General features: G+C 39.9%; 3 protein-coding genes across 4 annotated transcripts in view; 2 read left to right on the top strand and 1 right to left on the bottom strand.

Moving 5' to 3' along the window:
* Window positions 1-14,069: 14,069 nt before the first annotated feature.
* Window positions 14,070-61,534, bottom strand: WASL (WASP like actin nucleation promoting factor). 2 transcript variants are annotated; one of them, XM_075208929.1, is made up of 12 exons: window positions 61,264-61,534; window positions 32,006-32,140; window positions 30,862-30,948; window positions 27,284-27,380; window positions 25,812-25,835; window positions 25,162-25,324; window positions 24,025-24,067; window positions 23,186-23,339; window positions 20,976-20,993; window positions 19,725-20,254; window positions 18,078-18,189; window positions 14,070-15,667 (listed from the first exon to the last, which is right to left on the bottom strand). In XM_075208929.1, the coding sequence occupies exons 1-12, from the start codon at window positions 61,381-61,383 to the stop codon at window positions 15,606-15,608; spliced, it is 1,545 nt and encodes a 514-aa protein (XP_075065030.1). In that variant the 5' UTR covers window positions 61,384-61,534; the 3' UTR covers window positions 14,070-15,605. The 2 variants fall into 2 exon arrangements, with proteins under 2 accessions (XP_075065030.1, XP_075065031.1); XM_075208930.1 differs by lacking the exon at window positions 20,976-20,993 and having other exon boundaries at window positions 61,264-61,532.
* Window positions 61,535-75,487: 13,953 nt separating this feature from the next.
* On the top strand, window positions 75,488-81,206 carry LOC142150781 (uncharacterized). Its single transcript, XM_075205971.1, has 4 exons — window positions 75,488-75,666; window positions 76,007-76,090; window positions 76,570-76,807; window positions 80,861-81,206. The coding sequence occupies exons 1-4, from the start codon at window positions 75,504-75,506 to the stop codon at window positions 81,204-81,206; spliced, it is 831 nt and encodes a 276-aa protein (XP_075062072.1). The 5' UTR covers window positions 75,488-75,503.
* A 35,403-nt stretch (window positions 81,207-116,609) lies between these two features.
* Window positions 116,610-120,770, top strand: part of LOC142150780 (hyaluronidase-1-like) — a 6,262-nt gene continuing 2,101 nt past the window's right edge. The window contains exon 1 of the mRNA XM_075205970.1: window positions 116,610-117,545. Within this exon, the coding sequence (XP_075062071.1) occupies window positions 116,610-117,545 (936 nt within the window). The remainder of the gene's footprint in view (window positions 117,546-120,770) is intronic.

The raw sequence follows: 120,770 nt of genomic DNA, 5'->3' as shown, positions 1-120,770 counted from the left end.
TGAAACTGTGAAAAATAAATAAATAAAATTGACAGTATGCCTCCCCTCCCAGTGGCGCACGCAGGGGGGGGTTTCTGAGTCTCTAGAAACCCCCCTCCCCTGCGCTAAGTGGCCACTGTCCTATACAGCAGCCACGGCGCTGTCAAAGAAGCGTCCGCAGCGGTGCTATATTGTATACAGCACCGCCGCGGACGCTTCTTAGACAGCGCCGCAGCTGCTGTAAAGGACAGTGCAGCAGCTCTCTCTCGAATATTTTTTTTTTTTTTGGGTCGGCGGGGAGAAACTTCCCCCCGACAATCCTCCGTGCGCCCCTGCCTCCATCTCTCAAATGCATAACCAGCCTGGTACTAAAGCAGAGGGTCAACATGCATGGGAAGCAACAACCAGCTCCAGCCTAGGCTGGTCACAATGACATAGAAATTATTCATATCTGGGGGGGGGGACAGAGTCATGCTGCCGTTTTATTTATTTATTTAATTATTTATTTTTATGGTGTATTTGAGTTTTTAATAGATCAATGTGCAGTAAGAGTCCCCCAAATGGCTAGAACTGCTAGGTGAAAAGTAATGCTGAATTAGAGTAGTATCACAATGTAATATAGTAATTCATGAATGGAGCAATGCAGTAGAATTCTGATGAGCTGGGTCTCACTCTAAAGCAGGCCTGTCCAACCTGCGGCCCTCCAGGTGTTGTGAAACTACAAGCCCCAGCATGCTTTGCCAGTAAACAACCAGTTGATAGCTGGTAGGGCATGCTGGGACTTATAGTTTCACAACACCCGGAGGGCCGCAGGTTGGACAGGCCTGCTCTAAAGCTTGCTCCATCTGTATGAGTGTCCCAGCATCTGCATTTATTATCTGTATTCTAAAGGACACCGTATAATATGAAACATTCTCAAGCAAAGAAAAAGTCAGACCTGGGAAAAAAAATTATACATTCCTTGCACATAACATTTGTAATTTATTTTTTTTACAAGATAATCTATTTAAACCATCCAGGTTGTATTTTATTTGTCCCATCTCAATGTATTCCTTGTAAACTAATGTCTATATTCTTGCCAAATGAAGCAGCAGTATGTTGGATTTACAAACATTTCAGGCTGATCCTTTTGTACCCTGGAAACAATCCAAGGTAACAAGATATCATGTATTCTTGGGAGGCATGTCTGCTGCTACCACTTAATCTCAGACAGAGCAAGCTATACATAGAATAGAAAATATTATGTTACATATTTATTTCAATCCCTCAATTATCTTTAGAAGGTCTGTGCCCATAGTTCCCTGTGGTTTTGCTGTAATGTATGCAGAAAAACGTTATAATGTTTAAGCCTTAAAATCGCAACTGACTCATTATATATGGAATAACGCACTCCCTACATTACAATCCCATCATTTTTGCCTCGCCGCTGTGACAAAATCTGTATTTTACTGCGGGACTAAAATGATGCAATTGACCGCATTACGCGCTATTGAGGAACCCATCCTGCCCACTTCTCTAGGAAGTAGGCAGGGTGCAGAAGAATTGCCTGTTCTCCCGGGAGTTTCCCGGACATTCCGGGAGAGGGGGCAAGATGTTATCATTCCACCTACAAATTTCTTTAACTCACGAAGTCCTGGCCATTAAGGTCTCCCACAATATTATTTTCTAACATGAAAACATGAATAAAAGTATTTGTTTTCCCAGATTGCACAGTTTTTGGTAGCTAGATCATTAGTTGGGACAGAAATCCTGCCTTGAAACAGCAGCTCATTATTATTATTATTATTATTATTATTATTATTATTATTATTATCATTGAAGCAGAAGCACTGATACTAGTTTCAAATAATTTAGAATAGGGCTTCCTTTTGTTTAATTTTTGCCATTACAAATCTGTAACTCAGAATATCTGTTTTTCTAGAAACCAAACTCCTGATGCACCAGGATTAACAGTGTCAATGTAACTATAACCCTGCAACTGCTTTATTGCATTATATACCCCAAAAACAGCAATCTATGGGAATTTTAGATTGAGCATACATTATGCCATGCTGGTGTCCATCTTTTCTGTTAAGACTGGGGTCCCATAATATCAACAAGTAGGAAAAATATAACGCTTCCTGCTGGTCCAGTGGTGGAGCATGGTGTGGCCACAGGCTGCCTATGCACAACCTGTGCGGCTGCATCATTTGATGACACTTTTGGTCCTTCACGGCTCCTGTATCCTATGGTCAGTGAATGATGCAGCCGCATCAGGTAGTACTTGACACAGCTGTATATGCGCAGGCTATGCAACCATGGTATTCTCTAACTGGTCCTAGCCAGCTTCTCTTTCTCATAGGAACCTCCACCGCGTCTTGTGCTGTTTTCGCTGACTACAGACCTGCTTAGCCGGTCGCAGGTACCTTTTCTGTTAATCTGTGCTGTATTATTAATGTATTGGTTTACAAGATAGTTTGTCCTCTCTCCCATGTACAGTACAAGCTAGTGATGTACTTTAGAGGTCACTGCTGTCACTAGAGGCCCTTTCTGAGCAAGGACGAAGAAAAGCGTAAGTGTATGTCATGAGCCGCTGCGCTAACAGCGATGGCTCGAGTATACTTACTGCAGTGGTGCGTCCCAGGACGCTTTCTCTGCTACTGCATCACGGCTGTTAACAGGCTGCCGGGGCATGTGTGGCTGTAATTACTAATATCTACCTCCTGTGATGGCGTGGGGGGTGTGCCTCTCCTCCACAGTTGATTGTCCCTCATCAGTTTAAAAGACAGAGAGGGTTTAGCCCCCTTGTGGTTATAGCACTTGTGCCCTGCATTAGCTAACCTGCTCCTCATGCCCAGAAACCTCTGACTGAATTCCTGTTGTGAACCTTTGGCTTGTTTTCCAGACCAAGCTTGATTTCTGATTGCCCTGATTTTTTGACTTCTAGACTATCCCTGTCTGCTTCCAGTATCAACCTATTGGTCTGTTTGTGACTTTCCCCTGCTCGCTGCTGACCCACGACCTCTGATCTGTTCCTGACCACCCGCAGTTCTAGTCGCTTGTCTCTCTGTCTCATGTCTCTGTGACACCGGTTCCTGTTCATAAGCTTTTACTATGTTGAGTTAAGTCCTGGGTGCATCCGAGTACCTGTTAGTGTATCTAACTCTCTGGGAAAGGCGGCTGCTATAGATGAAGACTTCTCCAACCAGTTCTAAAAGCTTGTGACAGTTACTGGGAAACCGTAACAGTGTACAAATATAATTCTATGCAATAGCTGATTTTGGCTCTGGTTCCAACTATAACAGTAGAGTTAATGTTTTGTAAACATATTTTAGTAGCTTTTTCCATCAATTTCTTTTATTTAGCGATTCTGCTGTAGTTTGACCCTTTATAATAACACTCTGAATATTGATAGTGGACTGTAAATTGACCATATATGGTTTAACAGGATTACAATATCAGCGAGTACTAGATAGTGTCTATGTAATACTGTTCTCTTTTATATACTTTTATATACTTATCAATGCAGCATAGTTTTTTTTCTCATGAAGAACAGTCACCTAAACATTTTTTATGTATCAAGAAAATATAGAGGAAAGAGCGGCACATTTCCACTCCTTCCTCTATAATAGCCTATGGGAGTTCTGTAGAACAAAAATTGTGAATGTGAGTGACACAGCGCTTAGGACAGAATCATAAAATAAACTCAGATCTGCATGGACTACATGTAGTGCATATTTATGTTTTTTTTGTATATTCCAGCTCACCTATTTGTTATAAATATTATTGCTTTTAATACTTTTTAATGCACAATGAGTGTTCCTATCCATTTGTGTTCTGTTCTTCTTTGACACTTGTATTAAAATGGTTAAGTAAGAAACTCAGTTGAAAGTACTGGAAATCTGGATTTCTGTTATATGTGAGTTGCAAGTATCAAGTCCATTTGCATCTCTAACGACTGCGCAGCACCCTTAGAAATATTTACACATTCGGCACCCTTTCTGGATCACTGAAATATCCTGAACTGCGCTACATAACTAAACTAAATAATAGACATTATTGAAATTGAGAGAGAAAAAAACAAATATAAAATCATTCTTGGACAAATGTTTACCAAAGGCGGAAATGCTCTGCACAGGGATTAGAAGAAAACATCCACATGCAATGTATGTCAAGATATAAATCTATAGCGTATAGCTTGTGGGGGTGCTGGTCCTGTTATATTTGGACAGAACGAATAATGAACAGAGGTTCATGTTAGAAGGACAAATTAGCACTCCTTATGTTATTTAAAATATAACTTTTAATGGTTATTGTTTAATAATGACATCCTCCCGGAAAACAAGGTGAAATATATTAAAATAACTTACAAATACACACATACACACGTGTGATAAAAACAAAAACACCAACTGATAGGGATCTATTATATAAGGAAATAGTCTGGTGGATACAACGAGTATCTTGTATAAAACCTTTTTTAGCAAACCATTTACTGGTAAGTGGTGGTTGGTAAGAAGACAAAAATGATTTAAAGAGTAATTGAGAACCGTGTCTCTTATTGTGTTGGTGTTACAAGCCTTCTAGTCACCACTATAACAAATGTAGCAGGCAGATAACGGAGTAAGGTACTGGATCTTGGTGAATTTAATAAGGGGAACCCCCTAGCTCAAAAAGGTCTTAGCTTGTGTGATGCTATTGGTAAGTTTGAAATACAAGGCTTAATCTGGATTATTGGCAGTATGAAGCACTACACCATAGCACATCTATACTGAGGCTGGTGTGCTTCCTGCACTGTGTAATATTGTCAGCAATGATAAAGGCAGATAACTTATTGCCAGTAATGGCTCTATGTTACCAGAAAAAGTCCCTGATGTAAAACAAATGACAGTCTCTATAGTAGATACTGTTCACAGCAATTATACATTCAGGTGCATCTATGATAAGGCTGGTGCAATTCCTGCAATGTATGACCTTGTCAGCTATACCACATGTAATTAGCTCATTACCAGTAGCAGCTCTGTGGTACTGAAAGAGTTCCCTGATATGAGTGAGCTTATGTGTAGTCTCTGTGAAAGACACTAGTCTCAGCAGCTGAGCTATTTTTATCTGGCTAATAAAAGATCCCCTATTGTAGCTAAAAAACGTTTTTTTCTGCCTGCCACTAAATGGAAGCTATCACTGCATCCCTATCTGTAGTTGGTGTTGGCGCCAAATAACGCTGGCCCCAACGTACGTTTCACCCTCAGGCTTATTCCACCCTGTATTACTCTACCCGGTCCTACACACAAACACATGCTATAATCAATGTTATTCACTTCACTTGTCAGTGGTTTTAATGCTGTGGATGATCGGTGTACATTGCCTTTGGTGATGTATAGGGTGAAGCCCTATGTCTGGTGAAAACACCCATTTTCGCCAGCAATAGTAATTTTCACTCTTTGATCAATCAACCCCTCTGTTCTATACCTAAACCCAGCTTTCAAGGAAGAGCTGCTGCTCATGGGTCAGTGCTGTCTGCTTGCCCCTGGCTAAAATTTGCCAGCTAGCTGGTCACACTGGTCTTTTCTGGCTCATTATTCTCTGGACAACTACATGATACCTTTCCTGGGACAACACAGCATATTGGGTTTTTTTTTAATTTTATTTATCTGCAAACAATTTGTGTTGAATAGTTATCCCTTTCTTGGATTGGTGTTGTCTAATATATAGCTTTAATGCAAATATGGTGCTATAAGAATGTGCTGAGCTTATTTATTCTGCAATAATCACCCTGTTGGTAACTGTACAACAAGGTAATGTGATGTGTGTGTGCAAATTCCTTAATAACCATCCATGCCAAGAGTTCATTAATGTATTGGTATTGAGCCAATGCAGAGCATTAATAAGTGAAGATTGCATAAAATTAATAAAATCTTAATAATATAGCACAACAGCAGCTGAAAATGTACTTATGTTACACAAATTTGATTTATAAGATATAAATCAGAGTGTTTATAAGAAACTTCAAGATGGTACATTTACAAGAGTAGAATACATAGCTATGTTAGTACACACAACTGCTACATATCCCATTTTCTATCCAGTCAATTCATCATTCATGTCTAAGGACTATTAGATTCAGATACACTAAGGGGTTAATACGTCAATCAGACATATTGTTCTTTTCCTATGATGCTAAAAATGCAATGCAGTATCCAAACCCCTAACTGATCATCAAGGCAGTCCAACTTCAACTGGTGAATAGCACAAAGACAAATACTCTCTCCAATTGCTATTGTGACTGTGTAAAATTAAATGAAACAATATGGAGAACCCAGCGGTTTCCTCTACCATCCTCAGTATTGTCATTCAGGTAATTAGATATAGCAACAATCACAGACTGCAGTTTAAGGAGTCTACTTAAGATCCTTCACAACTTTTTCCCGTTAGCCAACATCTCTTATCGGAAGATCACTCTCTGGCTGGGCTATTAATATAGGAGAGCTGCCAATGCCATTTGAAGATGACATTAGCGAACGGAGGCAATTCTGAAAAGCTAAGCTTTTCGGACCTTGTTAAATTGAACCTAGAGAGACTGTGAAATTGACTGATAATTTATATAACTGTTCCTAAATAGGCACTATACTAGAATCTGCCTTAATCCTGCAGAAACAGGATTTAAGGCAAAATAATGTTTCATAAATCGGCATCTAAATCTTTGAAATCCTGTCATATTTAGGAAATAGATTTGTTCTTACTTGTGCTGTTTAATGAAGGTGGTAATCACGACCTATATTTAAACAATGTTCATCACAGTGTGTGGACAGTATTTGTAGTTAGACTGCTTATCTTAAACATTTTTATTTTGGAATATAACACTTAACTAGTATCCTAAGAATTCACTAGATAAGATAGCGACTGTTTTGAAACATTAATGGTTTCTCTCTCTCTCTCTCTCTCTCTCTCTGTCTACATATATATAGAACAGACATCATCTTAGCCTGTCAATTGAAATTGAATTCATATCTCAGTACAAATTTCAACTTATGAGGACCTTTTCTGATCTTCCCAACTTACCAAGGCAGTGACTATACTGCATGCTTACCTTATGCAGTATGTTTCTATAGATTTGGCGCAGAAAATAAAATTGACATTCCAAGACTTAGTATAAATGACTTGAAGAAATCTTTGACACTTTCCTCTCTGCAGTACAAATTATTTCTGTAACGATAATTCTACACAAAATTAAAAATTACTGGTAGACATCTGAGACAGTTGAAAATATGATTAATTGATAAAACATAAGCAGCGTTAACCTTTGCAATGAGAATTGGGTACTTTTTAAATGTACATAGCCAAAACCAAACCTATTCTCTTAGACACAGAACTTGTCTTTGGATGGGGTAAGCTCTGCACAAACACTAAATGCTCTTTATACCATTTATTCTGCACTCCCTAAGGAGGACTGCATTTTGAAAGGATACAAAGCCATACAATTGTAACTGTGATTCTCAGACGCGCATAAAAGAAGCAAATTATATTTACCGTTAATTGATTTTCCTCTAAACATTTAGCAGCTTTAACAATGGGTTGTCCTTTCTAGCCATAGGTAAAGACAGAATAAAAAGCAGGTAAATGTCTTTGATGGACTTCCCAAGCTGTCCTTGAAAAATATAAACATAACAGACAACATGGGTAAGAATATTAGGCTGCCATGAAGTATTTAGAGTAAAGAAATTAACAGTAAATATAATTCTTAACAATGGGATATACCCAAATACTAAGATAATAGGGAGGGCTCCAAAAGCCAGATCAGCTTATTATGCTGCATATTCACAAAATGTATTAAGTAACTATGTGAATTCCCCCATAATGTCTGGTGAAGGCATGAATGGATGACCATACCACTAGTTTGCAGAGACCAGCTGTTGATGCATGAACCTTACTTGCTCATGAAGAAGCTCCAGGTCTTTCTGAGTGAGCTTAAAGAATTTCTAGCACATTACATCTGTTTTTCTTGTATGCCTGTACAATAACTTCTCTGATCCAACCTGAGATGGTCTGATTAGAAGGGGCATATTCATGCCAAGGTCCTGTGGGATTTGCAAAAAGCTATTCCACGTTCCTAGATTCTTCTGCCCTAGATAATGTTTGTTCCAAGTCCAATGCGTGTAATTTCCCTACTTTTCCATCATTCAGTTGCAGACAGAAACATGGACGTATAACCTCTTGATTAATTTAGATGGTGTATGCCACTTTAAGCAAGAAGGTTGTATTAGTCCTGAGTACCACTTTATCCATATAGACATTCAAAAAGGTCTCTGTAAAGCATAAAGTTCTGACTATATGATGATAAGTAATTGCCACTAGAAACATTACTGTAAGTGTAAAATACTTGAGAGAAATATCTTGTAATGAAGGATGAGACATTAATGTGTTCAGAACTAAATTCAGATCCTAAGTGGACACGAAAGACTTGAAGGATGAATTCTCTTTACTGTTTGCAAAAAAACTGATAATAAAACAAACAGAAGCTAATTTAGTGTGCAGAAAGACCTGAACTTCTAGTGTTGAAAGAGCTCTACCTTTGCTTTGGACCTGCAGAAAGTCCAGAACATATGAGATTTTGGCAGATCCTAGATCAAGTTTATGTCTATATCACAGGGTAAATCTCTCCCAAATCTTCTAATAGACCACATGAGAGTTCTTTTTCCTTGCCTGCAAGAGTATGTCAATGACTTTATCTGAGACTCCTTTAAGTCTCAGCAATCACAGCACAATCTCCATGCCATCAGATAGCCATTTCAGATTTGGATGTGGAGTTGGGCCTTGATGTAGTAGATCTGGCCAAAGAAGTAGAGACCACAGTTGCCTTAGGGACATTCATCAGGATACCATGAACATTGTGGCCAGAACAGAAGTTTTGCTATGACCTTTGCCATTTATTTTCTGATCTTTAAGAGAGAGAGAAAGGAGGGAAGACATAATCTAGTTGAAAAGACCATGGGATTGACAGAGCGTCTATACCATCTGTTCATCCAAAGAAAACTCTGGATATTTTGTTGTTCTGGTTCATCACCATTAGATCTATTTGAGGAAGACTGTCACAGCCGCCGCGGCTCGCTTCTTGCCTGCCATAGCATCCCGGCCGTCACCATGACGACCGGGACGTCACTTCCTCCTAACTCCCGACCGTTGCTGAGGCAACGGCCGGACACCCAGCACTGTAGCGCCGCGTCCCGGCAACAGCTGGGCACGTGCGCAGGAAGATCTAATAGCCTGCTGGCTATTAGACTGTGATTTATTCATTAATCAGCTCCTGAAAGTATTTTCAGAGCTAGACTCTGATTGGCTCATCTGTACATTTAAGGCAGTGAGGTCTGCAGCCTCACTGCCGGTTATAGCGTTCTGTCCTCAGTCCTGCTGCCTGCTTGTACTATCCGTTTAGGTTCCTGCTACCTTGGATTTGACGACCCGTGTTTGACCCCTGCTTGTTATTGGACCTGTGACCCTTCTCTTCTGACCTTGACCTTTTGCCTGGAATTCGGATTTTGCTTCTCTGCCTGCGAGTTTGACCCTTCGCTTGCCCTTGGATATTGCATCTGTGCCTGTGACCTTTTGACCTTGGATTCTTCTTATACTACAGTCCACCAAACACTCCCCTTCTGGGAAACTACTTTAAGTCAGTATACGCTACTTGACCCTCGGTCGGCCCGCAGCCCAGTCTGTCCCCACCACTAGGGGCTCCAGCGAACACCTGGCCTTCTGAGTAGTTCCCGAGTTTCACTGTACTGACTTGGGAGTTCCTAACAAAGACCAAATTTATTTGTTAGTAGTTGAAAGAGCTCTTGATGTGAAGTACATTCTCCTGGATTAATCTGCCTTTGAATGTGATAATCGACTTTGACGTTCTTCCTGACTGCAACATGAAGCGCTGAAAGAGGGCTCTGCCATCATTGTTTTACTCCCGTGACCTTCTTGATGGTCAATGAAAGCAACCACCATCCTGTTGTTTGAGCATATCCTGAGATGTTTACCCTGTAGAAGGCGATGAAAATTCTGAATTGCCTTCCAGACTGCCATGATATTCAGAATGCTCACATGAACTTTGCACCACCTTTGATAGATGGGTCCCCATCCTGTTAAACTGGAATCTGTTGTGAGTATTGTCCATTCTGGTTCTGAGAGATACACTCCATACTCTTTTAATTTGGGATTGAGGGACTCCCTGATAGTTCTCATGATTCAAATCACTTGATTTAGAGATGTTTATTAGTAGATCTAATTGAAGGGTTTGCATGTGTCAGCTCATCCAGGGGAAAATACCTATGGCTGCAAATAACATCCCCTGTAGCCACAGACCTGTTCATATAGTAATTGGCATGCCACAGACTGGATCTTGACACATCGCTCTTCTGGTTAAAAAAAAAAAAAAAAAAAAGAAGAAAAAAAAGTGTCTATATGAACACCCAGGAAGTTTATTTGCTGACAGGGCACAAGATGAATCTTTGTCCTGTTTATCCATCTGAGCGGCTGCAAAAACCTGAGTTGTCCTGATTTGAGCAGTGTGCTCTGACCTCCCCATCAGTAAGGTATAATTCAAATAAGTACAAATAGTAATTCCCTGTTTTCTCAATTCTGCTACAAGGTTAAATAACAACTTGGTGAATATCCTAGGGGATGTAGCAAGACCAAAGGGCAGAGCTGGCCGAGTACAAAGAACCTGAAGAAGTGTTGATAACAATTGGGATATGAAAGTAAGCATTTTGAAGATCTATGGATGTTAGAAAGTACTCTTCATCAATAGTGGTGAGAATAGAATTTATGGACTCTTAAATTCATGTTGGTTTATAAACCTTCTGAGGATTTACTTAACAGGAACAGTCTGGAATAAAGGCTTGCACTCAGCTGAGCTTCTTGTTTTATTTGCTGACTGATGTTTAGCACTTTTTAGGAGAACTGAGAAGTCCTGGATTTGACAAAGAAATTTCCTCTGTAAACAAGGTGAAATTCTATTTTGTATCTCTGACAACTTCTAGAAGTCACGGATCTGGAATAGAATGTGTCCGATTTTCTGTCCTTGTGTAGAGATCAGAAGTCCTGCTCCTGGTACTTCATAATCAGGGGTGGTCAGTGGTATTATACTGGGGAGCAGGGAACATCATTGAAGTTCCGAGGTCCTTCCCATGTGTCTGGTCCTTTATCTTGGTGCCCTCTGAACTGGCAGCCATTTCCACCCATGCACAGAGCATTTGCACAGGTGTGCCAATTCAAATTTGCTCCATTTGCTATGAAGTAGCAATTAGCAGCCCAATGGAACTGCAGCAATAGATAAGCACACTGTATACAAAAAATAAAAAACATTAACTGTCCTCTATACTCTCATAGACCGAGACAGGATGTCATCATGTCATGCCCAGCATTCAGTCAGTCTGGAGCAATGGAGCACAGAGCAGCAGAGAAGACCAAGAAAGGAGAAAAGGTAAGTGAAAGGAGGAAAACGAGGAGGGAGGGGGGCACAAAGGGGTTAAAAAAAACATGGGGGGGGCAGCATGACAGAGGGGTTAAAAAATGAAGGGGCACAGGGGTTAAAAAACAGGTAGGCAGCATGACAGAGGTTAAAAAATGAGGGGGGCACAGAGGGGTTAAACAACAGGGAAGCAGCATGACAGAGGGGTTAAAAAACAGGGCAGCATGGCACGGTGGGGTTAAAAAGGGGGGGAGGCATGGCACGGTGGGATTGAAAAAGGGAGGAGGAGCAGCCTAGTATAGTGTGATGAAGGGGAGCCAGATGAAGGGGGGCAAAAGCAACATGGAGGGCGCAGTGTGATCATAAGGCATGGCTATGATGACGAGGCACATTATTGTAATATTGGAGCTGGAGGAAGGCCTAAATATTAATCGTGGATGGTATTGATTTAACGCCAGGGTTGTTTGGAATTATCTAAATGTAGCTATTTTTTTTCCAAATAGGTCCCCCAGCATTCCAGGATCCAGACAAGCCGCAACTAAAGAAACATGCAGCAACAGGTGGTGAAAGTGAGAAGAACAGGTAGGAGAGAGCAGGACAGTATGTGAAATGTTGTGATTCTAATAGGGATAATGTCAATTTTTGGTGCGTGTTGTGCCCAATGTAAGGTGGAGGCCAAGACTGAACGCTTTGTGTACACACTGTATTTTTTTCTATACTACACTTTGGTGCTAGATGTCCTGAAAGTCAGGAGTGCTTGGACATATGTGACGCTCGGGCAAATTGAGAGCCTAGTGATTTTGATGTTAGCCACGCCCCAATGGCGCATTTGCCACACCCCCCAAAAAATTTGCGCCGCTGTAAGGTGGCGCATTTTTTTTTTTACCATACTCAACTATGAGGGGGGCCCCATAAATTTGTTGTACCGGGGCCCTGAATTCCTTTTGGCAGCCCTGGTCCTGAATCCTGTTCAGACATGTCGGGTTATTTAGCGTATCTTGCGTGGCTCCGTACTGTGCGTGCCCAGAAATGGACATTACACCAATGATTGCAAGCAATTCATATCCACAGCCAAGGGGCATTGTATGTACTGTACACATTGAAGTAATCTTTAAAAAAAAAAATCTAAATATTTCTGAAAATAATTATTTTTAAATTATTACACTGTTACAGCATTTTAATTTATGCGTACTTATTTTCACAATTGGATTACATTAATTTGGGTACAAAATCCAGCTTCATATGTACTGAATGAATTTTGAATACAATTCCCCCGTTTTCCAAAGAAACCTTTATTTCAATGAGATTTATTACACACACAGATTGAGGAACTTAAAAGCCAGTGTGAAACTACAACCAGAGCAGCCCAAATATCGCTATGGGGCTAAGGCAGAAGTGATGCCGCTAGGATGGCCCCATCACTGAGCATGTGCAAACCCCAAACAGTGGTATACTGCACATTTTCTGACCCCATGCATTCTCAGGAGCAGAGCCATTACAACAGATCTCTGTCAACCTCTCACGAAAACAAAAAATTTGTGCTACCATGCTAAAGTCCCACTTACCTTATATATGCACTTCGGGACCTTATTAGTATGAAATATAGCTGTGCTCATGCGGGAGATATCTTCCGATACACAGCAGAGGTTCCATCAGTAATCCAACTGATGCACCTTTTTTCAGATTATCTTTTCATTAAACACCTGCATAGCATTTCACTATGGGGCCAATTCAATTCTGCCACGAAAAACACAGCATTCGCAGTTTTACCGTTAATACAGTAAAACTGCGCATAAATACCATTAATACGGTAATTGCAATGCTGGATATTTACTCGCAGCTCCCTGAGCTGTGATAAGAAATCCAGGTTATAATTACCATATTAACAGTAATACTGTTAACGCCGCGTAATTGGCGGCAGAATTGAATCAGCCCCTATGAATAATAGGATAGTAAAATGCAGGTAAAAATCAAGCCAGCTGTATTTTAGCAATTGTTTACTCAAACGGAATGCAATGTGTTCTACCTCAAAAGATACTCACCTGGATAAGCCGCATATATAATACAAGCTGACTTTTACCTCTATCAGTTCTTTAAAGTGGACCTTCCACCAAGTCTTCTAGCATCATAACTTTTGCAAAACAAAATCGTAAAGTTTCCCTGGGAGAAAACATTTTGTCCAGCATGCTCTGCTGTTTCCTAGGCACTGTTCTTCTCCAGATCACACTTCTAACAACTATTGCTAGCTGAAGGAAACGTGCCCAGGAGAGTGCATTGTGTGCCTTCTACAGAGTGCACAGGACACTAGCTATTAAAACAGAAATAACACTAGAAGACCCGGAGACCAGTCTGCTGTAAGAACTTCTGTAAGTTGTTTGCTACCACCATATTCAAAAGAAAAAAGTGGAAACATACGTTTTATGTAGTGCACAGAGCCTGCATCAGGATTTGCAGAAAAAAATACTGACCAACTGGAACATTGGGATTGTTCTTCTACCATCATGTAAATACTGTATTAAAACTCATATTGCTGTTGCTACAGTGCAGGAAATGCAACAAGTGATATTTTCTTCTTGTAATGATATAATAAAAAGACTGAAACACTTTACTAGCTCAGGATAGATAAACATTGTGCTAATTATGCATAGAGTACACTATAAAGTTTGCATGATCACTTTAATTGCATGATTATTTGAGTGTCCAATATTTAGTATGATTCAAGAATATAAAATTACACAGGACCAGCCTGTCAGGCTTAACCTTATATTAGTTATAAACAGCCAGTAAACATTTACAATAAAAGCTGACCTAACAAGCAAAGCAACAGAAACGGTTTTATTTTTACAAACCAACTAGTACAGGATCTCCTTAATGTTCCCCACACATGTACCAGAGCCAGGCATTGCATATGTAGTGTAGAAGACCGTTTCTAAATTTCCTATATAAAGACCATGTGAACAATAGAAGTAAAAGGTCAGTTATGTATACAAAATGTGTGAACTATGCTCTTTATTTGTTATTCATTCCAACTTCTGCTCCCCAAAACTATACATTAGATAATAGAACATTGCAATAGGCAGGTTCATTACATATTAGTTTATTTTACCATATAGACTAATATTCATATCCCATTCAAGGTAAGATTTTCCGTATGATTGTGTTTTAGTGTTTTCTATTGGATACACCAGATGCAGCAGAATAAACGGCACTGAATGTATTTTGGAGCTTCAGCAATGCAGCTTGCACGCGTTCAGGAACTTAGCCCAACAGCAGAGAAGCAAGCACCAAGCAGCTCTGTCAAAGCAGAGAACATGAAAGTGCAAAACGGGTCTTTTCACCACCCTCGATATACTTGGAGGCGTTTTCATGAGTAGTGTACAGGCTTTATCAGACGCTATATTATTTCCTCTGCTAGCTAAATGACGGGGTTGTCTGGTTCAGTGGCATCATGTAGCACTACAATGGAAGTCATGTCTGCTAGCGATTGAAGTTACGTCCTCAATGGCTTTTAGTTAGTGTTCTGTTTGTTCTACTTCCAATTGTATTGAGGAAAAAACTAATTATACAGTCAAATAGCATTGTTGTAAAATTGCATATGGTATTGCTCGTTTCCTTTAAAATGTGTTAAAGGAGATGCATTATTTGTAGTGGCTGCAAAATTACAAACTGATCTTTTGTAGTGTAAAAAAAACGTGCAAAAAGGAAATACATAATTAACATACATTTAGCTTTGCATTCAAAATGAAGGGTCTTAATTAGCAAAGATCAGCATCAGTTAAAAATAATGTAGTGCTATACTAGATCTCATTAAGAAATTTAGATACAGAAAAATCAGGGTAAGAAAATAGTGTTTCTTTTTTCATTATAACAATTAAATGAAAGTTTTTTTCTGTCACTGCCTCAGTTAATCTCCCTTACAGTTTGTCCGATGTAATTTATTCACTAATGTAATTTGCTATGTGAAGTGAATATGCACACAGAGGGAGGAAGATGCGTGTGCAGTATAACGACAAACCATTGCATTTCCAATGAGGTATTGCACAGAATAAAAAAAAAAAGCAAAAAAGGCAACAAAAATATACAGCAAATTGGTAGACCATTTACATGATAATTTTACAGATCTCAGACAGAAAGTAGTGTTTAGTATTCATTAACCTTAAAAAAAAATATATTATATATTTATATAATGTGTAGATCAATCATCCCATTCATCATCATCCTCAAAGTCTTCATCGTCATCCTCATCTTCATCAGAATCTAATGGGTACAAAGAGAATTAATTATTACTAATGGACCATGACAAATTGTATTTACGTAGCATTGAATTTTCTTTTTATAAATATAAAGCTGTCACAAAGATAATTTGGACTACTCACACATCTAAAACACCCATAGAAAATGAGTCCAAGCATGAAACAACTTCTGTATAAGCTTCATTCCACATAGAGGTGCATTTGACAACATACCTACCAAACTGATTCGGGAAGATTGACTCACATTACTACTTCTCACTGTGCAGTTATTAAAATACTTGGGTTATATACCTGTTGGCCTAGCTCCATGACTATGGCATCTTTTATAAGGAGGATTATTGGTGGCAATATAAATCCTCATGCAGACACAAAGGTGATGAGGTGTCTATACTGAAACAGCATGACGCTCACAAACTTTATAAATTGCTCATCTGGATTTGTAGAAGTCATTTATTCAATTAAAAGCATTTTTTCCATCTCTGGGGGACAGGTGAAAGACAAAACATCCTTGAGCACTCTACCTTCTACTGTAGAAACTCTTACTCAACCCATGAACTCCTCCTGGGTTCTCAGAACTGGCCTTTTGCTGGTGGTAAAGCTATTTACACCATGAACAACTTCAGCAAATTGAATATTATTTATTTGGGACACACAGGGGTTTCTTTTGGTAAAACAGTCTGGTAAATATATTTTTCATTTCTGAACACTACAATGGGAGGTGGAGGAACCTCTCACTTATTCTTCTTATTTCACACCATTCAACCCATGAAATATACGGACAACATTCCAGAACTTCTCTTGGGCAGTTGTCACCAGACTGATTAACATCTCTATGAATACTTGTTATCAACTGACCCTACTCTAGAATTCATTTACTTCCTCTCCTAATAAGCCTTCTTATGCATCTCTGTGTGGGCTTACTTGGAAAACTCATTAGAAGACAAAGAACCGCTTAAAATATTATGAACACTATTGGAGCCTGGATATAATGATTTTGTGGTTTGGTATATGGTACCTTCATATATTGCCCTGTTTATGCCTTTTCCCAATATACTTTAGGAATTTTGGACAGGTACACAAATTTTATAGCTGCATTTACTGCCCAATTAATGAAGTCATTGAAATCTGGCTCACCAGGTCCCCATGTGACTTCATCCTCAAATGTTCAGTCCATTACTGCAAATGTATCTAATATTGTCCTCCTAGTAGACAAAATGGCCACACCCAAATCTTGGTACAGTATAATATTATTACATTTGTCACTGTTTTTCCATCTGGCTTATGTAAACCTGTAGGAGTTGTGTGGTCTGGGGCATATGAAACTGTTCTGCAGTGGAATAAGCTATTTTAATAATGATTAAAAAAAAACAAAAAAAACCCCCACCTCAAAATAATGAAACAAAAGAAATTTTATTTTGACTAACAGATTAAACTAATCACAGACAGCTACTTAATAATCAATGTCAGATGCCCTTTACTGCAACTTTAATATCCATATTTTATATATGGCTATATAATAGCCATTCTTTTTGGTTACACTTTCCATTAAAAAGACTTTGCCAAGACCACTGAACTATGGTAAATCCACTGCAAAACTTCCTGGAACAATTCCAGGCCATTCCCAACCTTGTGACATGGAGCCTTATCTTGCTAGAAAAGCCCAACTGCAGATGGCTATATTTCTGACAACTAGGGATGCATAATGATGGCAGGATTGGTTAAATAGCCGGTGGTACTCAAATATTAGTATAACCAGTCCAAAGGTGTGCTATGAAAACACACTTCTAATGTAACCAACTAGCCTGTATTGTTGTTATCTTGCAGGATGGAACAAAAGACAGGATTCATCAAATGAGGCAATGTTTTCCAATTATCTAGTGTTTATGTCCCTTAGTCCACGGTCACCACACCTTGTGTTGTGTCATACCCCACACTTGACAAGTTACTAAGAGTTGAGTGTTCTGATATGACTCATACTCATCTGCTATTTTCAGATGTTTACAGACTCATTTGCAGATGTTGTGCCAGCCTCCGTTAACACTTTTATCAACATACTAACTGAAACACTATTAGCCGTATGTTATATTAGAGGCGATCCATTCTCAGTGCAACTAGGAGACTGTCACGTGCAAAATTCCTAGTAGTGCTGCTGCTTCCAACTCACTGAATCACTTAAAGTTCTCCACTATTTAAGTGCCCTTCCACTGTTGAAGAAATCCAATGCAGCCGCTGTAAGTTAAAGGTCAACCTTTCCTCCAATCAGCAGTCGCTGAGTTTGAGATTTCCTACTACAGAGAAACTCAAGCAGTACTGAATGTTAGCATAGGGGCCCTAAACAAACTACTGTTTTAGGGAAGAGAGAGCATTTAAAAACATCCTCCTGTAACACATATGTATACATTTACTGTCCATACCTGAAGAATGAATGGCTTTACTCCTTTTCTGCATTACTTCCATCAGGGCTCCCACTATTCCTGTGGTAGGTGTGGTTGTAGTAGGTGCCACAGTTTCTGCCTCATCTGGTAGCTAAAAAGTAAATTCAGGCATATAAACAAGGAGCTAGCAAACTTACCCAACCATCAACATGGAAAATACTACTAAAGCATATACTATCGTTAACAAACATTTATTTTACATATATTTCATCCTGTTGAACATGCTATCTGACTCATATCATTGATTAAATAAAAATATAACATAAGTATCTCTCGTACAACACTGGATAGGCATGTACTATGAGAGACCGAGTGACAGTAGTAGTAGTAGTCTTAGTTATGTGTAAATATGTTGTCTTTCACTAGGTGAAATCAATGCTGTGTTTTTCAACCTTAGACTTATTGTTCTTCCTTCCCTTCTACCTTCACCAGAACACACTATTTGCCTTATAATAAACAGATCTTTCATTCAGGTAATATGTGCATGAAAGAAGGAATCTGGAAATAAAATACAATATTACACTCCTAAGGAGCCTGGCTGAGCTACCAATCAATCAGAAAATAAAAATGTGATAACGCATACACATTACAGTATCTAACAATCAGCTGGCGACAGTGGCGTAGCTCGACAGCTCTTTGAACCCCACATAAAATAGAACACGCAGGCTAAGGGCTGCTTGGTCCTTAACTCTTTGCAATGATGGACAACACATCCAATTTATGTTACAGGAGGCACTCTAAATTTGGAGGACTGTGTACTGTCCTCACTGCACGAGTCCCACAAAAATTCTAAATGAGAATGTCTCCAATATCCATTATGCTGCGCTAGTTGTTCCACACTTCAAAGGGGACCTATGCTTAGATTTTGCACAGTGGCCCACAGACTTCAGCTACGCTACATGCTGGAGATAATTCCCTTAGCAGACTTCACTGTAGTTAGAGGCAGAACAAAGATTAATTGTCCACACTGAGGCACATGTATGTAGCCCAAAATCTGGGTTTATAAAGACTCATGTAGTACATGTGAATAGAACAAGGGGCATATTTAACACAACATGCTCATTATTTTATATTAGGCTGGCAAGTGTCAAAATCCTACTTTTACCAGTATGTGTGTTGAAAAACCCACGTCCTTGAGGTGAAAGATGGACTTCAGTTATAAAGTGGCTATGTTTACCAGTTATAACTAATGTGTCTTTTATAATATGCATTTTATTCTAAAACATGCTAATGCACATGTTAAAGGGCTTTTAGATGCTCCAGCAGTACAACATTGTAAACAAGATCTACAGCCAAAACAGTGAGGAAGACAGGGAAAATAAAGAATGTTATCAATGCTGGGTCCAGATGAATAGTATTGCTGGATAATGCCCAATTGTTATTATATTTTAAAATATCAACTGACAATAAGACATACACGGGCTTTGCACAGTATAAGACCACTTACAGTGGGAGGATTCTTTGTCAACCAAGTAACCATAAAACCTATTGTCCTACTTAAACAGCCTCTTCATGTAATTTAACAGAAAATAATTAAAACACTAAATAAAAGTCAACGGGCAAATAATTAAGTTTAAGAACATTAAGGAGTAATGTTATACATAAATATTTGTAGTGGTTACTTACAGACTTTAACTGTATTCCCCTTCGTATTTGGTCTAATAGAGCATCTCGTCCACAAGCTGACACAGGCCGTTCTTCTTTATGGTCTACTTTCTTTAGCTGGGATCCTTCTCTAATCTGCTCTAGAAGAGCTGATTTGTTGCTAAGAGGAGGGGCAATCTGATGGTTGCTGTCTGTTGCAGAGCCAGGCAGAGGTGGGGGACCAGGTGGAGGAGGAGGACCTGGTGGAGGTGGTGGTGGGGCAGGTGCACCAAATCCTGGCACTGGAGGAGGCGGTGGTGGACTTGAAGGTGCAGATGAAGAATGCCCTGGTGGTGGTGGAAGATGCACTCGATAAGGTGGGGGTGGGGGCTGTGCTGAGGACCCAGGTCTAAAGGGTGGAGGTGGTGGGGGTGCAGCCATAGGAGCTCTGGAAGGAGGTGGTGGTGGTTTAGGAACATTTCCCCTTGCTGGTGGAGGGGGTGGTGGTGGTCCTGAGCTGTGTGAAGGGGGTTGTGGAGGCCCACCCCTTGAAGGTGGTGGCGGTGGTGGAGCTTAAAGAGAAAAAAAATAATACAGAATAAGACAGAGCTAAACATGTAATTGTTATATAGACACAGATATGCATTTGAAGCAGTTTGTACAAGCTCAATCATGTTTAAACTTCAATAAATGGGTTTTCTTCATATCAAAATCTGAAAAAAAGTTAAAAACACAGCAAAAAAGAAAAAAAAAAAAATGCAAACTTCAAATACATTGTCCCAAGCAAAGTATGAATACAAAAAAATACGTTTATGTGTTTCATGCATTAAAGACAATTCTGAACTATGCAAAATTGTTTGTGTGTAAATTAAAGCCTATACTATTGTAGTATATTGAAAGGAACTTTAAATGTACATACAGCTATCTGTACTGACAAGGTATGAGACAGCTATATAAAAAGGCAACATATATAGCCCATTTTGCAATGTTAATTTGAAATTCATACTTTAAAAGCAAACTTTAAGGGGGAATTCAATTAGCAGCAATGTTCTCAGGAACAACGCAGCTGCAGTTTTACAGATACTATGGTAAAAATATATACACACTTTCTCACACTTCCACGGGGAGCAAGAAAAAATTAGTATATATTTCTGTAAAAATATACGTCGAAGATTCAACTCACTTCACGCCGAGTTTAATCCCCGCCCCCAATTTAAAAAAAAAAAAAAAAATCACATCACACACCATGCACATATGAGGTTTTTCATATTCTATGCAAACTTCCATACATACCACTCCAACGTGGTGGACCTACAGAATAAATGGAGTGGACTTTTAAAATGGGTTTACATTCTAGTTCAAAGCAAACAAACAGCTGTACCTGCAGAGTGGGTCACACACTTTGTATATAGTTTGTATTGTACACACGCTCAGTGGTCATGAGAAAATGATCCCTACTGCAATATTATTCACAGCACCGTAAATTCTGAGGCAAGCTCATCTTCTTAGGAAATGATAGGGGATTGTATTTCAATGTTAATTACAGTCCCAACTGCTCGCTAGAAAGTGTTAAAAAAATGTGTGTGTGTGTGTATATATATATATATATATATATATATATATATATATAAAAAATACATATATATGTATTATACACACAAACAAAATTTACAATCTAGCTGCTTATATTATTTTTCACATTGGTTGCAGATCAAGCAAAGATAAGTGTGAAATTTAGTTCTGAAGATAATTATGAAGGAGTGGAGTAGTATTTCTGGCATGTTAGCAATGTAACATCTTAATACTTAACAGACAACATTGCACCAGAAAAAAAAAAAAAAAAAAGTAAATTATAACTGTAGAATATAATGCAAAATGTATCCCCATCCAGAACTTTACACATGACATGCAAGCGCAAAAAGGGGGAAACTCAATTAGACGCAAAGTGTCTTAGGAACAAGACACTTTGCGGCTGAGATTTGATATAAATCTCCTCTCAATTCTTCATGTTTAAATTATAATCTTTAATACATATTCATTAAAAATTATAGTCATCAAACTTTATTTTAAACCAGTGAAATAAAGAAAACTGTGCAGTGTGTAGCGAGTTACAAAGTGTACACTGTGCGATAGTGTATTTAATTGCAAATTAATGAATTCAATAGCAAGTCATCCTCTTCAATATTAACAAATTCAGTTATGGTGATATACTTAACCCTAATTCAATAATCTTCAGTTATTTGAAATGCAGAACTGGGATGGTAATTTGTTATAAGTTGTATCAATAATTAAATTCAGTATATATATATTCCATCAAAGATACATGCAGTTCAGATACTTCATTCTCATAAATAGTCCCGATATATCTAATAAGGAAGGAGCATTGTGTTATGTGTAATCAAAATCATATAATCACATAAGCTCCACATGGTTCAATCATGTAGATTTCATTGGTGTCTGCACACTCAAGCTGGGTACACACTACAGAAATTTTAACCAACTTTTTATGCCGAGCAATTTTACATGCAATCGATGGTCCGATCGCTCGGTCCATGGACTGCATATACACACTAGCCTTGTTTAGTACGATAAAGGGAAGAGCGGACGTCCCTTTAGCGACTTTTTACAGCCATGTTGTCGTGAGCAATGACTAATTTCGTACTCACTGTTGTGGATCGGTCGGAAGTTTATACACACTACACAGCGGAAACGAGAGTAGAACGAAAATATTAAACGGTACGACCAACCAAATGAGGCGACAATCGTCCATTTGGGCAGACTTTCGACCATCGTGTCACTGCACACACTGACCCGACTTTTCAACGAGCAGTCGTATGTCGACTGTTTGAGCCGATTATTGGACGAAAACAGTGTAGTGTGTACCCAGCTTAACACAGGTCCTCCCCTTCAGATCCTTGCACTAGCATCCAGTTGTATTGCAATGCATAAGAACTGTGTTTCTAAAATATCAGCCTGTGATATCCCTTGCGGTCACAATGCCACCATCTAGATCTCTCTCTATATGGTTTCAAAGACTCCCCAATCTTAAATGATAAAATAAAGAGGAGGATTACACCTCTTGTAATTGCCAACACGCATTTTGGTCTTGGTAAAAGCTGATGAAGGGATTAGCAGAGGAAAGTATGGGCTACACGATTACAAACTACAGGCTAAATAAGAGTCCGTGTCAAGAGGTTGACTTAGAAACTTGACTTGTCAATAAAATGATACAATTATGAGCACTTAATATAATAAATCGATTCCACAATGAAGGGCTCAAAAATTTGGAAATAAACAATCATTCTTTCATGCGGTTTTATAGAAAATAACACCTGGATTATAAAGAAAAGATATCACTTAGAGACCCTGAAAATCATCATTGTATAAATGGCACATTCAGCCTCAACAGGCCAGGACAACCTGTGACTCTCCAGTTGTTGTAGAACTACAAGTTCCAGAATACCCTGCAAACCATCAGCTGGCTACTTGCAGATGGAACTCACCTTGCCTACGCAACTCATTTTTTACAGCTTCAACACCTCCTGTTTTTTCAATAAAGTCATAAATGACCTTTGATGTTTCTTTATCTTTAAGCTGAGCTTCAGAGATACCACACAAGTCAAACAGTTTTTTCAGCTCCGGGTCCAAATTATTTACCTAAACAAATAGAAGGGAAAAAAAAGACAGATAGTGCAATAGGTTATACACACACAATACTTTCATACAGACATAGCAAACATCTGTTAAACAAGCAAACATTTATTAACTGGATCAACATAAGAAAAAAAAAAAACTGGCCACCACTTTGAAAGTTTAAAATGTACTGCTGCAATGCATTATTTTTTCCCCAGGGTATGCTACATGTGTGAATTATGCGTATAGCACTGCCAAAGGTGTGTAATGTCATGTATCCTGTACGAATAATTATTTTCTGTGTAATATGTAGACGCTATATAAACTGTTTATATGTAATAAATATACATTTGCACAAGTTGAATCACTAAATAAAAGGATATAGCCAAGAAACTGGAATTTTAGAGAGATTGCCATTATATAAAATGTTTGCACTGTGGATGGAACAAGAGCAGCTGGATATCAAGCTATATGGGATTGTGCAACCATGAACTGTAAGGGCAAGTAAGTTATGAGCATGTGATTAGTGCTAGTTTAACTGGAATAGCAAGTGCCATTACTTAAATTACAGTTCTTGGCCACAAGGTGGGGCTTGACATGCAATAATGTGCATAGGACTATCAAAATGCTTTCATTAAAAATATTTATACAAGTGTTGCAAAGATCAAAGAGAAGTGATTTCCACTTCTGTCCATTACAACATACTTACATCAAACCCAGTATTTGGATCCCATCCCACATGTCCAATGTGCCTAAACAAAATATATTAAAGTTTTTATTAGCAACTACAGAAAAGAAGCTGAAAGTTGGATAGTATGCAACAAATGTCATTGCACAAATGCAAATAAATACAAAGCTTTAGCAGCAGAGCACTTATCTTATATATGTGTGTATGTATCTATAGTGGAGCAACATGTAGTTGTTACTTGTTTTAAAAAATAGCTTCTGTAGTCTCTGCTTGTATCAACTTATTTGACATCTTGCAAACACACCTTTCACTTAAAGTGTATGTGTGGATTAATACTGGCATAATGTAGTTTAGTTCTGTCAATTGTTTTAATAACATAAGGTCACTATTGCAGACATAAAAAATAAAACAGAGCAGTCAGTAATACAGCAACAGTGCCAGCATAGGCTTCTTTAGAGCTAGAGCTCCATAATTACCATACAGAGTGAGAACGCCCCATCCCGTTTCGATCGGCATCTTGGATGCAAGTTAAAAGGTAGGCTTGTGCTGCTAGGATCCACCACTGCACCCTCACAACTGTCCCAATCTCCACTCTGAACCACATTTGCTCCTCTTGGTTCAGCTTTGCCCTCTTCCAATTAGAATGCAAGTTCCCTAATAAGCAAGGTACTTCATAACCTTAGTTTTCATGTCTGAGTTTATGTTGTCTACCTTGTATGTCCCTGTTTTATGCATGTACTGTTTTCCCTACTGTACAGCGCTGCGAAGCACTGTGTCGCCTTACAAATCTACGATTTTAATAATATTCACCATAATAATGTGCCTTTAGACAATTTGATTTTACTTAGCTAAAGGAACAGACTGACTGAAACCAGAGTGATGCTGGGTCAATGAGGATGCTGGAGGCGATCTATATAAATGATTGTCTATTACAAAGTAAATGGAAATACAGTCATTAGAAATTTCAGAGAATCTATAAAACAAAAAAGTATTCAGCTGGAGACTTTCATTTGTCAATATACCCTTTAGGTTCAATGCACTTAAGGTAAATATAGATTTCGGTAAAGTGTACTAAGCCTTTACTATAGGATTAAAGGTAAGCACAAGCTTTGTATCAATGCGTCATCCTTTCTTCCATAAAGATGTATATTTACATACTGGAAATTACTGGGTGTCCCAATGTCTGCTTTGGTGAGTTTCTTCTTCTTAGTTTTTACTTTTTTCTTCTCTTTGCTATAAGGAATGTTGTTTACTTGTGCATTGTATCGGTTAGTGATTTCAGGATTTTTAATGTCAACAGTTGCCATAGGCAGACTAGGACCTGAAAAAAAAAGAAAAAAAAGCAGAGCATGACAAATATACATAAAATGAATATACAAATAAATCCCTCCTCAACCCAATATAACTGTATGGTGGAATTGACGGACTGGATCAGCTCTGCACCAACACAGACAGCGGTCGGTGATAACTGGGTATGTTTAAAGTTGTTACAGCTCCTAAACATATAAAGATCTACTAGCTGAACCAGAGTTTGTAATTGACAGTACAGATCTAGTTTCATTCTATTGCCAGTCAGATTACCTGAAAAGGAAAGTTAACTTCTGCATTGGGAGTTTTCACCAGGGATAGTGACATAATGCTAGAAGGCATGTCAGCTAGTATTAGCTCACTATTTACAATACTAATGTGTAGGACAGATTGCACTCCAGTCATTCTGGAAGCTATTGTAGATTTCACAAAGTAATACATTTAGTTTGTTACCCATAAATTTATAGAGGAGTAGAAATCTTCCCAATGTTTCAGCTTACCATTTGGGGGATCTCTCTTTTTATCTGTGAAGAGAAACAAAATGCATCTTAAAACACAAAAACAGTCTTTTTGCAACAGTCTATTTTCTGCAATTTCCTTTAGAGCTTATTTCAGATACAGAACAAGTTAGTTAACACTGCATTGATTTGTCATTTTAATAAGTTAAGTAACTAAAATTAAGTTGAGTAGAACGACCTGCGTTCAACTTTAGATCAGTTTTGTGCCCTTCCACATAATCACCTTCTCACAGATATAAAACAGTGAAATATTTATGAAGGCAGTTGGAAATTACAGAGTAGTGCTGAGGAGTGTTATCACACTAATGAGTTATTTTGCAGATCTACTGGAATACTGTCTCCGTCCAGACTCTGGACCCAGAGAGTTCAAATGACATTGCTGCTGCCATCTCTGTTCCTCGTTTAGTGTTCTCCCCTGCCACCCTGACTTCTGGGAACATAGGTAACAAGTGTCCTGGCTCTGTGTCCAGCAGCGTGCATAATGCCAAAGAACAATACTGGGCTTACAGATGGCAGATAACCACAAGCCATTATAGCACAAAAACCTTCTCCACAGCCAGAAGAGGAGGAAGGTTCAGTTAATATAAATGGTGAAGGATAGTCATGGTTTTCAACAGCCGTCTTAAAATTTCTGCAAAGACAATCATCTTTTATGTCTCCACCTTACATAGTCTCTTTTTCACCCTAACTGTACCAAACCACTGACAACTACACAAAAATACCAGTTGGTAGCTTTAGTATTGATGGCTGATGTTGCTTCTGCCTTACAGTAGCCACACACACTCCACACTAGAAGCTACAATTATTATTCTGCTACTTTGTGTATCAACTATTTCCCACACCAATTAAATTATAAGATTATTTGTGCAGGGCATCTTTATCTTCCGTTTCTGTAATTGCATGTTTATTTGTATCACAATCTCCTCAATATACAGTGCTATGTAATATGCTGGCACTTTATAAAGGATAATAACCACTACAGTGTAAAAACACAATATATTTATCAATGAAATGTACTTGTAAGAGGTCTATAATTTATTTATACATGTGCCAAACTTGCATTTGAAAAACCTAGACCCCTATTTTAATGTTGGCTTAAAGATAAAACAGTGGCAGCAATTCCGTCTACTCACTTGCAGTGCAGTGGAGAAAACAATATCAGGCATTGTTATATTTTTACACATACCTTATGTGAAAAATTATATCTTGGTAAAAAACAATCCACTACATAAACCTAGTCACAGGCATTTAAATGTATTAACTATTGCCCATCTGATGGCCAGTGGGCTAGATGCAGCTCCTAAAAAGGTCTCTACCTCCCCACATTGTAGTTTTACAGTGTGGAGACATGATTCATATATATACCATGTTTAGCAATAATAATGGAATAAAAGTACAATAGAATAACAGAGACATGTGTTTATATTTCTATACTACCAAAAGGAAAATCTTACCAGGTCTTTTTGGTCGTCTTGCAAGCAACTCTGTTATGTCTTTTCTGAATCTTTTTGCTTCTTCTTCATTTGCAAAATTAAGACCAATCTGACAGGTCTGCAACATAAAATATACATTTGAACATATTTATTGGATAAAGATAATTCAAGACCAATATGCAAAGTTGGCAACATACCGGCCAAGGTACTAGTTCATGGCAGGGGCGGATCTAAACATTTCTTTTAGGGGGGCGGGGGGTTTATTGATTAATCCCGATTCCTTTCAAGTGCTGAAACGCCTTGTTGACTGCTCCCCCTCTACAGTCCCGACTCCTGTAGGCTGTGCCCTACAACATTATGTCTCACAAACTAATGTATTTTAGAATAGAAATTGGTAAGGTTTGTTCTTTGGATTATTTTAAGTAAAACACTATATAGCTATAAAATCATAACAAAAAGAGAAACAAATAACAGATGTGTCCCATTGAATACACTATTCCCCCTTCAACACACGGTGCCCCCATTCGGTCAGCTGCTCCTCACAGACAGCATCGTGACGTGATAACGTCACACAAGGAGGAGGGTACGGGAGCGAGGCACTGTCCCGTCACACTGGAGTTGGTAGTGTACAATGTCAGGCTGGGGCATGAAGGGCCCACTGGGGGAATGTAATGGTAGTAGAGACCCAGGAAATAGTGTGTGCAACGTCGCAATGCCTGAAGGGGGGTGGCCAGCCACAGGGGGGGGGGGGGATTAAAGTAACAGCCAGGTGATTTCACATTAGTGATTCTAATTTCCTTTGGCACAGTGTCAGAAAGCAAGAAGAATCACTCAGGAGACTGGAGCAGCAATTATTTTTTTCCTTCAGACATAACGCATGGGACACAGGACAGGGAACAGTCCAGGACATAGACAAGCAGCTACTGGCAAGGTCTTAAACGCAGTAGCTGCTTGTCTAGATCCTGGAATGTTCCCTGTTTGGAAAAAGGGATAGTTATATTAACTATGGGAAGCCTAGCAATGAGTGACCCTTATTTAAGTCTTTACTGGTGCCTGCTATCGCGGTTGGAAGATGACTGCATACCTTCGCACCACGTTTACAACATGCTTTGTTAATGACTGGATAGATAACAGGATCATCATCAGTCATTGGGCCATCTCCTAATATTGTAGCATGTGTGGCCACCATATATATATATGATTATTACAACAGGTAAGCCATTTCTGAAACATTGGTCTGGTTACTGTTTCACTTAACAAAATTGCTCTTTTAGTCAGCATTTCTCTTTTTTTACCATCATAATCATCAGAAAGGTAACTATAACTGAATTCTGATAATGTGATCTTAATTTTAACTTAAATGTAGTGCCTTGTAGAAGTTTATATAGGATCACACTAACCATGATAAAATCTTGGGCCTCCAAGAGTTCAGTGGAGGGAGAACCACTTCATTTAAAATCAAAGGTACCAAAACTTATAAGGAACAGCTGTGTACATTACTGAAAATATTCATAATGACTAGAGAAAAAGTGACAATATACAAAATATTACACTAGTGGATCCCAAATTTTCTCAGTTGAGGCACCCTTAGGGTCTACATAATTTTTTCAAGGCACCCCTAAGCCAAAATAATTAACAAGCAGTCTCCTCCCACCTTGCTTACCACCAATCCCTGGCCACGGCACCCTACGAGTACTCCCAGGGGCGCCGCGGCGCACAGTTTGGGAACCAATATATTACACTAATGCATTTGTTCCATTTTTAAAGATGACCTGTTACTCTTTTTAAACATACTACCTATCATACTCAGCTCCCTACATCATAACTCCACAGCATCACAAGTGAAAGGCAGGAAAGCTGAATGAAGTCAGATGCCAGTCAGACGGAAAAGAGCTGCCTGTGGATCAGGACCCGAAATAGGATCTCACAACTTGTTTTTAGTTCACCTCAATTTGAAATATGCAATACAAATTCATGGGACCCACCTCTTTTGGGTCCCAGAACAATGGCAGACTGACCCTTGGGGCCCTAATTAATAAATGGTTGCACAACTTTTGGTGAGGGCAATATGCAGGACAACTAGAGACAGTGTTTGCATATAGCACACTGTATTTTTCCATGCAGACAAAAGTGCACTAGTTCACTCAAAATTGATAGATAGTCCCTCAATTTATTTTCACCAAAGAGGAAACCTACTGTGCACAGCCACTCATTTACATTCTGGAATAAAAGCTAATCTAAATTCTCAAACCATTTCACTTGATATTCATTTTATTTACCTCTATTCCACCATTCTGCGTCTACCGGAATAATTCTAAATATTCGAAAAGTGATTAGCCCACCGGTAAAAATAAAAGTTAGTAAGGTTGTGTAACAAAAGAGATCCATCAACTTCAACCTTTCGTAAATTAAAAAAAAAAATCCTTATCACTCATTCCTATGTCTTCTCAATTAGCTACAGATAAAATTTCTTGCAAAGCTCCACTCAGCCAGTAAATTTACTATAACCAGCTCATGTGGCAAGGAATTCCACCCTTACTGTAAAGAACCCTTTCTCATGTTGACAGTGAAACTTTGTTTTCCCATTTACAACTGATGACCCTTTGTTTCTTGGATGGTCCTTGGTACAAAAGTTAATTAGGAAAATCTTTATCCTGACCTCAGATCTATTCATACATATTAATTAGGTTACTTCTATGGTGACTTTCTAGGTAAACACAGTTTTTCCAATTTTCTTTCTATAATTCAACTCCTTAATCCCTTTATTAATGAGGTGGCCAACTTACAACTTCGAGATCTCTTATGACCTTCTTATGATGAGATGCCCAAAACTGTATTCCATATTCAAGATGTGGTCTAACTAGTAACTTACCCAATGTTTGTACATTTATATAGCTTTTTATGCATCTCAGGATTCTATTCATTAGCTGGTACTGTGCTGCTACACAGCTTTCAGCCAACGAGTATTTCCTATTCTATTTGGGATCCTGACCGACAGGCTGCCTTTTCCCAATTGACTGTAATCGGACTTCATTCAGCTTCTCTGCCTTTCACTTGTGTTGTTGGGGAGATGTGTGTAATAGCCAGTATGTGCCCGATTTTGTTCCATTTTGAAAAAAATACTACTACATCTGCTTTCCACCATTTTGACAAAGTTATAAAGGGAGTGTGTGAGTATAAGAAACATTCTGTCAATTACCAAACTACATTCCTTTAGCACAGATGGATCCGGGCCACGCCTTATCTGTCTTAAACTGGTTTAGGAATAACTGCACCTCTTCCTGTGTTAGATAAATCACATTTAATGGTATAAAGCAGACTTTTTGCAACACAACCTATTGCCGGACATGTTCCTTCATTTATAAAGACAAAAAGAACCACACATTTTAGAGATCAATTTTTCTTTAAATACTACAATTATTTTTCCCATTTTAGAATTTTTTGGGCCAATATCAGTTGCATTTTCTTGCTGTTTATGTACTTGGAGACATGTTGGGATTAGACATGTTATCTTTAGAAATCTATTGTTCAGCTTCAAACTTTGCTAACCCAATTTCTTTTTTAGATAAAGGACATGACTTTACAGCAATACTACTTACATCACCAGCAAATGTGTGAAAATATGATCTTGGGCTATTATATACAAAATTATAATACAGCTCCTGTTCATAGAGTGGTCGACTTTCCTGAGAAAAAAAAATAAAAAAATATTAAAAATAATCAACCAACCACAAGCATAAAAGGCTAGAAAGTCAGAAATCACCTAAATCCTACCATCTTTCACAAATACAGGAACTTTGTATTTCTCCGACATGAATTATACGACACTGTACAGTGCCCTCCTAAACTAACAAAATCCAAATACACTGAATTTGATACAGCAGAATGAAACTTCAGGTTGGCCAATGAATCGAAGTAGAAGTTAATCCTTGATTATAATACGAATATTTAAAACTGATCATATTCATATAAATATGTGGTCAATCGGCACAAACAACTTCCACTACATTCTGGACTATGTGGCCAGATCCAGTTGCAATGATCAAAAATTATCAGATAGCAATGTGTGTTGTCGGGATTAGTCTTATCTGTTGCTCCTCCTAGTGAAGGTTAAGCACCCACACCACATATTTCTAAACATATGAGCTTTGCATAAAGGAATGGGGAAGACAGATTACTGGACATATTTAAGTATAAACAATTTGCTAACACATTATATAGGTTTTGCTATACATTAATTCTAGTGTGTTTAATTGCTCTTTACAGGCAAAATATTTGTGAAATTACTTTTAAAGGGAGAAGTTTTTGAAAAAAAAGGTAATCCTTAGTGGTTATGAACATGGGCATGTTAGAGGGGAAAAAAAATACAAAGAAAATATTTACAATTACTTAAAATAAAGAAATGCTAAAAACTTTCACAGCATTTTATAAAAATGACTTGGTAGTCAGACACACAAATCTGCCATAGATGTAGTCTGAGATATTGGGCAGTACTCACATGTGTGACTTTATATGAAAATGCACAAGTTTCTTTCCTAAAACACATCAATTTTAGTGGCAACAAAAGTAAGCAATACATTAGCTACCTGCATATTTCTTAAAAGCTATGCAATGGGTAGACAACCCTGTAACCATGCTCAAGAATTCAACTGAAATGCTAAAACTTTTCTAATCCTGGAATGTGCAAATGTAACAATCACAGGCTATAAACATATACCAGAAGAAGTATAAGAAGTGGTTTACCTTTATATCATATACTCTAATGAAGTAGGATCTCTGTGGATTATCCTTCACAAGGCATACTACTCCACAACATTTCTTTATCCACATGGAATTACGGTCTGAGGCATAAAGTTGGACGACAGCCGAATTAATTGTCTAGATAAAACATATAAAAAATTAAAATGTTATATAATATAAAGCCCATCATATCAATACAGAAATAAAGTGAGACAAAAGGGTAAGATTGCCTTGCTAGCTAAAGCTTAATGCAAATGTTCATTTTCCTTTATATTTTTGCTCAGTAAACAAATCAGACAAACGATATTCTGCAGAGTACTGCGTTTCTATGTTTAAGTTTACAATACAGCTTGTGCAGTAAAAATTAAAAAATAATTCAGATACACTATTACTGCATATTGGTCTAGCCAGATTGCAAAGGATAAAAAGTGATTTGTATGCTATGTGATCCAGTCACAGAGCAATGTTGGTCTGGGGTCAGAGGGTTGTTGACTTGTGTGAATTTTATAAATGGTGATAATAGGGGAGCCTAGTGAGGTCAAGAGTGTGGTAGAGGAATATTATAAGCTTGCCTGAAGAGGTGGATTTTCAGAGAACGCTTCAAAGTTTGTAGACCACAGGCAAGTCTTATTGTGCGAGGGTGGGAATTCCACAGAGTCTCTGCAGGTTGAAAAGAGTCATGAAACCGGGAATGGGAGGATGTAATCAAAATGGATGAGAGATGCAGATCTTGTGCAGAACTCCTTTTCCTCAAAATACTCCATGGCAGTCATTGCAATGGGTAAGTTATCTACCAGTTTCGGGAGAGACACGTTAAAAACCGCTCATATCAGTATATAAAGGCAGCTCTTCCTCTTCCCTTATATCTCCGATATTCCCAAGCTTTCACTGAAAAAGGCCAATTTGTTAGACATGTTTATGTTTTTCAGAGAAAGCTTGGGGAGTCACTCAAAGATGTAAGGGAAGAGGGCAGCTGCCTTAAATACTGCCTGGGGGCATTTTTTAACTAAACTAGAAAGAAACCTAGCTATTGTAATGGCTGCCATGGAGGATTGAAGAGGAAATATTTAGGTCATGGTAGTTTTTTTATTATTCTGGAGAATATATACAAACCAGCGTGAAGAATACAAATATGGTCCCTATATTTCCAAAAAAATATAGTTGCCACTCAAACTTTCATAACTGTACTCTGTGTTCATTTGGAGCTCTCAGCATTTCATAATGTCTGCATCTTCCAATCTCGATTTTGGGAACCCTGCAGGGTCCATCAACTTGCCGACTATTTTTTCTGTGGTATTTTGCATTGAATGTATCCAAAATATAGAATTCTGTACTGTCCAGTTACAAAGTCTAAGCCTCAGTTCAAGCCAGCTTTGGGCAAATAACTTCTCTGGGACTGCTGTAGTAATTTGCACACTACAGCATCTGTAACCATGGATAACACGAGAGAAAATGGACAGTTAACCACCTCCACTTCCTGACTTGTTACAACCTTATGTTACAGAGACCCCTATTTGTAAAGTACAATATCTATCCAAACCACAGGAGTCTACCGCTTGCTACTGTAACAGTGACAAGCAGAGTACTGATCTGATCGCCATTAAGTTAGGAGAGCCCCAGATATCCTCTCCAGTGTCTGTTGACAGTGATTACTGACATAGGACAGAGAAATGGAAGACATCTTTGTCAAAGTTCAGGCATGGATATTTGTGGATAATTATTAAAATATACATTATATATTTATCTCCTCCAGTGAGAATAGTAAGAGAGAATTACCTATTATAACTAAATAGAAGACCAAAAAGTTTGACCTATATTCGTTTTATAATCACCTTTCCCCCCCCCACATTTTTTCACTTCATCACACTGTTTGTTGATATTTTGCTGGATATATTTTTATAAAACATTTTGGAAGATTTTAGAAAGAAGTAACAATAAATATTGGACTCCTGGCATTTCCACAAGTTCCCCAACTAAAAGAATCTTTTTCTCCCATTTGTGCTATGGATATTAACAGTTATTCTTGGGACCACCCTCTGTGATGTAATAATTACTGTCTATGAATCGGAATAAATACTTCATTTAAGTTACTGGTAATATAGAGAAGGGACTTTGGCATGTATTTTAGGAATTTAAGGTGGTGTAGTAATAAATGTATTCCATTTTCTAATATATTAGCTTCAGCCATATTAGACTTAGTTTAGTGAACAAAAGCAGGTTCCCTCTGCCAACTCATAGTATGAAGCTGATAAAAACTGTGCGCCTGAGAAGCAGCTCAGATTTGCATATCACATGTTGTGAACCACTTCCTGTGGAAGGTTGGCTCTTGAAATAGTGCAGTTTATTGCTGAATAAATTTAGTACATGGGATGATAGTTAATATGACATCAATGTAATCCATGCTTTCAATATGGCTGCCATTATAAGTTAACATGATCACCATGATTGGACAAAATGGCTCCTGTGCAAGATAATGTCATGTTAGAAGTTTCCATGCGAGATAACTGGAGTTTATAGTGTGAGAATATGATTTTGGTTCAGATTTAAGGTTATATTGCCGTGAAATGTACTTGGAAGAGTGAAATGTGTTTTGTTGAATGCTTAAAATGGAGCCCAGAGCATGAGGGTGTCTACCCCCCACCCCCCAATGAATGTAATTGTATGAACATCTATACTATACAACCCATGTTTATAGAGCAAACAAAACCTGTTGAGTATGTGTAATTTACTGTTTACTTTTTTATAATATATATGAGTTTTACAATTAGAATATTAATACAATTTTTTTAAAATGAAATTTCATCTTCTGTGCAGTATTTCTTGAAAATATAAGCATGCGTTTATTATATACAGACTGATCCTGTGGATTTAGGAAAATTATAAGAATTATATTTCTTAGGTTAAACCAAAACTACCTTTGGGAAGCATTGGTTGACGGTTATAGTCATAAATAACGTTATTAAGTGGTCATACATACATTTGCCAGACTATTAGGACCCATAGATCTGGTAGCACCCTTTTAAAGGTGGTACTTGCCAACTTTTCCTCGTTGGCTTCAGGGAGATCCCGGGGGAAGGTGGTGTGCGGGGGCGGCGCTTGACGTACCGCATCATTTTCGCCAAGATGATGCAAGATTAAGACCCGTCCCCCCACCACTTATCTATTGCGGGGGCGAGAACTGGGAGGCTGCCTTGCTCTTCCGGGAGGTCTCCCAGAAATCCGGGAGTCTGCCAGACATTCCGGGTGAGTAGGCAACTATGTGTTAAAGAAAAGCAGCTAATGAGTCTCTCCAGACTGAAGTGTCTTTTACATTTCTGTCTCCATTACTGAAGTCATGTTGTTTTACCTGTCAGTCTGATTAAATCTTGGTCTCCATGAAAATGGCCACCTCCATAGGTATCAATACATGGACATAGGACACAATTTCTTTACTGTGTCATCATGCCACAGATGACAAAGCCAACAACGTCTTGTACTGGCTCAGCATCAGGGAGAATGCCACAGAGAGTGAGGGAGATCATCCCTATTTCAGGGAGAGTTGGCAAGTATGATCTATTCTTTTCAACTAGCATCCATCAGAACTAGTAGGATGCAGGAGACATGCTTCTTATTCCAATTCACTATATTAAACTGTATGCTATAACATTTTTCATGCAGGTTTTCTGCTAGTCCTATTCGATGAATTGTGAACCGTACATTTTCACAAGCAAGTTATATCTATAATTTTACAAAGACAAAACCTGATAATGAAATGTGTAACTCACAATTACAACGGATAAGTCCACTACTAAATTGACCAGATGGGCAAATAAATCAAATTACAGTGTGAGCCACTCTAAATTACCTGCATCAGGATATACACACATTCTGCTCTTAAATGGAGTTTTTCTCATCTGTTTTTATTATATTTCACATAAGTATTCTGTTAAGGAAAAAATGGCAGCAAATGCACCTGCAGGCAGCACGAACAATACAGCTGGTAGGGAAGTCCATACATAAAATGCTGCCTACAGCAGGTTTACGTGATGTAGTTTTTCATTTTGTTGGCTGACATACATTTCCAGATTGCCATTATCCTTTAGTGTAAATAAATACAAAACCAAGCAACAACTTCTGACTGCAGTCTAATGAGAGATCAACTCTCCATGCCACAAATGGTAATAAAAGTTATCCTACAAAGCCTCTGTAAATATGTCTTCTGATGACTCGTAGAATTCCTCACAAATAAGTTGGTTATAATTTTAGGAAGCAGCATTTATTTACACACCAGATGTCCAGTGATCATAGAAGTTGGCTGCATGAGCTTGCAACATTATTTTGACAGGTGAGCAGTCACTTGGTATATCTCCAGTTAGCTGTTAAAATGGTGAATTTGGTGCCTGAAGCCAGCTTCTGAGAAAAAGTAACTAGCATTGGGAGTAATAATGGAAAACCCATCTTGCAGGCAAGATAAACGGTGGTCTCACAGTAGACACACAGAAAGCAGGCAATAACAGCTTTCCATTCAATAGTGAAATTACAACATAGAAAACCATTAGCACAAAACATTTAGCAACTTAAGACCTTCCCTATGCATTGGCCAACGTAACATCTTCCATTAACATCCCATAACCATCCAATCCTGTCACAAAGCAGATTTTAGGGACCTAGACAGTTCACTTGGCAGATACATTATGTTCCTCAAACAAAGTTAGCTTAACATTTTCCTGCCTCTGTAAAACTCAGTAGTCATTTTTCTTTGCAGTATAAATGCTTTGACATATGTGCTTTACAGGCCTACTGAACCTAATGCTAAAACCAGCTCTACTGACATCTTAAAGCAGGCCTGTCCAACCTGCGGCCCTCCAGATGTTGTGAAACTACAAGTCCCAGCATGCCCTTCCAGCTATCAACAGGTTGTCTACTGGCAAAGCATGCTGGGACTTGTAGTTTCACAACACCTGGAGGGCCGCAAGTTGGACAGGCCTGTCTTAAAGCATCAGGCTGTTATAACATTGCAGTAACACACCAGAAAAAGCCTCAGAGATCAGTCCTGCTACCCGCCCCTCCTTTGCACAGAAAGTGGAAGGAATGCAGGCATTGCAGGGTTAGCTCTGTGAACACTCCCTTGAATAGCTGACTCCAATCAAAGATGGCCTCCAGCTTAGAAAGAGTATTTTCCCAGCAGGGTTTCTTGCTGAAGCAGGTGGAAGTTATTTTGGATCATGCAGATTAACTTTATTGTATTGCATTACTACCTTAGCGTTTACAGTGGGATTTCAATACAAGTGTATTCTCTCATCTATTTTTTGTAAGAATATTATTTATGTTTCTAAACACAATACAAAAAGCAGTAACAATTACCAGAGTAGTAATAGTCATACAAATAGATAAACAAGCCACCAGATAAACATGACTATTTGGAGTAACAACAAGTGCTTGTTGATACGTGAAATTTGTAATGAACCTAAAGGGATGTGTATTGCGAGTGGGGATGGGAGATTTATTATGAGGGAATAGAAGCCATTGTATGCAGCAGGGATATTAAACTGTTAGTTTGCTTCAAAATCAAACGCTTAACTATATAGAAAGAGGTCTGAAAAGCCCTGGGAGACTGTTATAGATGAACCAATCACATCAAATTTGCGATTCTCTTATTAAAAGTATGCAGAAATATTTTTCATGGTCACAAGTACCATATTTTATTGAAAAGCTGCTGGAAGGAGGATCTGGACGTTTTCAGTGTTTTGCGACCAAGTATCTGGCCTCACTGCGGATTTGTACTGAAAGTTTATCAGAGTGTTTGTTTAGTCTAGGGGGGACCCAATAAGTTAAAACCATGAGCATCTATTAGGATTTATTTATAGATGGAGACCTTAGTAATGTCGCTGACAAGGGTGTCTACAATGTCCCAAAACTGACCAATCATAGGGCAGGACCACCAGATGTGGACAAAATACCATAAATCCTCTTTAACCTTGTGGGAACCAGGCTCTATGTATAAAATACTTTATAGACATTCTCCTTGACTAGGCAGGGGGGACGGGACCGAGGACTCTAACACACTGTGGTCCAGGTGTCCCCCTCCAGTGGTCTGCCCAGATCAAAGTCACAATTAGTTTCATGTTTCCGGATAACTGTTTGTTTGGCTGTAATGAGTAGGTTGCAGAGAATTGAAATGACGACTTTTGGGAGTGGATTGTGCACACAGAGACTCGAACAGAATCAGTGACCTATTTATGTTGGGTTTTGGAAGAGTGTTAAAGTGTTTCACCTATAGATATTCAAAGAGGCTGAAATTGTTTTTCCAGCGTAGCCAATGGGATATAGTGGCCAGAATCCACAATATCTAGGACCATCCCAATACCTCTCTCAGAGTAGAAAGCAGGACAAACATTGCCTTGGGTTAAAAAAATCAAAGTTATTCCAGAGTGGCACAAGTCATTGTCTGTATTTTCACTTCTAAGCAAAGCTTAGCTTATTAGCTTTTTTTTTTAAAAAAGTGAACTGGCAGGAACACTGACTAGAGTAGTCAACAAAACTCTAATGTTGATCACCATGCATTTTGCAAGGGAAAGACATGAATAGAAAGCCTGACCATATCACTAGTATAGCTCATATAAAATAATAGTTGTAGTGTTTAGAGGTCCTTTAAAAATTATACTGTATTGTAAAGTTGTAAATGTAGCCAACACGTATGTCCTGTACTAAATATTTTTGCTGCAATTTTTCTTGCAAGCGTACTTGTTCCTGATCCTGTCTGAATACAGGCAGAACAACCTTCTAGATGTAAACTGTAAATAGAAAATTTGCTGATTAAAAGATGATACTAAAAATAAATATAAGTAGTTAACAATCCACACATGGTTAATGCCCAATTGTATATATCTGGTCTCTTCAGATGTGAAGGTGTTAATAGGCAGGCATGCAAAAGCCACAGTACTGGAAGGCGGTAACGTGTAGGAAGACTTTACATAGTCTACAAGCTCTTCCCACTTCCACAACTGCATATTATACAAAACCCACTGAGAAAATACCAAATGCTCTGTTTTGGTAATGTAGATAGGATGCTTGAAATAGTTTTCATTATTCCCTTCACAATGTTGACACCAGTACTTTGCAAGCAACTGCCAAAAGTAAAGTTCAGAACAATTCCAATTAGAGCAAACGATAAAAGCCTGAAATACTCAACAAAGCGTCAATTATAAAAGAAACAACGGTGCCATCATCAATGCATATACAACAGCACTCACAAGGTTGGCTATTGGTAGATATAACATACGCCAAGATAGTCTCATCCTGCATTAGAGTTGGCCTATTCCCTCTCTCTTGGCCACCACCTAATCTGTACCACTACTTCAGTACTGTTAAATCATTCTGAAAATCAGATCAAATTACTAACCTCTCACTCACCTTATTTTGACCCAGACATTTTTTTTTTTAAGGTATATCTAGAACACTTCCTTTTTCAGCTGCTGACTGCTACGCCTTCACATCCCTGCTGTACTCGCTCTTAAATCCCATCTAGAGATTATGTATACGGTATATAGCTTATTACTACTGTATTCATATGTAGTTGCTGCATTAACCTCTGCAATTCCACACACACACACACACACACACACACACACACACACACCACAAGCAAGCCAGAAACCTGACTGTGGCAGTATGCTTGTTTAAAGCAAACTGAGATACCCATTATTATGTGTGCTCAAGCACTGGCTTGAGGACAACAACTGGATGATTTACCATAATTACAAACACTCTGAAAATTCCAATTTCTGACTTCAAAGTTGAAGGACACCAGTACATCAAATACCATTCCAAATACCTTCCACAACTTAAAGACCCAAAGCTTCTCGTAGCTTCATACCCAGACCAATTTTCAGTTTTTCAAGTGAAATGCGTGTGCTGGCAACTTATGCACATGGTGCTAAAAATATGATAGGATAAGGATAAGATATGGCTGAGGTATAATCTGCCCTCAGATAAAGGAAATTATAAACTTTTATTTCAGTGGTATTTGGTCCCTTCCAGGCGGAAAACTATTTATCCATCAGCCGCAGATATTTGCTGACGTAATTGTCGTTATCTGGGTTCACTGTCCCACATTTAGTGGAGCTGTCCTAAAATGATTCCTTTTTGGCAAGCAGTGGCAGACTATTCATGAAATAACTAGTGTAAGGGGTCCGTTTCATCAGTCTTATTTTCTTCTCCCTCATCCCACCCCTGACAATCATAAACTTACTTGGAAACTCCCAAGCCACATTCTTACTGCCGCTAGATGTCCAATAGCTAGAAATTGGAAGCAAGCTGAATGCCCCACTATCTCTGCGCTAATTCCGAGTGTTTGGCAGATATAACATAGAACATAGAACATATGACTAGTATATTAAATGATCGTCCAAACCAATTCCTCTCGACATGGCATTTGTGGCAAGACTATTTTGCCTCTTCGCAACGTATCTCTTAATGTAACACCCCCATTATGAGTCTCGAGAACACAGTCTCTCTATTCTTCTCTACTTATCCCTCTGCTATTTTTCCCTATACTAACAAACCCTTTCCCTCCTCTTTTTTCTTTCCTCTCCCAAACCTACCCCCTCCTCTATCTGGCACGGAGTGTGCAACAGAATGAAGTTTGTTCAAATTTGGTCTTTTCCCATGTTTGCTCTCTCCATTAACATATGTATTAATATTGACATGTTATTTTGATCCTGTCTGTAATGTAATGTTTGCCTTATCCTGAAAGTCTGGGATTTGGTCCATTTTCTTTTTCTGTATATCCCGTTTTCCATAGCTGAAGAATTCCGAACTTCCACGGACATTAATGTTAACACAAAAAACTGTGCAGCAGGAGCTTAATTGAATTGTTTTCTATGGGTGAGCTGCTGCATGCAAGACTCACATCACCAAGTGTGGATAGAGTGGTGTAAAGCACACCAATACTGGACTGTGGAGCAGTGGAAACGTGTTCTGTAGAATGACGAATCACCCTTGTCTGTTTGGCAGTCAGAAAGGAGAGTCTGGGTGAGGCAGATGCCGGGAGAATGTTACCTGCCTGACTATTATGCCAACTGTGAAGTTTGGTGGAGGAGGGATAATGGTATTGGGCTGTTTTTTAGGGTTTGTGCTAGGGCCCTTATCTCCAGTGAAGGGCATTCTTAATGCTTCAGCATACCTAGTAATTTTGGACAATGCTAGGCTTCCAACTTTGTGGCAACAGTTTGGGGAAGACCCTTTTCTATTCCAAAATGACAGTGCCCCACTGCACATAGCAAGGACTGCAAAGACATGGTTTGCTGAGTTTGGTGTGGAAGAACTTGACTGGCCCGCACAGAGCCCTGACCTCAACCCCTTTGGGATGAACTGGAATGGAGATTGCGAGCCAGGCCTTCTTGTGCAACATCAGTGCCTGACCTCATAAATGCTCTACAGAATGAATGGACACAACTTTACACAGTTTTCACTTATTTTCCAAAAGAGTAGAAGCTGTTATCACTGCAAAAAGGGGGACCAACGTCATATTAAAGTATATGTATTTGAATACAATGTTATTACAGTCCCTGTTGGTGTAATGGTCAAGCGTCCAAATACTTTTGTCCATATAGTGTATTTATATAGCACCACTAACTGCAGCGCTGTGCAGAAAACTCTCTCATATCAGTTTCTGCCCCATTGGAGCTTACAGTCTAAATTCCTTAACATACACACGCACAGTCTGAGAGAAACTAAAGTCAATTTAATAGCAGCCTACTAGTATGTTTGTGGAGTGTGGATGGAAACAGACGCAAACACGGCGAGTACAAACTCCACACAGATAAGGCCATGATCGGGAATCAAACTATAACTTACATATGACCCTTAATATTTATAATTAATGCATTCCCACAGTGAAATTAAAGAAAATTAGAAATCTCTCTCTGTTTAGCAGTAATAGGATAAGAAAAGAGCAAAGAGTTTTACTACTTGCAGGCAAATAAAGTTCTTGTGCTAAGTCAGTAAATTAGAGATAATGGTTTGTGTGCGCATGAACTCTGTACATGGTGCAGAGGAATCTAAAATTCCAATATCTTTACTCCCTAAGGGAGAAAAATAAAAATACTTATTTCCTGTTGTGAATGCTGACTAGTCAAGTACATTCCTTCTGTGTCTTGACGGAAGTGATGCAATAAATACGGGACATTATAAGCACCCCAATGTAGTCCTATATATTGCAAGCCATGCATCTTCTAAAACATACAGAGGATCACATACTATATGTGTGTGTGAGTATATATATATATATATATATATATATATATATATATATATATATATATATATATATATATATATATACACACATACACACACACACACACACACATATATACACATACACACGAGTCTTTACTATTGATGGATAATTTGAGGCAACAATATAGGCTTTTCACCACGATGCAGTGTTTCATCCAGGCTGCTGTATAATCCTATACCATTGTTTATCTAGGTTGCCGACTTTTTGCGCACCAGTATATTTACAATATAAACTATTTACTCCTATATACTTGCCTGATGTGTACACATGAAGCAGACAAATGGTCTCATTAAGTGCACACACTGCTTAGTCTCGCACTATCTGTTGCTTGACTTGCTAATGCATCTATTGGATACATGTCTGCTGTGTTTCTGCTTGCGCTGATGAGCACAGCCTTGATGAGCTTCACAATTATTTCCCTTGTATATAGCCAAATACATCAATTGTTTATGTTATTTATATTTACATGTTTGATGATAGGGGTTGCCCTGACATAGATGTCCGGTCTTATGAAGTCGCAGAGTAAGCTTCCATGATTAGCTACATGTTAACAGCGGGATTTTGTTGATGCTGTTGCGTGTGCAGAGGGAGTTTTCGAGGGGAGTGCTGGTGGGATACATTGTAACACATCTGCTCTGGGTAAGAGGTTTACTACATTATATAAAGTGGCTATTAAGTATAATTGTTTGTAATATGTTCCCAAGGAAGGTTATGTCTATCGATGTTGGAAGTCACCTATTTTCTGGATGTATTGTAGTAGCTGACTAATTAATTCCTTGGTGAAAAAAACTGGGAATAAGAAAGCAGAATTGCAGACAGGCTCAAAGTGTACAACAGCAATTTAACTGAGCAAATTTCTAGCTTACAGCAGTGCAGTATAAAGGTTAACAAGCTCATTTAAATGAGGAACATGAAGTAAGACACAAAGATGTATTGCTTGCTTTGCAACTCTTTGCCTACACAAAAATGCAAGAATGAATGCACTCATTTCTATCTATGTCTGGACACAAACCTTGCCTGGCTTGTTAAAAGATCTTATATTTGACTGGCTGACTCTTGATATACACATCTGTCAACCCTTGCTATTATTATTATCCTTTATTTGTTAGGCGCCACAAGAGTTCCGCAGTGCCGTACAATGCACAAACAATAGACAGTACAGGGTAAAATATTACTGAGCAGTAAACAAAAATACCAAAACTTCGGAAGCTCCAAGCAGGCTGATGCAGAAAAGACGGAGCAGAAGAGTAGGTAAGGACACAGGAGGTAAGAGGGGCCTGCTCGAATGAGCTTACATCCTAAGGGAGGGTGAACAAGACTCAGGTACAAAGGGGGCCAGATGATGTAAAGGAGAGAAGAGGGGACGGGAGGAGGGAGGGGAGAGTGGGTTAGGAGGAAGGATGGTAGGCTTTGAGGAACAGGTGGGTTTTTAGTACCCGTTTGAAGGAGCTTAGAGTGGGAGAGAGACGGACGGAGCGAGGGAGGTCATTCCAGTGAAGGGGGGCTGCTCGGGAGAAGTCTTGGATTCTGGAATGGGAAGAGGTGATTAGAGTGGAGGAGAAACGACGGTCATTGGCCGAGCGCAGGGAGCGGGCAGGAGTGTGAATGGAGAGGAGGTTGGAGATGTAGGGGGCAGTAGACTGGGAGACTGCTATAAAGCACAATGCAAAATGCTCCGAGAGTCAATTCCCCTTAGTCACAGACAGGTATGTGACAAAACTGGTTTCTCCATTTCTCTTTAGTAAGATATCAATCTGAACTGGACTGCAGGCATATGGTTAGTAAGAACAAGCACAAGCTTTTTAACATAGACAAGTTTAACTTTAAATCAAGGGCTGTGCCAAGTAATCATTGTTATATTGGAAGTGTTTGAGCAATAATATCCAATTAGTAAACTAACCTAATACACAAAAAAAATAGGACTCTGCTCTCAGATTGAAAAGACAGCCCAATATTTGTGCTATATTCAAGACAATCACACACAACTGCAATTTTCCTAGAACATCTCTATTTTAATAGATTATACACGGTGCACAATGATAAAAACTAGTGCAAAGTAAAAAAAAAAAAAATGTGTTGCCCATAGCAAGCCAGATGACTCCTCCATCCCAGCAATAAGACTTTTAATAGTGTTATGATGGCTTACAAGTGACCTAATGATGCTATTGGAAAAGGTCCTACTGCACTACTTGCTAGTAAAATAAAATGTAAAAGTAAGATTCATAAATAAAGTAAAAATTCTACAAAAAAAGGTTTTTTTTTCTCGGATTAAGAAAAAAAAAAAAAAAAAAAGTGCCACCCATATCAAACACACAGCACCATGGGGCCTGCTCTGAACAACAACATTTGGCATTGGTGTTACATACCTATACAAAATTAAGGTTTCCTAAACCCATATAAAAAGAAGTCTGCTGTCTTCCCTTACTCCCAACATAAAGAATTTTGCACCATGCAGTAACTGCATAATATAACTTTTTTCCCAGATTTCCCCCATTCACCCTACATCCCCAGGCAAAAACAATCCATGGTTCACCCACTTACATCTCCACTCTGGTGGGGACAACCTTAATTTATTTTCATAGGTATTTTACCAATTAACTTTATTCCTGGCCCAACAGTTTTGTCAAACCATCCTTATAAACACGTGGTAACCTATTTTTGAGAGAAGATGCAGATTTGATTTGGGGGTGGATAATTGCATAAAAGTAACTATTGCCAGGTTGTCTGGTTTTCCCTATTTTATGACTGCACCATGAAAAAGAAAAGAAACTTGTGCTGTGTAAAAAAATTGTTTTATTAAATAAAATATTTAATATTTGATTGCTGTGGTTTCATTATTTCATCTATTTATCCCCCTTCCCCACAAAAAGACCCACTGATTAGTATATGTCAAAATCGTGGACTGATGTCATACATACTCCCCATGTACTACTGATGTTAATAATTCAACATAAGGTACAAGCACTACAAGTCTATTTGTTGTTCCCGTGTGTGTGTGACATCTTGTTCATTTTGAAACCATTTGGACTTATGGATTTAAGCAAAGATCAGCAAAGTACTTAAAAATATTTGATTACGGTGTATACTGAAATTGGTGAAATATCTGATTATATAAATAGGAGCATTGGCTCACAAGAAAACTTGCATCTGTATAGGCAGTTTTTGGAGTTACCTATTGGCTTTGCATTTGCCTCAAAAAGAAAGTATTGCATAAAGTCTAATGAACGCATTTTTTGCCATGAAAACAAATGATAAAAATATACAATTACATGATATATAATATACAATGATAAAAAAAACAATTATAAAAGTTTTACTTTAATTATGACCAGGTTCTGCGTTTGCATATGTAGGTTTAAGTATGCCTGCTGTGAATATAGCGCATATGATGTAGATGAAGTGCTGGAAGCATCTTAAGCTGAAATACGCAATTTGTGTGTGCAACTCATTGTCAGGCCCTATGTGTTTGATATGCACAGAACACATTCGCATGAGTTTGCGAATGCATCCAAAACACAAATGGACCTGAATCTTTCCCTGTTCATTTCAATGGGGATTCTAACACATGTACTACATGTAGATTTAAATAAAATCTCACAGAATGCCATGCCTCCAAAAATTCCTTAACCAATCCCAGCGTTCGGCAGACTGGACTCATTCCCAATAGAACAGGACGACAAGTGTGTGGTCCGCCTGGTATAGTGAAAGGGAGCTTTACTGCACATTCGTCGTACTCACACATGCTCGAAAGAGACCTTCCCAAGAGTGTAGAGCAGGGGCTCAGGAGACTAAAGCGGCATTCCCAGGTCCTTACTAAAAATTCGCTATGAGGCCAAGCGATGCACTGTTCTGCCCATTCCCAAGACTGAAAGCAGTGGCTCATAGCACAGTGGAACTTTCTACACTGTGCAAGATTATCCACAATGAACCCATTGTTTATCTTCTCAGTCTGGATTGTAAAGAAAATCTGATGATGACCAATTGTGAGTTTACTGAAGATCTTTTACTGGGGAGTGGGTACTAAATTACAAGAACCAAAACCCCAACACCAATTAGGCCTATATGAGAACACCGATGGAGGGCTAAGAGACAGTTTTCCCCCCGACAGCTTGGAAAAGAGACTAGAGACAAATGTGACGCATCAAGAGGCCGTCCGCCCAAATGACGTCAGTAAAGAGCAAGACACTCATTCCTGCTATTACGGCGGTTATTTAAGGAGGCGGCGGGTGTACCAGCGGTACAATCTACAATGCTTTGTAAAAAAAACAAAAAAAACAAACAAACATTGTACCACCAATATTGTTAGAGCATTACAGCAGGGGGAATTCCATCACATTCCCTGTTTTGCTCACACAATCAACTTTGTGGCACAGAGTTTTTTAAAAAATGACAGTGACATGTCTGTGTCCCGAAATATTTAGGGTAATTTTCAGCATTTTGCAAAAGCATGTAAAAGAATGCAAGCAGATGCAAGAAGACTAGCATTTGAGGGGAATGTACTTTAGTCCAGTGGAGTGGAGAATACTTTTCATGTTGTGCAAGGTACTGAAACCACTCTAAGTAGTCACCTGTGAAGAGAGTGCAGACACTGTTAGCTTGAGTCAAGTGATTCCCCTAATTACACTTTTGGAAAAGCAGCTAGAGAAATTAAAGGAGGAAATGAAAAAAATCAATTCCGCTAACTACGTTGGACTTGTAGATCAAGTACTTTATTCGCTTTGCCAGGATCCAAGAGTTATCAACATCTTCAAATTGGATCACTACATTTTGGCGACTGTGCTTGATCCTAGGTTTAAGAGCTATGTCTTCTCTTTCTTTCCAACTGACCCAGATCTCAAGAGATGCAAAAAGCTGACAGATCAAGTGGTACATGACATAACATCTCCCTCTTCAGTTTCTCTGGCAACTACTGCTAGGAAAAAAAACGTAGCTTTCCCAAGACACCCAGTGGTGATGCAGATGAGTCTGCACAACATTTTGACATCTGCTCTGGTCTAAAAGAATTTCCCAAAAATTGTGACAGCTCTGCGGTAAAATGAACTACAAATTCCATGAGGAAGGCCATTACCAGCAATTACATCAAAGTACACATATTTCTGTGATGGTGGATTCCAGCGGGGATGAACTAGTACTGTGTGAGGATGATGTACACACTGATGAGGGTGAGGATGAGGACAATGTAGGTTACAGGTGCTGGAATCAAGCTGAGAGAAGGGAGCTAGTTGATGCTGGTATGCTTGTTTATATTTTGGGTAGAATGGCATTTTGGCAATTTTATGTTTTTTCTACAGTAAACTTTCAGCTGTATTAGAGAGGTTTCTTTTTCTTTAGAAAAGGTAAAAGCTTTTTTTTTTTTTTTTTACATGCTTGTTTCCCCGACTTGAAACCATTATGCACTTGAACATAAGCTTTAGCACACGACGTAGAGGGATTAGTATCATCATGACAGACTGGAAAGTAACAAGAAGACTGCCACCCCTCTTGTTTCACAGTACAATGTGGCTAGAGACTTAACACTGCCAACCCTATTTAAATTTCTGTTTCAGCACTGAACACTGCCACCTCTCCACCTTTCAGCACTGGAGACTGCCAACAACCCTGCTACTCCTTCTGTCTCTCTCTGTGAAATGGCACCGGATCTCCGTTGAGGGCGGTACTTATAGAATCCAACACTCACGAGATCCGACAATGATGTTTTGCCTCGTTTTAGTCCCAAGGGCTCAGCTCAGATATGTTTGGGTGGGCTCGGTTTCCCGAAAACCGAGCATCTCTACTGGGGGGGGGGGGGGGGGGGGGAGAAGAGAGAGAGAGAGAGAGAGAGAGAGAGAGAGAGAGAGAGAGAGAGAGAGAGAGAGAGAGAGAGAGAGAGAGAGAGAGAGAGAGAGAGAGAGATCGAGATCTCTCTCCATTGAAGTCTAGCAGGTCATTAGCTCACCGACACTCAATAGAAAAGTATATTTTTTCCTTTTCTATAAACTAATGGCCAAACAATACAGAGATATTCATTATAATAAGAGAAAATAAAAGTCTCTTTTCTGAAAAGAAAAAAAAATAAAAAAAAAATAAAAGAAAAGGAGAATTTATATTATTAAATGTATATATTTCGACTAAGAAATAAGATTTCGACAATTGGTCTGGTACTGGAGGAGTAAATACCCTTCAGTCTACAGGTGGTTAAAAATGACAACATTTGGCAAAGAAATGGGCCAGATTGCCTACTTGACAAATTTAAAGCATAAATACTTCAGTTGTCCCAGGTCAATTTACTGAAAATATATATTTTCTATCTTTTTTTTTATATTCTTAAAAGCCTCTCACACTACTCAATTATATTGGAAGTACATTAAAAAATAAATTCCACAACATGGTAAAAGAAATGCTATTTGTAAGATTTCCTCATTGAATTAGTTCAGGTTGAAAACTCTTAATAGAACAAAAGGTTACAATCATATTTATCTTTCTGTTAATATGCTTCTGGTATTGTTTAACAAGAGAAAACTTAAAAAGTATTTCTTATCAGCGCACATACCTCTCCATACATAATCACAAACGGTGCTCCAGCTACATAGACATTAAAAACTGTAACAAAACATATGGTGACCAACATAACTTTATATCAACAACTCCCAACAGCACATCAACAGGCCTAGTCTGCCAAAACAAGTTTACATTTTTCGCACCTGTGTATCATTCAAGACACACACACATAGCCTTAGTTGTTTTGCATTTAGTTTTGCGTTTGTGTATTAAAAACCAAGAATGAAATTAAGAAACTTGTTATGCTTTTGAGCTATGTATTATGCTGGTCACTCATGCTCTGTGTCTGCAGATAGTACAGGCAGTTTGCCCACAAATTACTCCATGCTTGGTTATCCAGTCGAAATTTATGAGATTATTATTTGACATGTTGGTAAATAACACTATAGATGTTTGAGATTATCCCATGTGTACCACCACCTTCTAAAAGAATCAATATGCCCCAGTGACATCAGAAAAGATCCCAGCATTAAATGGCAAAATCCTGTCGAATTTGGCTACTTACGTATACAGCATCTACCCACACTGCCGATATCACGCGTGATGTACAAAAGTTTGGAACACAGTTCATAACATTTAATACAAGCCCATGGGCCCATTTACATCAACTTAAATACATGCCTACACATTTCATTTTAAAAAAATATTTTAATTTGTTTTGTATTGTGTGTGTATTCATTTGTGAAGTATTCAATGAATTTATTTGAAATTTATTTCTTATAAACAATTCACTTATTCATGCATGTGAATGAGCCTTGGCAGATTTTCGGTTACAAAATTTAATGAAAACTGTAAAAATATGGGAAACAATACCGAGAGTGAACGCTATTATAAAATTAAAAAAATAAGTATACATTTGTGGAACCAATGTAGGAGTTTATTTATATAGATCTCTAGATAAGATGATTTGGAAACCTGTTATGGTGACAAACATTCAGACAATGCAAATACTTGAAAAATCACTTGGGGAAACCACTTTTATATTATTTTTAATAAATATGCATTATAGTGTTTGCAGACTAGTGTGCAATGAATATAGAAGTCTCATACATTTTATATAATGCTATTTAATTAGACAAGAAAGTGTAGGGAGCAATCAAATCATCACAGCCATGGAATGTTTAGCTTAGAAACAAATAGCAACAAATCACAAGCAGCAGCAGTGAAGCCTTGGTTTAGAGGCAAGAATGTGCTCTTTAAATGAGAAAGCAGCACATAGCATTTATTTTAAAACTTGTTCTTGACACTCTCTCTGGATCCCCAGTCTCAGTTTCAGCATTCATTATTTTATGTCCATTTTAAATGGACTATTCTCCTGTTTCTATTTATTCTCCTTTGATTTGACTAATGTAAATATTAAGGAATTCATTCTGTCTACTGACCACTATTTCCAAAGTTTCTTTGATGGTCATAGTGAAAGTACATGAAGTACACAGGAGCATTCAGTCCATATTGCCCCTCTGCTTGAGGTGCATCTGAATTTACACTCCATCAAGCATTCACACTGTGCTGACCACCGATTGGAGGTGTGAACGACTTTACAATCAGCATGGGGGGCTATGATACCTTTGTTAAATTTTGTTTTGCGCTGCATTTTGTTCTGCTGAACGGAACACAGCTTTAGTGGAGTGGGAACATGGGCTGAATGGCCAGTCCTATGCATTATAAGGCTACTTGTAGAGCTCACCACTTAGAGCCATGGAACTGCACTTACTTTTCAGAAATCCTTTGGTCAATCTAACTGAGGTGTAATAATCCTGTCACAATACAACATCTTGTTTGACAGAAAAAAATGTGACCGATCAGGGAGAGCTTTAGCAGACATAACCTGGGGCAGATTCAATTAGGTCTAATCATCGCTAATACGCGCTCTCACTGACCTGTTATTGCAACATTGCGGATTTCCGTGTGCACCCCACAGCGTTGCAAAGGAAAATCCACGATGTTGCGGCAGCGTATTGTCACTTTACACGCGCAGCCTCGTGTAATCGTGATTGCCGAACCTAATTGAATATGTCCCTCCCTAAGTTTACTCATAGCCTGCACAGATAACATTAAGGTCTAGAATATGAATTATTTCTATTCCAAAAAAAACCCCAGCAGTGTACTTTTAAGACGTCACAGCTCCAAAATACTAATACAGTGGGTGATCAGCAAGTAGTTAGTGTCTTGCAGTTTTGAAAAATCATGTTATACAACACCATTCAGCTATAAAACTCTACCTCTCCTTGGTATCTCTTGAACTTTCTTCTATAATGCCTTAGGCTTTACATCAATAAACTGTTCACATGGGTTTAAGATCCTGTGACACTAATCTCATGTGATCACTCATAGCCAATGAGGAGTCTGGCAGAATGCTTAGTTTGAGATCACAGAAAGTTTATCAGGAGCACAATAGCCCTGTTCTTTTAAAATACACATATGGCAGTGCCACACTACATATGAATGTTAAGTCTGAAGACCTAGTGGATCACTGTGTTGCACGAACCACCGCTGAACCCCATCTCTAGACCGCAGCTGTCAACAGTTGACAGATCCAAAATTAAAATTTGAACGCTGTTTGTAAAGGAAAAGGACAGGAGTGACAAATAACCAAGGACCTCCTCTTGAAGGCAGCCCTGGAACCTTGCCTAGAAAGAATAAAAAAAAAAAAAAAAAAAACATATCAATTCTAAAACCTGGATTAAAAGTACACTTTTGGCATCCCTCGAACTTAGGAGAAAACAGGCAAACTAATGTCAATTGAATTTTCTGAGATTGCTTATAACCAGATTTTAAAATATTTGGCTGTTTTTCTCTAGTGGATGGCAGTATAATAAAAAATACTTTTTCAATTGGTTAGCAAAAGAAACTACAAAAAGAATAAATAGCTAGAATTAATTAATTACAGGTGAAATGGACGCATCGCTAAATTATGAAAATGGGTTAACATCACTATGGCTACTGAAAATGCTCCCCAGTGACTGAGGTATCAACTATGATGCTGATATGCATCATCATCATCATCATCATTTATTTATATAGCGCCAACATATTCCGTAGCGCTTTACAATTGGGGACAAACGTAATAAACTAATAAACAAACTGGGTAAAACAGACAAAGAGGTGAGAAGGCCCTGCTCGCAAGCTTACAATCTATGGGACAATGGGAGATTGACACATGAGGTTAAGTATACATTTTGCATCTTGGCCCAGCCAGACTGCAAAGGTAGGGTGACTCATAAGCTAAATGATCCTGTCACACAACAATGTTATTCCGGGGGTAGTTGTCTTGTGTGAAATTGTGTAACAGGCTAAAGGTAGTGAGGTTAAGATGGTGGTTGAGGAATATTATAAGCTTGTCTGAATAGGTAGGTTTTCAGAGAACGCTTGAAAGTTTGTAGAACAGAGGAGAGTCTTATTGTGCGAGGGAGAGAGTTCCATAGAGTGGGTGCAGCCCGAAAAAAGTCCTGTAACCGGGAATGGGAGGATGTAATGAGGGTGGATGAGAGACGCAGATCTTTTGCAGAACGGAGTTGCCGAGTTGGGAGATATTTTGAGACAAGAGAGGAGATGTATGTTGGTGCAGCTTTGTTGATGGCCTTGTAGGTTAGTAAAAGTATTTTATATTGGATTCGGTAGAAGACAGGCAGCCAGTGTAGAGACATACAGAGTGATTCAACAGAGGAATAGCTATTTGCAAGGAAAATCAGTCTTGCCGAAGCATGTAAAATAGATTTTAGGGGTTTGAGTCTGTTTTTGGGAAGACCAGTAAGGAGGGAATTGCAATAGTCAATGCGGGAGATGATTAGTGCATGAATTAAGGTTTTAGCAGTGTCTTGTGTGAGATATGTGTGAATTATGGAAATGTTCTTTAGATGTATGTAGCATGATTTAGATATAGAGTCAATGTGGGGAACAAAGGATAGGCGTGAATCAAGGATTACACCTAGGCAGCGAGCTTGTGGGGTGGGATTTATGGTCATGTTATCAACAGAGATAGAAATGTCAGGTATGCTCTTGTTGGCGGGTGGGAATATTATTAACTCTGTTTTAGAAAGATTAAGTTTGAGTTGACGAGAGGCCATCCAAGATGAAATGGCAGAAAGACAGTCAGTTACACGGGACAACACAGATGTCGAGATATCAGGAGAGGATAGATAGATTTGGGTATCATCCGCATAGAGATGATACTGAAAGCCAAAGGAACTTATTAGATTTCCAAGAGAAGCGGTATAGATAGAGAACAGCAGAGGACCTAGCACCGAGCCTTGTGGTACTCCAACTGATAGGGGAAGCGGAGCAGAGGTGGCTCCAGAGAAATTAACAGTGAAAGAGCGATTAGAGAGGTAAGATGAGAACCAGGATAGAACTGTGTCTTGAAGACCTAGGGATTGCAGCGTTTGTATGAGAAGAGAGTGGTCAACGGTGTCAAATGCAGCCGAGAGATCAAGGAGAATTAGGAGAGAGTAATGGCGTTCAGTCTTAGCAGTGATCAGATCATTAACAACCTTGGTCAGCGCAGTCTCTGTGGAGTGTTGAGAACGAAAGCCAGACTGAAGAGGATCCAACAGGTTGTTTGCGGAAAGAAAGCGTGTGAGGCGAGTGTAGGCAAGTCTCTCTAGAAGCTTGGAGGGGCAAGGGAGCTGAGAGATGGGACGGTAATTTGAGAGAGAGTTTGGGTCTGAGTTTTGTTTTTTTAGAATAGGAGTAATCACTGCATGCTTGTATAGTGATGGAAAGATGCCAGTAGAGAGTGAGAGATTACAGATTTGAGTTAGAGGTGAAATGAGCACAGAAGACAGGGATCTACCAATTTGCGAGGGAATAGGATCAAGAGGACAGGAGGTAGAGTAGGAAGATAAGAAGAGCGTAGAAATTTCCTCTTCATTTGTGGGGTCAAATGAAGAAAGGGTGTCAGAGGGTAGTGGGAAGGAAATGAGCTGATGGCTTGTTGAGGAAGAGGATACCATTTCTAGTCTGATCTTGTCAATCTTGTCCTTGAAGTAGGAAGCAAGATCCTGAGCACTGATAGTAGATGGAGGGTTCGGGGTGGGAGGATTGAGAAGATGATTAAATGTATTGAAAAGGCGTTTGGGGTTAGAAGTATGAGCATAGATAAGAGATTGAAAGTATGTTTGTTTTGCAGTGTCCAGAGCATTTCGATAGGAGTGGTAGACAGAAGTATATGTGAAGAAGTCATTAGAGCTTCGAGATTTACGCCAGTGACGTTCTGCTTTACGGGACAGTTTTTGAAGATTTCGTGTTGCTTTGGTGTGCCACGGTTGACATCGAAGTCGACGTGTAGTATGAAGTGTCGCTGGAGCCACTTGATCAAGGGCCGTTGCTAAGGTTAGGTGAAAATGAGGTACTGCCATCTCAGGGGATGAGAATGTAGAGATAGGGGAGAGAAGGTGTTGGAGAGAGGTGGAAAATTGTTGAAGATTAATAGAATTAAGATTTCTACGAGTATGAGGAGGCTTGGTTGAGTCAGACAGTAGAGAGGTTAGAGCAGTGGGGGTGAGAGTGTAGCTGATAAGGTGATGATCCGAGAGGGGGAAGGGTGTATTAATAAAATTAGAAACTGAGCATAGTCTAGAGAAAACAAGATCAAGGCAGTGGCCATCCTTATGAGTAGATGATTCAATCCACTGGGAGAGGTCAAGTGAGGATGTTAGAGAGAGTAGTTTGGAAGCAGCTTTGGAAGGTGGGTTATCAATGGGGATGTTGAAGTCACCCATGATGATGGTGGGGATGTCTGAAGATAAGAAGTGAGGGAGCCATGCAGCGAAATCCTCAATAAATTGTTGGTGTGCTCCAGGGGGACGATAGATCACCGCAACACGTAGGGAGAATGGATTAAAAATGCGAATAGCATGTACTTCAAAAGATGTGAACGTGAGTGATGGGACATTTGGTAGAACTGTGTATGTGCACTGTGGGGAGAGAAGTAGTCCAACCCCACCTCCTTGTCTGCCTTCAGGTCTGGAGGTGTGGGTGAGATGGAGGCCACCATGTGAAAGTGCTGCAGGTGAGGCAGTGTCTGATTGCATAAGCCATGTTTCTGTTATTGCCAGAAGGTTGAGGTTTTTTGAGAGGAATACAATCCTCTCACAGGAATACATGGATACAATCATGCAATTGGCACCCTTTCTTAGTGGTTGTCAGCAAGTGAAAAAAAAATATCCAGCACAAGAAAATCGCGTGCTGATGTTGCTGAGCTCAATGCCTCCCACTGAAGCAAACTACCTTCCAAGTGACTTAGAGCAGGCGCCAGGGTGAAGAGTTGAATTGTTTTACTGCGTGCAAGTCATGTGACCAACGCTCAACATGAGATTGTAACGGCCCAAACCATATTTCTTATATACACTATTATGCTTATTCCCTGTCTATTGCATTTATGCTTATTGAATGTCAGGTATATTGCATCCAATTATTTTGTATTCTGCCTGTTGGTCCTCTATGTCTTTATACTATGCTGCCCACCATATGGGGCTGCAGAATTTTGTGAAGCCATAAAAGAAATAAACAACAACGAGAATGGACACAGGCAGCTATGTGAGCGAGCCTAGGCTGCCATGTTGAGAGATAGAAACTGGATTACCATGGTAACATCAAACACCCTAGAGCAGTGATGGCCAAACTTTTTCAGGAGTGGGCCAAATAAAAAAGAAAAACTTTAGGCGGGCCAATATAATTTATTAAAAAACTCAAATATCGAAATATATAATACAAATTTTTTGAATGGGACAGGAGGGTGTTATATAGCAGTGTTACCTCTAAGTGCAGCGATTGTACAGACACAGCACTTATTTCAGCAGGTTGTTGCAGATCCGTCTTTCTGGTGAGCCACTAACTGACAACACAGCAGCCAATCGAAATCCGCCTTAGTATATGGCCCATCATATCTCTTCTCACATGACTTTCAGCCATTAGGGGGCGGGCAGGTGTTTGAGTGATTGACATACGAAGTGTTCTTTTAGGAAGGAGGATGAAGTGTAATGGAGGAAATAGCTGGGAAGGCATAAAAATGAAGGTTCTGACACACAGGGTCGGCCCTAATAATTGTATGCATATTTTAATGATTTTTTTTTTAAATATTGGCGGCCCGGATAGAACCTCTAAGTGGGCCGGATCTGGCCCGTGGGCCGTAGTTTGCCCATCACTGCCCTAGAGTCTAGTTGGCACTATATATACGCCAATGGTTATTTGCAAATTGTCAAGTTGCACATTAGTGCAGTCCACAAAATAGATACAGCCACTGTACAGATGTCACAGGTCAACTTCAACTATTGTCACATTTATTTTCCCATTGTATCCACATGTAATCAGACATATCAGTACATGTAATTTTAATACATCAACTGCCATAAATACCTGTATAACCTGCAATGCTATGGATACATGCAAAATTAAATTTAAATTAAATTTGTTACATTGCTCTGGCTGTGGAACAGAAACAGTTATGCATAGAGGAATAGGATGATGAAATAAGGATAGCTGTTTTTTGCTAGATATAGTTCTGTGTCCATACATGTGAAAACAGAACAAAGGAAAAAGTACACAGAAATTTTGTGCTCAGGTATCGCAAATCATATACCGGTTTTCCATACATTTTCTCCTTAGTGAAATCAGGGAAATTAATCTCTCAATTTGGCAAAAAAACAACATTCTTTTACTTTATACATCAATAGTCTTTGCAGCACTATAGGAGCCAAAAATGAAATTTAATTTAATGGGAGATCCAGACTAAAGCAGGTAAGTACACAGTTCACAGCTGCTGTTTCCTGGTTATGAACTGAGAAAAACGAAACTTTAGGGAGATGGTAAAGTTTCCAGCTTTAAAGCAGCAATGAGCTAGCCATCAGGTATGTCAGGAGGCTGACAGATAATAAGTCTCACATGCCGGAAACTTAGTATTGCAACGAAGAAAAAAAAAGAAAGCATTATAAGCATTAAAAAAGCAACATCCTAACAATCCTTGAAGAAAAGTCAAGCTACACACTGCATTGTGACATTTTAAGCTAAGAACATCCCACATACTGGTCACTAATTTGGATAATAAACCAGTCCTGTTAGCAGCAATGGTACTGTAGATTGTTTGCCTCATTTAAGTATTTACGCATACCTCGTTAAAAAAAATAAACCATTACACACAGGGCAGATTAGATAGTAAATAAAGATTTAAAAAAAAAAAAAAAAGGCATTTATGTACAATGAACTTTGTTCAGTCTATATAATACTCACCCATGCTCAAACATATACAGATAGTGTACAAAAAAAGGAAAAACCAATATAAAGTCACTCCTGGCATTGGACCACTATGTGCCATCATTATGTGCCATGGAATTTAGTCTACCAAAGTCTAGAATTGAGCAGGTGGGATACATCACCATTCTTGTAACTCAATTGACACCTGGGTGACAGTGTTGTAAAATGCTGGCTCAGACTTCTCTATTTGTCGGGAACACAGTGATGGTGCTTCATCTGACCATTTTCAGCACTGAACTCACAAACATTCATTGTGTGCACCTGTTCTCTGCTGAGTTTGTCATTTTTGTACCTATTGCACTGTGTATTTGTACTGTCGTGTATGCCTATACTGTTGTCCCATGCTCTATGTATGGCACTGTGGACACTTTATGGTGCCTCATAAATAAAACATAATAATAATTGTGTGATATCTGTGGTAAAGTTGGAATTGGGAGCAGAAATTTGTTTTTCTATGCAGAGCAGACTTCTTGTTTGTATTCCTATTGTAGGACACAGCAATCAGTTTCCTTTTGCTGGAAATGGTTAAAAGAATAACCAATATTTTCATTCAAATGCGAACAGCATAAGTGAACAGAGTGCCAAATATGGGAACGATTACATCGTCAATCTTCAAATAATATACACTCAGTGGACACTTTATTGGGTTAACCTTTCTAGTACAGGGTAGGACCGCTCTTTGTCCCGAGAACAGGCTGACTTCTTTGTGGCATGGATTCAACAAGGTACTAGAAACATTCCTTAGAGTTTCTGGTCCATGTTGACATGATAGCATCATGCAGTTGTTACAAATTTGACTACTGCACTTTCATACTGTGAATATTCCGTTCCACCACAACTCAACGGTGCTCTATTGGATTTCGATCTGGTAACTGTGCAGGCCATTAACACACACTGAACCCATTGGAATGTCCGTGGTACCAGCTTGAGATGACGTGTGTTTTGTGACATGGAGCATTACCTGCTGGAAGTAGCAATGAGTAGATAGGTAGGCTGTGGCCATAAAGGGATGCACATGGTCAGCGATAAAACTCAGATAAGCTGCAGCATTTAAATGATGCTCAATTTATATTAAATGGCCTAATGTGTGCCAAGAAAACATTGCTCAGATCAGACAAAACAGTTTTGGTGAGAGTATGACCACAGTAGCCTCTGTTTCCTGTTCTTAGCTGACAGGAGTGGACCTGGTGTGGTCTTCTGCTGCTGCTGCCCATCCACTTCAAGGTTTGTCACGCTGTGCATTCAGAGATTCTCTCCTGCATACAGCTGTCTTTCATGAATGGTTATTTGAGTTACAGTCCCCGTTCTGACAGCTTGAACCAGTCTGGCCATTCTCCTCTGACCTCTCTCTCTTATTAACAAGTCATTTTCGCCCACAGAACTGCATGTTTTATTTTTTGTTTTGCCCACCATTCTCTGTAAACTCTCCAGATTATCATGCATGAAAATCCCAGGAGATCAGCAGTTTCAGAGATACATAAACCGACCTATCAGGCACCAACAATAATTTCATGGTTAAAATCACTTCAAATCACATTTCTTCTCCATTCTGGTGTTTAGTCTGAACATCCAAACCTCTTGAAAATGTGTGCATGCTTTTATGCACCCAGTTGCTGCCACATGATTGGCTAATTAGATATTTGCACTAACAAGCAGGTGTACCTAATAAAGCGGCCACTGAGTGTATATAACGGCTGCAACCTTTGAACTTATTAAGTCACACTAGATCTAGATAAATAGGTAGATATAGAGAAAGTTATAAGTAGAGCTTTAATATAACACATCTTATATTATTAGGTTTAGTGGGTCTTCTAAATTGCTTTGTATGTTTAATGAACAAGAATTAAAGCAGAGCCAATTTTAAATAAACTTTCTGTGATTAACGGTTTGCTGTGATGTGGATAAGAGGGCTAAAAGAAAAAATACTTCATGTTGTACAGGAAACAAGCCAATGATGCTGAAGCATGATTACTGCATCCAATGAACTGCAGAGAGCACATGGAAGAGTTCATGGGAATAATGGCATGTGCAATTTCACACCGCCGGAAACTGGATAGAAACTGTACTGAATGCCAAATACAAACTAATGAACCCATTACATGTAATGATCATATTTAGAATAAGATTGGGGACACTACAGAAAATTACTGCCAATACGATATCGTTAACAATTTTACCAATGACTGAAAGTCCTGATCATCATGCCAATTCATGTGCACACTATAGGTGTTTTACAAGATTTACCTTCAGATCTCTGCTCTTCATCTGTCATAACCATCAAAACGATCATGACTCTATAGACTCTATAGAAATCTGCCTACACTGCTAGTCATGAGAGCATACACACTTCAGAATTTGCCCAACATTGTTCCATTGTTTATAGAATCAAATAAAAAGATGTGCTCAGGAACGACAAAACATGATCATTAGAGCGTGAACATTAATGCAATATCGCACCTAACAGTAGTTTATCGCGTGTATAGCACAATAATCGGGTGAAACACCTTTAGTGTGTACCCAGCCTTAAGCAAATACACCAATCAATAAAAACACAAAACAAAGAAATAAAATATCAAAGAATCTCATTGCTTCAAAGACATGCTATTTTGAAGAAAACACACAAATTACTAAAATAATATAGCAATTCCCATATTTCCTTCAATCACTGAGGTTAAGCATGTACAGACACAAAAAGTCAGTCAGGCTCCTTTCCTATGTGTCACCATTAATTGCAACATTAAAAAGGTACCATCAGATAATATTACTGCAATTAAACATTCATAGAAAACTTTTATGATGGTATTTATATCTAATGATGTTTTAATATGTTCACATTATCCACATTTCTCATATTATCCATTTAGATATTCACAAATACAGCAATGGGCCCCAGAAAATTGTCAAAGGGATGTTCCAAGTGCAAAATATAAAGTATATTTTCAACCGATTGTCTATTTTACCAGATGTGTGCTGTAGAGGCTAGATCTGTGTATGCTGGAGGTCAAAGTACATATTTAAACATGTTTCTACAAACTCTAAAGTTCCATGGTCAATAAACACCATTACCTCATCATACTTTTTTTCTTTTAAATTATAGTGACATTAAAAAACAATCACATTTTCACAAGCAAATGAAAGAATATAGTATAAGGAAGAGGAAATGGAAATATTTACTCTTGAATCATAACAAAACAATTTAAACAAGTTCTTGCACAATTTTTTAAATAGATTAGTTCTATAAATTCACCATAGAATACCAACTTTTGGCATACAAGCAGAACCATATATACAGCAGTGAAAACACAGTTATGCAACTAGTATCAACAAATCTGAGCAATACCTGATGCGTCATGCACTTAATTTATATACCAAATCTCTTGGGAAATCATGTATACAACATTTCAGAATAACTCACACTACAATAATTGCCATTTTGCTTTGGCAACCAAATCATATTAAAATACAATACAGAGGGGAAATGGCAATTACTTGTTTCCAAAATATGTAACCATGCAAATCAAAATTGTCAAACCCTGCTATACTCCATTCAAGTAGCAATTTCAATAGTCTAGCTTGTTTTTTATTAAAATAATGCACTCAAAATATTGTCATATTGATCCCAGGAGCTTTTATAAACTCAAGCATTACCAAAACTGGGAAAGGATCAATGGTGTCTGTGCCTATTACATATACAGATCTGAAGCCTACATAATGACAGGTGAACCTACCCTATCTATAAACAGAAGTTTGTATAAAATGCCCAAGAACATCATTCATATAAAACAACGGGGACAACATACTATACACAATTCCAAATAGCCACACGATTGGATGGCATATCTGTATACTGTAATACTAGAGTGTGCTGAGAGGGGAGGGGGTATACATTGTAAATCAGGTGTACACTGACAAGTCATTTCCATACACACTGCGAGGATCAGCTGTCAGGAGAAAGTGACTATCCTACCCTATGTACACAGAGTAAGAGAGTAATTAATTCAAACATAATTTCTATTACTTGTCACAAAGTAGTGACTTAGTATGACAGCTACAGATAAATACATAGATTACACAGACATATAGGCGTTACTACAGATATAGATGGCTTACACACAAGGGCCTGTGTTTACCAGGCACAATCCATACATTCAGATGATCGGTTAGGACAGCTGACTAGGCCCGGTGCACTCACCACACACTTCTTGCCCAGGTAGCCGTACAGAGTCTCATTCTCCTGCGGAGTGAGCAGGATTGAGCCGCTATTGGTGGTCCGCTTGCTTTGTCTGTTGCTCGCTGTCCTGTTGTTACTCATGTTTGCGGGTCCACAGCTTCCCTGTGGATGGCTTCACCGTCCCTGTGCTCTGAGTGGAGAATCAGGGCCGCTCCATGTCCCGGGCGCCTGTCGTCGTGTTGTGGGAGGATCCGGAGTCGGGGCTTCCTCCCTGGCTGGGTCAGCGGGCCGGCGTGCTCGCTCCCGACAACGGAGGCTACACGCACGCGTGCAGTATAGTACGCCAGCAGCTCTGCGCACTAGAGAATTAAATACGTATTATACTGTATTACAAAAGTGTCTGTAGTTTCGATACGCTAATACCTTCATTGGCGGCCATTGGTCTCGCGCTTAAGATCAACTAAAATCTCCCACACACGCTACGATATCGTAGTATGACAGATAGAAACCACAGGAATCGAGAGGCTAACTATTGGGCAAGGCTGAGATGAGCGCTACTACCCTGTGTGTACGTTCATCTTCTGACCTCACTAATAGACCCCAATTGAGCCAGAATTGATCTGGACGATCGGCCTTAGCTGCAGAATGGCTAAAAATCTTCAATTGTGTCCACTTAAGAATGACCCATAGGAAACCAACTTAAATGAACTTAACCAATTTAACAATATTCTCCAGCACCACTGGACTGAACAGGACACAGCACAGGACCCAGCAGCACCACTGAACTAAGAAGGAGAAAGCACAGGACACAGCACCACTGGGCTGAGCAGAACACAGCACAGAACTGAACAGCACAGCACAGCACGAGATATAGCAGGACAGAGGACCACCTAACACAACCTCCCTCTACCCTGATCAATGCCCGAGTGAAGATGGCGGCGACTAGCGGGGAATTTATAGAATACGAGTATCGCGAGATCCGACAGCGGGATTATGACTCAGAGCCTCGGTTTCAGTTTTGCAATTGGCGGGAATACCCGGATCTGTCTCGGAAATGGCTCGGATCGGCAACGTTCGTGTGGGCTCGGATTTCAGATATCCGAGCCCGCTCATCTCTAGTAATAAGTAGCCAAGATCTGCCAAAGTCTGCAGGTCACACCAAAGTTACATGGGTCCCATCGAATGCACTGAAAATGTGCTCTCAATGCGTTATTAATGCATCAAATTGTTATTTCAAATAGGTCAAATGCAAGTTAAAATCTATGTGCTGGATTGCAAAAGCACTATGGATACATGTTAATGAGCCATAGATATACATTATTTTCATATTGTACATTTAATTTTATTTTTTGTATTGTTAATTTGTATTACTATAGGATTTCTTAAGTTTATTTAACAACTAATAAAATAACAAATGTTTACGATTTCTTTAATCAAAATGAATGGCAATATTTTTGTCTGGGAAATTTTCCTTAAAAAAGGAAATCCAATTATCCATATATAAAATGTTTGCACCTGTCCAAAGTTATTGTCAGGTGTGCAAGCAACACAAGCTAATTGTGGTGATAAAATTAAACAAAAGTATGCCATTTGTATTGCCTGGCCGCTGTTATCAAGTATCACAACTATTAGTTGTAAGAGGGTTTTCAGATTGATGTCACTTCCGGTTTGTACCTTTCAGTTTTTTTCACTTTGCTCAGGATTTTTGTTAAAACTCTGGAGGCAACAGTGTGCTAGGGGGGAAACGATCGCCCCAATCACCCCCCCCCCCCCCCCCTGTATCACCCCTGGTTGGCTTTGCCATCTGTGGCAGGATGACAAAGTTCAGAAATTGTGTCCTATGTCCATGTATTGATGCCTATGGAGGTGGCCATTTTCATGGAGACCAAGATTTAATCAAAGACTGACAGGTAAGACAACATAACTTCCGTAATGGAGACAGAAATGTAAAAGACACTTCAGTCTCTAGAGATTCATTAGCTGCTTTTCTTTAAAGCATACTTGCCTACTCTCCCGGGAAGTCCGGGGGAGACTCCCGCATTTGTGGTAGACGTCCCGGGAGGGCAGGGCAACCTCCCGGTTCTCGTCCCGGGGATAGATAAGTGGCAGGGGTGGGGCTTAATGACACAAATATCGCGTCATCTTAGCCATGCCCCCTGCTGTAATTGTACAAAATTGTGACAATCGTTTAGGTGCGGGGACCAAATAATGTGATTTGTCAAGCCCCACCCCCGCACGCCCACCTCCCCGGGATCTCCCTGAAGCCAACGAGGAAAAGTCGGCAAGTATGCGGTACTTATTAGAGCGGATTAGGAGGTAGTAGAGTAGGTGATGAGAAGTTGGTGCAATATTAGCGACAATGGTCTTTCTATAGATGATGATGATCATCATCAGTTATTTATATAGCGCCACTAATTCCGCAGCGCTGTACAGAGAACTCACATCAGTCCCTGCCCCATTGGGGCTTACAGTCTAAATTCCCTAACAGACACACAGAGCTTATTAAACATTATGGAGCACATATATTGTGCAATCCTTTGCAACAAAGTGTGTAGCACTCATTTTTTTAGGACAATTTAAAAATTAAAAAGCAAACAGCTGATTGGTTGCAGCATGTTTTAACGCCTCATTTTTCACTCCGATATGGTTTGGTTTATCCTAGCAGTCTAGATGATGATAAGAATTCTATGTAAGATGCAGCCATTCGGCAGCTAAGGCCGAAAAAGTGGAGATATTGCCTATAACTATCAATCAGACTCTAGCTATCATTTTGTAGAATGCACTAAATAAATGACAGCTAGAATCTGATTGGTTGCTGTAGGCAACATCTCCACTGTCTGTATAAATACCAATCTATAGATTCAAAAACTTTTAGTATATGTGTTTGGATGGAAATGTTCAATATATGAATTAACGATGAGCGGACTCGGATTATCGCAATCCGAGCCCACCCGAACAGTGCGGATCCGAGGGCGATCCGAGCACTGTTCTGGTATTTCCGCCGCTGAGAAAAACTAAAAACGAGGCTATGAGTCCAAATCCCGCCGTCGGATCTCGCGATACTCGGATTCTATAAATTCCCCGCTTGCCGCCACCATCTTCACTCGGACATTGATCAGGGAAGCGGGAGGTTGTGCTTTATTAGCAGTTTCAGGAAGACAGTTTGGTGAGTTTTTGTTCTGGTATTTGTGGTAGCAACACCTCACAATGAGGCTTTGGTAGATTTCCTCCTCATAACATTTTAGTGCAAGAAAGTCTGTGACAATTTCTTTCTGTGCTGTGTGTTGTGCTGTGGGTCTTCATGATTAGCTATGTTAAGGGAATGGGGTGCATACATGCTCGGCCGTCATGATAATTTTGCCTCTATGGGCACTGTTTAATTGGTGTTGATTATAGACATGTCATTTTGGCAGCTTCTTCTGCAAATATGTACAGTATTTAGGTTGTCTCTGAATGATAACTTATCTTTATATCTTTATATGTTTTGCTGAACACTTACAGACAAGTAGCTATTTAAACATAGAAATATTTAGGGACCCTGGATAGATGCAGTCATCTCTCTTCCTATAAAAGGACACACATATAAAGCATCTTATTTACTAACAAGTTAACCCGTGTGTGAGGATACCACCCTTAGCTGGGATGGAAGTTACCCTCTGTGGGATTCAACTCACTCGGGTAGACCAAGATATATCCAAAATAAGACTTTATTACGACAGCACAACACCACAAGACGTTCACAAGTTACAGGGTAAATGGTAGCACGTATCCTCCAGCAGCCTCCTGCAGTCAGCACTCCAAAGTCATAATCTCTGTCCCTTTCAGGGTCTTATCCTCCCGCAATATTACCACTACCGTTTAGCAAAACAGTTATGGTGTCTCCTAGCCTGGGTTACTAGCTCACACCAACCCTGTCCTGGTAGGGTTCCCTCCAGCGGCACCACAGTGCCTGGCCCAGAGTCCTTTTCACTGATGTCTTCTACACCAGGATCCTCCAAACTCGCATTCCCCCTGGCATTCTCCTCGCCCTATATTATTTTCTCTGTACCCAGGAAATAGGGTCAAATGTCTCCAACCTCCCCTTTACAGAAGGGGCCTCCCAGTCAACAATTTAGCTGCTAGACATACTGTCCCTGTTACCTTGATTAGACAATAGAATGGCTTGACTCAATTAGCTGTTTTGGCTGGATACACTACACATGGGGTTACAATAGTACATCAAGGAATGACACTGCACGCTTACATGGAACAATAAGACTTTTGACACATGATATCAGCAGGGTTACACAATATAAGTCTGTGATACCTTTTGATACAATTACATTTATATTGACACATATTGATACATTTCCCCATGCTATTTCAACCAATATATTACTGTGGAGGCACATTGCATATGAGTAGAAGTTCTAACCTCATTACCTCTCAGGTTATCTGTTGACCTAGCTAATTAACATGGACTGCCAGCTAGTTAACTCAGACATTGTTCTGATAACAAACCTCATCTCAGCTGCACCCCATACAATACACATTTGAGACAAATGGTAATTACATTAGCTACCACAAGCAAAATGACTGCTGTTGTTCTGATATTTTCACACAGTATGGCAATATTGTTTCTATTTATACTACATACAATATCACAGGTAATAGTATGGGCAAAATGTGTCTAATAACATGAAATAATAATACACATAATACACCAATGCTCTGGTGTATATACTTAGACTGGGCCAAGGATTAAAAAGTACAATAAACCGTGAGAAACGGGTGATGATTACATAGTTCTCAGTCCAGTAGTACCCCGTTTCCTCACACCGTGCATGATACTCATGCATTCTAGTCAAATCAAGCTACTTAAGGGGGTAAATGTTTGAATCTCCGGATTCTTCATCTCCGGCGTGTTCAGCCTCTTCAGCGCTTAAATTTAAAGCGGCGCTGCATTGTAAAGGTTTCCCTTTACAATGCAGCGCCGCTTTAAATTTAAGCGCTGAAGAGGCTGAACACGCCGGAGATGAAGAATCCGGAGATTCATACATTTACCCCAAGGTGTTAAAAAGGTTCTTGTCATGCATTTGGGCCTAGCCCAGGCCTCCTCAGGGGAAGAGCGTTACTTCCCGACGTAAGGGCCCTTTTTTAACGTGGTTTTGTCCACATATCACCACCTCATCATTCTTCTCCATCACCTCATCCTTCATTTTCATCGCCACATCTATCCAGATGTCTATCCAGACACAGGGATCTCTCTCAGCGGTCCTGAGTATCACACTTCTCTCACTCTGTCACCCCCGGCAACCACCAACCACTCCCCACTGTCACCCCCGGCAACCACCAACCACTCCCAACTGTCACTTCTCCTTCAAGAAATATATATATATTTTTTTGTAAATCTTTATAAACACTTTTAACAATTAACAAATTAAAAACATCTTAGTATATCAAATTTCAGCCCTTTCTGATTTTTTTTTCCCACACACACTAAGAATTTAGTAGGTCAGTGTATAACTCCGCCCAGCAGGTGGCGCTGCAGCTTGGTTTTATTTTTTCCACACACACAGACAGACTAACACACGCCACTAGACATTTATATTATAGATAATGTATTTTAGTGCCAAGTTTGTACTAACTACATAAACCAAACAGACCCTTATTTTTATTGTCTAACTTGCACTGGACAGATAAATGCTGAATTTCTGCTGGGGTTCACTGCAATTTGTGCACCTACATTCAGTGTAAGTAAATGGGCTTTATTGTTTATGAGACTAGTAAAGAAGCAATGAAGGTGGCCATTTCACTTATGCATAATAATAATGATTTTATTTATAGGTAATGGTGCATCGCAGTTACTGTTTGGTTGTACATGCTATTGTTCTTATCAATGTTGAAATATAAAGTTTATTTAAAAACATGAAACTTGTAAATTAATTTTACCTGTCTGTTTTGCAGATTATAAGAGCAGCGATACAATATTAATGTACTATTTATTATTTAGGAATGCCAGAACTGTTTGTGTAACAGCATATCAGAAGACATGTCAGAGTCCAGATATGACCAATCTCCGCACCAGCGGCTTATCCATCTGATTAACCAGAGTAGAAAACAGCAACTTAAAAAAGATGGTGAATTAGATGGAAAGGACAAATGTACAGGTAGCACTGAATATATTCTGTGATGATATTGTTACACATAAATTACAGTCACTCGTTTTGTGTTATTGGCATATCTGTATTTACTAGCTACAATATTATGAAACGTGTATTTTATTAATGAACATCCACCCTAATGTACATAGTAAGACATCAAATAAGTCCAGTTCATCCTCCTGTGACCCTCACTCTGCTCCTCTGAGTATGCTTGTTGCAGGCGCAGGCATAGTGAAGCCCTGTTTAGGCTATACTACACATGCTCTGTGATTATAATGGCTGCTGGCAGTGCCGTTACAGAACCTCCCATTTATACAACCGATTTGGAGAGGGAATACTTGATGGAGGAGACTAGAGCAGGGAAGTAGTGACAATTGAAGCGGTGGGGCTTGTTTTTACAAATGAGGACAAGCACTGAGAGATGGATGGTGCATCCTAACTCTGTACATATTCACAAGTGCACAGACACTGTATAATACATCAGTGTGGCTGTTTATTGGATAGTTTAAATGGAAATACTGTAACATCTATGTGACCTCAGGATTCCTCTGAACATGAAACCAACCCCGCACCTCCTTTTAGGAACTACCCTATTTCAACTTGTCCTTTTACTTTGGGTGAACCTGGAGGGTGAATTTTGGGAAAACCAGGATATATGCTAGTACTACATATATTATTATTAACTTCTATTTATAAGGTGCCACGTTAGTTCCGCAGTCCCGTTCATGACATAGACAGCGAGGATGCGTAAAACATTACATAATAGTGTGACAAAGGGAGTGGTTTTCCACAGGCCTCTTGCAGGATAAATCTGGATCCTCTTGCAGGATAAATATGGTTATTATTTCCTCTCCTGAAGCCACCTAATGAAATCTTGTATATGATGGTTGATATGATCAACCAATCATATAGGGTCCATATAGAGATGCTTGAACCGGTCACGTATTGGTACAAAAATTTGCTGGAATTTCAAGTTTTTCACAAAAAAATCACGAAAATCTCACATGAACTCATCTCTTTTTGCCATTATGTGCTCTTTGGGGCCTAGTTTTTCAAACTGCCATCCTGTCTGCCACTGCAGTGCCACTCCTAGATGGGCCACGTGTTTGTGCCGCCCACTTGTGTCGCTTAGCTTAGACATCCAGCTACCTCGGTGCAACCTTTTGGCCTAAAAACAATATTGTGAGTTGTGAGGTGTTCAGAAATGAGTGGAAATGAATGTTATTGAGGTTAATAATAGTGTAAGAGTGAAAAAAAATCAAAAATATGGATTTTAGCACTTTTTATGCTTTTTAAAAAAAAAATCAGAACCAAAACCTTGAGTGGGGTGTTTTGGCAAAACCAATCAGAACCCAAAACCTGAAGCTAATCAGAACCTAAAACCCAAAACACGAAAAGTGGCCGGTGCACACCCCTAATATGAATCCCATTTATTATAAAACCACAGGGCCCCTTTTTCAATATAAAGTAGGGTCGACCATCAATCAAAATACAAGAATTGTAATAACATAGATTTAACCGCTGCTAAGAACAGAGGGGCAGAAGTAGTCCAATTATCAAAGAGCATAACAAGGCCAAAGGCTCTTTCGTACAATGTAATCTGAAAATGGAATTTATAAACAACATGACCTTATACAAAAAATTTCTGATTTTTCTACATTCCCTTATATTGTGAAAAAAGTTTACGTGATAATGATTACACTGAAGACATCTCCCTGATTTTTCTGAAACCATGAATCTCCTTTGAATTAGAAATATATATGATCTGTCAATTGTCTTGAAGTGGACTCCCTGCAACATAGCAGAGCGTAAAGCTTTCATATAACCTTCATAATGCTTAAGAAACACTACAGAAGATTCCATTTCCAGTATATCTTTCTGCCAAAGATGAATACATCTGTGCCATATGACCAAATGATATTAAATCTGAATAAATAAATCTAGTTTTCAGCATCAAAAACACACACTTCACCTTTGACAATGACGCTCTCTCGAAAGCAATCTGATATAGAGACTCTAATGTAGCAGCTGCAAAAAAGAGGTTGCCACCCTCTTAAACAAATATATACAGAAAACCTTTGCAGCGCTGCACACTAATGTACAAAACAAAATATGAAATCTGCTCCTGGTCACTATATATTCAAATATATTGTTTAATCAATGATACATATAAAAATATAATATAATCAATACATAAATAAATGAACTCAACCTAGAAAATCATATAATAAAAATATACAAAAAAATCAATATATAAAAAAACAATTCCAAATAATAAAATCAACGGATAGACACAGAACACGCTGTAAGATGATAGGATAACTACAGGTATGAAACAATTCCAGTATTTCCAATAATAAGCTAGCAATCTTCTTCCTCCAATACCATTGATTTGATATTCATATGTGGGCCCACAATATATATTTTATGCTCAATGTACACTGACAGGTATGGAGTTTTAAGTAAGGTTAGTTATATTATAACGATCCTCTGAACTTAGATATATTTCTAAGATGCTGATCAGTAAATATATGGATAAATATCAGTCTACGAAAACCATATATTAGCCATTTATTAAACCATAAAAGCCATTTATTTTCTTGAACTACATTTTTCGAATGATCCACTTTGTTCTTGAGAAAACTCGGAGCCAATATATTTTTGAGGTTAGAATTCTTCCTAAAAATAATTCTCAGATTCTCAGGAACTATTGTTCTGAGAATAGGGTCCTGTTTTAAAATAGGGTAATTCTGCTGAATAATCTTTTTATTTTATGCAATGCAATATTAAATTTAGATATATAGGCCATTTCAAAAGATTTCACACATTTAGAACTAATAGATTCTTTTATAGGCTCTCTCCATACATCTAACTTTACTATATGTCTCATGTAATAGTTCTTCTCCTTAAAAGACAAAATCATATCTTCTGCTTGACTCAAATTTATTAGAGATAGAATAATTTTGTTTTAAGCGCATCAGTTATATTCTGTTTCCATATCTTATGATGTGCACTAGTATAATGAAGGAAGTTGTTCGTATCCACTTTTCTCTTGTATGTCCAAGTCTCAATTTTAGTGTCTTTAGCACAAAGTGTAAGATCCAAAAAATATGTAGAAGTCCTACTATACGTATGTGTGAATTTACAATTGAAAGTATTCTCATTGAGATACGAAACAGTCACTCGCTAACTGTTCATTCCCCTTCCAAATAATAAAAAGATCATTTATAAAATTGGCCATAGAGGACCTTGTCCTCCCCGAACACGCTACCCCCAAATGCGCTCATTTTCGAACGTACCCATATAGAAGTTAGTGTAGCTTGGGGCGAATGGGTTCCCCATGGCCGTCCTCATCACCTGTAAATAGTTTACTCCATCAAATAAAAAATAACTGGAGGTAAGTATAAAAGTGATTGCATCACTAAAAAAATTGCTGATGCTGCTGATGTTTGTTAGTATAATCACTATAAAGTGAAAGAATGAGAATACTTTCAATCTTAAATTCACATAGAAAATAATATTGTTCCAAGAGGCTTACGTATTTCTAAGAAACCAACTATTAATCTGGATAAAAGTGAGTTCATGCAGAACTGGAATCAAATACTTGATAAATGCTTATTTCGCTTATGCGATTGATTGTTGCTGATAGAGAACAATCACTGAAAAAAATTGAGAAAGAGATTTGTTTCATCAAGAAAAAATTTAGCCCTATTAAACACCTAGAGGATTATAGAAATCTTGAGAAACTCACTAAGATTAAATTTCAAAAAACAGAAGAAGACATTATTAAAACTAAAGAAAAGAAATTCCTTAGGAACGTCAGAGATTATGTCTCCAAAAACAGAGGGACCCAAGTGAATCCTACAAAGCGACCAATCTTACAAACAAGAGTTCCCCCTAAAAAAGCAAGAGCATCCTATCATTCTCATCAGTACTCCAGAACTACACAGAACCCAAATCTTAATCAAAATAGAGACAACAACAAGCATAGAACACCTCTGAACCATTACAAACCTATTAGAAAACAATTTAGGTCACCACTCATAAAAGGCACAGCAGAAAGAGATAGAACCAAAAGGGGGTATAAATCCCTTGACCTACAGAACTTTGACTATAAAAAGTCCAACTATCATCAAAAGAAAAAAAGCTATGCAGACACAGTAAAGGAAGGCTATAATAAAGGGAGCCAGCAAGCTTTGATCTCGAGAGATTTAAACAGGATTTCCTGATGAACTTAAACCAATTATAACAAGGGGAGACAACCTCAAAAGATTTGCCATCGCCCAATGGTTCAGATGCTGAATAAAACTTAGACATTTTTTAGAACTTGTCAGGAGAACATCACCTCCATTCCAAAATGAACCAAACAAAACACTGATATCATCATGCCTGGAAAGAAGAAGGGACTCCCTAGATTTAGAGGATTATCGGGAGGAAAGAAACGGAGTGGCGAGACCAAAAATAAAGAGATAGATATGAAGAAAAATGGTATATTCAACCTGAGCCATGTTGAGCTATCAATCCCACAAAAACAAATTCTACAGAAGGGCCGCAAATTTGCCCCAGATAAGGGACTAAACAAATTTGAGACATTCATATATGTACACAAATTTATAAGAAGACTCACTCTGAAGAAGTTTTTATCTGACCCCTCCAGATAGATACTACAGACAGGTTCGTGGGACCGCAATGGGCCCAAAATTTGTGCCCAGTTATGGGAATCTGTTTGTGAGCCCACTGGGAGGAATAAAATATCTGGAACAACAACCCCTACTCTGGCTATATTCTAAAATGGTGTCGATTTATAGATGACGTGTTTTGCATCTGAATGGGGGATCAAAAACAACTCAACCAGTTTATAACACACATCAATACTAACAATTTAAACATTGCATTCACTAGCAATATTAGCATCCAGAGTGTGGAATTCCTAGATCTGGAAATTTTCATTAAAGATGGTCAACTTGCAACTAAGACTTTTTTTTAAACAGGTTGACTGCAATTCCTTTATTCACATATCCAGTAGCCACCATCACAGCTGGTTAAAATTTAACCAGTTGTGATGGTGGCTACTGGATCAGGGGTTTCCCAAACCCAGTCCTCAGGGCTCCCCAACAGTGCAGGTTTTCCATATATCTCCTTGCTGGAGCACAGGTGTATTCATTACTGACTGACACATTGTAACAGATCCACAGGTGGTCCTAATTATGTCACATGTGATCCGGAAAACCTGCACTGTTTGGGAAACCCTGGGTTAAATAATATCCCTAAGGGGCAATACACCAGACTTAGGCGGAACTGCACATAACTGTCGCGTTTTGACAGACAGGCCACCACTCTAAAGGAAAGATTTCTAGAGAAGGAGTATGAGAAGGACACCAATGAGAAAGCCTATCTGCAATTGAGAGAAAGAGATAGAAGTAAACTTTTGGGGAAGAAAGGTAATAGGGTGAAGAATTCCAACACGATAGAAGCACCGAATCTCTTTATTACCAAATACATCAGGGACTCCAAAAAGTTGAACACATTATAAATTAATACTGGAACATTTTGCTGGGCGATAGTGAATTAAAGAAAATCCTGCCTCCAAAGCCAAAATTTGTATAAAAAGTCTGAAAACCTTAAAGCCAGACTAGTTAAAAGCACAATACTCCCCAAGAATAGCAATAAAGAAGGTACTTAGTTAAACGAAAAGGCAAAAGGCTATTTTTACTGTAATAGGTATGTGACATGTAAAACTAGCAAGGTCAGAAACACTAAACCAATGACTTCATTTACCTCTCATGTCAGTGGGAAGATTTTGAAATTAAGGATAGACCTGTGATACATCTGGGATAGTGTATTTGTTGGAGTGCACCTGCGGAAAGCAATAAATGGAGAGGACAATTAGGAACTTATCAGTTAGAATTGCGGAACTTCAAAGAAATATTAGAGATCAATTTGAAGCACACTGTCCTGGAACACTTTTCCAAGTACCACAATCATAATTCCACTAAACTGAAATTTATAGGTATACACAAGGTCAAAAAACCATGGCGGGGAGAAGATCATGTGAGCCTCATATCACGAGAAAAAGCCAAATTTATTTATACCTTGAAAACCCTTGCACCAGGGCGTCTAAATATAGACTTTGAGCTAAACACCTTTCTATGATTTGTTGCTGAAAATTATTTACTTATATCTTCCTTTAGTTCAGCATTTATCTTGCTTTTTCTACCATCTTTGGTTTTACACCACCAATTCATACAGTCTTCCTCTGCATTATAGATCCCATTGGTTATTAACAAACATTCTCTATACATGTTGCATTTGTAACTTTATTTGCACCAAGCCCATGCATCGAAGGACTGCTTTTTATATCACTCTGAACCAGACCAATGGTGAACACCTAGGGGGTATCTTACTTTTGTCAATCAAAGTAAAGGACCAATCATGATAAGGATATGCAAATCGGACACTGTTAAATGACAACACTAACCAGCCTTAGACTATCATTTGTTGCCAAATATCCCTGAGGAAGCCCATTTGGGGCGAAACACGTAGGATTACAAACTGAACATTATTCCAACATTGTTAACACTTGGTTTTTCAATTTATGATCTGACGGAAGACATTGCGGTACACTTCCGCTACGGACGCATGCGCATGCGCACCACAAACCCTTTGTACAGGTGGATGATATACCCCACATCTGGAAGGAGAAGACGGCGTGCGGTTGAAGAGTGAGGAGACGTATGAGGACCGGAGCGGCCGGGGAATCGACCTTAGAGAGGGATAAGTTCTTATTCCCACAACCTCAGACCGTGTATTTTTCACCAATGGTCCTTCGGTAACGAAAACTTTTCCATCTCGGCTACGAGAACTACATGTAGCTGACGTTATACTGGTGTAGCACATTCTCATTTTAGCTGTGCTCGTGACTTTAATTACACGTTCCATAGTATTGGATTCTGGATATTTCAGCATACTGGCACCACTAGCCCTGTCAGCAATCCATCTCCAGTGGATATAACATTTATATATGGACAGTATTGCTCGGGTTGAACACATGCACATTTGATTTAAAACCATATATGGTATATCCCTCTCCGCATTTGTGACTATTTATGCTCAAAATGTACACATGGGGCTAGATTTACTATCAGGCGTGATGCATGGCGGCTTCAAACCGCCATGCATCGCGGCGGTTTTCCGGCGTGTTTGCATTGCAAACAGCCGGATTTACTAATGGGCGCTTGTCAGCTTCAATTCGAAGCCGCCGGCGATGTCACGGCGGGATGTAATGCTCAAAGCCGCCGGCGGCTTTGAATAGAACATGGCGCTTTTGCTTTAAATGACGGCGCTTTTGTGTAAAGGCGGTTTTTTTGAAAATTACACCTGTCTCCTGGCCTGTTACTATTGGCTATTTTAAAAATCAGGAGATTTGACATCACAAGCCCTATATAAACCACTGGCCTGACACTTTTTCTTTGATAGGGGTTTGAGGAGTTTTTTGAGAGGAGTTTGGAGGATAGTGGTTTGCTGAGAGTTGGTGAGAGTTGGAGTTTGGTGGATTGGTGGAGCGATATCTGTTTGAAGTGTGAGTAGTCCTGTGGTTTTTGCCTGTTTTGTACATTTATTTTCTCATTTATTTTCTGTCTTGTATTTTTTGTATTTGTCCTTTGTCTGTGTTACTTGTGTGTGACTGTGTGGAGAGTGTGTCTGTAGGTAGTGTAGTTTGTTCTTTGTGTTTGTAAGTCCTTCAGTGTTTTGTGTTTTTCTGTCTTCTGGGTAAAAATGTCCAGAGATAGGAGGGGAGAACAGGCTGAGGAGAGGGAGATGGAGGTTGAGGGGTCAGAGGAGGGAGAGGGAGAGGTTGAGGAGACAGGACAGGGCAGGAAGACCAAGACAGGGAGGAATGTGCGCTTCTCACATGATGAGAATTGTGTGTTGGTGCACAACATCATTCCCTGCTACGAGGTCATCCTAGGGAACCTGGCAGCCCGGACTCCTCTAAGGCGGCGTCACCAACTGTGGGGGAGAGTCTGTGATGCCGTGAACGCGGTGGGCCCACTGAAGCGGACAGTGGCACACTGCCGCAAGCGCTTCTCTGATATTAAGAGGAGGCTTAAAGAGAAGATGGCCCAGGAAAGGAGGTCGACAAGGCGCACGGGTGGTGGCCCCCCACTTCGTATGGAGTACACCACGTACGAGGAGGAGCTGCGCCAGATAATGCCGGCAGAAATTGTAGAGGGCATAAATGTCCAGGACACCGACTCGCCCTCTTTTGGCCAAGTAGTTGGTGAGTTATTTGTTTTTTTTACCCTAACAGTATTTTAACTGCTTTTCTCTTTTTAAAACTGCTTTTCTCTTTTTAAAACTGCTTTTCTCTTTTTAAAACTGCTTTTCTCTTTTTAAAACTGCTTTTCTCTTTTTAAAACTGCTTTTCTCTTTGCAAACGTTTTTTTTTTTATTTTTTGTTTTCTTTTTCAAAGTGTATATTTGCCTCTAATAGTTTGTAAAGGTTTTTTTTTCTCATAGAAAAAAAAAAAAAATTGTAAACACATTTGTGCAATAAACAGTATATTTTGATTATTTTTTTTTTCTGGAAATACATTGTATGCTTTTTCTAATATATCCAGAATCGCCAGGACCGCAGTTCAGTCCCAGTGCCAGACCTACACCTCCACCTTCAGCGAGAGATTCGGGCACAGACGAGCAAGCAGGTGCGTGATTTCTGTTTAGGAGAGAAATAATGGAGTTACTTGATTTTCTGTGCAAATGTTGCTGTCAATGTTGTATTTTTTTTTTCTTTTTATTGTTTGCAATGAGAAGTTAGGGCTACATTTTACTCAACTGATATGTTGCCTATAGAAACCCATCAGAATATACCTTTACTTTATTTATTGCATTCAACAAAATGACAGCTAAAATCTGATTGGTTGCTATAGGCAACATCTCCACTTTTGATAGCATGCACTTTAGTCAAAATAACCCAGCATGTACTACACAGTCCTAATGATAATGGGTATTAAAAGGATAATAAGTGCATCCGTAAGCAGGTAGCATAGGACTAGAAATCAGGAATGCAAACATTGTGAAAGAATCTGTAGTTGCTAAAGATTATTCTTTCCTATCCAGTGTTCAGAATGCAATATACAAACATATTATATACTATATACTTACCGTCATTTTTCATACACAGGGCCCTCTTCATACCAGCCACCTCAGGCGGAGTCCCTGGAAATGTCCCCTGAGCCAGAGGATCTAACAACCATCACCCTGGTAACAGTGGATGCCCCTGTGTCTGGCCTCCAGGAAGTTTCACCTGGCCCTGCTGAACCATCACACCAGCAACCTGCACCTGCACCTATGGACCCAGCCAGAGAAATGGCGCTGTCTATTGGCGCATTCCAGCAGCAACAGACATTATTCATGGACAGGCAAACTGGGCACATGTCACAAATTGCGGCCCAGTTGAGGCGAATACACCGCTCCACGAGCCAAATCCCTGCTGCAATAAACCGGCTGGCGAGCGCTTTGGAGCAGACAAATGTGCAGCTGGCCCAAATGTCTGGGTCTGTGGACGCCATGCATTCCTCCATTCGCGAGGGGAATGCCAACGTTATCCGGCTGGCAGGCCAACTCCAGCAGGAACTGATTGCCCGCTTGCCGGCCCCTTTTTCATCGGCCTCCACCAGTGCCGCTAGCACGCCTACCACATCTCTACAGAGTACTCCTCCAAGGAGAGGTGCTCGCACCAGGGGTGGGCGAGGGAGGGGAGAGAGTGGCACCAAGCATAGCGATATGCCTGCAAAAAGACATCGCTAGCACAATGTTTGTTATTTATTAATGTTTTGTCAAGTTTCTATAACGATTATACGTTTTTATTTATTGTGTTCTGCAATAAATGCAGTTAAATTTCTATTGTGTCAGTCTTTCTTTTCTGCACATTAAACAAGAGTATTCTGATTTTTTAACAACTATGCACTAATTTCATGTAAACATTGACCTCTGACTGTCACATTCCAGGGATGTTCATATTTACCACATGAGGAGTACACACTATCCTGTTTTTAAAGGTTCCAATGTACAAAAAATTTACAATAAAATACTAAAATTGCACTCACATAAAACACATTTTTGAGCAAAAAATGTTTTTCATACTATGTACTTACAAGTAAAGTAGTTTGCAATTAGACGGTCTCTAATCTCCCTTCCGCCCTCTGTGCTCTGCACATCACCAGATGTGACACGGACCCCTTCTTCTTCACTGTCTACTGCAATAATCGGTGGGGTAAGTTGATGTATTGCTAGATTATGTATCAAACAGCCAGCCAGGATAATTTCAGACCCCTTTTCAGGTGCATACATAGCCACACAACCCGATTATTCTAGTAACCTGAATCTAGTTTACCAAAGTACAAAGGTACGCTATAACACACCTCTACTAAATCAGTAAATAAATTGCATGGTGGGAAGACACAAGAGAAAAAGAAACCAAAACAACACTGCAATTACAAGACACTGGCCTTTTAACATATACAATCCCAAAGAAAAAAAATTTGTACATGAAATGGCCCTTTTCCTTCTGTTCTGATTGCCCAAATATCAGAAACAGCACACTGTTTGAGCAATCTCGCCGCTCACAAGCAGCGCTTTCATTTTGGTCTATTGAATGGCGGTTTTCCGGCGGCTTTATAAACCCCCTAATAGTAAATCCGGCTGTTTGTATGTTGAACATTGTTGAAACCGTCATGGCGATGTATACAGAGGCGGGTTTGAAAACATCTTTTCTGGTCGTTTGGACGGCGGGTTTAGCCTTAGTAAATCCGGTGATGGCTAAACCGCCGCCAAACCCGCCGAAATTCGGCGGGTTTACAAACACGCCTGATAGTAAATCTAGCCCATGGACTTTTGTTATATTGTTATTTATTCTTGGTCTTTGATATATCATCGAGTTATCACTCATATTTGCAACTTCTGTGATTTTTATATATATATTTTTCTACTCTTTGCATACTTCATTAAAATTGTTACTTCACCCAATACTTACCATACACTTTAGGGTACCATTATCCCTCTACTGTGCCGGGGAACATATTGTTTTTTCAGGACGGCATTATATACCTGATCCAGACTTTTTGCGACCAATCATTTATTACCTCTGCCAATTTTGGGTAATATATTAACCGGACAGGTGAGCACTGTTGTAAGTTTGTTATAATATGGACAGTGTGATTCTATTTACTGCACGTCATATCAAGATCTAAAAGGAGAGTGACATAGTGTTGATAAATCCGGATCTATGCACATTTTTATTTGTGCGCAACATATATGGTTTTATTAGACTGATATTTATCCATTTATTTACAGAGCAGCACCATTGAAATATATGTAAGTTCGGAGAATTGATATAATATAACTAACCTTACCTAAAACTCCATACCTGTCAGTGTACACTAAGCATAAATTATATATTGGGGGCCCACGTATGAATATCAAATCAATGGTATTAGAGGAAGAAGATTGCTATCTTATTATTGTAAATACTGGAATTGTTTCATACCCAGAGTTATCCTATCATCTTATCTGTTCTGTATCTATTCATTGATTTTATTATTTGGAATTGTTTTTTTATATATTCATTTTTTAGTATATTTTTATTATATGATTCTCTTGGTTGAGTTCATTTATTTATGCATTGATTATATTATATTATGTTTTTATATGTACTATTGATTAATCAATATATTTGATTATATAGTGACCAGGAGCTGCTTTCATATTTTGTTTTGTACATTAGTGTGCAGCGCTGCAAAAGTTTGGTGTTTTGTCTAGTTTTCAGCATGCAAAGGTATTGCATGAACAGATAAGGAATAAGCACATTATCTTATTAATACCCCATCATATAGGAAACACCAACTAAGTGCAACATCAGGGGAATTACCGCACAGGGAAACCATCATATAGGGATCCAGTTTGGATATATAAATCCCCTTTTTTTCTCCTATTCTGTTCTGCTTTTGCCACGAATATTTGATAAACACCATTCCTGATATTGGACTAATAACGCACATGAATATCTCAGCCATGTGATATATATTATTGACTACTCTCCCTTAAGGGATAACCTCAGTGATAATCAAGTATCAAGAGAGATATTTTCTGACAGAAAGATTTCTCTACCAGTCCATAATGTATTAATTCAGCTACAGTAGAATTGTGCCCACTATATTTGAGATGATGTGTGCTATCATGTAATATAATATGTATTGTTAATCCAAGTTATTCTTGACATGTTGAATAAATTTTTCGGACAATTGTAGGAATACATTCATATCTCAATCACAATAAATTGAGTGATATCATTAACAAGGCTAACATATATAATGACACCAGTTTTCTGATTAACATGTGGTTTAAATAAATCTGAAATAAATTAATAACAATACCATACAAGAGTATTCCCTTAAGACTGTAAGGGGCATATTCAATTGTTTACTTCTCCCGCCGCGGAAAAAGTATTAACGTTATTACGGTAATACTAAGCCAGATTTCAGCTCGCAGCTCCCTGAGCCGCGGTATTTACGCGCACTATTACCGTAATGACGGTAATAGTGCGCGGGCCACGTTACTTTAGGCTGTTACGCCAACAATTGAATATGCCCCTAAGATTACAGCTTTTTGAATGATATCTCACACACATCCTTAGACTGGTTCCACGAAAGGGTCTGAAACTAATTTTAATCTTACTATTGTTTTTATCTTTTTCACTAATCTGTTTTCAATATTTACACCTCTTTAAGGACCTGGCCAAGAATCAAGTCTTGATTGAAAATGTTTTAATATATTATCAATAAAAATGTTTTTATGATTGCTTATGGACTGGAGTGCTGCAATATTCAACTCTAATCCTGTGTCCACATTGTAAACTGATGTTCATTTGCCTAGTTGTGGAAGAACCCCTTTAATTATATCACCATATGAGATATCGGTGGGGGTGGGGGGTAGAATCTGGTGTGAGAAATATTGTAGGACATGTATGTCTTTCACGAACCACACAGAAACTTTAGGATTCAAGCAGTCACATCAATTGACTGTACCTGAATTGGAGGCGCGGAGTCTAACGAAAGGTAGGTATTCACCAGGGAACCCCGCAAGGAGATTTTGGCTTTGCTGCTATCCCTCCGCAGACATGATAGTGGATAGATGACAACTAGGGGGTATATTTACTAAACTGATGGTTTGAAAAAGTGGAGATGTTGCCTATAGCAACCAATTAGATTCTAGCTGTGATTTTGTAAAATGCACTAAATAAATGATAGCTATAATCTGATTGATTGCTATAGGAAACATCTCCACTTTTTTCAAACCCACAGTTTAGTAAATCTAGTCCTAGGTGTGAGTGCAAAGATATATGCAAGATATAACCTGGAACTCACTGGTGTGGATGGAACAACCTAATACAAAGTGGAACTGATGGATTTAACCAGGAGCACACTGGACCAGATGAAATTAACCAGGAATACTCTGGAACAGATGGAATTAACCAGGAGCACATTTGAACAGATGGAATTAACCAGGAACACATTGGAGCAGATGGAATTAACCAAGAACACAATGGAACAGATGGAATTAACCAGGAACACATTGAAGCACATGGAATTAAACAGGAACACATTGGAACATATGGAATTAACCAGGAACCCACTGGAACAGATGGATTTAAACAGGAGCACAATGGAACAGATGGAATTAACCAGGAATACACTGGAACAAAATGAAGTAACCAGGAACACACTGGTGGAGACAGAAGACACAAGATCAAAGACGTCATAAACTGGCCCCATCTTGTACCCTAGGCAGTCTTAAATAGAGGAAGGCTGATGGGGGGGGGGTGTTGGGCAGTAACCAATGAGAGGAAAACAGACGGATCAAGTAGAACGGACATGCACGCTACTGCACATATCTGGAAATCCAGTTTCACGGCCTCCATCTTGGTGAATTGTTGGCGGCGCCGGGCAGCGGAGGAACACTCTGCGCCATCTGACTGTTAGCAAAGAGCACCCTAGACTCTGGTAAGTATATCGGAGAGTCTGGCGAGTGCCATCTACCTAAGCTCATGGCGCAGCCATATTAGAATAAGTGTACTTCTTCTCTGGACTGGTCCTTTGCTGTTTTGCCAGCATCGGTGAGGAGAGAAATTTCTCCATTCATGGGGAAGGAGTCCTCTGTAATAAAGTGCACATACCTTCCATGTGTGTGTGCTAGAAAGCCGCTGATGAAAGGGTGGGCTGCCCTGGCCGCAAAGGAGTTGCTCTACTCAGATTCTTCTCACATGCCTGCCAGAACTGGAAGTCTGGCATGTTTGTTTTTAAATTTATCATTTTTTTAACCACACCACATACAGCAGTTATCATGATCAACTTTCTCACTTGACTCACTGTTACATACTGTCATGTTCCCCACTGCCAACCAGTTTTTCTCACACATCCCCCCTCTGCCCACCAGCTTTTCTCTCATATGCACCTGCACTAGGCACATAGTTTTTTCACACATGTCCCCCTCCCCACCAGCTTTTCTCTCAAATGGCCTCTCTGCCCAACAGCTTTTCTCAAACATGCCCTGTTGCCCACAAGATTTTTTTTATAAATAAATAGCTTAATGCTATATGTATGCCATTTAGATTACCTTTGTTTATGTGTAAATGTATTCTGCAGATGTAAAAATAATTATACTAATAGATAGCAACAGGGAAGAGCCAAATAGTGGACAAATACTATAAAAATAAATGCTGAAACCTTCATTAAAATTAATAGTATGTAACTTGTGGGGATTTCTGAAGGCAACCCTCCTCTCCTCCCCCCATTTTCTCCAGCCTCTCCAGCCAATATTCTGTAGCACCCTCTCGCTATTTCCTCTAGCCCCCTCTTTGCCCATTTTCTTCAGCTTCCTCTCCCCCCTATTTTCTCCAGCCACCTCCCCCGTTTTCTCTAGCTCCTCCCCCCAATTTCTGTAGCCCCTCTCTCCCTGTTTTCTCCAGCCACCTCTCCCTCCATTTTCTCCAGCTCCCTCTACCCCCCCATTTTCTACAGAAATCTCTCCCCTTGTTTTCTGTAGCCCCCTCGCCACCCTCCCATTTTCTGTGGCTTCATCTTACCCTGTTTTCTCCAGTCCCCTCTCCCTCCCTTTTCTCTGTATTAATGTAGTTACCTTCTCTTCTCTTTTCTTCTAATCCACTTCTTCTTTCTTCCTTGCTTGCTAACCCTCTCGGCTCCTCTCCACTGACTGCGCTGTGACGTTACGACACGCCCAGGAGTCGTGTCCCGGACAGATGCGTTAAGGCGGTGCAGCCTTGTGGCAACGATTGCACTGCCCTGACCGCCTGCTACCTAACAATGTCTCATTCAGAGACATTGTTAGTGTGTGTACCTGGCCACAGTGCCGACCCCCCAGAGCCCAGCGACCTAGGCAGCTGCGCCTAATGGTGGCGTCGACTCTGCCTCTAGGACATCTTCCCTCTACTGAGGGGTGAATGTTTGGGACTCTGACACTTCCTCACTACCGTTCTCTCAGCCCTGCTCACCCCTCTGCTGGGGTGACACTTCACTCACTTGGCTCTGGCATGACTTCTGGTCCACTCTCAGTGGAAAGCAATTAAAACTAATTCATACATCAGATGAGTCAGTCTAAAATCAAATATTAATGAACCTTTATAAAATTCTATAGAAAAAATATATTACAAAAAATACAAATCTCGATGCAGTATAGACTAGAATCAGAGGGAGACCTTAATATAGCTATCCGTAAAATTTCCACTTATTATCAGCAAAGAGTCAGTACAGAAATCAGATGAACTTGTTTTGTTTAAAAATCCAGCACATAAGGGATCTGGTATATTATATAACACAAAATATCACTTGAGCCTTCTTTTTATGGAATAGGTTTCCTCCTCGTTTAGGAATACAAATCCCTTATATCCAATTGGAAACAAAAGTGTAGCTCACCGGTGTAGGGGCTCATCAGCCCATCTGTAGTGGAAATCCAGTCTGATTGTATAATGGTGCCAGAAGTTTTGTGAATGTGTGAATTAGACAACCCTCACCTGCACATTCAACAAGGCTAATAAAAAAAGGAAATTTCTAGTAAGCCACTTAACAAGGATTTTCTCTGTGTGGACTTTTATATGTTATTACCTATACAAAATTGCTAAAATGTCTATATGTCTTTGCACTGTGTTTTGTTTTTTGTTTTTTTTTTATGTCTGTGGAATCATAAATTTATGAATGAAGATTTCAGTACGCATTGCATTAAGTATATATCAAATTTTTAACTTGTAATATTTGTATTTAAGGTAAGACTAGCACTGAACTATTAATGGGGAGGTGTCTAAATGGTCAGATAGGCATTGCTTTGCTTATCCTCACATATTCGTTTGCCTCCCTATACAACATAAAAGATATAAAATCCTCTGAGAACTCAGGCCATGAACTAAGAACATGCATAGTGCAAAAGCAGTCTCATTGGTGTTAAATGAAGCTTTGCAATATCATCATAGCCCTCCAAGTCATTTTTTCTGATCTCAGATTGTGAGCTTCCCTAGACTTCTGTCTCTCTGTAACAATTTCCTTCATGTACAACAGGTAAAGGAACTCTGTCCACCACAAGGACCTCTCAGGAGATCTGATGATGTGATCCAAGTAGGGATATTATTGAGTTGCTAAAGTTTGCCTTTGTCATTCCTTGTTCGTGTAATATAAGAACAGTATTTATTTTTGATCCTTACTTCCTGGCTAAATTGATATGCATGTCCAGGAATATCATGGCTACATAGACAGAAACATACACTAACACACTTATTACATGCAGTAGTGTCATTGAACCACTGTGACCATCCACTTCATATTATGAACTCTTGAATTCAGTTTTACTTTTGACCAGTAGAGGACTCCATACCCATTGTTACTATTCTCTAAATCAATTGATATATATATATATGAATATTATATTTGTATATGTTAAGGTGGGAGTTTAGAAGTAACAGTATGGTAAATTTAACTAAATGGTCATGGCCCCAAAAGCTCTATGTATTTTGATAGTGTGAAATTAATTTCAGATGCTTTTTAACATGGTGTCCCCCACCTCTCCTGTGTCTAATTACCTCTTCCCTCTGTCCGTCCACCACTCCTCATGTCTCACCTTTCCCGAATATATCTCCTGTCATCCAACCTATCTTTCATGTTTAATTTGCATACTTATACTTTCCTTCATTTATACCTCCCCTGTGTTTCTTCACATCTCCCTTATATCTGTCCATTCTCCTTTCCTTTATCTGTGCACTCTCTCCATGTGCCCTTATCTATATCCCAGGTAACCCCTTGTCTCCCTCCTCACAGTCTTCTCTCTCTCCCACTCTAACCCACTACATGTGTCTATATATGCAGTTCATTTCCTCTCGCAAGCAATAGCAATTCCCTATGGAAAACACACTGGACTCCGTTTTCATTGTAAAATTTATCAAATAATTTTCATCCATGTTTGAAAGTTTCTAATTCATTCCTGCAGTCTAAATGAAAAAATACACAGCAAGATACAAAATTAAATATAAGAGTTAGAAAATGTATAATTGATGAATGTGACTGATCAATGAATGTACAGTCATGGCCAAAAGTTTTGAGACTGACACAAATATTATTATTCACAAAGTCTGCTGCCTCACTTTTTATAATGGTAATTTGCATAAACTCCAGAATGTCATGAAGAGTGATCAGATGAACTGCAATTACTTTAAAAAAAAGTCCCACTTTGCCATGACTATGAACTTTATCCCAAAAACAACATTTCCACTGCGTTTCAGACCTGTCACAAAAGGATTAGCTGACATCAGGTCAGTGATTCTCTCGTTAACACAGGTGAGAGTGTTGACGAGGACAAGGCTGGAGATCAATCTTTCATGCTGATTGAGTTAGAATAACAGACTGGAAGCTTTAAAAGGAGGGTGGTGCTTGAAATCATTGTTCTTCCTCTGTTAACCATGGTTATGTCATGACTATACTTGCATACCTGCTATTGCTGGCACTACTCAGAGGAAGGTGCGGAATCTAACGTGTCCCTGGTATTTACTAGGGACCCCCGCAAGGAGGTATGGACTCTGCTGCAGGAACACGCAGGTCACGGTCCTTCCACGAGTCAAATAGCGAGATACGAGAGGAGATTGTCAGACTGGCCGAGTCGGTAACGTGCTGGCAAATAGAAGTACACGAGGAATATCCAGAGGGATGGTGAGACAAGCCGGGCGGTAACGTCTGAAAGCGCAGTACAATAGGGAGATCCAAAAGAGGTGGTCAAAACGGTCCAGGTCAGAAGGATCACAGGCAAACAAGAGAAGTCAGGAACAAGGCTAGAAACTGGAAACACAGGAAATGCTGGAGGCAGGTTAGACCTGATACTCTGGCACAGGTGTGCACACAGGAAGCTCCTTATAAAGGATGAGGAGCCAATGGGACAGTAGGGGGCGGCGGCGCTGTTCTCAGGTGTTGCTTTGAGTCTTGAGTAGCGGCTCGTTGCCTGGCAATGGGACGCGCATGCGCAGACAGCCGCGCCGGCCGGAACTTACACGTCTGGTTGCCTGGCAACCAGACGCGCTAGGAAGAGAAGCGGGCAGCCGTCCCGAAGAGACAGCGGGGCAGGGCCTGACAGGTTACCTGCAAGGAAACACGTGCAGTCATCATTGCTTTGCACATAAAGGGCTTCACAGGCAAGGATACTGATGCCAGTAAGATTGCACCTAAATCAACCATTTATCAGATCATCAAGAACTTCAAGAAGAGAGGTTCAATAGTTGTGATAAGGCTTTAGGGCACCTAAGAACGTCCAGCAAGTGCCAGGACCGTCTCCTAAATTTGATTCAGCTGCGGGACTGGGGCACCACCAGTGCAGAGCTTGTTCAGGAATGGCAGCAGGCAGATGTGAGTGCATCTGCACGCACAGTGAGGTGAAGACTTTTGGAGGATGGCCTGGTGTCAAGTAGGCCAGCAAAGAAGCCACTTCTCTCAAGGAAAAACATTAGGGACAGACTGGTATTCTGCAAAAGGTACAGGAATTGGACTGCTGAGGACAAGGTAAAGTCATTTTCATTGATGAATCCCCTTTCAGATTGTTTGGGGCATTTGGAAAAATTCTTGTCCGAAGAAGGAAAGATGAGCGCTACCATCAGTCCTGTGTCATGCCAACAGTAAAGCATCCTGAGACCATTCAAGTGTGGGGTTGCTTCTCAGCCAAAGGAGTGGGTTTACTCACAATTTTGTCTAAGAATACAGCCATGAATAAAGAAAGGTACCAAAACTTCCTCCAAGAGCAACTTCTCCCAACCATCCAAGAACAGTTTGGTGACGAACAATGCCTTTTCCAGCATGATGGAGCACCTTGCCATAAGGCAAAAGTGATAACTAAGTGGCTCGGGGATCAAAACATCAAAATTTTGGGTCCATGGCCAGGAAACTTCCCAGATCTCAATCCCATTGAGAACTTGTGGTCAATCCTCAAGAGGTGGGTGGACAAACAAAAACCCACAAATTCTGACAAACTCCAAGCACTGATTAGGCAAGAATGGGCAGCTATCAGTCAGTATGTGGGCCAGAAGTTGATTGACAGCATGCCAGGGTGAATTGCAAAGGTCTTCAAATAGAAGGGTCTACACTGCAAATATCGACTCTTTGCATAAAATTAATGTAATTGTCAATAAAAAAGCCTTTTACACTTATGAAATGCTTGTAATTTTACGTCAGTATATCATAGCAACATCTGACAAAAAGGTCTAAAAACACTGAAGCAGCAAACTTTGTGAAAACCAATACTTGTGTCAGCCTCAAAACATTTAGCCATGACTGTACAGCCTGAACATTGATGGAATGGAAGTGTTTCCATTTCTGAAAAATTTATTCATTTCTTTCCAATGGTATCAGAGCTTCATGCGTTCCATCTACTGTCCCTATGACATGTGGAAAACCAGCAAATTGTTGAAAATGCTGCTCTTTGAGCACAATGGATGCCTCATCCAAAGGGAGATGAATAAACTGAGTGCTGTGCATCAGAATTGCCTGCAGTACCTGACAGAAAGCAGTCTTGGAAATTCCTGCTGCAATGGCCACTGTAGTCTGAAAAGACCCAGGTGCACAATTTAGTCAAAGTTGGTATTTCTGTGTGGATGCCAATCATAGGCTCTACGTCAGTCTGCACAATGTGCAGAGCGTCCATGATGACATGAGGTGGTAGGCGAAAGTAGCGTATTGTTTCTGTATCTGGCATCTGAAGGAGGTATACACCTGACCTGTAGACACGCTGCCTGGACATCATCTTGAGGCCAGAAACATGGCCGCTATACCCACTATGTTCTTTGTCAGAAAGATGAGACAGGGAAAAATTTGAAGACAGACAGACACAACCATTAGCATACTGTAATATTTAGAACATTTTAAGCAATAAAAATTATTATAACTAAAATATAAAACATAAAACATTTCTTTACTGTAGGAAGTACATCTGAAAATCTGAGAACAAAGCATACACAGTTGAGAACATTGCTTCATTAATGAACTACTAGTGTGCGCGAATATTCACTAGTGAACAACTAGTATGCACAAATCTGTGTAAACATAAAAAGCTTTTGCATACCTAAACTAACAAACATACTCCCTGCTGCAGGAAAACTGCCACAATTAAGCGTACTGTTAATTAGCTCATATATGTGCTTGATCAGGGGCGGGCTGGGCCGGGGGGCAGGGGGGCATCGGGCAGGGGGGCACCGCTCAGTCTAACCTCTGTTAGGGCCGGCCGCCCAGCCCCCCTCCCCCCCCGGATGCAATATTACTTTATTATTATCCGGTGGTCGCATTACATGACACGCGATGTGGCCGCATCAGCACACAGGCGGCCGCTTCACATGACACGCAGCCGCCTCGCGTGTCATTTGATGTGGCCGCCTTTGCGCCCCTCGGGCTGAAATTTGCCAGCCCGCGCCTGTGCTTGATGAATGCAGTTGTGTTTCCCTTCATCATCATCATCATCATCATCATCCTGTAGTTACACCTGCCCTGTAGCTGGTGCAAAGTTACCCCTTCTAACAAGAGTATATGCACAAAACGTCTGCTCTGCATTGCCCACATCTTCAAGAACATGCCCCTTCCCTTCCCCATTCCGCCTCGTCAGTCGCAAGGAGTCCTAAGTATCACATACGTGCATTTGCATGCATTACATTTCTTGACATGTGCAAAGAGAAATCACATAAGATAGGCCTCTCAGTTCCCCTCTTACATATTGTATTCCCTAGTAGTAGTGTACATGGACAAAAGTGTTTGCCTACCTATGGTGAGAAAGAAATATAGCACCCATTGTATGTCACCATGACGTGTCAAGGTAAGGATTTGTCATTCTTCTGCGATAACACCTGTTTGTTTGCCATCTACCATTGTTTCTGCATGATGTGCCTGTGTTGATGCACCTAACTGTGAAACTGTATGTGGATCTGTGCAGCTCATTTAAATAGTGCGACCCATGTGAAAACCCGTGGTTGTCAGTAATAAATGCCGAAAAGTGTTTTTATTTTTATTTATTAATTTTCAATATTGAAAATGTAATATTGAAATATAACAATGATTTTCATAACTTTCTTAATGTGAAGTCCAGGAATAATAGACTCATTTGTCTTTTTTTCTTCTTCCCACCACCCCCACCTTCATATTTTTGTGACCCCTTGTCACCATCAGCGAGTCAGAATGGCAGGAGTTTATCCAGGATTGATGACCCACCCTCCTATGACAGTATCCTGGTATATGTCATCCTGGGACATTATCTTATATATAAAAATCATTGCTTTCTTTGTCTGTCCGGTTAAGGACAGCTGAGTATTGGGGCTACTGGTCGACACCCCAAAAACACTGGGCAGCTACCCCATGGCTGTGTTGGAAAAGCTGCTAAGCTAGTAATTATTTTCAAAAGGTTGACAGTTACATCCAACTCATTGATAACTTAATAACTTGAAGATTTAAAAACCAGGCAATGCCTGATATGATCAAGTAACCCTGGTGAAACATGACAAAGTGGGCTTCTTTATATAGCCAATAAAATTTGGCTTATGCATACAGGATGTTAGTCATTTTTATACATACACCTTTTGCTTCTCCAGGTGGAAAATAGATCTGTGAACAAAAAAGAAGGGGCAACCAATGGTTAGGAGTAAGTGTATATGAAAATATGTAATCATTTTATGGTCTAAACTAATGTTCACTAATCACTAGGCACTAGTGCCATCACTTTGTGACCTGTGTCTCAGTGATGTCACCATATCCTAGTGACCTGATTGGCCATGTTGTCATCTATATTAGAATGCTGCACAAAATGTTGCATTCATTGTATATAGGAGAAGGGTATATTCTCTTTACATCATTTCTGCTGTGGTTTCTTTGTAAGGTAGATACACCATGGCTGTCATACTTTGTTATCATATATTTTATATAATGTAAACATTTTTTTATGAATTTCCAGTGACCCTTTAGACAATGGTGTAGAATTAGGTGGTTTTTGGTAGAATGAAATGGAAAATGATAACCTGTCATTTGTAAACTAAAATCCTGGTAGCACTCTATGGGGGTATTCAATTGTTCGTCCGGACCTTAGAAAAACTCGTGCTCTAAAACTATTACCGTTAATACGGTAATTAGTCGCTGAATTTCAGCTCGCAGCTCGCAGAATTCAGTGAGAAAATTACCATATGAACGGTATTTTCGCGCAATATTACCGTATTAACAGTAATAGTTTTAGAGCGCAAGTTTTTCTGAGGTCCGGAGGAACAATTGAATACCCCCCTATGTGTTTGCAATAAAAGTCTATATCCAACTTCGTTATGCTACAAATAAACCAAACATTCATTGATTTTAAAGTTATTTTACATTCCTGATACCTAGGAGAATAAACAAACTTTTCATAAATATTAAAAATTTTCAGAGAAATTTTGTGTAATCGCAACAGGACATAATACCAACGATGTAGCAATTTGTATGTATTTTAGAGGAGTTCAACACCTCTGTTCAACATGTGGATGTGTGAGGCTATTTCACACTAGATTTAAGCAAGAATAAAAAATCTTTTATTTCAAAGGAAAATTGGAAATCTGTGCTTCCTATGTGTTTGCAAGATGTTGCTGCCACTTAGGAGAGGATAAGGAAGGGGATCGAAGTTCTCCAACAGATATGCTGCAGAAAAAGTTCCCAGGGAGCAGGGTGGAATTAGGATGTGTGCGAGTGTGGTGCTTGACAACAGTATAGTGGGGGGAGGGGAGTATACACCTCCCTTATATAAACCAATATTTTATGGAGTGTAATGTATCAAGAAACTACAAGTACAAATTTTGAATGAAGTAATAGTCTTGTCTGTCAAAAATGGTATATGTTATCGCCATTTAATAACAGATTTAGTAACTGTAGACATAAATTGTCATATAGCAAAAGAAACACAATCCTATGGCGCACTGTAGATCTAAATCATATAATACACGTTTAAAATTGAAACTAAGGAGAAAAAGCACCTTTTACATGGGCAATGCCTCCTTAGGAACCTAATAATAATTGATGCAAAGGTTGGATCAAAAACGCAACTGTATAGGGACTGTGTGAATTCCCACTTTTTGCTATTAGCAAAAAACTAACAATAAAGAAAAAAACAGAAAACAGCGCTGTAGTTTCCCAACTTCAATAATGAGATACCAATACAGTGAAATCTGAATACAACTTTATTATTATAAACACACACACAAATGTATAAAAAGTAATATCAAATAGTGAAACACAGTTTGCTGTGATTTTCGTATAACCCAATGTATAGTGCTGTCACACATGATCTGACCAAACTTGAATAGTAATGATTGTTTCTCTGTGCTAAAATCATTTACTAGCAACCTCTTATGAGGACCATATAACAATGGGCAACAGTCAATGACACCTCTGTGCTTATAGATGGAGATTTAAGTCAAACACCATCTCATCAGATCTTCTATAAATAGATGTCAATCATAAAAAATAATTTGAGCATTTGAACATATAACTTTATAGTCAGATGGTTATTAATTGTGCCCCAGCATAGAAAAAAAAGTCAGTGATTAAATGTTCAGCAGCTATGATCAGGAATATATATGCAGCTCTTACCCAATGTTGTTATCATATGCAAAGTGGAACTCACTTATGAGACTGATGTAAAGACCTTCCTTGTGCAGATGATTAGTAAGCTAGGGCTGTCCTTCAGGGGTTCGGTGTACCTGCATTCAGCGGCGGGATATACATCCAGCAGTTTGACAGCAGCTGTTCTTTAATAAGCACGTTCCAAGGTCTGTCCCAGAGAGCTACAGTATTGCAGGGGAAAATCCTTATTTGGGATTATGCTGCTTGGAAAAAGGCTTAAAATGGTCCTTTTGTGATGGTAATTCATAAATCAAATTCTGGATTTTATCTTTGAGTCAGTCAGAGCAAGAGTGACTAATTTCCTGACGTGTTTCCTTACCAATAATTTAACTTCAGAGGAATATATTCAGTCTTAGTTTAGCAAACAATAAGGTCACATAATATAAATATATAAATTATCATATCATAACAAGCAGTGGTCGAAGTGTGTGTGGGGGGCAGGGGCGGATCCAGAAGTTAATTGTACCGGGGGCGATTTAGGGGGGGGGGCGATTTAGCCCCGCCCCCTTTTTGACACCTAAGGCTGCTGACGGCTGCACACTATGATTGTGTCAATCAGAGCAGTTGGGCAGGACTCTCTCCCTAACTCTCTCTGCTGAACGGATCTGCACATAGTGTGCAGCCGCCGGCAGCAAGCCCCTGCTAGGGGGGGGCGATCGCCCCGATCGCCCCCCCCTGGATCCGCCACTAGTGGGGGTAGGGGGGGTATACGATGGTATGCCATACCGCCACTTCTTCTATTGCCTATCTAATCTATTAAATTCCATTCACATTACAATTTTCATACTGCCACTTCTAAATGTCCACTTCAACCACTGTATAAACATATATAGAAGCACAACTCTGCAGAGCTAGGACAGGTCAAATAAGGATAATTTTAACATCTCAACCATGAAAAGCATAGAAGATACTTAAATCAACCACAATGGCCTCAATCCAGAGGAAGGTCTCAGATGGAGATATAACAGTGTAAAGTAACCAATAAAGAGAAGGGCTGTTGACTCAAGGAGAAATAGCATCTCAAGATCACGGCGTCTGTTAACTTTGGCCCACACTGGAGACAGAGGATGAGAAGATTGAGATTTCAGGGAAGTGGTATGAAAGTGCAATGGTTCTGGAAGAATGTCCAATTTTGCAAGGAGATCTTGTCCTTGTTCCAGAGTTTGTAGGGAATGTGAGGTATTAGCCACAAAGACCTATAGCTGAAAGGGGAAGCCCCAATGATATATGACATTGTGTTACAGCGGAATCAGGTTTACATGTTGGAGATCCCTCCATTTCTGAATGGTGGGGGTAGCTAGGTCTTAAAACACTTGTATCTCCATATCTTGGAAACAGATCAATGATGTATGTCTGGTTACCAGGAGTGTTCCTTGGTGCGGTAGTAAGGCAGCCGGACAAATAGGCTCGATGAGCTCTGTCCTTAAGATAGTTGGTGAAAGGTCTGGTAGGATGTGTTTAAAAGTGTTTTTTTTTATATCCCCCCCCCCCCATGAAATGCATTTATTAGGACGATCTTAATGTCTACTGTAGATAATAGATTTTTACAGTTGCTCCTGATTGCAAACACATGTTATAGCATGCGTACATGACTGTTATAACTAGTAACCAGGACTTAGACTAGTCCTGTAGCTGGTGCAAGAGATACAGCAGAGAAACAAGTACCTTTGAAATGCCCAAAGCTTGAATTGGGGGTAGCTGTATGTGCTAACGTTTGGCACCCCCTTACTGTACATTGACTACAGGTGAACACCCCTTCCCCACCCTATTCCTTCCCAGAAATTGTAAGCTGTAGAAAGTGTCTTTTGCGTATGAAGATGACTTGAATGTTGCTGCGTTTAGTTGCATACGGTCCGGTTTTGGGCAAGCACAGATGAAATTTGTGGATTATACACACAAAATCAGCATTTACATTCATAGATGAATCAGGCCCAAGATGTTTAGTCTAAGTTTCCCACAGTGGACAAAAGGGAATGCCTGATAGTTGGAAAAGTATTTAATCTGCACCACTGAATAGGGTTCTTTGTGTAATGATCCGCAGCTCGCTTCCTCCAGCTGCGTCCCGGCTGTCATAGCAGCAGCCGGGATGTCCCGGTTGTCACCATGGCAATGGTCGCTACGCTTTCTACTCAGCGCCACGTACCGGCAACACTGGGCAGCCGGGCGCGTGCGTATTAAATAAATAGTAGACTGCGGGCTAATTAATTATATTTATTAATTAGGCAGCCCCTGGGGGTATTTTTGGGGCATGACTCATGACGTGGTTGCTTGGAAGGTGCAGGCGTCCGTCTCCTGCATCAAGTGTCAGTGCGGAGACGGCGCCTGACATAGAGATGCTCAGGCTCGGTTCCTCGGAAACCGAACACACTCGAACTTAGGGGATCCGAGTACTTTCGCGCTTTTTCGGATTCCGAAACAAGGCAAAACGTCATTGTGATGTCCCCGGATCTCTTGAGTTTTGGCATCTATAAAAACCGGCCTCCACGGCGATCTAGCGCCATTTGAGAGAAGAATACAGAAGGGGTAGCACAGAGTGTAGAGCCGTTGGGCAGGCAAAGTTAGAGAATTGAAAGATGAGGGTGGTAGCAGTGTTAAAGAAAGTTATCAGTGACATTCAGGAGAGCTCCATAGCTCCAGTGTTAAATCTCATTGCAGAAAAATACAAATAATAGTGCTTACAGGGTTGATATTATTCTGCAGTCCAATTCTACTGTGTTATATAAGTAACACACAAAAAGGAGAGCTGCGTTGGTAATTATCAATGCAAAAAATTAAAAAAACTAGTGCTGTCAGGGTTGCTGTAATTCTGCAGTAAAATTCTAGAGTGTTATATAGGGAACACAAAAAAGAGAGCTGCGTTGCTAATTGTCATTGCTGAAATACAAATACTAGTCCTTGCTTGTTTTTCTTCTGAATTTCCACCAAAAGTTTACGGTGTTATATACACACAAAGACAAGAGCTGCATTGCTAATTGTCATTGCTGAAATACAAATACTAGTCCTTGCTTGTTTTTCTTCTGAATTTCCACCAAAAAGTGTACGGTGTTATCAAAATGGATTCACAGCATTACACAGAAGAGCAGGAACAGCAATCAGCTGCTGCCACCAGTTGTTACAAGCCGCGGCGGTGCCCAGCCGCCGCGACTCTCCTACCTGCGTCCCGGGCGTCGCTATGACGACCGGGACTTCAGTTCCGGGGCCAGCCCGACCGTTGCCTTAGCAACGATCGGACGCTATTCAGTTCAGCGCCGCGTCCCGGCACTATGGGGCAGCCGGGCGCGTGCGCAGTATGTCAAACAAGCCTGTGGGCTAATTATTAAGTAATTTATTAATCAGGCATAGGCTGAGGGCAATTTCAGAGCTAGGCTCTGATTGGTCACATTTGGTATTTAAGGCAGGGAGGGCTTAGTCTCCCTGCCGGTTATAGCTTCCAGTTTCTGCCTGCTACCTGCTCTGTGCTTTTGGTGTATACCCCTTTTCGATTGTCTTTGCCGTGTATGACCCCTGCCTGTACCTTGGATTTGCCTCTTTACCTGTGACCCTTGGCGTGTTTCCCGTTTATTCCTGATTGTAAGTGACCCCTGACCTTGGCTTTCGTTTGACCAATCGCTGCCTTCTACGCTGCCTCCTGGCTTGCCGCTACAGTTTAGTATCACAAACTCACACTACATCTGGAGATAAGTCCTGGGGGCATCTGAATACCTGTGAGCGTATAAAGCTCTATGGGAAAGGCGGCTGCTAAAGGTGAAGACCTCTACCCACTAGTTCTGTGAGTTTGTGTACTGACTGTCAGCGTAACACCAGTCCTGATGATAATAATCCCTGTACGTCATCTGGTAAAGCCTATGAAAAAGTACAAGAAACACCAAGTAATTCGGACTCCAAAAGTGGTGCCCAAATACTTTTACGTGTAAAAGCTGAGCTGGAAGAAAACAGTAAGGCATTAGAGGAAAAATGTATGCTCAGATTCAGAAATGACACCAATCCCTGAGGAAAGTCCATCCACGAGTGGTATGTGTAATCGTGAGCATACTGATAGTGTACCCATAAAGAAGGGCCCTTTCAGCATTTCTGCTGATGTGTGCCTGAACAACCAGAGTGTAGCTGGTGATACACCAATTGAGGATGCCACTTTGGAATTGGAACAGGATGAGGGGGATATTTGTGTAGCTGACAATGGTGCTAATGAAGATGTTGATGAGGGTGATGTTGTTTGTGTAAGTCCTGCACCAGTGGAAGCAGTTCTGGCACGTGATAAGAAGAAGGCCATTGTCATTCCTGGACATAAGAACAAAAAAGCCACTTCTTATGTGTGGAAATATTTCTACCCAAATCCTGCCAACAGTTTTCTAGCCATTTGTAGTGTATATAAAGCCACAGTCAGTCGAGGGACGGACCTTAACCATCTTGGAACCTCATCCATGCTATGCCATTTGACGCGAGTTCATAGCAAGGTGTTGGGAAAATCAGAAAGTTATGGTAAAATAAATAACAACAAGCAGTACATCATCAGCTAGGACCCTTCTCTCACCTACATCCCGACGCCTGCAATCTACACCCACAACACCGTCCTTATCAATATCCTCAGTAGTGATCGGCGTTAGTCCTGCATCCAAGTTGCTAAGGCTAGATGACTCCTCCACTATCCTTGCTTCCTCTGAAGAATTCTTAAACGTTAGTCCCAGAAGCAGACCAAAAAGAAGACTACTAGTAGTTTACAACAATTGACTGTTAAACAATCCTTTGCAAGACGAAGCAAGTATGAAAGCTGTCACCTAGTCGCAAAGCGGATCACAGACACCATGGCAACTATGCTCGTATTATATCTGCGTCCAATATCCACTATTAATGCAGCTGATTTTAGACAGTTACTTGAAGTCTTGTATCCCCGTTACCAAATTCCATCACGACACCATTTCAGTAGAAAAGCTATTCCTCACCTCTACCAGAAGGTTCGTAAAAATGTTATTATTGGGCTGCAAAATGCCATTCTACCCACTGTACACTTAACCACAGATATGACAAGCTGAACTGGGCAAACTAAAGATTATATGACTGTGACAGCCCACTGGGTTGGTGATTCGCCTTCACCAGCAGGAACAGCAGCAGCATGTACCCAAGTATGTCACATTTGTCAGAGGCAGGCTACTCTGCGTATCACTGGCTTCACTAAGAGGTATACAGCCGACAATCTGTTACAAAAACTAAGGGATTTTATTGCAACATGGCTTATCCCGCTTGGACTCTCCTCAGGATATGTCATTTCTGATAACGCCACCAATATTGTCAGAGCATTACAGCTAGGTGAATTCCATCACATTCCCTGTTTTGCACACACAATAAACTTGGTGGTGCAGAGCTTTTTAAAAAATGACAGGGACGTGCGGGAGATGCTGTCTGTGACCCGTAAAATATATGGACATTTCTGGCATTCGGCAACAGCGTGTAGGAGATTGCAGCAGCTGCAAGAGCAATTTAATTTGCCCTGCCACCAACTGAAGCAAGAGGTGGTGACAAGGTGGAATTCCACCCTGTATATGCTTCTGAGGATGGAGGAACAGCAAAAAGTCATCCACGCTTACTCCACAAGCTATGACATTGGGAAAGGAGAGGGGATGTATTTTACTCAGCACAGTGGAGAATACTTTCCGTGTTGTGCAAGGTGCTGAAACCATTTGAAGTAGTCCCCTGTGAAGTGAGTTCAGACACTGCAAGCTTGAGTCAAGTTATTCCCTTAATTAGACTTTTGGAAAAGCAGCTTGAGAAACTGAAGGAGGAGATTAAACAAAGCAATTCCGCTAAGTATCCCTTCTAACAATGCAGCAGCATTCTTGGCAAAGTCCCCAGTGGATGAAATGCGTTGAACTTACTGCATCTTTTTGACCTATCCAGCACATCATAGTAACAGGAACCACCACCGAGAGAAGCTGCACAAACATCGTTGCAAACATAAAGGAGACGTGTGCGCTGTTAAGCTTCGGAGGATCAACCTGGACACATCACCTCCTGGCCTCACGGAGACATCGAGAGGTAGGGTAAGCAGTGGTGAGGTTGAGGGAGAGGTTTGCTGGACACACGTGCTGGACTGCTCACAATTGCACAGGAGTGTAAACATTGCCACTTTTGATGTATGTTTTTCTCTCCTTTGTTTGTCATTATATCCACAGCTATTTGCGCTCCTTTTTCTGCCTTTATCTTTGCCATCTAATATAGGAGCTGCAGTGCTATTGGAGAGAGCACTTACTGTTAACATTTTATTCCGCTAAGTATGTAGTACTTGTAGATCAAGTACTTTATTCGCTTTGCCAGGATCCGATTTCAAAATCTTGAAATCGGATCACTACATTTTGGCGACTGTGCTTGATCCTTGGTTTAAGAGCTATGTCTTTTCTTTGTTTCCAACTGACCCAGATCTGAAGAGATGCAAGGAGCTCCTGGTGAGCAAGATGACAGCTCAAGTGTTACGTGACAGGACGGCGTCTCCTCCTTCAGTTTGTCACTCAACTGCTGCTAGGAAAAAACTTAGCTTTCCCAAGAGACCCAGTGGTGATGCAGATGACTCTGCACCAAATTTTGACATCTGGTCTGGTCTAAAACAATTGACCAAAAAATGTGAAATCTCTGCCGTAACTCCACCTGATCCTACTATCAACATCCAAAGGATGGTGGTGGATTATTGGTGTGATCAGGTGTTGTCTGCTTAGCTGCTCATAGGCTGCATAGCAAAGGAGTGTCAAAAGGAAATGTCAGGAGCTTCCGGTGAGGCGAATCTGCGACCACTGCTCCTTACAACCACAAAACTTCTGCAATGTGGAGAGAGTTTGTTACATTTAAGAGCCCAAACAAGACTTCACTGTGCATGAACAGGCCCATACACATGCTCGTGAGAGCGGAGTAGAGGCCTATGGTGGTTATGGGACAGAGATGACTGTAACAACCCTCCTGCCTCTCCCCCCCAAAAAATTAAAAAATTACCGTCTAGGCTTCAGTCCTTTGGAGCCTAGTCAGACAAACTTTTGAAAGCTAAAAAAAAGCAGTAAAATCAAAAAGATCTATATTAATGAAGCTAAGAGAGAAGATAGAAAATGAATGTAGGTTATGAGGATTTGAGTCCTATAAAGGAACTTACTTTCAGAAGTCTAAATCAACTTTATGCATAGTGTGACCGCGTGAGGAGAATATATAACATCTCCTGAGGTAGATGGTAGTAAGCAGCAGCAACAGTCACACAAGTCCTGGATTTTTGGTGCATCTGGCCTCATCTAGCTTTATTAATCAGCAAAATAAACACCTTGTAGTCTGGCTCTAACTAAACAGTTGTCCATACTTGCCAACTCTAGGCATTAGCTTTCTGGGAGGTGGGGGGCAGTGGACGTTTGTTGGCAGGGCTCAGAGAATCGTGTTATTGGCCTCACCCCCTAAACTGTCATAGCCATTTTGACCTATAACAGCAGGGGTGGGGGCCACAATGATGTGGTAATTGTGTCACTAAGCCCTGCCTCCTCGTTTTACCTTACTAAGTTCCCGGGCTCCGGGAAGTTGTCGGGAATCCGGGAGGACTCCCAGAAATTCGGGAGTCTCCCAGACATTCCGGGAAAGTAGGCAATTATACAGTGTTCAATACTGACTAATAAATTAAAATAAAACAAACAGTATCAGCTCTGTTCAATCGCATACATATATCAAGGTGTTTCTCTCTCAGAGACTCAACAACCTCAGTCCCCAGACAGAAAGAAAAAGACTGGGCTGAGGAGCAGCCTTTTAACAGGCACCACACAGGTGCAGGTCATGATCAGTCTGTGAGAGACTGGCAGACCAGAAGACCCAGACTACAGGCCTATTGGATGGAGCTCACCCTTCTCTATCCATCCATAAACACCCGGACCCTTATCTGGCTTTTTCACAAGCCTTACAGCAGGTCAAAGCTACTACAAACACGCATTCTCCTGGGGTTTTAAAAGCAGTATGCTAGAAATTTAGGAGGAATATACCTGTTATCAAACACCTCACCCTTGACTCTGCTGCAATAGCTTGGATGAAATACAACATGATAAGAGTTACTGTTCAACTATATGTTAGTGAAAAGGAAATGGGAGAGGCAAAGCAAATCTAATATATTAAATTAAAGGTGAAGTAATAGGTGTAGTCATTTGGCACATTATCAATTTTGAGACTCCTGTTAGGAAATGGCAAAGTCTAGATCTGTTCTCCTTAAAAGCAACATAAGTGTAGTGAAACACTTGAACCACTTTGAAACTTGATCTCAAGAATTCTCTTTTCTCTACAGTTGAATTTCATTAACTAAACACGCCCTGCATGGCAAGGAGGAGAAGACCACTGTTAGTACAGAGAGGAGAATCCCTGCCAACTTTTTCCTGACTGGCTGTAAAGGTGAGTTGTTACTATTATTATTTATTTATATAGCATCAGCATACTCCACATCCCTTTATAATTGGGTTCTATGAACATTTATTTATTTATAAATAGGGAATTGTGATGAACATACATATATACAATGGCATGCATACTAAAGCTGAAAATACTATGAACACATAGACCTATATGTACACAACACATCATTTTACTTGTAAAATATAATGCAACAATATTAGTTATAAAGCAGACAATTATTCTCATGTGTACATAATTGTTATACTGCTCGGTTTACAATAATTGTACAATAACTTATTTTATTGACTTTTTTCTGAGTTGTTGAATTCTGGCTGATTCCTACAGTATTTTGCTGTTTACTAATACTTTTTTTTGTTTTAAAATATCAACAATGTTTTAAATAAGTTAATATTTAATGGAATAACTAATTAAAGAACCATTTTCCTTCGCAAATATGCTACACTATTAAGTTTGAATTTATTTGACAAAAAAAAGTATGAAAATGTCTTAAATATTCATAAATGTAATTCACAATCTAGACAATGCTGTGTTAAGTTATCTGTGTGTTTTCTTTTTTGGAGTTCAGCATATGCTTTTGTTGTTGCAGTTATTTAATGTATAGATTGCGCTGTCCCCTTCAGTATAATCACTAATGACTTCAGCATGACAGAAGGATATACATCCTTGAAATTCTTACCCCCTGTAACTGTTAATAGCCATCTGTTGAGCAATTGTATTAAGCAATGCGCCGTTTTCCTGTTAGTGAAAACATGTAAGGAAAAAAGAAAACATATGGAAAACATTGTAGTTCTTAACCTTGATTTACATTATATATATATATATATATATATATATATATATATATATTAATTATTCCTGTCCAACAAGACTGGAAACCAGCACTCCATATAAAGATACAATTTATTGCCGCTCCATTATATCATCCATAGCAGCAAGTCAGATAAAAACAATTCAGCAGCATGTCAAAAAAGACAGATAAGCAGCATCATATACTCATCTTGTGCGCGTGCTCATGGAACAGAGCTCATAATAGTGTATGTCATAAAATACTCAACACTTGTTTCGGTGCTCCTGTGGTACCTTTATCAAGGGCTGCAGCCCTTGATAAAGAAAAAAACTTAATACCGAATCAGTATCATAATCAACATTAATATTTGCAATGTGGTAAGGTGGACTCTTAATAAAATTATGCTATTCCCTCCTTTGTGAACCACAATCACTTGTTGACACTAAACCTTTTTTTGCCTTTGGTGTTCTTGTACTCACCCCCTACCCCATCCCCCTTCTCCTTTCCTCACTTCCTTGTGTTTTCCCTTCACCTACCCCTCCCTCACTTTTTCTTTTGTTCATGCTTTTTCAGAAAATAATTTGACAGTACTTTTTTAAATCTTGTATTTTTTTTACCCAAAAAATAGCATAGATCTGTACCCTAGTGAACCCTGCCCACTATGCCTATTGTTCCCATTTGCTCCATTTGTCTCTCATTGCTCTCATTGTCTCTCATTGCTCCATAGGATACAGGACCTCATCAGGGTCCTGCACCCTATGTCTTATGTCTGTACTATATGTATGCCATGCGATTTGTTTTTGTTTGTATCCAAGCATTTATTATGCTGCTTATCTGTACCCATTGTTCGTTCTGTATGTACGTCTGTAATTTTGTTGTATGTGAGAGTGTCTGTGTGTGTATGTTCCTGCTACTCACCTTTTTGTGATAAAATCACTGTCCTATTAGTCTTGATTCTGGCTTAGGTACTGGGCCCTGAACTCCCCTCCCCTTATACTCCACATCTGAGCTAAATATGCTACTGGGTTTGTAAGTGCTACTACAGCAGCACTGCTATTCAACTCTCTCATGTAATACTCATGAGTCAGTACCTCTAAACTACCACAGGCAGGGTCGAACTGGGCTGCCGAGGGGGCCGGGCTATCCCCTGGTAGGCTCCGACCCTGATCGCTCCCCTCTTCGTTAGTTGGGAGAGCAGGTAAGTTAAAACAAAATTATAAAAAAAATACTCACGTGACCGTGGCGCCGGAGCCCCTCCTCTCTGCTCCGTTCTCATTTAATGTCAGGCATGACATCATCACGCCTGAAGGTTCAGTGAGGAGCAGCGCAGAGAGGAGTCAGCAAGAAGACAGAAGAAGAGAAGAAAGAAGCTGATAGAAAAGTGCAAGAATGGATGCAAGGGGGAGTAAAGGCAGCATGGCAGAGAGTAAATGGGGAGCACAGACAGCATGGCAGAGTGTGAAGGGGGGCCAAAGCAGCATGGCAGAGTGTGAAGGAGGGCCAAAGCAACATGGCAGAGTGTGAAGGGGGGCCCAAGCAGAATGGCAGATTGTGAAGGGAGGCCAAAGCAGCATGGCAGAGTGTGAATGGGGGCCAAACCAGCATGGCATAGGGTGATGAAGGGGGGCCAAAAGAAGGGGGGAGCAAAAGCAGCATGGAGGGCACAGTGTGATCATAAGGATGCACAGCATGGTGATGAAGAGGCACAGTAATGTGTGTGTGATGGCACAGCGAGCTTGTGGCAATGTTATGTGTGTGTGGTAGGTGGTGGCTAACTAATGGGTGCTATTTTGTTTGTGGGGTGATGGTGAGGCAATTTAATTTTATAGTGGGGACATTAATTTAAGATGGGGTGGTTTGGGGGTTATTAATTGAATGTGGGGCTGAGTTTGAGGAGCATGAGGTCTATTTATTAAATGTGAATATGAATTATTTCATGGTGGTGACGGTTGCAGGAAATAGGTATATTTATTATATGTAAATGCTATTATTTTATTGCTGGGGCTGTCTGGAGGGAGGGAAATAGGTTTATTTATTAAATGGGAATAATATTACTTTAATGTTGGGGCTGGAGGAAGGCCTAAGTATTAATTTTGGGTCCTCTTGATTTAACGCCGGGGCTGGTTGGAATTTTCTAAATGTACCCATTGTTTTCCCAAATAGGGAACCCAACATTCCAGGATCCAAACAAGCTGCAACTAAAATAACCAGCAGCCACAGGTGGTGACAAGAACAGGTAGGACAACCTGTCAAATGTTGTGATTCTAGTGGGACAATCTCGAATTTTGGTGACTGTTCTGCCCAATCTAAGGGGCAGGTCAAGACTGTGTACTCTTTATATACACACTGCATTCTTTATATACTACACTGTGGTGCTAGCTGTCCTTCGTGGGCTGACCACTCCACCGTTAGTGTCTGGTTTAGCCTCTTTGATGGCTGGCCTCAACCCCTCTGGTGGTGTTGCAGTCCCCCGGTGGGAGCTTTATGCCCCAGTCCGACACTGACCACAGGTGACACTGCTGTGCTCAGACATTGTCTGGGACTCTGCAGAGCTGATCACTGAACTATATTGACATGAGTCATTCTCCTGGCTCAGTAGTTCATTAGTTCATCTATTTCATTTGGCTCTTTTGAGTCCTTTGAATCATTTAGCTCACAAGTCACAGGATACCTTCCCTGTCAGCCCAAGACACAGTGCTGAGGGCTGCATGCTATATACTGTAGTTCTGTTTACTCCAGCATATATAGGAAGAGATATATTAATCCTTCAAGAGAGATAAAGTGGAAAAGTTAAGTTTTTAATTTAAGAGTCAGAAAGTTGGTAACTATGATATACAGTAAATATATAATGGTATGGTATCCAAACACATTGCTGTTGCTCAATAGAAAGATATTTGAAAAAAACAAAACAAACAAAAACAATTTATTTATTAACATATTTTAATTTCATAATTTCTTGATCACACTTTATATGTGGAGTAGTTAAAGTGTCCTATACACACACTCTGGGAAATATGAATTAGCATGACAAGAAAGGGACAGACATAGCCGGGTTGGGAACAACAAGGTAAAATCTACAAAACTAAAAATAGATGCACAAGTCCTTTTATTGGTGTAATTACCTAGTTAGCAGCTGCTATGGGCCTGGCAGTTCAGGGTGCCTGTCAGGAGCCTTCAGCTGCCAGGCTGTCACTTACCGGACCGTGAGTGCCTCTTCTCCTGTTATTAGGAACTGTGGCCGTCCGCCATCCTGATGGTCTGCGCATGCGCAGCCTCTATGAACCCTTCAGACCTGTTGCTTTTAGCTAATTGGCTGACCAGGCAACACTCCCTATTTAAAGCACCTGTGGTCATTACCTCGTTGCCTGATCTTGGAGTCTCATTCCCTGTGAGTCTCTGAAGGTGTTCCTCTGTTTCTCCTCGTGTCTTCAGTTCCAGCTGATTCCTCCCTATTGCATTGTCGGTTTCCAGACTGCTTCAACGTGCCGGTTTCCAGACTGCTTCAACGTGCCGGTTTCCAGACCGCTTCAACGTGCCGGTTTCCAGACCGCTTCAACTCTCCTGTGTTTCATCGTGTCTTCAGTTCCAGCTGATTCCTGACTATTGCATTGCCGGTTTCCAGACCGCTTCAACTCTCCTGTGTTTCATCGTGTCTTCAGTCCCAGCTGATTCCTGACTATTGCATTGCCGGTTTCCAGACCGCTTCAACGTGCCGGTTTCCAGACCGCTTCAACTCTCCTGTGTTTCATCGTGTCTTCAGTCCCAGCTGATTCCTGACTATTGCACTGCCGGTTTCCAGACCGCTTCAACTCTCCTGTGTTTCATCGTGTCTTCAGTTCCTGCTGATTTCTGCATGAATCATCATTGCTCCACTCGTGTCAAGTTCTCTGCCTGTGTGCTACACAGACACGGATTACCGCTACCACTCTCCTGTGGCCTCTACTCGTGTCAGCATTCAGCCGCTCAGCTATCCCTGTGTTTCTCTCGTGACAGCCTGCTCAACTGAATCGCGGTATGCTTACCTTCTATTGACTTTACTAGTTTATTGCATATCCGCTTGGACTGTGTCCTGCTCATCTACGGAGTCCTTTATCTTAAGAAGATATAGATGCTATTGACTTTGTCTCATTTGTCCTGGATCTCAGTAGTGACTTTGTATCTCTCAAGCAGCGCTTGTCATTTGCTATTGTATTGTATATACCATTTGGGATCAAGTTCCTTGTGCTCTCCGTGTTACCTTCTATGTTCCACTCATCTACACTAGTGCCTATCCTCACCTATAGCAGTGGTACAACTTGCTGAACGCAGACCACTGACTTCCCCGTTACCTACTTGCACCTGGAACCAGTCCCATCACTACAAGCAGTGGTACAACTTGCTGTACGCAGACCACTGACTTCACTACCTCCTATCTACTCCTGGACAACTCCTCGCACTATAGCGGTGGTACAACTTGCTGTACGCAGACCACTGACTTTCCTCACGTCTTCATGTCCATCAAGATCCTCGTGTTCATATTGTCTAATCCATAACCAGTTGCTGTTAGTCATAGACTTTCCTTTAGCATCCTCTCACCATCTGCTGATTCTCCTGTTCCGCTAGTCACCCTGCTATCAGAGGACCACTGTGTGTATACACGACTCTGGTAAGACTACATCTGGTGATATCCTGGGCAAAGACTCCTAGTGCCCATGACACAGGCATTGTGCGGATGCCACCCATGTTGCTCCTGGCTCTGCTCTCTTTTACGTTAAATTTAGTATCTTTGAGGCATCTAGTCCAAATTGCAAAATACACTGCGGTAAATGCAAAATCATACTTGCCAAGTTTATGTTGGCCACATCTGGGAGTTCCTGGAGGACAGGAGGGGTGTATGGGCAGATTGAGCGAGGCTTCACAAATTGTGCCATTTTGGCCCCGCCTCAATTGACGTAATGCCTGTTTTAGGTCTTTTTATAGTGGTAAAAAGATCCAAAACAGGCATTATGTCACTGGGGGCAGGGTGAAATTACGCAAAACGTGAAGCCCTGCCCCCTCCATCCATACATGCCGACTCTAATCTGCAGATGCGGGAGAAATGCCAGCTCTCCCGGGATTCCGGGAGACCTACTTGGAATTCGGGAGTCTCCTGGACATTCGGGGAGAGTTGGCATGTATTTGCAAAACATGGAACTAATAGTGTTCCAAAAACCACTACTGCTATGCTACAACAATGCAAGTAAGTGCCAGTGGGTATAGAAACAATGGTGTCTTATATCAGGCCCATTTACATGCATTTTACATGCTTTAAGATACATTTTAAAAACTCCAGTCCTGTCCCAATGTTTCCAGATAATAGATCTCTATACGTTTGTTCTTGTGTTTAATCTATTATTTATCAGTTGATAACTGATCTGTCATCGACTGGCTGGCTAATTAACATCTGATCCTGAGGCACTGTTTTTTTGTTTATTTCTATAGCGCCAATCATATTACACAGCGTTATACAGAGAATATACTGTATAAACACTCACATCAGTTGCTGTCCCATTAGAGCAGTGTTTCTCAACTCCAGTCCTCAGGACCCCCTTGCAGTACATGTTATTATTATTATCCTTTATTTGTTAGGCGCCACAAGATTTCCGCAGCGCCGTACACCATTCAAACAGTACACTATACAGGGTGAAACAGTACAAAACAATAAACAAAAATACCAGTACTTCAGAAACTCCAGGCAGGTTAAAGCAATAAACACGGAGTAGAAGAACCGGTAGGGAGACAGGAGGGAAGAGGGCCCTGCTCATTTGAGCTTACATCCTAAGGGAGGGAAAACAGAACAGACACAAAGGGAGCCAGATGAGGCAAGGGAGTGAGCGAGTGGAGGAGGTGAAGGGGTTATACAGATGGTTGGTAGGCTTTAAGGATGAGGTGGGTTTTCAGTGCACGTTTGAAGGAGCACAGAGTAGGAGAGAGGCGGATGGAACAAGGTAGGTCATTCCAGTGAAGGGGGGCTGCACGGGAAAGGTCTTGGATTCTGGAGTGGGAAGATGTGATAAGAGTGGAGGAGAGGCGGCGATCATTGGCTGAGCGCAGGGAGTGAGCAGGAGTGTGAATGGAGAGGAGGTTAGAGATATAGGGGGCAGTAGAGTGGGAGAGAGCCTTGTAAGTGGTGGTGAGGAGTTTGAAAAGGATTCTGTAGGGGAAGGGAAGCCAATGTAAGGCGAGGCAGAGAGGGGAGGCAGATGAGGAGCAGCGTGAGAGGAAGATGAGTCTAGCGGCCGCGTTGAGTACAGAGCGGAGGGGGGAGAGATGGGAGTGGGGGAGGCCGGTGAGGAGGAGGTTGCAGTAATCCAGGCGGGAGATGATGAGTGCGTGTATGATGGTCTTGGTGGCATCCTGAGAGAGAAAGGGACGGATGCGGGCAATGTTGCGTAGTTGGAAGCGACAGGCTTGGGCAAGTGAATGAATGTGGGGGGCGAAAGAGAGAGAGGAGTCAAGGGTGATCCCCAGGCAGCGGAGTTGGGTGACAGAGGAGATGGTGGTGTTGTTGACATGTTTTCCATATCTCCTTGCTGGAGCACAGGTGTATTCATTACTGACTGACACAGTGTAGCAGGTGGTATAATTATTTCACTGGTCACCTGGCAATCCTGCACTGTTAGTGGGGCCTGAGGACTGGAGTTGAGAAACACTGCATTAGAGCTTACACTTTAAAAGTAAAGAACTGTTGCAAATGTACCATGTAAAACTTTACAACATAACATTTCAGTTTATAAATAAAATTACACTGAATCTATCAAAGCTTTGTATTTAATTTATAAAGGAACATGTAAAGGAGAATGTGTTAGTATAACATATATTTTAGTATGTCTAAAAGTTGAATTATACTCCCTTGTGCTGCCTCTAGAGGTATATCATGTTCATTTTCCAGATGGCTTCTGGTAGGCAAATTCCTTACTTTTATGTATTCCAGTCTACAGAGCATTGTACTGCCTGTGCATTGCACAATACACATTTACCTCAAGACTAGACCTTTGTGTAGCTGTCCTCTCTCCCTTTCTAACATGCCGGAAGGAATTTGTTAACTGAAACAACATGTAGCACTTTTCACATTTTGCTGCAGATATTTCAATGCATATAGTTTCACTTATTTACAAACCATACACTACAAATAAAATATATAGAAATAATAAAATGAACAATAATATAACAAAACATGTTCATTGTATAAGACTTATATATTATAATAGCATCAGGAAGTAGGTTGTGTAGCAATGACTTGTGTACAATATTAAATGTCTAACACAGCAGTAGGTGCAGTTACAGCTAAACAGTATTTACACAGATAAAGATGGCATCCACTCACATGGACCACTCTTTCTTATAAAGATGTTCACTGACCCCCATGTTTTGGTTTTGGCAAAATAGCCCTCAAGTGTTTTTGGTTTTGGTTTTGGATCCCAATTTTTTTAATTTTTTTTTATTTTTTGCTAAAATCACATAATTTGGCTCTTTTTTTATCCCTGCATTATTATTAACCTCAATAACATTAATTTCCAGTAAATTTTTGTCAAGTGACATGAACACTGCTACCCCTGTTTCTGTATGAGCAATGGAGCTGGATCTCCTGGGGAGGGAGGTACTTATGGAATCCAAGACCCGCAACATCCGACAACGCAACAATGATGTTTTGCCTCAATTCAGATCCGAGGACGCGAGAAAGTAACAAGCCAGTTCGCAAGCCTACTCGAAACCCCTAAGTTCGGGTGGGCTCGGTGTTCAGAAAACTGAGCCTAAGCATCTCTTCTTTCTTCTATTTATGGACTCCATCCTAACTGGGTCAGTGCCACATAAATGGCAGAAAGCAGATACAGAATCAATCTATAAAACAGCAAACAAAATCAGAGCAAGAAGTTTATACATCTGTAAGATATATTTTGGTTGTGAGGAAATTATTAAAATTTATTCTGAGGTATGCAGGGGCAAATTGGAAACTTAAGGTGGTTTTGGGAAAAATATCTGAAAGTGGCTTCATGTGGGCTGGACCATATCAACTGTAGGCAGGGACAACATGTAGGCAAAGTTATTACACCATTTTCCCTACCCATATTAGTGGTAGACAAGGTTAATGCAACATGCGATGGTAGGTGGAGTCACATACAAGTTGGCGAACCATTGCACTGGTAGATGGAGCAAACACAAGTAAGCAGAGACAGTGGGTGGAGTCTTCTTCTCTCCCAGTGCCATCCCAGGTGTCTGTTGCTTCTACTCTTCACCTGCCTACTCCCTCAAAATTTGATGGTGATCCAAAAGATTCCAAGAAAGAAATTCCGAAAAGGAGTCTTCACTTAAAGTATCGGGTCGCCTGCCTTCTCGATTTCGTCATCCCTCACCTTCAGTGGAACCCATGGAGGTAGGACGTTCTAGATTGACTTCAGAAGAGAGGGAACGATGGTTGAAGAATAAGCTCTGTATTTATTGTGCTGATCCTAATCACTTGCTGAACTCATGCCCTAGAAAGTCGGGAAATGCGAGGCCCTAACCTGTTCTGGAGAGGTAAGGTTGGGGTCCCTGGAATCCTCTCCACACCTTTTGAATTCTAAAGTTTGCTCGTTTGCTGTTACTGTTTCCACTTCTACTAAGTATTTTACATCTCAAGCACTTCTGGACTCTGGAGCTGCTGGGAGTTTTATTTCAAGTTCCTTAGTGTGTCAGTGGTCTTTACCTGTGACTCCTTTAAAAACAGCTATTGCTGTTATGGCCATAGATGGTTCACGAATTATCAATGGAACTATTACTCAATGTACCATTCCTGTAAACCTTCAAATCGGGGCTTTACATCAAGAGCAAATTTCGTTTTTAGTTCTTCCGGTTACTACTAGTCCTATTGTACTTGGCTTTCCGTGGCTTCAACTCCATTCTCCACAGATTGACTGGAATGTTTCGCAAGTTATTTCCTGGGGTTCGGATTGTCATCACAGATGTTTGACTCAAGTGGTTCCAGTGAAAATAAATAAATCATCTATAACACCTTGTCCACCTGGTCTTCCTCCACAGTACAACTCCTTTGCTGATGTATTTGATAAAGCCCAGTCAGAACGTCTTCTGCCCCATCGGGCTTGGGATTGTCCAATAGATTTACAACCTGGCAAAAATCCTCCTAGGGGTCGTGTTTACCCCCTTGTGTTACCAGAGACCCAGGCGATGTCTGACTATGTCAAGGAAAATCTCCATCGTGGGTTTATTCGACCGTCCATTTCTCCCGCTGGAGCGGGTTTCTTTTTTGTTAAGAAGAAGGACGAGTCTTTGAGACCGTGTATAGATTATCGAGGTCTTAATGCCATGACCATCAAAAATCGTTACCCCATTCCGTTAATTACTGAACTTTTTGATCGCATTAAGGGAGCTCGGATATTCACTAAACTGGATCTTCGTGGTGCTTATAATTTAATTCGGATCAAGGCCGGAGACGCATGGAAGACAGCTTTTAACACCAGGGATGGACATTATGAATATCTTGTCATGCCCTTTGGGTTGTGTAACGCCCCAGCTGTCTTCCAGGGGTTTGTGAATGAGATTTTCCGGGACTTGCTGTATGTTTGTGTCATTGTCTATCTAGACGACATATTGATATTTTCTCAAGATCTTTTATCCCATCGATTACATGTGGCAGAGGTCCTTTCTAGACTCCGGGAAAATTCGTTATTATGTAAACTGGAGAAATGTTCCTTTGAATTATCTCAGATTCCCTTCCTGGGATATATTGTGTCTGGAGTAAGTCTGGAGATGGATCCGGAGAAAGTGAATGCAGTGTTACATTGGCCCCAGCCAACTACTCTCAGAGCTATTCAACGCTTTTTAGGATTTGCTAACTATTATCGACGTTTTATTCAAGGTTTCTCCTCCATTGTCTCTTCTATTGTGGCGCTTACCCCTAAGGGTGCTAATACCAAGCAATGGTCTCCTGAGGCTCTTCAAGCATTTCAGTTCCTCAAGAGGGCGTTTTCAACTGCTCCTATTCTTCGACAACCTGATGTTACCCTTCCTTTTTTCCTTGAGGTAGATGCCTCTAATGTTGGACTAGGAGCCATTCTATCTCAGAAATCTGAACAAAAGAAATTCCATCCTTGTGCCTTCTACTCATGAAGTTTATTACCTGCTGAGAAGAATTATACTATCGGAGATAAGGAGCTATTAGCCATAAAGGTGGCTTTGGAGGAATGGAGATATCTACTAGAGGGTGCTCGTCACCCCATGACTATTTTTAATGACCATAAAAATCTTCTCTATCTACAGTCAGCTCAATGTATGAACCCCCGACAAGCAAGATGGTCACTTTTTTTTCTCTCGCTTTGACATAATTATAACCTTCAAACCGGCTTCTAAGAATAAAAAAGCGGATGCATTGTCTCGGGCGGTGGCCTCTTCCTCTGATATTGAAGATTGTTTTGATCGTCCCATACTGGATCCTAAATGTGTCAGTTTAGCTGCTTCTTCCACCAATGTTCTACCGTTTGGAAAAACCTTTGTTCCACCACTTCTTCGTAAAAAGATTTTGTCATGGTATCATTCCTCTCGTTTTGCTGGGCATTCTGGAGAACGAAAAACATTAGAGATTCTCTCTCGAAGTTACTGGTGGCCCTCTATTAGGAAAGATGTCAAGGAGTTTGTGGCTGCTTGTGATGTTTGTTCCCAATTTAAAGTTTCCCGTAGAACACCGGCGGGTCTACTTCAACCACTACCCATTCCTTCTAAACCATGGACCCATATAAGTATGGATTTTGTTACTGATCTTCCTCTCAGCAAGAAATGCAATACCATTTGGGTAGTGGTAGATAGATTCTCTAAGATGGCTCATTTCGTCCCTTTGATAGGATTACCTTCTTCTTCTACATTGGCTGATCATTTCATCAAGAAAATATTTCGAATACATGGATGTCCATCTGAAATCGTTTCGGACAGAGGAGTGCAGTTTGTCTCCAGATTTTTGCGAGTCCTTTGCAAAACCTTGGGTATCCAACTGTCACTATCATTGTCATACCATCCTCAATCAAATGGACAGACCGAGAGAGTCAATCAAGGTCTAGAGACTTTCATAAGAATTTTTTCTTCAGCCAACCGGGACAATTGGGTAGATTTGCTTCCATGGGCCAAATTCGCCCATAATAATATGTATCATGAGTCATCTTCTAAAACACCATTTTTCGTTGTATACGGTCACCATCCGTCTCTCCCAGAATTTCCTGCCCTCCCTCCCACCCAAGTTCCTGCTGTGGAGGGTTTATGTCAAAAGTTTAAATCCATTTGGGCTCAGGTTAAATTCTCTTTGAAAAAGGCATCTTCAAGATATAATTTTTTTGCTGATAAAAAGAGGCGAGCAATTCCAGCACTTAAAATTGGAGATCGTGTATGGCTTTCTTCCAAGAATATTCGCCTGAAGGTTCCTTCCATGAAGTTTGCTCCACGTTTTATTGGTCCTTATAAAATCGTTCAAGTGATAAATCCTTTTTGTTTTAAGCTGTCTTTACCGAAGAACCTTCGTATCTCCAATTCCTTCCACGTTTCATTACTCAAACCTCTCATCATCAACCGATTTTCTGTTCCTTCTTCAGTATCTCGCCCAGCTCAAGCTCAACAAGAGGAGGAGTTTGAGATTACTCATATACTTGATGCTAAAATCTCTAGGGGAGTCCTTTGCTTCCTAGTGCATTGGAAAGGTTTTGGTCCAGAGGAGCACTCTTGGATCCGTGCAGATGATCTTAATGCTCCAGCTCTTCTGAAAAAGTTTTATTCCAAATATCCGGGCAAACCTGGTTCTAAGTGTTCTCTGCCCACCTTTAAAAGGGGGGGTACTGTCACTCACCGGACTGTTAGTGCCTCTAGGTTGGGACATGGGTCTCTCTCGCTCCTGCCGGCGCCTCTCCTGAGCCGCGGCCGTCCGCCATCTTGACTAAGATTGCGCATGTGCAGAAACCCTGAACTGTTAATAGCTCGCCTTCTAGTCTCATTGGTTAATTAATCACCTCTCAGTACTTAAGGCACCTGTTGCCCTATTACCTTTGCCTGTTCTTGGTTCTCATTCCATGAGACTCTGAGGTGTTTCCTGTTTCTGCTCGTGTTATCCGTTTGCTCTGGACAAGTCTACTCTCCTCATCGGTAGTAGAACTTACCAGTTGCAGACTACTCTCGCTACCTCCGTTACCTGCCTGCTTCTGGACAAGTCTCCTCTCCACATCGGTAGTAGAACTTACCCGCTGCAGACTACTCTCGCTACCTCCGTTACCTGCCTGTTCCTGGACAAGTCTCCTCTATACATCAGTGGTACAACTTGCCTATTGCAGACCACTCATGTTGCTCCATTACATGCCTGCACATAAACAAGTCTTCCCTTCACATCAGTGGTACAACTTGCCTATTGCAGACCACTCACGTTGCTCCATTACATGCCTGCACCTGGACCAGTCTTCCCTTCACATCAGTGGTACAACTTGCCTATTGCAGACCACTCGCATTACTCCGTTCCACGCCTGCACCGGGACAAGTCTTCCCTTCACATCAGTGGTACAACTTGCCTATTGCAGACCACTCACGTTACTCCGTTCCACGCCTGCACCTGGACAAGTCTTCTCTACACATCAGTGGTAAAACTTGCCTATTGCAGACCACTCACGTTACTCCGTTCCATGCCTGTGCCTGGACAAGTCTTCCCTTCACATCACTGGTACAACTTGCCAATTGCAGACCACTCACGCTATTCTGTTACACACCTGCGCTGGACAAGTCTTCACTACATATCCGTGGTGAAACTTCCCAGCTGTAGACCATTCATGTTTCCTTGTGATATAGCTACTACTCTGTATGGTACCTATTAGCTGGACTAAAGTCTACAAGTGCCTCTGTATTGTAGCTGCAAGTCGCTGACTCTTCTACTATATTGTTGATTGGTCTTTGCCTAACGTTATCCAGTTATCAAGTACTGGCCTGCTATATGCTACCTGCGTGCTAAGGCACTTGGACTCTTTCCTCATTTTATCCTGTTTACTAAACTGCTGTACCATCACAGTTCCACGGTGCCAAGACTCAGCATTTATACTATTGACATTCCTTTCCTTTATTCTACTGTATGGTTCCACTGATTCACCACACTACCCAGAGGTCCGCACTTCTGGTAAGTGTAGCTACACCTGGTGAATTCTGGGTAAAACTCCTAGTGCCCGTGACAATGCAGCTGAAGTTGTCCCTCTTGGTGCTACCTCTGGTGACATGTTGGCTCAGCTGGGCACAGAGAAGCTGATATTTGTGGGACAGTAGCAGTTACATCACTGGAGGGGGTAAAGTGTTCCAAATTCGTAACTCTGCTAGGTTGGTGGAAGGGGCCATTAGTCATTAGCCATTAGTTTCTTGAGGGGGTTGGACATATACTGTAGATGTTGGCAATACAGAGTTCAGCTGATCAGGTTTGTAGCGTGTTAATTTATAAGGTAAAAGAGAAGAAAGCAAAACCTCCTCTGATTTCTGATTGAACTAAATGCTATAGTTTAATCTAAGAATAACATGGCAAATTAGAATGCATTACAGAAGCAAATGTATGAAGGGAGACCCATATAGCTTGAGACTGAAGTGACAGGCTTCAATCAAACCAAATTATAAATCCATTATGGTTTGTAGTAACTTTTTGGTCTTCATCAAGTAACTGTCAATTTCTTCTAATAAGTAACCAGCATAAATGTGGCTATGAGCAGTGGTTTCTCTTTATTGTTTGCTATGCACATGTTGTGGTTTGGGGTCTTGTGTATTGTTTTATTTATTTTTCATTATGAATACAGAATATATAGTAATTGACTGGAACTGGAGCGAATCTTTGTTTGGCCAACATAGTGCAGACTGCAGTGACATTTCAAGAAGTATATCTAGTAATAAACCATCACGGGTGAGGGTACAGACTGTGAGATGGTGGGAAAAAAATGTAAGTCTTTAAAAGTGCAAATGGTAAACTTGCAAACAAGTTTTGGGCTGTACATTGTAAGAAGAACATAGGAGAACTAGAGATGGTTCAGAGGTGACCAACCATATTAATAAAGGGAATGGAAGGTTTAAATTATAAAGAGAAATTAGGGAAACTAGGTCTTTCATTTGGTAAATTAGATTGAATTAGGTGGCCTAATAAAAATCTGTAAAAATAGTTGAGATCAATACAAATATGTATCTAACAAACTTTTTGTGCCAAAGACCATGCAGAGGACAAGTTATCATCAATTGTAATTATAAGAAATATGGCTTCATCGTCAGTACAGGAACGGTTTAAAGGTCGAATTCCTTACAACATGAGGTGGTAATGGGAAGTTCACTAAACTAAAAGAATTAAAAAAAACATTATTGTTTGTCTTTCTTATAAGAAATGGTATTGCTATAATTATTAGAGAACATAATGGGAGTGGTTGATGCATGGAATTTATCTGTGTACCAATGTTGTTGAGTGGTATGGTACAGTTTTTGCATAATCTTCTAGGTAGCTTAGGTGAATCTTTTATTAATGTCGATTTTTTTTTTTTTTTGATTTTTTTTTTATAGCGCAACCATAAAATGCAGTGCTGTAAATAGAATATGTAACCAATCACATCAGTCCCTGCCCCATTGGAGCTTACACTCTAAATTTTTGGGCTGTGGGAGGAAACCCTTGCATACAGGAGAGAACAGGTAGGGTCCTAGTCGGGGTGGAACCTTAGACGCCAGCACTGTGAGACAGTGTTCAAGTCTTACTCAAGATTTTATTCATTTCAGATCAGAGATATCTTTAAAGTTCCCACCAGCAATTTGTCAATCAACTATACCTTTATAGTGTATTCTTGTTTTATATGTGTCTATATATGTATAATTTTTAATAACTGATAGAAGACATTTTTGGATTTATTTACTGAGCGGTGCCTTGGAATTTGTGGTATTAATATCATCATCATCATCATCATTTATTTATATAGTGCCACTGATTCCGCAGCGCTGTACAGAGAACTCACTCACATCAGTCCCTGCCCCATTGGGGCTTACAGTCTAAATTCCCTAACATACAGAGAGAGAGAGAGAGAGAGAGAGAGAGAGACTAGGGTCAATTTTTGGTAGCAGCCAATTAACCTACTAGTATGTTTTTGGAGTGTGGGAGGAAACCAGAGCACCCGGAAGAAACCCATGTAAACAAGGGGAGAACATACAAACTCCAAGGCAGCGCCGCTTTAAATTTAAACGCCGAAGATGCCAATCTCGCGGGTGTTGAAGAACCCGGAGCTTCATACATTTACCCCATGGTCTTTTTCAAGGTGATCCAGTTTAATAATCCAGCATAATACACTCTACTGCCCCTCTCCCTGTAATCGCCAAGTGTTGGTTCTGAATACAGTGATATTTTTTTCATTTTCAGAGCTACAGTTTTCTTGAAACCTCTATAACCAGACTCCATACTGAGTATCACAGGAGAAGAAGTGGGAACTGTAAAGTTAAATAGAATGAGTACATGAAACTAGGCTGCATTTTGTGTAATGGACTATATCCCTCTAACCTGTTTAATTAATTTTTCTATTTTTTATTTTTTTTTGTAAATATTATTATTATTTAAATATATCTGTCAACGGTGTTACAAGCATCTATTACTTGACAAATTTGCCCATGTTATGATAAAATCTACCAATTTTCACAAGAAGCTCCTCAAATTAATTCATATGACAGGTTCCATGTATATTTTGTCCTGTACTACTCCAACGTGATTATATTTATGTGGTATAAAAATTTATTAAAATATACATTTAATAAAAAAAAAATATATATATTTTTGATTTCCAGGTGATGATGTCCAAGTCCTGCACACATCAGTGTTTTCTGTGGTTTTCTGTTGCACTTATAATTACCAATATCAGTGGTCAACGGTTAAAACAAGCAAAAACACCTCTATTGCAGAGTAAGCCTTTCATTGCTATCTGGAATGCACCTACGCACCAATGCAAACTTAGATATAAGATTGACCTGGATCTCAGTGTCTTTGACATAGTTGCAAACGCCAACGAAACCTTAAGTGGTCAAAATGTCACAATATTTTATCACACTCACCTGGGGCATTACCCCTTTTGCACTGATGACGGAGAGTCTGTAAATGGTGGCGTGCCACAAAACCAAAGCCTCAAAGAACACCTTAAGAAAGTTACAGAAGATATTATCACACGTTTGCCAGATAAAGATTTCCCAGGCCTAGGAGTCATTGATTGGGAGAACTGGAGGCCCCAATGGGATAGAAACTGGGGAGCTAAAGACATCTATAGAAATAAATCAATGGAGCTGGTACAAAATCGCCATCCGCAGTGGCCTATTGCCAAGGTGAGGCAAAAGGCCAAAGAAAAGTTTGACCATGCAGCAATGAGTTTCATGAGTAACACTGTTCTTCTGGCTCGGGAAATGAGGTCAAATGGGCTTTGGGGTTACTACCTGTTTCCTGATTGTTACAACTATCATTATAAGACTGATCCAGAATCGTATACAGGCAAATGTCCAGATATTGAATTAAAGCGCAACGATTATCTACAGTGGATGTGGAGTGACAGCACTGCTCTTTACCCCTCCATATATTTAGACTACGTCCTTAAATCAAGTGCAAATGCGAAAAAATTTGTTCATTATCGTTTGAAAGAAGCAACACGAGTTGCCTCAATGTCAAAAAGATCATATGAAGTTCCAATTTATCCATATGCACGGCCATTTTACTCATTAACTCTCTATACTTTATCAGAGGTAAGTAAATTAAATGGGTACATTAAGGGAAATGTTCATTCATTGTTTTGATTAACATTCTCCAATTTTTAATAGGATATTTTCCAAATGTTGTTATGACCTTTTTCCTGCTGTTTTTGGGTTGAAATTAGAGACCAGTGTCGCTAGGATGACAATGGGCAAATTATTCTGGGATGTATTGTATTTAGGGTAGAACTGGGAGTGCTTAAAGCCAAATTCCATCATCAAAATGTGTAAAAATTCAAAGCCAAATTTGAAATAAGGCAGTTTGGAAAAATCTGCTAATCTTTAGTTACAAAAACAACAACCAAACTGATTTCCCTCTCTCCAGCAGCAAGGGTCAACAGTTTTCCAGCACAGAGCAAAATTGTAGCAACAAAATAAGCAATCTAACATTAGTTATTGTTGAGTTCCAAGTGTTTTTGTCCGGTGTAGGATAGCCCATAAATAAGTAGATTATAAACAATTTTAGCATGCTTTCTTTCTAACAGAAAGCCACTGAAAAGTTATATCAAATGTTGTTCTTATCAAACTTCAGTGAACGTGTGTACATATTGTTATGAGCGTTTTGTCGCTATCCAATAACGATGGTCGAATCTCAATTTGTGTTTCCAACGCACAATTATTTATTCTCAAAAAGTAGCAGAATAATTCAAGCGAAATAATAGTAAATACAGCCGTTACTTATCGCAGGCACTCTGGATCCAGTGAACAGTCATTCAGTCCTGAAGTCTGTGGTCAAGCTGACTGAACACTACATGAGAGCTACTGCTTATATGCAAACAGAGATACAGTGAAACAATGCAGGTGGTATAGCTTGCTTCTATTGGTCCAGGCATCAGGAGGGTCCAGGGGGTTACACATCATAGGCTGATTCAATCTAAGGAATCCAAAGGTGGGGGTCTCTCCAGGGGATGAGCTCTGTTCTTCCCGCCAAACTGCTCTGTTCTTCCCGCCACACTCCAATTACAATCAGTCTATTAGCATTTGACAGTTAATATCATATTAAAGTTTTATTCCCTGACATCAATAACTAGAGTATGCAATGTGCGATCTCTTCGCCGAATGCACCGAACAGCTGCTGATGTAAAGGGGATTACTATGATATTAGACATGACACATTTCTTTTAACCTGAATCATATGTATCACTAATATGCATATAACTTATAATATTACACATAAACACTACTATATTTCGACATAAATAACTATGTGTTGCAACTACGATTAATGTGTACTACTTACTTAAATGTGTGTGTTGGTGCGAATGTATACTAAAGTGTAAAAACTGTTATTGCCACGTGTTGCGGCTGGATACGCTCTTCCATGCCGTAGCGTGCTCTACGCATAATTTCAGACAAGGACGATCAAGTTTGCTCGATATCAATTGAAATGACTTTATCCAATTTGCTGACTTCGACAATATATTTATAATTGCAAAAGGCAGATATTTCTGCAAAATATAAAATTTAAATTTAATTGTTTTGTATTATGATAAAATATTAACAAAATACTTCAGTGATGTTGCTAGTGCCAAATTAGAAGCCACACGTGCTGAAGCTGAAAATGATGCAAGAGGAGAAAGTGGCCAGTGTTGTGGGGTTGTTTCCAGCAACATAGAGGACATGGATACTACCTAAAAGTGATGTGCCTCCTCTAACCACCACCGTGGCTTTCTCCTCTATGTCAGTATGATGTACGCACCACTAACTGGTTTGCACAGCATATAAGGGAAGTGACGAGGAGGAAACTCCCAACTGTCCCTCGAGATTATACAATCTGTTTCATTCTATATAGCCATGATATAAAGTTAACTCATCACACTTTTATATTGCATTAGAAATAAAAAACACAGCACTCAAATCACATTTTCAGCACAGTAGAAGTAGAGCAGTAGAGGAGTCTTTGGAAGGTTACACTTGCCAACCACTGATTGGATACAAGCAGTATGAACCAGCCAATATAGAGCCGTAATTAGTACTTAATTGAACCTCACAAATGACTCTGCCCCTAAAAGAAGTTAAACTAAATGAAAGATGCCAATGGAACTTTGGTATTACAGGCAGTAGAAATGTACACGTAGAGAATGATTGGGCAAATGTTGCATTGGTGGCAGATGGCTCTCTCAGATCTAAGTGGGTTGGGGTGGCTTAACGTGGAGCCAGGGTAGTATCGGTCACATCAGGATGCAACTTTTCCAAACAATTGGGTGTGCTTGAGCTTCCATCTTCTCCCATCTTCCCACCAGCATTTCAAATTGCTCAAATGTCTCACTGTGAATGTTGCTCTGATTTGAAAGTGAAAAATGCAAAACTTCACAGGGCCAGTGTTGTTTTAAATAATATATGAAAGCGCTCTGTTTTTAACCCTCTCCCAGCTTAAATATCAGATTTTGCCCCCTGAAACTTTTCAATTTTTAACCCCTCTCAGTCCTCAGTTTTTAACCTCCTCCCACTTTAACTCTCCATTTTTATACAACTATCTCTCCTCAGTCCTCAGTACAGCTGGCATTTTCTCATGATATGTTCAAATATGATGATTCTACCCCAAGGTGAATCTCATGGTATCATGCAACCAATATAATGAGTTGGTCTTAAGGTGGATTCCATTGTATCATATAACCAATATGATGGTTCTGCCTAAGAGTCAGTACGGTATTATAAAATTTGAACATTTTCTATCAGCAAAAGTTCTCATATAAACACCTTGATTTGTAAATAAGGCACAACGTGCCTAAGGTCTCTGGCTACAATGGAGATTCCTATAGTATTCTAATTAGATCAGACCATTGTCTGACCCCTTCTTGTCATGTGTGTGTGTGTGTGTAATATATATATATATATATATATATATTACATACTACATTAACTTATACATTTAAAAATATGTAATTAATTATTGCTCACAAATTAATGAAAGTAATTATTTTCTCAATTTAAGCAAGTATATATCTGCCAGAAAAATTGACCCAGTCATTGCCCAGTGTTAAAATGTTATTGAAAGAGGTAAAACTAATGGAAAGAACTATATCTCTCCCTGTGTGAAAGCGCTTTTTTCCATTGTTATATATGTTATATTATATATTTGCATGTGTGAAATCATTGTGTGTTTGAGACAATGATATCTGAGGAGTTTGGAGTCGTGTGCAGGAGTTAACTTACAATATTTGGGGAAAACATTAGCTATAGCCAGGGGCGTGAATTTACTTTGCCGTGCCCCATAGC

Source organism: Mixophyes fleayi, chromosome 4 (genome assembly GCF_038048845.1).
Source record: "Mixophyes fleayi isolate aMixFle1 chromosome 4, aMixFle1.hap1, whole genome shotgun sequence".
NCBI classification, from domain to species: Eukaryota; Metazoa; Chordata; class Amphibia; order Anura; family Limnodynastidae; genus Mixophyes; species Mixophyes fleayi.
The sequence above is the reverse complement of the archived record's forward strand: the minus strand, read 5'-3'. Positions and strand labels throughout refer to the sequence as shown.

Excerpts from the sequence above, each read along its gene's own strand:
- WASL (XM_075208929.1), bottom strand. The coding sequence starts at position 61,383 with ATGAGTAACAACAGGACAGCGAGCAACAGACAAAGCAAGCGGACCACC. Across the intron at positions 27,381-30,861 it reads TTCACACATTTGCTGGTGAT|ACCTGTCAGATTGGTCTTAA; the intron begins GTAAGTAGTATT and ends TTTATGTTGCAG. Across the intron at positions 24,068-25,161 it reads GGGACACCCAGTAATTTCCA|GCACATTGGACATGTGGGAT; the intron begins GTATGTAAATAT and ends TATTTTGTTTAG.
- LOC142150781 (XM_075205971.1), top strand. The coding sequence starts at position 75,504 with ATGGCCCAGGAAAGGAGGTCGACAAGGCGCACGGGTGGTGGCCCCCCA. Across the intron at positions 75,667-76,006 it reads CTCTTTTGGCCAAGTAGTTG|AATCGCCAGGACCGCAGTTC; the intron begins GTGAGTTATTTG and ends TAATATATCCAG. Across the intron at positions 76,091-76,569 it reads GGGCACAGACGAGCAAGCAG|GGCCCTCTTCATACCAGCCA; the intron begins GTGCGTGATTTC and ends TTTCATACACAG.